This window comes from Vombatus ursinus, unplaced genomic scaffold (assembly GCF_900497805.2).
Source record: "Vombatus ursinus unplaced genomic scaffold, bare-nosed wombat genome assembly UNPS02009835.1, whole genome shotgun sequence".
NCBI classification, from domain to species: domain Eukaryota; kingdom Metazoa; phylum Chordata; class Mammalia; order Diprotodontia; family Vombatidae; genus Vombatus; species Vombatus ursinus.
In genome coordinates, this window is record NW_020949613.1 from 131,795 (window position 1) to 275,973 (window position 144,179).

General features: G+C 38.5%; 4 protein-coding genes across 7 annotated transcripts; 1 reads left to right on the forward strand and 3 right to left on the reverse strand.

Annotated features, from left to right (window-relative positions):
* Positions 1–5,021: 5,021 nt before the first annotated feature.
* LOC114036462 lies at positions 5,022–22,606 on the forward strand. Its single transcript, XM_027852943.1, has 5 exons — positions 5,022–5,383; positions 10,408–10,493; positions 13,654–13,755; positions 15,684–15,771; positions 21,983–22,606. The coding sequence occupies exons 1-5, from the start codon at positions 5,037–5,039 to the stop codon at positions 22,020–22,022; spliced, it is 663 nt and encodes a 220-aa protein (XP_027708744.1). The 5' UTR covers positions 5,022–5,036; the 3' UTR covers positions 22,023–22,606.
* A 7,843-nt stretch (positions 22,607–30,449) lies between these two features.
* On the reverse strand, positions 30,450–54,925 carry LOC114036381 (glutathione S-transferase-like). Of its 2 annotated transcripts, none has more exons than XM_027852886.1 (6): positions 54,580–54,925; positions 42,553–42,604; positions 38,880–39,012; positions 37,446–37,587; positions 31,336–31,467; positions 30,450–30,698 (listed from the first exon to the last, which is right to left on the reverse strand). In XM_027852886.1, the coding sequence occupies exons 3-6, from the start codon at positions 38,999–39,001 to the stop codon at positions 30,528–30,530; spliced, it is 567 nt and encodes a 188-aa protein (XP_027708687.1). In that variant the 5' UTR covers positions 39,002–39,012; positions 42,553–42,604; positions 54,580–54,925; the 3' UTR covers positions 30,450–30,527. The 2 variants fall into 2 exon arrangements, with proteins under 2 accessions (XP_027708687.1, XP_027708686.1); XM_027852885.1 differs by lacking the exon at positions 54,580–54,925 and adding an exon at positions 45,530–45,732.
* On the reverse strand, positions 54,226–103,085 carry LOC114036382 (glutathione S-transferase-like). 2 transcript variants are annotated; one of them, XM_027852887.1, is made up of 8 exons: positions 102,127–103,083; positions 72,959–73,172; positions 71,891–71,997; positions 67,916–67,967; positions 64,437–64,569; positions 61,925–62,066; positions 57,009–57,140; positions 54,226–56,288 (listed from the first exon to the last, which is right to left on the reverse strand). In XM_027852887.1, the coding sequence occupies exons 3-8, from the start codon at positions 71,975–71,977 to the stop codon at positions 56,118–56,120; spliced, it is 717 nt and encodes a 238-aa protein (XP_027708688.1). In that variant the 5' UTR covers positions 71,978–71,997; positions 72,959–73,172; positions 102,127–103,083; the 3' UTR covers positions 54,226–56,117. The 2 variants fall into 2 exon arrangements, with proteins under 2 accessions (XP_027708688.1, XP_027708689.1); XM_027852888.1 differs by lacking the exon at positions 72,959–73,172 and having other exon boundaries at positions 102,127–103,085.
* Positions 103,086–104,808: 1,723 nt separating this feature from the next.
* Positions 104,809–127,754, reverse strand: LOC114036383 (glutathione S-transferase-like). 2 transcript variants are annotated; one of them, XR_003568328.1, is made up of 7 exons: positions 127,592–127,752; positions 126,002–126,053; positions 117,648–117,780; positions 112,218–112,359; positions 106,765–106,896; positions 106,405–106,514; positions 105,390–105,475 (listed from the first exon to the last, which is right to left on the reverse strand). XR_003568328.1 is itself a non-coding variant. In XM_027852889.1 (6 exons), exons 1-6 carry the CDS (start codon positions 127,676–127,678, stop codon positions 105,329–105,331), a joined length of 693 nt encoding a protein of 230 aa, XP_027708690.1. In that variant the 5' UTR covers positions 127,679–127,754; the 3' UTR covers positions 104,809–105,328. The 2 variants fall into 2 exon arrangements, 1 of the variants encoding a protein (XP_027708690.1); XM_027852889.1 differs by lacking the exon at positions 106,405–106,514 and having other exon boundaries at positions 104,809–105,475; positions 127,592–127,754.
* Positions 127,755–144,179: the final 16,425 nt, after the last annotated feature.

Here is a 144,179-nt window from a genome sequence, read left to right on the forward strand (position 1 = left end):
TGTGAAAGCAGATTTCATGTCTTACACAGCAGAAATTATTGGCAGAATAGAAAAACTTGAATTAGTGGTAAAGCTCCCAAAAGAAACAAAAGGAAGAACATCTGATTGGAAATGCAAAAGGATGATCTGGAAGAAGAGAAACAAAAAAAAAATAACACTAAAAGAAAACGAGCAAAATATTGATCTCAAAGACAGTCTGTATAGAAACAATTTAAGGATTCTTGATCTCCCGGAAGAACAGGACAAGTCTAAAAATCTAAATACCAGAATGTAAGAAATAATGCAAAAAATTGCTCAGAACTTCTGACCACAAAAAATAAAGTACCAATTGAAAGAATCCACAGATCATCTCCAGAAGACATTCAACTTTTTTTTTTACTTAATGATGTAGAATGTACCATTATACATTACATAGATTTAAAGTCAGAGGACCTATGTTCATATCCTGACTCAGCTACTTGCTGTCTGTGTAACCTTGGGCAAATCACTTAACCTCTCTGAGCCTCAGTTTCCTTATCTGTAAAATGAGAATAGACTAGATGACATTTAAGGTCTCTTCTAGCTTTAAATCTATGATCCTACAATTTTATGATATCATGACATAAATTTTTTAGAACTATATGTTATAAACTATTGCCTATAGAACTTAGTTCAAACTCTTTAGCCTGGCCTTCAAGGCCCTCCATAACTGCTACAATTTTACCCTCCCAACTTTGTCTCTAACTATTCTTCTCCATGTAATCTACAGTCTAGGTAAATGGGAATATTCACTGAACAGACCCTGCGATATTTCCCAACTCTGTGCCTCTGTCCATACTGTTCTCCATTTCTCCATCTGGTAGTGTCCTTTCTTCCTAACTACCTTGTATTTAACTATCTTTACTTAATTTTTATTTATTCTGTATATACTTATGTAACAGGGCATATTTAAAGCTTCCTTGCCTGCTCCTGGCTGACCATTTATGTTAGCTAGTGGTCAAGAGCCATACACAATGAAAAAGCATGGATGGGTTGCAATCTGTACTGGTGAAAGGAATACTGATCTCAATGGATTGTTCAACACAAAGCATTTCCCATAAATTTTGTGCCTAAATATGTGCCTAACATAATGCTCTGCAGACAGTAGGTGCTTAATAATGTTTGTTGAACTGAATTAATTGATAAGATCCTTAAAGGCAGTAACTATGACTTCCAATTCTTCATGTTTCAAGAATATTCATCACAGAATCTTGCACATAGTAGGTACTAAATCAGTGTCTGAGTTCATGTATTGACTGACTGTCTACTCAGGATGTATATAAGAACCATCCCTTCTCAAGGCAGGGCATATGATTATGGCTGCAGGTTGTGGTATAGAAGTAAACATTTTTCTGGAATAGAATACACACACACACACACACACACACACACACACACACACACACATATATACACATATATATATTAATACCTGAAATTGTAACCCAATTTTCCCATTCATTGCTCAAGTTTGGTTTAAGCGACAATTTTGTCTTCACTTTTTTTCAGAGACCATACCTAAGTTTTATCGCAATGTTTTAATGATATTACAACCCTGAAGTCCTGCCCATGGTGTTAAAACAGAGGTCTCAGTGCCACCTGCTGTCTTTTCTAGGTAAAAGAAAGCAAGAAAGTCATCAACTGGCTTCATTTAATCTGCTGAACTGGAAATTCAATTGGCATTTTGGTTTTACTTCACTTGAATTAATCTTCAGCTTTGTAATTGCTGTGCCTTTTTTTGTTTATAAATATTTCTTGCCCCTTGGAAGTTCATCACTTAAATTTGGTTTAATTATGCCATTAGCAATTTGCCTTTGGGATGAGAACTATTTGTTTGTATCAGTTTTTCCCTTTCTTCTTCTGTGCTTCATCGAAATGCTGTATTTATTAAAGGCACCCATTGTATGGAATATTTTTGTTCAATGACTTGACTCTTTCTGCCAAGCTCTAACTGTCAATTACACTCTGGTTTGCTCTGTCCAACTCCCCACTGGACTAATCTCCATTTGGGTATCTGATTATCAACTCAAATTCAGCATATGCCCAACGATAGTTCATAAAAAGTGTTTGTTGAGGAAAGCATTGTGGGTAGGCAAAAAAAGAGTAATGATGTTTGCTTTCAGGAAGGTTACAGTCTAGTTGGAAGACAAGATATGAACATGTAAAAAACAACGCCAAAACAGCAAAATCACAGTTCATAGAATTACTGGCCATTTAGTCCAACCCATAAGTAAACAGGAATGCCTTTATAAAAGTTCAATACAGCAATGCAAAAGGTACCATTTAAATGTATATAATTGATTGCCAAAAAGTAGTACATTAAATGCTATGAGAGTTCAGAAGAGAGTTATCACTGTTGGATGGAATGATCTGAGAGGATTCCATGGGAAGAAAATACATTTCTTTTTCTTTTTTTTTCAATTAGGGCTTTTTGTTTTTACATAATATTCATTTTGTATTATATACTTCTTCATCTCCACCCTACCCATTGTAATAAGGCAGCGAGGTGGCCCAGATGATAGAGTACTGGACTTGGAGTTTTCAAATCTAGCCTCAGACTAGACACAGATCAGCTGTGTGAACCTGGGCAAGTGATTTAACCTCTGTCTGCCTTCATTTTCTCGCCTACAACAGGAGATAATAAAACAATCTACTTCCCAAACTTGTTTTAAGGATAAAACGAATAACATTCATAAGGTGGGTTGCAAACTTGAAAGTGCTATGTAAATGCTAGTATTACTAACAAATATATTTTTTAAAAGTTCAGAAAAACTATCCAATATATCAGCCACATCTGATGTGTTCTAGTATTATACACTGATATCCTCCTGCTTCTATAGTAAAAGGAGAGAGATACATTTTCTCCATTTTTCTTTGGCGCTTAAACTTGATCATTTTAATTATATAACATTCTGTTTTATTGTTTTTTCATTTTCTATTTTGGACTCATTGTATATATTATTTTTCTGATTCTACTTACTTCACTCTACATCACTTCATGTATCTGTCTTGCCATGCTTCTCTGAATTCTTCATATACGATTTGTTTAGCCATTCCCCAATTGGTGGACACCTACTTTGTTTCTACTTTGCTGACATAAAAAATGGAGTCATTTTGAATATTTTGCAGTAAATGGGACCTTTCTTTCTGTCTCCACTTGCCTGGAAAATATGACTGTGGGATCTCTAGGCTAAAGGGTATAAACACCTTTTTTTTTTTTTATAAAGCATAATTCCAAATTGCTTTCCAGAATAATTGGATTAATGCATCCTCTGATCCAATGAACTCAGAACTTGACCAATGTGTCTTAGTGTGCCTGGAACCCCTTTAACATAGTCATCTTTGCCAATTTGCTGGATATGAAGTGAAGGCTCAGAACAGTTTCAATTTGCATTTCACTTACTATTAGTGGTTTAGAGCAGTCTTTCATATGGTTGTTAATAGTTTGCAATTCTTTTGAGAATAATTGGGTCATATCTTTTAACCACATTTCCATTGGGAAATGTCCCTTGAGGTCTTACATGTTTGATTTCATTTCCTAGATACCAGTTCTTTGTCAGATGTATTTGTAGCAAAGCTTTTCCCTATTCAATAGTTTCCTTTTTATTCTCACCTTATTGATTTGTTAGGGCAAAAGCTTTTCAACTCCATGTAATCAAAATCATCTGATTTATCCTTAGCTTAAGTAAGAATTCTCCCTCTACCCATTGTCCATTGTTGTGAAAGATACCTGCATCTATTTTCCTCCAATTTAAAAAAGTGATGTGATATTTTATAATTAAGCTATTTTTTTTTAAATGTGTAGAACATGGAGAGGGAGAGATGAGGAAAGTAGGTTTCGGTCACAACTACCATTCTAACAAAAAGGAAATACTTCAGTAAAGATAAGTGGGATAAGCAATAGACAGTTAAGTCTTGCAACATGTGTTTTCTTTTCCCTCCTTTCCTTTCTCTTTCTTCTTTCCTTTTTTCTTTTTCTTTGTCCTTCCCTCCTTTCTCTTTTCCTTTCTTCCTCCTTCTCGCCTTTTTCTTTTCTTCCTTTTTCTGTTTTTCCCTCCTCCCTTTCTTCCTCTTCCTTTCTTCCTTCCTTCCCTCCTCTTTTCCTCTCCTTTCTTTGTCCTTCCCTCCTTTCTCTTTATCCTTCCCTCCTTTATTTTTCTTTGTCCTTCCCTCATTTCTCTCTTCTTTCCTTCCTTCCTTCCTTCCTTCCTTCCCTCCCTCCCAACCTTCCCAGTCAGAGACTGATTATAGAGGGCTTTTAAAATGCTAGATTAAGGGGTTTTTATCTTCTTAAGACAGCAAGGAGTCACTGAAGGTTTTTAATCAGGGAAATGACATAGTCAGGCCTGTGCACTAGGAAACTTATTTGGGACACTGCTGGGTAAATAAATGACTATGATTCAGTGGCAGAGGCAGAGTGGTTGTAATGGAAAGAACGTTGGATTTGGAATAAGAAGACTTAAATGTGTCATTTATTCCACTCACTATTAGACAAGTCACTATATCTCTCAGTCTCACTCTTCTGAACTACATAAGGCAGTGTGTGTGGGACTGTGGGGAGGTGACAGGGATGATGATGATAAACATTGTCAGGGCTGTGATAAAGAAGCACCACATGCTATTAAGAGTTTTGTTTTTTAAATTTTAGCTATAAGTCCTAGCTTCCTGAGCTGCCGCTAGTCTGAGGACCTGGGTTACCTGTGACCTCTCTGAGCCGCAGTTTCCTCATCTGCAAAATAAGCGTGTTGGATTAGCTGATTTCTAAAGGTCCTAAATCTATGATCCTATGGTAACAGAAGGGTAGCATAAAACTTAGACAACCAGCATCCAGGGTTCCCTCATGAGTATTTTGGTTGCATTACACAGAATTTCCACATAATCCTCCCGAACTCTTTCCCAGCCTCAATTTATGTCCAGCAGGTGGCACCCACCCCTTCTGCTGTCCCGGCAGCAAGCTCCGAGGCCCAGAGTCTGACTCTGGCCAGGGCCGGGGCTGACTGCGGGATGGATGGTCAGGTATGGTAGGATGTGCTGGAGCCTGGGAGAGGACTGTGGGCACGCGGCTGCCGGTAGAGATGGAACGCGCCCGGGACGTTCCACAGACCGAACCCTGGCCCAGGAGGCTCGGATTCCGCCCCCGTCCTCTCCCAGAGGCTCCGGCTTCGGCAGCCGGGCAGACTCTGCACCCTTCCCCTTTCCGAGGGCGCGGGCGTGACTGGACCGGGACCACGGAAGGAAGGAGAGGGAGGAGAGAGGGAGAGCGAGCATGCGCAGAGACCGGGGAGGAGCTGCAGGAGAAGGGAAGAAGGAAGGGAGAAGGGGAGTGCAGAGGGTACTGGAGGCGGGATCGGCTCCAGAGCGCAAGGTAAGCAAACTAAACCTGAGCTGGTGGCTTTTCTCTTCTCCAGCCCCCTTGCTGTCTGTCTCGGGGGCCCGTCCCATCTGCAGGCGTGGGTCTGGAGAGCTAAGCTCGGCTGGGGAAACTGGCCAGTCCTCCTCTAGAATTCCCTCCCCTGGGGATGCAGCCCTTGATTCCCTGCTGATGGACCTAAATGTAGGAGGGGGTGCACGAAGCGCAGAGCAGCGACCCCTCGCTTTTTGCCCAGGGAGCAAACGAACGGACAGAAAGATTTGTGCGGGATGGACCGCCAGGGTCCCTTCCAGCTCTTCCATTCCGCCGCTGCAGCCTGGGAGCAGCTTCACACCTGGTTCAGTTTCCAGGGAGGGGATCTCTGCCTTACTCTTTTCTTGCAGCTCTAGTAGCCCCTTGTTTTTTCTCCTTTACCCTCCCTTCCGGGAGCAGACACGAACCCCCTCAGTATTAACCAGATCTCTTCGGGCTGATTTCCCCCAGCCAAGTTGCAACACACCCTAAACTGTGCAGTATTATGGTGGAGAGGGTAAAGGGCATGAAAAAAAGAAGCCAACAAACTTCATTCGTAAGGGAATGCGTGTTGTCTGGGGAAATGAACCTGTTTGCAGAGGTAAGGGAATACTTTCTAGCTTCAGGGATAGTTTCCCTTCCATTTAATTTTTCCGTCTGGTATAAATGCAGAATAGCCTCACTTAAAAGCATCGCTGCTGCTCTCTGCATGCTGAGTTACAAAAGCGCCGCCACAACATCCCTTCCTTCGGTCACTTGGAACCACATCATCCACTTTCTTCTTTAAAAAAGCAGTTCAGGTGTATCCAGATGACCCCTCAGTGAAAAGGGGTGGGGCAGAAAATTGATGCTTCTCCTTGTGGGGTTTTCTGCGCCCAGGTAAATAAATAAATAAGTTCAGGGGTCTTGACTTCTCAGTACCTTAGAATACGGCATTTATGATAATAATGGCTAGCATTTACAAAGCGATTTAAAATTTGCAAAATGCTTTATATACAAGCTACTAAAGCTTAAAGCTGCATTAAGAATTTTGGGGACACCCTGTATTATTCCCATTTGAGCCTCACAACAAGTAGGTGCTGTTCCCATTTTACAGATGAGGAAACTGAGTCAGAGAGATTAAGTGACTTGCTTGGATCACATAACTTGTGTCTGATGTAGGATTTGGACTCATATTTCTGGCTCCAATTCCATCACTCTCCCTAAGCCATGTAGCTGTCATTCAGTTCATTTGGGGGCCAGAAAAACCAAATCCTACTGAGCGAGTGAGCTAGGCTTTGCATAGGTGTTTTTGTAGGATTTCTCCAAGTTTAGTTTTCAGATCCAATATTAAAACAGGAACTTCGAGGACGGATCTGGCCGTATGAATGTTAATTAAGGATGAGGATGTTGACGGTTCCTTATTTCAGTCCTTCTCAGGTTCATCCAATTAATGTTGGCATATCACACACCTCTCCTGGGTTCAGTTGCCTGAATGATAATGGCCTTAAATATGCTGAGCTTGACAGGTTTGCAGAGGAATGAGAATGTCAGTGTAATTGGTAAATTGCTTTCTTTTCCCTGGAGAAAGGTAGTAAGTGATGGCAGAAATCATGTCTTAATTATCTGTATCTACCCACCTTGTAGGACAGTGCTTTATATATAGTGGGTGCTTAATAAATGGCTGTTATGGAAAGAGCCTGTATACTGGGGGTCAAGAGACAATCCTAGATTCTAATCCTGGTTCTCTACTAATTCTATGTACTTGATGATCCCTAATCTCATTAATGATAATAATAATAATAATAGCTGACATTTACATAGTGCTTTAAGGTTTGCAAAGACTGTATCCCCACCACTTAACTGAAATAATTCTTTCCAGTATCATCAATGACTTCTTAATTTGTCAAACCCAATGGCCTAGTTCTCACTTCTAATTCTTGACCTTTCTGTAGCATTTCACTGCTTCTTTTTTCTGGATTCTCTCTTTTTCTCTTGGCCGTTGTAATGCTGCTTTATCCTTGTTCTTCTTTCTGAAAATCTCTTAGTCTCCTTCACTGCTTCTTCCTCCTCCCATAGCACAAATATAAATGTCACACAAGGCTCTCCCTTGCCCCATTTATCTCTCATCTTTGATGATCTAGTCCAGGGGTGGGGAACATTTGACCTTGAGTCCACATGTGGCACTCTAGGTCCTCAAGTTTGGCCCTTTGACTAAATCCAAACTTCACAGAACAGATCCTCTTAATAAAAGTATTTGTTCTGTAAAACTTGGACTTGGTCAAAAGATCGAGTCCAAAGGGCACAGATTCTCTAACCCTGATCTATTCCATCTATATGGCTTCAGTCATCATCATAATGTAGATAACTCCCAAATCTCTATCTCTAGGTCCAATCTCTGGAAGTCTAGTTTTGTATTTCCAGTGGCTTGTTGTATGTCTCCACCTAGATATTCCACCTGTATATTAAATATAACTAAATCAAAACTCCTTCCCAAAATCTGCCTATCATTTCAGCTTACCAATTTCTTTTGGTGGCACCAACTTTCTTCTAGTGTTCAGGCCCAAAACCCTACCATTGTCTTTGATGTTTTTCCTCTCCCTATCACACTTTACTAATGAGACTGGCCTTCCTATAGCAGGTAAAAGTTAAGTCTGAGGGAGAACTTGTAAGCACAGCAAGCCTCAACCGTATGTGAGAGGCCCATGAAACTTTTCTTTGGTAGAGTTTCTGATAGCTGGAGATGATGGGGTTTGAATTGTGAGCACAATTATCACTCCTTCAAGACCTTTTGTTTAGAGGGTAGTTATGTTGGAGTTAGAAGAGTCCTAAAAGGGAACAGAGATGACATTGGGAGGGGGTGGGAGAGATGCCCTAAGAGAGCTTCTGTAAAAGGTAAGCTGGATTGCTGTCTTAATGCAATCAGAGTATTTCAGAGTTGGAAGGCCTTTTAATGGAACCTGGAAGTGTGTTCATTGTAGTTTATGTCTGTGCCCAGTACTAATGGCCACTTAATTCCCATTTGGGATCTAATGGGTAATAGAGGCAGAAGGAAGGGAAGATATGAAAAGTCCGATAAGAGATCCAGCAGCTCTCTACGTGTTTTAAGACATCTGGAAAATTTTAGGAGTAATGATAGGGCAGCTAGATGGCGCAGTGAATAGACTGTTGGGCCTGGAGTCAAGAAGACTCAGTCTTTTTTAGTTCAAATCTGGCCTCAGATACTTACTAGCTGTGGGATCCTGGGCAAGTTTCTTAACCCTGTTTGTCTCAGTTTCCTTATCTGTAAAATGAGCTGGAGAAGTAAATGGAAAACTACTCCAGCATCTTTGCTAAGAAAACTCCAAATAGGGGCACAAAGAGTTGGACACGATTGAAAAATGACTGAGCAACAACAGCCATAACCTGAAGAGTTTTAATATTTTCAGTTAATATCGTTTGGTTTTATGTCACCTTCATTTCTCAAAACATTTTTCTCATTTCCCTACTCATAGAGCCAACCTTATAACAAAGAATAAAAAAAAATAAAAGAGTTCAGCAAAACTAATGTATTAACCAACCTTGATATAATGTATAGTGTTCCATATCTATAATCTTCCCTCTTCTGCAAAGATAGCAGGAGGCAAGGTAGCATGGAGGGATGCATTCTTATCTCTTTTGGGGAGGCTAGATTTGGTCATTATAATTATATATCATTCAGTTTCTTCTTCCTCACCTCCTCCTCTTCTTCCTTCCTTCCTCACTCCCTCTCTCTCTCCCTCTTTTCCTTCCTTCCTTCCTTTCCATTTAATTGTTGGAGTCACTCATGTGATTTTCTTGGTTTTGCTTATACTTCATTTTGTATCGCTCTAAAAGTTCAAACCCAATTTGTCCAAATCAGGGGAAACATATTTTCTAACTCAGTAACGTCCTCTATTTACCTGGTCCTGAGATTTGTGATACCCTCAACTCTGTAGAACAACCAGGAAAACCTAAGAGGCCTAGAAAGAAGCAGAGCATCAAAGATGACAGGTGATTAGTTGGTTTTTGGATCAGGATAAAGTAACATCTCTATTAGCCCATGATGTCCTTCAAAGCCAGCCATCCCTAGGGCCAAACCTACAAGGCACTGGGGACCGGAGAAGAAGAAACCAGTACTAATAGGGAAGTGGTAGATTAGCAGTAGTAGCAGAGATGAAAAAAACCACTGTGGGCAGTGAGAAGGGACAGCAGACAGCTGAAGCAGCTATAGGAGAGGAAATGGAAGAAACATCATTTAGAAGAACATAGCTATTTTGGGGAAACTCGAGGTAGGGACCAGCAATCTTCCACCTCCACAGGCCCTTATAAGTATCATTGTGTGATACTTATCATTGTGGGAATACAATGTATTACAATACATTGTGGGGATACAAGTATCATTGTGGGAAGGTCTGGCAAGCCCTACCAAGCAGGAAAGGCCTCCAATGCAGCCTTGGAGATAGACTGTGTGTCCATTCTCTGAGGACCATTCTAGTCAAGTCTGGAGAGGCTTCTCACCCTAAAGTTGGCCATTGGGTGATTTTTTGTTTTTGTTTTTTTCAACCACACTAACTGACGAAGACTTTCTGCCGAGACATAGAAGGGCTTACATGCCTATGAAATCATGAATCCTTGTGATATGCTCTGCTTATTAAGGCAGAGGAGTGTGGAATGTATTTTGTAGAGCTTTCTGTAAGAAAGATGTTTTAAGTTTTGACAATTGACTTCTCTGGAATCCTGATTCTCTTGAATACCTGATTCCTGGGTGTTGCCAGATAAGAGAAGTGTCATTTCATGTGTTGTGGGGAAGGGGGTGGTAAGGAAAAGAAGATTTCATCCTAAGTTTTTGCCAACACTTTTCTTTTTTTTTTTTTAATAAACAGGCTTGAAAAATTGTTGGCTTTATTTTATGTACCTTTTCATTTTGTTAATAATTTTCATGTGTCGGATTCATATTTCCCTGTTTAAAAAAATTCTTTTTTAAGTCTTATCTTACTTAGTCCTCTTCATTTTCTCTATTTCTTTAGACGTATAACCATGACTATTGACTGGATTGGTTTTGGATATGCTAGCATAATAGCATCTGGAGGCTTTTTGGGATATCATCGCAAAGGTAAATTCTAAATTTTATATCTAAAGATGACTTAGGAATCAAAGTTTGCATGAACGATATGAGGACCTGTGAATGAGAGAAAAAATTTAGAGAGTTCTCAGTTTTAATGTCATCTTTAATACTACACTCTCTTTAAGTTCCCTACTTATTAGTTAGAGATTGGATTTTTTCCCTACTAAGACTGGTGGGGGCAATTAGATGGTGCAGTGGATAGAGCACCAAGCCTGGAGTCAGAAAGACCTAAGTTCAGATTTGGTCTGAGACACTAGCTGAGTGACCCTGGGTAAGTCACTTAACCCCTATTTGCCTCGGTTCCTTATCTGTAAAATGAGGACACACTGGAGAAGGAAATGGAAAGCCACTTCAGTATCTTTGCCTAGAATAAACAGTTGGACACCACTGAACAACAACAAGACTGATAGGAAACTTTATGAGTTGATGTTGGCATAGCATATTGATAAGGGAAAGTACTTCAGTGCCAAGTTAGATATTGTCTTGTTGCTAGTGTCCAAAAGAAAGAAAAATCCAACTCATTGGAAAATTTGAGGTGGAAGACATCCAATTCAGAATTTTATTTTTAATATTTTTATATAATTATGTAAAGAATCATTGGAGAGTAGTAGAGTTGGAGTCTGACTTGGAAGTCAGAAGACCAGGGTTCAAGTCTAGCCTTTGACACTTAGATCTTGGGCAAATTACCTAACTTCTCGGAAGGTCTCAGGTAACTCAAAGACTTAATTCCTTCACTGATCAGATCCTTGACTTGTTTATCTTGATAGGCATATAATTGAGTGAGACAAATTATCTTGAAGAAGAGAAATTTATGAGCAAAATGTTTCTTACTTTTCTTATTGCTTCTCATCCTTTCGTAGAAGTGAAAAACCACAGCTTTTGTTTTGTTCTGTTTTGCTTTTCTGGGGAGTTTTTGTATTTCTAACCATTTTGGTATGCTAAAGAGTTTTGAGTAAAGACAAAGTAGCCAGAGTTAAATGCAAGAATTTGCTTTCTTTTAGAGATCTTTCAGAAGGCAAGGGCAGAAAAACCATCTATCTTCTATAGTGTAGGTACTTCTCCCTTGGAGGCTAAGGGATAAAAGATTAGAACAAATGACCCATTGCGGCCCCTTTGTACCCTGTAAATTTATGATCAAAGTTATTTTTTTTCTTCTATTTTTGGTGTATCTGTTAGAAAAATTAGGAAGCAATGTAACCTCTGTAAATGATTGTACAGACTTTGAAACTTCATAGATAATCATCTATTTTGAACTTCAGAGAAATCAAATTCTTTGCCTGGCCTAGTGGATAGAACGCTGTACTTAGAAGGAAGGAAAGAAGCATTTCTTAATGACCTATTGTGTGCCAAGCACTTTATAAATGTGATTTCATTTGATCCTCACAACAGCTCTGGCAAGCAGGTGCTATTATTATTCCCATTTTATAGTTGAGGAAACTGAGGTAAACAGGTTAAATGACAGTGTCTAAGGTCACACAGCTATTAAGTTTTTAAGGCTGGATTTGTACTGAGGTCCTCCTGACTCCAGGCCTACGTAGATGCTTTTGACTTAGCATCAGGAAGGGACTAGATCTGAATCTTGCTTCAGACACCTATTAGCTGTGTGACAGACTTAATTTCTCTGACCCTCAGTTTCCCTCATTCCCCATAAAATTAAGTTGATAATAGCATCTACCTCACCCAGTTATTATGAATCTCACATGAGAAAGTGTATGTGAATTGATTTGCAAAACTTAAAATGCCATATAAATGTGAAGTTATCATCACTACTGAATTGCTCATGAAAATACATATTTTCCCCGTCGACAAAGTTTCCAACTTATTTCAATTATAAAACAGTAAAGAGACCTGAGGGCAGCTAGGGGGCACAGTAGATAGAGTGCAAGGCCTGGAGTCAGGAAGACTCATCTTCCTGAGTTCAAATCTGGCCTCAGACACTTACTAGCTGCGTGACCCTGGACAAGTCACTTAACCTCTGTTTGCCTCAGTTTCCTCATCTGTCAAATGAGCTGGAGAAGGAAATGGCAAACCACTCTAGTATCTTTGCCAGGAAAACCCCAAATGGGGTCAGGAAGGGTCAGACACAACTGAAATGATACAACAAGAGACCTGAATATTTAACTTTTTTCCCCCTTTCAAGTCAGATTATGAAAACCATTTATTGCTGAACTTCTTTCTCTCTTTTGAATTCTTTGTTGCAAACGAGAGCTCCTTGGGGAAGCTTCAATCACAAATGAAGAGGATGTCAAAACAAAAGATGTCAGCAAATATTCATCTTTGAATGATCATAAGTTGACCTTGTCTGCTTCAAAGGTTCCCTTCAGCAGCTAGCACCTACCTTCCCCAAATTATGCTGTATTTACTTCATATGTATTGTGTTTTTACTTGTGTGTATATGCAAGGCCATAGAGTATAGGCTACTTGAGAGGAGGAACTACTTTGTTTTGTTTCGTTTTTTTCCCCTTTGTATCCCCAGTACCTAGCACTGTGCCTGAACCCTGAAAGGGTTGAATTGTTGTTCCTCCATTATTCTCAAAGAAGGTGAAGTCTCAATTTGCTTGTGAATGGGATTTAAGTGAGGCAGAGCTATGCAAAGTCATCAGCCTCACTTTCTCCTCCAGAGTCCAGTAGCAAGACAAAAGTTAAGATGACTGGCAATGGCCCAGAATGCAAGAGGGATGTGATAGAAAGATTGACAGCTATAGATGATAGAAAGATATGATAAATAGACTGATAGAAGGATGTGATAGACAGAAATGTTGAATAAATACTAACTGATTGATTCTTAGCATTACTTTTGAAAGAAAGTCTATTTTTCTTCAAATATTTTAAATCCTCTACAAAAAATCCTATTCTTGTGCCTCGGGGTGGTGGAAGAAGGTGACCCCAGTGGTTGTCCTGGAACACAAAGCTTTGGTAGGCTATACCATGCTGAATAAAAGGTTTGAGGATAGGACTGGAGACAGATTGTGTGTGTCTGTCATCCAAGGTCTACCAGAATGTGCTCTGGAGGAGTTGTGATCTGTTGCCAAGGAGAGACAACCCACACCAACACAGCTTCGTGGAATTGTGAAGTGATGTCCTCATGTTTCATATTTCTTTGATTTGCATTTCTCTTGCTGACCCTCTACCCTCCTTGTTGTTTTAGGAAGCATTGTGTCTTTGGTTGCTGGTCTTTTCTTTGGCTTGTTGGCAGGTTATGGAGCTTACCGTATCTCCCGTGACCCCCGAGATGTCAAAATGTCACTATGTGAGTATTATATTGGCCTAGACTGAGAAAAGAAGGTATTAAAAAAAAATCAAGATCTCTTAGTATGTCTTGCAAATCGCAGAAACAGTTCTGCGTGATCAGGTGTCAACATGGCACAGCTGGGTACCAATTAGTATGAATAATGAATCTCATGAAGCAGTCTCAGGTATTCAAATTTACATTATTCAAAACTGTAATTATCTAAAATATGGTCATTAGTTCCAGCCCAATGGAAATATGCAGTTCAAATTTGAATAATGTGACCTCTTCATGGGGATTTGTTGTTTGCACTAATTGAGACCTAACTGAACAGTGGAAAAAGCACAGGCTTTGGTGTCTGAGAACCTGGGTTCAAATCCCAGCTCTGACACTTCATAGCTGGGTAATGTTGGGCAAGTCGTCTACACTCCTTGGGCTTCAGTTTTCTCATATGAAAAACAAGGGAGTTGGACTAAATGATTTCTGAGATTTCCTTCTGACTCTAGATCTGAGACCCTAACAAGGGGCACTACCTCTTAGTAACTCCCAGCTCTCCAGGTTCAAGTTCAAGGTGATCACTGTGGGATAAGTAGAAAGCATTATAGATTTGGAATCATTGAGAAGGAGTGGGTTCCATTTTCTGTGTTCTGGACCAGTCACCTAATTTCTCCAAGGCTCAGTTTCCTTATTTGTAAAATGGGGATAATAATGTTTGTATCACTTAACTTCACTGGACTATTGTGAAAATGGCTCTGTTGAAAACCTTCAAAAGCTGCAGAAATACAGTCATTGTTCTCTTGGGTATTGGGAGGGTACCTGGGGAGAAGGCAGCTTTGAATGCTTTTCATTTGAATGTCAGCTTTCCAAGCATAACTTTTGGATCATGCTGTGCCTTAAATAATCTGAAAAATCATGGGTTGATCGTTTCTAAGTGTTTTCCTGGTATGCTAAGGAGAAGCATAACCACAGGCAAAACAATTATGGGCCTTGTCTGGCCCAGTTTAATCATAGACATTCAATCAGAGAAGAATTGGGAAACCAGCTGAATTAATATTATTCTAGTGTAGCAATTTGATTGCTATAAAAAGCTCCTGAATTTGTCCATGAACTGAAATACAAATCTATATTTTTGGGAGGAGATCGCAATAATAATATATTTGGGTCTGGGATGGGGAGAGGAGAGTTGGGGCTGGGTATTTTTTTTAAAGAGGGGTTGTGAATGGTGTCAGGAGTAAATTAGGGCAAAAAAAAAAAAGCCAAAATATCCTTGCAAGAAGGCAATTCTTCTAAAACGTATTTTTTACACGCATTTAAGCAGCTTGCATCCAAAGGTTTCTGTCATTTACAGGCATGTTATTTGGTAAGTTGTGTTGTTTTTTCTTAAAAGCTGTTTTTCAAGTATGCCGTTTTAATGCCATTTAATGCATGAAGCCTCCTGTAGATGTGAGTTGCTAAAAGACTGACCTGCAAAGTGTATAATACCTGGCTCTTGGGCATGCTGAATCCTATTAATTAGGCAGCTAAACTATTTATTTTTCATGCCTTAAGTTCTTCCAGGTGTTATGACATTATAAAAACCAGTTTTCTTTTCTTCCAGGCTTAAATTATTAATTAGAACTTCCTTTTCATGATATACCATTCTCCTTAAAACCCTATTCTTTTTTGGGGGGGGTAGGTCAGGGTCCCTTTCATGCTGTTAACAAATGTCCCATGAAAAAGTAGTATAGTATTTTGCTATACTACTCCTGGTTAGAGATTTGAAAATAAGTGTTCTTCTAAGTATTGTGTGTTTGAGGAGTAGAGCCATTCAAAGTTTGGACAAAAAAACTTGCTGTGTCTTATGAGAGGGAGAGAGTTCTGGACAAATGAGGTGATGTCCGTATTTTTTCCTGTATAACCATAGAATTACTCTGCTGTAACTTCAGCTCATGGATTGGTTTGTTTTACAGTCACTACCTTCCTTCTGGCCACTATCATGGGCGTAAGGTTCAAGAGATCGAAGAAACTAATGCCAGCAGGGATTGTGGCTGGCCTAAGGTAAGGAAATATCTCTGTCCTTAATTTCCTTTGCTGAGATTCAGAAGGGATAGATAGGTCTTTGGCAGCCAGAAGTTTCTAATTTTTGTAAATAAAGTAATGCTGAAGGTAACAAGGTACAGTAATGGGCTTTGGAATCAGAATGACCTGGGTTCCAGTCCCACCTTAGACACATGCTAGCTACATGATCCTGGGCAAATCACTTGATCTCTCAGTGCCCTGGGCAACTGTATATAAGTAACTATGTAACTATATAACTGCATAAGTAACTATATAACTACATAAGATTACAGGTTACACATGAGTTACCTGTCTGCATTAGTAGGGGGGGAGTTTCCATTCTGGGAAATGTATAGCTTACTAAATGTAATTTTCATAACAGCCTAGAAGCCTATAAATTAGCATTCACTAAGTCATTCTTCTTAGTTTATCGAACTGATTAAATAAGGATCAAGCGGCCACTAGGTGGCACAGTGGGTAGAATGGGCCTGAAGTCAGGAAGATTCAAGGCAATTCTCTTAACCCTGTTTGCTTCGGTTTCCTCATCTGTAAAAGGAGCTGGAGGAGGAAGTGGCAAACCACTCTCGTATTAAAAAAAAAAAAAAGGATCCATGAAGTCATATATGTAAAAGGCACTTTGCAGACCTAAAGCAATATATGCATGGCAGCTCTTGATATTTCTTGATGTGAACATGCATGAACATTTTTCAGAATCATGGATGCTATGGTGAGTGAAGTGAAAATGACCAGCAATTTTCACAACAGAGGGTCAAATTCTACCCTGTTATATTCAGTGGCCTAAGTATGACTTAAGCCTAATACTTACCTTAGTATCCTAGGCTATAGTTGGCTATTAATAATGAAGATCATAGACTGATTTTTGTAAGACGTATGAGAGAGGCAGCTTGGCCAATAAGACCTAGGTGCAAGTCTTACATCTGACATATGATGGCAGTGTGACCCTGGATAAATCACTTCACTCCTCAGTGTCCCAGTCCATTTCCTAAAGCTGTAAAATGAGTGGCCCATTTGTATTGGTGGGAGGTGTCTCTAAACCCAGGAATTAAATCACAGATCTTTAAAAAAAAAAAAAAGGCATGCAAAGATGGCTATGCATTCTTTCCCTTCACAGTCACAAATGGAAAGAATTTTGCATTGGGAATCACAGAAATTGGTTTAAGTCCCACCTGTGATGATTACTAGGGTGTGACCTCAGTCAACTCACTTAACTTTCTTGGGCCTTGGCTTCCTCATCTGTAAAATAAGAGGGGAGGGGTGGACTAGATGATCTCTAAGGACACTCCCAGCTTTAAATCTGTGTTCTTATGTATTGTGGTTGTTCAGTCTTTTCAGTCATGTCCAACTCCTTGTGATCCCCTTTGGGTTTGATGTTTCCCTTTCCAGCTCATTTTCCAGATGAGGAAACTGAAGCAGACAGGGTTAAGTGACATGTCCAGGGTCAGATATAACAGCCTAGAAGCCTATGCAAGCTTTACATTAACATTAATTTTTAATCTAATTAATTAGTAATTAATTAAATTAGCATTTATTTTTAGTTTATTGAACTAATTAAATAAGGATCAAGGGTCAGCTAGGTGGCAGTAAGTGTCTGAGGTCATACTTGAACCCAGGAAGGTAAATCTTCCTGACTCCAGGTCCAGCACTCAATCCACTTCACCACCCAGCTGCCCAGGATCCTATGTATGGCAATTACAGATAGACATCTCTTTGTTCAGTCCGTGAATTACCTCCAAATTTTGACTTAAGAAGTCCCATGTTTAGCAAGTTGGAGAGCTTGTTGATTGTCAGCCATTAGAAGAGGTGTTTGTAACCTTCTCTTGTATCAATGGATGCCTTTGAAAGGCCGGTGTGGTCTTATGGATCCCTTCTCAGACTAATGTTTTTAAATGCATTAAATAAATTACATAGGATTGCAAAGGAAACCAATTGTATCAATATATTAAAAACCAAAACTCACAGACTCCCTGGTTAAGATTCCTTGACTAAAATGAGGGAAAGCAACATGGCAGAAATAGCATGCCAAGTCTTTGATGGGTAGAGAGGATAATGTAGCAAGTTACCCAAGAGAGCTATGTGGTGATGGACGGGATGGCAGCCATTCTCCACAGTTAGAGTAAGGAAGAAGGAATGTGGTCAAAGGACACTTTTAGGGACAGGTCCTTTTTCCCAACTGCCACACCCTGATGAACATGTTACTCAAAATAATACCACCGGTTACTGACCACTATCCTACAGATTTGAGTTTTTTGGACATTTTAGAAATACTATTTGATAAGGATGTTCTGAAGTATGTAGTCTCCCCCTTTTAGGTATACCTGTGGTTCTAAGCTGTATAGATGAGAAACTGTCTTACTCTTTGAAATTTTCAAAGGAGATTCTATAGCATCTCCCAAAAAATAGATCCCATTGTCTCCTTTCTGTTAATTCAGAAAATTGGATAACAATATCCCCACCAATTATTTGAGTTTGAAAGGGAGCAAACTTAGGAGAACCTTTTTTTTAAATTCATTTTTATTCTATCTAATTTTCCCCAAAATTTTGGGTACCTAGTTGATCAGAAACTTTTGCTGATGGGTGAATTCTAGCTCCTAACTATTCTTGTTATGGAGACTTAGCATCTGTATTTCTTGGTGCCAACCTGTTACCACTTTTTGAAAAATCTTATTTTTATTGATATATTTCCCATTTTTACATCACCTTCATTTCTGAATATTTCCTTTCCCCTTCCCTACTCACAGAGCCATCCCTTAAGAAATTTTTTTAAGAATTTGCATCTTATAAAAGCCAACCAACACATTAAATGTCTTATGTACAGGCAGTATTCCACACCCGTAGCCTGCCTCTGCAAAGAAAGGAGGGCGGTACATTTGCCAATTCTTCTCCTTGCCCAGGCTTGTTTTTATAATTATAGGAATTTTGTTCTTTTAGGAACAAGGGCAGCTAAGTGACAAAGTGATTATAGCACTGGGCCCAGGATCAGGAAGACCCAAGTTCAAATCCAGACACACACTTACTACCTGTGTGACCATGGGCAAATCACTTAACTTCTGTCGCTCACCTCAGTTTCCCCAACTGTAAAATGGGGATAAATAATAGCAACTATTTCATAAGGTGGTTGTGAAGATCAAATGAGATAATATTTGTAAGGTGCTTAGCATAATTCCCTTCCCCCTTTTAGGAGCACCTTTTGTAAACAAATAGGGGAAACTCAATGTTATAATAACCAAATGATAAGTATATTTCCATGTAGAAGTTCAGGGATGAGTCTGTTTACGGTCTTTCTATAAAATTGCCACAAATTCATGTGTCCAGGATACCAAAAAATTAGATTTAATGTTTGGATGAAGAACCAGGCTTAGAGTTAGAAAGGCCTGATTTCTAGTCCCACTTCTAACACCTGGTTTTGTGACCTTGGACAAGTCACTTAACACCCTCCTCCCTCCCCCTCACTCTGTTAAGATTATAAAGTTGCAGAGTAGTTACTGATCTTTATTGATGAAGGAAATTTCCTCACTAGGAGGTCTCCATACCCAGGAAATCACAGGTTCTGTCTAAAATAAAATAAATTGATTGGACGAGCAAACAGCTGGGATTTGTCAGTCATAAATATTTATTAAGCCCTTACTGTGTGCCAGTCATTGTTTTAAGCACTAATGATACAAAGGAGAAGCAATGCCCTTGAGGGGCTCACATTCTAAAGAAGGAAACAATATATAAATAACTACGTACATTTGAGATCTATACAGGGTAAATTGGGGACAGTCTCAGAGGAAGGGCACCAGCATTAAGGGAAACTGGGGAAAGTTTCTTGCGGAAGGTGGGATTTTAGCTGAGGCTTGGAGAGAATTCTGTCCAGGTATGTGGGAGGTAGAAGAAAATACTCGGCAGATGGGGGATTTTTGAGGTGGTATTAAAAGCTTTCATTCATTCATTCATTAAGTAGCCACCATGCACAAAGCACAGTACCAGGTGCTAGGGAAGAGAGAGAGGTTACTGAGATTTGGCTTTATCCTCATGAGCCTTACCATCTAGTGGTGGTGGTGGGGGTGGGGAATAGGGCATTCACAGACATGTAGTACTTACTCTACAGTGACTATACTCTCATTCACTAGAATCATAAGATAACAGAGACAGAAGTTATGTGTAAATTCATAGGAAAAAGAGATCATTTTCTGTTGTTGGATCAAGCCATATTTCCTGCAAGAGATGGCATTTCCTTGACCTACTAGCTTTATTTTTTTTAAATAATTTATTTATTTATTTTTAGTTTTCAACATTCACTTCCTTAAGATTTTGAGTTTTCAATTTTCTCTTCGTCCCTATCCTCCCTCCGCAAGACAGTGTGCAATCTGACACGGGCTCTGCTTATACATTCACATTAAGCATATTTTCATATTAGTCATGATGTCAAGAAGAATTAGAACCAATGGGAGGAACCACGAGAAAGAAGAAACAAAACATAACAACAGAAGAAAAGGAGAGCAAACAGTATGCTTCCGTCTGCATTCAGACTCCATAGTTCTTTTTCTGAATGTAGATAGCATTTTCCATCGTGAGATCTTTGGAGATGTCTTAGATCTTTGCATTACTGAGAAGAGCTAAGTCTATCAAAGTTAGTCATCGCACAATGTGGCTGTTAACTGTGTACAGTGTTCTCCTCACTTCACTCAGCATCAGTCCATACAAGTCTTTCCAGGTTTTTCTGAAGTCTGCCTGCTCATCATTTCTTATAGCACAATAGTATTCCATTACATTCATATACCACAACTTGTTCAGCCATTCCCCAATTGATGGGCATCCCCTCAATTTCCAATTTTTTGCCACCACACAAAGAACTGCTATAAATATTTTTGTACATGTGAGTCCTTTTCCCATTTTTATGATCTCTTTGGGATACAGACCTAGAAGTGGCATTGCTGGGTCAAAGAGTATGCACAATTTTATAGCCCTTTGGGTATAGTTCCAAATTGCTGTCCAGAATGATTGGATCGGTTCACAACTCCACCAGTAATGCATTAGTGTTTCAATTTTCCCACATCTTCTCCAACATTTATAATTTTCCTGTTTTGTCATGTTAGCCAATCTGATAGGTGTGATGTGGTACTTCAGAGTTGTTTTGATTTGCATTTCTCTAATCAATAGTGATTTAGAGCATTTTCTCATGTAACTATAGATAGCCTTAATTTCTTCCTCTGAAAACTACCTGTTCATATCCTTTGACCATTTATCAATTGGGAAATCTTGAAACCATAATCTCTTTAAATTCCCATAAGATTTTCCATGCCAGTATGCTAATGAAGTCTGAGTTCTCCCATGCCTGGGAAACCTGATTTATCCAATGTAAGTCCATCAGTCAGTTAGTTTACAATCAGCAAATCGTTAAAGTCAAAATTTCCCTGCCCTCAAGGAGCTCATATTGTAATGATGGTGACGACATGCAAACAACTTTGTACCAACAAAATATCTACATTATAGGCCTAATTATCTCTAATTTATTCTGTTGATATCTTATTTGTATTCTATCTAGTACAGTATACTATAATAGTAGTATATTGTACAATCACATGTGTATGCATATATACACATATATATGTATATACACTTCCAACTTACTATATATCACAATATGCATATGCATACATATGTGTATATATGTACACATACATGCACGCATGTATAAATTTAGGCAGTTACATGGCAAAGTAGATAGTGTTGAGGCTGGAGTCAGGAAGACTTATCTTACTGAGTTCAAATCTGGCCTCAGACACTTACTAGCTGTGTAACCCTAAACAAGTCACTTAACCCTGTTTGCCTCAAGTTTCCTCATCTGTAAAATGAGCTGGAGAAGGAAATGGCAAACCATTCTAGTATCTTTACCAAGAAAATCACAAATAGGGTCACAAAGAGTCAGACATAACTGAAAAAAAATGAACATGTGTGTGTGTGTATATATCCTGTATCATATATAACCCACATATATAATATAGCACAAACCACATGGACATTATATATAACACATATATATAGCTAGCATTTATATAGTACTTTAAGATTTGCTAAACCCTTTATAAATATTATCTTCTGTATCAGGCCTGGCACCCTATCTAGTTGCCTCTGGACTGATTTTTTTGTCTTTACGTTTTGTATCAATTATTTGCACTTACATTGGATTTCTTTTCTTTTAAAACAGCCTCTTGATGATTTTGAGACTCATCTTGATGCTCATATGAGAATCCCCAGCTACCAAGAACTTAATTCCCATCCTTCTACCACAGCAAACTAAGTATGTTCTTTGTACTTGAAAGATAAGTTTCAACAAGAAATATCAAGCATCTGTAAGGAAAAAGATAACAACAAACAAACTGACACTTCTCATATTAGCATTAGTTTACAAGATTTTTTTTGAACCAAAAAAGTTTTCAGCTGTTTTCTAGTTGATAATCATTGTTCCTAAAGGGTACTTAATGAACCATGTCTCATTGATCTCATTTCCCCTCCTTTTATTTATCACTGTAGAAGGTGCAAAGTCATTGTACACCTTTATAAATTTTAAAAGTCTTTTATATTTGTTTACTGAAAATTCCAAACACTGAGTCACCAAACAAAAGTTTACATGACAGTAAAACTTGTCAGTTAATATGATGCCTTATGTGTGGTTTGACTAAAAAACTAACTCACTGTCCTAGTCTCTGTCTTATAAGCTGCATAGGAAATACTTGTGTCCTGAATTTTAAATTTTATTCCACCCTCTGCATACACTGGATATAGGAGCAGAGTGTAACTAATATTCAAATAAAAGTTCTTCTATTTTAAATCTGTTTCTAATGTCATTATTTTGTGAGATATGTAAGTTTTAATTTAATTTACGAGAGGAGTTTGGTTAAACGAGAAAAAAATAATCACTATGCCTTAAATACAATAAAGGGCAGCTAGGTGATGACGTAGATAGAGTGCTGGGCCTGAAGTCAGGAAGATTCATCTTCCAGAGTTCAAATCTGGCCTCAGATCCTTATTAGCTGTGTGACCCTGGGCAAGTCACTTAACCCTCTTTGCCTCAATTTCCTCATGTCAAATGAGCTGGAGAAGGAAATGGAAACCACTCCAGTATCTTTGCCAAGAAAACCCCAAATGGGGTTAGGAAGGGTCAGACACAACTAAAATGACTGAACAGCAACACCATATACACTATAACATTTTATCCTCCTGTGAGGGGGATATTATTCTTTCCATTTTATAGAGGAGAAAAATGAGGCTGAGAGAGCCTAAGAAACCAGCCTCGTGTCACAGAACTATAGTGTCAGAGACAGAAATGAAACCCCCAAACTTCAAATCCAATGTTCTCTCTATCAGGCCATGCCAAATATTTAAGCCAAAAGTTTCTCCATTTCTTCAGAAGCCATTTTTCTGGGAATCAGTAAAGATGGAGAAAAGTGACCTTTCTTTAGTTGCTTCTTTGTCACGGGATATAAAGGTCACCTTAAATGTCAAATGCTGCTTTGTAAGTGTATTTGACCAGTGACAGGAGAGCTTGGGCCTATGCCTGGCTTTGCTATTAACCAGCTGTGTGACCTTGGGGCAGTCATGCTTCCTCTCTCAGTCTTGATTTCCTAATCTGTAGAATGAAGGGGATGACTAGGTCATCTTAAAGATCCTTGCAACTCTGACATTCTTTGATGTTAAGCAAGTTTCCTGCAAAAGAAGAAAAGCTTTTTTGTTCATTTTAGTATAGATGTCATCTCTTTTGAGTTTTGAGAGAGGCCTTTGATTCTGTTGCACATTGTATAGACTTAGCAGTGGATAGAGCACTGGGCCTGGAGTCAGAAAGCCGTGAGTTCAAATCTGCCTTAGACACTGTGTGATCCTGGACAAGTCACTCAACCCTGATTGCCCCAGTTTCCTCATCTGTAAAATAAACTGGAGAAGGAAATGGCAAACCACTCTATTATCTTTGCCAAGAAAACTCCTAATGGGATCATAAAGAGTCAGACACAACTGAAATTACTGAACAACAAAACCCCCCCAAAATTGCAAAATTTTTATGTAAACTGTATTTCTTACCTTAGGAGCACAATGTATTGTAAGGTGGTAGGTAGGTATTCAGTCAGTGGTGAAATATAGTGTGTAATTGAAAGAGATCAGATCTTGGAATCAGGATTTAAATCCCTAGTTTTGATATTTGATCTTGAGTCTCTGAATCTCATTTTTCTCCTCAGTATAATCAGGGAATTGGACAAGATAATCACTAATGCCTCTTCCAAGTCAAGTCAAGTCAACAAGCATTTATTAAGTGCCTACTATGTGCCAGGAATTGTACTAGGCCTCCATCTCTAAATCCTATGGTTCTCCAAAACAGGACTTCTTAACCTTTTTTTTGTGCCCTGGACCCCTTTGGTGTCTTGTGAAACCAACAGATTCCATGTCAGAATGATTTTTTTTTAAAAAAATTCATAATTGAAGGAATGCTGGATTTCAGTTAAAAGTTAGGGGACATAAAAATTTAATTTTTTCCCATCCAAGTTCATGAACCCCCCCTGAATTCTACCTACAAACCCCTTGGGGATCCATGGATGCCAGCTTAAGAACCCATGATCTAGAACCTAAAAAGGTTTTTGGTTTGCATAAAAAATTGCTGCAAATGTGCATCTTTAGTGACTTTGTTTTTGGCAAAGGAACATTAAATGTTTGGCAAAATTAAATTTAAGCTGATAAAAGCTGGGGGAAATTCTACAAACAGCATATTTGCAAAGCAGTACTATGGTCGAGTGAAAAGAGTGCTGAATTAGGAATCAGAAGTCCTGGGTTCAAATCCCAGTTCTGCCACTTATTATCTGTAAGTCACTTAAACCTCTCCGGGGACTCAGTTTCCTCATCTGCAAAATGAGGGAGCTGTACTAAATGATCTCAAAGGTCTCCTCTTCATCAGTGATCATGAACTAAATGCATGAGTTTTACACAGCAAAGAGTTGGAGATATTTTGTATGACTGTTTTGAGACGACAAAAACAAATTGGGTTTATGGCATCCAAAGCCACCAAATGTGCTTCCCCAGTTTGTTACAGAGTTTTTAAGTAATACACGAAAGGTTCCAGCACTCCCATTCCTGCTAGGCTGTTTCCATATCAGATGACAAATAATACAAAGGAAAAGCTCATTGGATCTGCAGTCAGAAGGTTCAAATCCCATTTACAACTTTTAGGATGCTGCTCAAATCATTTAGCCCTTCTGGGCCTCAGTTTCCTCATTTGTAAAATAAAAGAGTTGGACTAGATGGCCTTGGAGATCCCTTCTAGCTCCCTGCTGCAATGGATAGAGGACTGGGTCAGATTTCAAATCCACCCTTGGACTCTTATTAGCAGTATGGCCCCGGGCAAGTCACTTCAACTATGTTTGCCTCAGTTTTCTCATCTGGAAAATGGGAATAATAATAGTACCTACTTCTCAGGATTGATAAAGACACCAAATGAGATAATATTTGTAAAGCACTTAACATAGTGCCTGGTCCATGTTGTTTAGTCATTTCAGTCGTGTTCGACTCTTTGTGACCTCATTTGCGTTTCTTGGCAAAGATACCAGAGTGGTTTGCTATTTGAAAAGCTGCAGGGGATCTTTTTGGCCATCTAGTTGAACCCCTTCATTTAATGATGAGGAAACTGAGGCCCAGAGGGACTTGAGGGATTTACCCAAAGTCCAGCTCATTTGAAAGATGAGGAAACTGAGCAAACAGGGTTAAGTGACTTGCCTTGGGTCATACAGCTAGTGTCTGAGGCCAGATTTGAACTCAGAAAGATGAATTTTCCTGACTTCAGATCCAGTACTTGATATCCGCCATGCCCCACCTACCTGCCCCATGGCACATTCTAGGCACTCTAGAGATGTTAGCTTTTTATTATTATCTTGTAAAGATACACATCTCTCAGTGGACAGGGCTAATAATCCATATCGAAGTTGTAAGATCTGAGATGTTTGCCTTTAGTGTCCTCAGTTCCCCTTTTCTGTTCTCTCGGTGTACCTCTTCCTCAAGTGAGAGGTAGCAGAGGTTACATGGGATGGTGGTGATGAGTAAAATTAGTTGAATTTTTTTTGGACACCTATTGGGTGCTCCTTAATTTACACTTTGGGGGCTATAGAAGAAGTAGCGATCGTGGTCCCTAGTTCCATAGAGTTGGAGACAAAAGCATAACACACACACACACACACAACCATGAGTATACCAGCCAGCATGGCACCTGACATAAGTGGCAGTGCTGGATTTTGGAGAATTTAATGGCTGGAGTGGTTAGGGAGAGCTTTATGGTAGCCTTGAGGAAGACCATAAAGCACAGGTTGGATGCGTTCAGGTATAGGCTGGACTGGGTGACTTACGAGGTCTCTTCCCCCTCTGAGATTCTGTGATTCCAGCATCCAGGCCCCTCACACTGCTAGGGAGGGGGGACAGCAGAAAGAGTGCTAGACCTGAAGCTGGAGGACCTGGCTTTGAGTCCTGGCTCTGTTGCTTATTACCTGTGTTACCATGAACCCCAAGTTAAAAACCCCTGCTCTAGAAACTGAAATCCGGCAGACAGTCAGCAAGCGTTTATTAAGCACCTACTGTATGCCAGACACTGTGCTACTAAGCTCTGGGAATACAAAGAAAAGCAGAAAAACCAGCCCTTATGCTGAATAGTCAGATGGAAGCAACACCATGCAAACTGTGTACAAACTAGATGTATACAAGATAAATTGGAGATTAAGAGGGATTGAGAAAGGTTCCTAGAGAAGGCAGGATTTTAGCTAGGAGAAGAAAGATAGGGAGGCGTGGAGGGAAGATGCAGAGAGAAAGAATACAGGTATGGGGGCCAGCCAGTGAAAATGCCTACAGTCCGGAGATAGAGTGTTCTGTGCAAGGGACAACAGCTTTTGGTTTACCTAAAAAAATTCTGGGCATTTGCATCTTCATGGTTTTATGTTTTTGATAAAAGAACATTAAACTCATTGGTGAAATTCAATTTAAGCCGACAAAAGTTGGGGGAATTATGTAAAACAGCATGAAAAGAAGGCTAGATTAGGAGTCAGAGGTCCTGGGTTCAAATCTCAGTTCTGCCATTTTGGTGTGACTTTGGGTAAGTCACTCAAGTGCCTCTGGGCCTCAGTTTCCTCATCATTAAATGAAGGGGTTCAACTAGATGGCCATAAAGATCCCCTGCAGCTCTAAATTTATGATCACTATCTTAACCCTATCTCTCAAAGGCTTTGGATATCTATTATCTAGGCCTGTTGTTGTTCAGTCATTTCAGTTGTGTTCAACTGTTCTTGACTCCATTTGGGGTTTTGTTGGCAAAGATACCAGAGTGATTTGCCATTTCCTTCTCCAACTCATTTTACAGATGAGGAAACTGAGGCAAACAGGGTTAAGTGACTTGCCCAAGGTCACACAGCTAGTAAGTGTCTGAGATGGGATTTGAACTAAGGTCTTTCTAACCCCCAGGCTCAAAGCTCTATCCACTGTGCCACTTAGTGGCCCATCTTCTATGCTTAATTTTCTTAATTTTTTTAAACTTCTATTCATAGAAATGAGTTTCAATCTGTGGGCTGCCTCCATCAGACTTTAGTCTGAAAGGCCTTTTCTGTTATGAAAGAAATTCCAGGCATCCTAATCAGATAGGGAGGCATGATTGTTAGGGAAACTTTCCCACTTCCACTGAAATCACATTATTCATCAGGTTAGCGATGGAGGTTAACCTCAGTTAGTCATTTTAGGGTACCTGCAAGGGGTAGGGGCAGCTGAAATAGGAACTGATCTTCACTGGGGAAGTTGAGAAATTTGCCCAACTCTAGGTACGGATGGCCAATTAATTCTCAGGAGCTCTAGAAGCTAGAAAGGATGTACACCATTTTCTGGCTTCCAATCTGGAACCTGGACTGAGCCCTACCCGAAGTCCACTTGACCAGCCCTCTCCTTGTAGGCCTTTCTCCAGACTTATCTCCTCCCTTCCAGCTGGGTTTGTTGTTCATTTGTATTTGACTCTTCATGACCTCTTTTGGTGTTTTCTTATTAGAGATACTAGAGTAGTTTGCCATTTCCAGCTCATTTTACAGATAAGGAAACTGAGGCAAAGTTAAGTGACTTGCCCAAGGTCACACACAGTGTCTGGGGTGGAATTTGAACTGAGGTCTTCCTGACTCTAGCCCCAGTGCTCTATCCATTGTGCCACCTAACTGCCCCATAGTACTTAACAAATGCTTGTTGGTTATAAGTTCGTTTAGGGCAAGGACTGTCTTTTGCCTCCTTTTGTATCCCTACAATTTAGCATAGTGCTTGGTACACAGTAGGCACTTAATAAATACTTGTTCCCTTCCTCCTCCCCTCCCTACCTCTATCTCCCCTAGGCTAGATGTGCAGCAGCAGCTTGTTAACCAAATCCTCCTGCTGATCAGCCCTAAAGCTTTGACCTATAATGTTTACTTTGACAACCTCCCTCACCCTACCCAGTCCCAAGGCAGTAATATTTCTTCCTTTAAAATGCTTTAATTATGGTTGATATTTTTCTTTTTTCTGTTTACATCACCATCACTTCCCACTTTCTTTGTCCACTCCCACTAGAATCCCCTGTCAGAACAAATAAGTGTACTCAAGCGAAGCTTAATCAAACTGGTTATATGTTAAACTTTAGAAGCAGGGTGGAACATCCCATAGAGCCCTGGGCCCAGAGTCAGGAATACCTATGTTTAAATTCCCTCTCTGGCACTGACTGGCTGTGTGACCCTGGACAAGTCACCTAAGCTCTTTAGCAATTGCACTGGGCTTTTTTTTTTCCTACTGTCATAGATTGAGATCTGCACTGATGGAGCAAATCACCACACTGAAGAAATCACAGAACCTTTGTATTTTCAAGGATTTAAAACTTAAAGAGAAAAATGAAATTTTTTTTAAACTGACCTCTACTGAATTGGCTAGCTCAAACCTGCCCCTGAGGTTTGAGTGAAGAGACCAAATACTTAAGAGTCTATGATTCCATTATCTTTCTCTTTTTGTAGGTCAGCGGGATAAGGTTTCATTAACTTGTAGTTTGCCAAATTCAAGTCGTTGGATTTTTATTTTTTTGGAAGCACAAAAGGGTTTTTTTGGGTTCCACTCTTTGCCTATACATGTGGCCAGAAAAACTGAGGGATAGTATTTCATAGCAATAAAAATTATTTTGAGATCCTCTAATACGTAAGGCACTGTGTATGTAGCAGGAGAAATCCAGGTTGAACATGAATTTTTTCCATAATAAGTCTTTTTAAAACTCAAAATCATTTTAAATTTTATTTCCTTTTCATTTTTTCAATTTTCATTCAGAATAATTATTTTACTTTCAAAAATGAATTTCAATCATTTCTTTCGTGTGTGTGTGTGTGAGAGAGAGAGAGAAAGAGAGAGACAGACAGACAGACAGACAGACAGACAGACAATCCTGGTTAAATGACTTGCCCAGGGTCACAGAGCTAATAAGTCTCAAGGGCCTGAGGATGGATTTGAACTCACTTTCTCCTGTATCCAGTTCTATCCACTGTGCCGACTAGCTGCCCCGTTTCTTTTTTCATTTCAACCTATGATCTCATAAGCCTTTGGGCTTCCATCATGATAGCCTGATGTCTTTTTCTCTGGGTATGAGAAAAATCTGCTTGCCTTTCTTTGTTTTGGACATTTATTTGTTGGTTTGTGTGTATCTTCTGGGACTGCATTTGAGAGGAGACAATTGAAGGGGGGAGTATCCCAGGAGAGGAGATAGAGAGATTTAAAACTGAGGCATTTATTTGCAGAGTGCTGTCTCTGACTGGTGGCTCAGGGCTTAAGGGGGGCAGGCAAGAAAGAGAATTATAGATTCCTTTTGTTTTATCTTCCAGGAGCAGAGAAAAAATGTTGTTGTTCATCCTCTGTTTTTGAAGAGGACCAATGATATCACAGGTGATGTCTTGACTTGCTCGTGAATTGGCTTTAAGTACAGCTGAGTTACCAAAGAGTTTAATCTCCCTTTCTTTTCCAGTCACCCAAGTCCAGTGGCAAATGTGATAGATGATCAATTAGGCCCCTATTTTATTTCAATCAGTATTGATCAGTATGATATGATTCTATAGGCGTAGTGATTATAAGTTCTATAGAGCAGGCCTCAAACTTGAATCCGATGTTCACCATGTTTACTAATTATGAAGCTCACTTGCACAATGATTACAGATATCTCCATCCTGTTTCACTCAAATTCCATAGTGGCATGATATGGAAAGTCCCCCAATTTGTTTTTGTACCTCCACCCTCTCTTGCCCAACATGAGCAGGTAACCATCTTATGACCCCCTAGTCAGCACAGATGACCCTTGCCTGGCCCTCTTGTGACCACCCATTCTGATGCATCATTTCTGGCTCTCCTGGAGAGTCAAAGTCAAGATCTACCAACCAATAAGATTATGAAATTTACCATTCCTCTTTTGCATGTTTGCAAACCCAATAAAAGTAAGACCCTGGGGAAAGGAGGCATCTCAGATTGTGAGGAAAATCTCAGGTCCACTTCATTGGAGGGAGCCATGGACCCTTTGGTAAAGTGCTATTGGCTTGGAGCTCTGCCTGAGTGTTTTTCTAATCAAACTAAGTTTTATAATAAGCAATATAAAGATTAGGTTTTACAATTAATAACAAACTCTATAAGGAGGCATCATATTTATTAGTTACTGAAACTAGAAATGCTGCAGGAGCACATCCTAGTATTTTTTGTGAGCATGACTAGAATTCAGCTAATATGGTGCTCGAATATTTAAGAAGCAAGCCTTTTTCAAACTTGAATATCTTCTTTGCAGCTTCAAGACTTGCTTCATCCATGGGTGGCCTTCTTGGACTACCAGGCTGAAGGAATTTCTGAATCCTGGGGAGTTTGCTGACTCTAGCTTTGAACTCCTAAAATGAAAAATAAATGACACCAACTATAAATGTAGCAGTTTTGGAACAGGGCCACAGGGATGCCTTGCCAAGACCCTTTGGAAGCTATTTCATCCTGTGCTAAAGCTGTAACAAGCATCTTCATCCTGTGGGCAGTAACATTTGAAAGTCCTCAGGAACTTCTTGCTCTGCAATTTTGTAGGGCCTCTACTTTTCAGATATGAATATATTAAATATATGAGGAAATAGCCTTCTCTTTTAAAATGTATAAATTTTTACTTCCTTAATTGCTGGAAAGGATTTGAGCTCTGGGCTCACCAATGGTCTTCATCCCTACCATCTGAAAAGACATCCAGCTAAGGTCAGAGTCTCATCATCTGAAAAGTGGACTACAGATGTTTGGTCTGGGCCACAGTAACTCATGAAGACTATCTAAGGATTTCTGTTCTTGGAGGAATGGTACACAGAGGAAATTCCAGATCTTTTAAACAAGCATGTATTGATCACTTACTATGTGCTCAGCACTGTGCTGGAGATACAAAGAAAAAGCAGAAACTATCCCTGCCTGCAGGGAGTTTACATTCTAATGGGGAAGAGGACATGTACATCAATAGATATTTGCAATATTTATAGTGAAGGTTTTTGATGGAATTACCTGCAGTTTAGGGAATGCCGAGAGAGCATCAGACTTGCATTCTTCAACCATTAAGATGAGTTCAAGTAGATGGATATCTGCCCAGCTCAGCTGGTTGCCAACAAGGTAATTTTTCCCATGGTCTTTTAATGCCTATAGGATAAATGACAAGGAGAGAAGGGAGAGAATTTGTGGGAATATAGAGCACATTTCTTGAAGACAGCATATTTATTAGGAGACAGGGCATTTTCTCTGGCCATGCCCCATGCCTGCAACACTGTCCCTCCTCCACTCTGACAACTGACTTCCCTTACCTCCTTCAAGTCCCAACTCAAATTCAATCTTCTACAAAAAGCCTTCCCCAACCCCTCTTAATTCCAGTGTTTTCTCTTTTAATTATTTCCTATTTATCCTGTGCACTGCTAGGTGGAACATTGGATAGAAAGCCATGCCTGGAATCAGGAAAACATGAGTTCAAATGTGGCCTCAGACACTTACTAGCTGTGTGATCCTGGGCAAGTCATTTCACCCAGTTTGCCTCAGTTGCCTCATCTGTCAAATGAGCTGGAGAAGGAAATGGCAAACCACTCCAGTATCTTTGTCAAGAAAACCCCTAGTGAGACACGATTGAACGATAAAATGTATCCTGTACATAGGTTACTTTGTATATATTTGTTTGCATGTTGTCTCCTTCTTTAGATTGGAAACCCCTTGAGGGTAGGGACTATCTTTTGCCTCTTCTTGTATCCCCAGTGCTTAGCACAGTGCCTGGCATATGGTAGGCATTTAACAAATGTTTCTTGACTAACAAGGTCGTAATAATTTCTCTATTTGTTTGTGTCCTCTTCTAAATTGTTCTCTTTGTTTTTGCTCTTTCCATTATACTATTAATTCATTCAACAAACATTTATTAAGCACCTACCATATATACACTAGGCACTGTGCTAAGTGCTGGGGACACAAAGAGAGGTAAAATACAGTCCCTGCTCTCAAGGTGCTCCCAGTCTAATGGGGTAAGCAATGCATAGACAACGATGCATAAATGATATATACATGATGAATTAGACATACTCTCAGGAGGATGGAGGACCAGGAAATTCTTCTTGCAGAAGGCAGGACTTTACCTGAGACTTGGTGGGAAGCCAGAGAAATCAAGAGGCAACATGAGGAGGGAGAAGGTTCTAGGCAAGGGAGACAGCCAGGAAAAATGCTTACAGGGCCATGGAATAATTGTTCCAGGATCTCTAAGGAGGCCAGTGTAAGGAGGGTGAGCTTTAAGAAGGGCTGGAAAGGTAGGAAGGGACTAGGTCATAAAGGGATGTCTTTATATGTGATACTGGAGGCAATAGAGGGCCACTGGAGTTTGCTGAAATGGGTTGGGTGTGGGGAGATGACGTGGTCAGACCAGAGCTTAAGGAAGTTCAATTTGACAGCTAAGGGGAAGATGCCCTGTGCTGGGGAGTGACTTAAGGCAGAAAGACCAACCAGCAAGTTACTGCAATGGTCCAGGCATAGAGTACATTACAAGCCCTGTTAATTATTTCCTATTTATGCTACATACGGCTTGCCTTGGACATATTTGTTTGCATTTTGTCTCTCCCATTAGATTGTAAGCTCCTTGAGGGCAGGGGCTGCCTTTCTCCTCTTTTGTATCCCCAGCACTCAGCACAGTGCCTGGCACATAGTAGTTGCTTAATAAATGTTTACTGAATTGAAGTTTACATATATTGAAAAGTTCTAGTTGAGTATTGTTAAGTTTATAATTAAAAAGTGCAACCTGATATATACTTACAAGTGAAATAATTCCATCCCCCCATTATGGGGGGGGGGAGACAGAGACAGAGAGAAAGAGAGACAGAGACAGAGACAGAGAGACAGAGGCAGAGAGACAGAGAGAGTTATGGAACCTAGGGTTTCAAAGACAATTTTAAAAAACAAGAATACTGAGCCAGGAGTTAGGGAACCTGGATTCTTTTTGTGACTGGACTAGTCATTAGCTCTGTGATTTTGAATAATTCTCAAGGCCTCAGTTTCCTCATCTGTAAACAAAGTTGGTTGAACTACCTTTTTTCCCATGTCAGTTGATTCACAGTGCTGTAAGTGCTTACCACCTGCTTCAAGTGATTCTTCCCCAAAGGGCTTTGGATCCTTTCCTGAGAAGACCTTAACTTAGGACTGTGATATCCCTGTGGGGGAAGGTCTAGCTCCCTGGACTACAGTATCTTTTTCAGGCTTGATGAGGAACTTCAGTTCATCTACTCTAAAGCCTCTCTGACTATCTAAGCACCAAGTCTAAGCTACTCAAAGCTGTTAGGGGGCAAAGTGGATAGTAGACTGGATCTGAAGCAAAGACCAGAATTCAAATTCAATCTCTGACACTAGTGATTGTGACCTCTGGCAAGTCATTTAATCTCTGTTTGCCTCAGTTTCTTCAGATGAAAAATGGGGATAATAATAGTATCTACCTCCCAAGGTTATTGCACCAAATGAGAAAATGTTTGTAAAGCATTTAGCACTGTGTTTGGCACTTAGGTGATGCTTAATAAATGCTTATTTCCTTCCTTTCTTCCTGTATTCCTCAGTGCACATTACTCCGTGTGAGGGAGAGAAATACTAGGTTACAAAACAAAATTTTTTAATAAACACAAGCTTTTTTCTACCTCCCTCCCTTAGTGCCTTCCATCCTTCTTTCCTCCCTTCTTCCCTCCTTTTTTTCTTCTTTCCTCCCTCTCTTCCTTCTCTTCTTCTTTCCTTCCATTTTTCCTTCCTCCTTTCTTCAGAGGGAGGCTTAGGAATTGGTAGCCAAGTAATCTCTTAATTTCTGATCACATCAGGAATTAGTGAATGAGTAATTATTTCTTACAAATTACAGAAAATAGATAGGGTGTTATTTCTCTACTCATACCTGTCAGTGATCACCTCATATTTAGCCTAAATCCTTTATAATACTCTTCAATACTTTTACAATGGCCTTATTTTTATGGTCAAATTCTATTACTACAATTAAAAATCGCTTTGGAGTTTTTCTTGGTATCACTGCACACTAAATCTCTAAAATCTTGACCTCCATTTTGTTTAAATTCTATTTAAAATGTATTCAGCAAAGCACTAGTGCCAATGCAAACAAAAACATATAGTAGTGGGTAGCAATGAAAACTAAAAGGCACATACACACACAGAAGCAATAACAAATTATACAGCAGGCATTAGCAATAAATTCAGGGCCACATGCAATTCAACAACTGTGAAATCAATAACACAGAACTCTAAGCAGCACATACTAGCAACAGTCAATAGCTTTGTAGGCAACAACCCACAGGCAGTCATGTTGCATGATACATTTGGAATACTACAGCAGTCACTGAATTAGCAATAAAAGTGAATCACAAAAGAGAGCAAAACCCAGCAAATCCTGGACTGGGGGAAAGCACTTCCACTGAAGAAAAGAGAGGGGAAAAGAGTTTGAAAAAAAGGGAAGGAAAAATAATTATTTTTTGATGAAATGGAAAATATTTCAGCTATAAGGAAACACTTTTAAGCTTACAGAAAACTCACAAAACTTCAAAAATAAAATTTACAAATCCCACGGACAAGCTAAGGTCTCTTCTAGCTATGGCAATCAGTAAAACACATGACATATCCTAGACCCAGGCTACAATATAACCTGATTCCCTTTTTTCCCATTGTCCTTTACCCATATTAGGAGACCAATGGGATCGTCTGTTGACCACATCTTCAGGTTGTGTTGACAATCTATCCTCAAGACTTGTAAATTATGCTGTTTCTAAAATCCTTTTTTAACACAACACCTTTTTTTTTTTAATTAAGGATTAAACTCCCAAATATTTCTAAAGATATTCTCCTACGATGGATTCAGTGAATTAGCTTTCACCATCAGTCAAAACTGCCTGACCCATGGATAGATATCTTTTCTTCCAAAACAGAGGAAATTTGGGTAGTGGTACAACAAACTTCTGTTTTGGTCATTGTTTAACAGACAAATAAACATTCATTAAATGTCTCCTCCATGCAAGGCAGTGTGTATGGTGATGGCTAAAACCAACCTAGTCTCTGCCATCCAGGAACTTGTAACCTAGCAGGCAGAGGATACTAAAATGTACAGACAAATAAGCTAAATATGACACATGGAGACACAAATGAATATTTGTGCAAAACATTCATTTCATGGACACTCAGGATCATAGGATTTAGTTGGGGAAGGAGCCTGGAGATCACCTGGTTCAACTCCTTTATTTGACTAATGAGGAAATGGAGGCCTATTGGGGTTCAAGTGACTTGTCCAAGGTATACAACTAGAAAATAGCAGTATTTTTTTCTATTACATCATGCTGCCTCTTCTAATTCAATGAAACTATGACCTACAACCTCACAGTCTAATAATTTAATAAAGAAATATTATAGATGAAATGCAGAAGGGGAAAATGGCATAGAGAAAAAAGCCGTCAACCTGAAGTATGAAAGATTTTGATTTTCCTTCTAGCACTGCCACTTACTGGGTGACTTTGGGCAGGTCACTGCACTCCCTGAGCCTCCATTTGCTCATCCATAAAATGGGGGTGAAACGTTCACTGTTCACCTAAGGTTGTTAGGAGAATGAGATAAAATAATACTTCTAAAGTATTTAACAATCATAAAACACTTAATAAATGTAAGATGCTATTATCACAGCATTTAAAGCTTTTTTATAGCCTGACTCAAACCTCCCTTTCCAGCCTTAACTTTTCATCACTCCCATTCACACAGTTTAAAGTACAGCTAAACTGGCCTTCTTCCTATTCCTCACACAAGACATCTTCCTGACCCCATGCATTTGCACAGTCTGGCCCCCAAGCCTGGTGTGTATTCTCTCTTTACTTTGACCTTCATATTATTCCTAGTTTCTTTCAAAGCTTAGCTTAAAGGTCTTCCCAAATTATCTTGTATATATTTTTGTGTGTATGTATATCTATATTTATATAGCTATATCTACTCAATATATACACACATATGTACATATGCATTTATAGTACACATAATTGTGTGTGTATATATATACACACATATATTTATCTATCTATCTGTCTGCAGACAGGTGACACAATGGATAGAGCACTGGGCTTGGAATCAGAAAGACATCCTCATGAGTTCAAATAAGGTTTCAGATATTTATTAGTCATGTAATCCTGAGTAAGTCATTTAACTCCATTTCCTCATGTACAAAATGAGTTGGAGAAGGAAATGGCAAACCACTGTAATATCTTTGCCATGAAAACCTCAAAATAGATTCATGAATGGTTGGACATAGCTGAAATGACTCAATGACAACTCTCTGTGCCTGTGCATACACACCCTTTCAGGTATAAATGTTGTATCTCCCTATAGAATGTAAGCTCCTTGAGGGCAGGCTCTATTTCATTTAGCCTTTGTGTCCTCAGTGCTGAGCATAGTCTCTGGTGTATAGCTGGCTCTTTAATAAATGGCTGTGGCTAGGTTGAGGTTCTTGGTCTCCCTATGTATTTAATGGGTGCGTATTAAATGATTTAGTCAGAACTAAGTCTGCCTATCCACCGTACCACCTAGCTGCCCCAACAAACATCTCTCTTGCAACACCCTGCATGTTGTATTTTAAGTGGCTACCTATCTTATCTAGCTCCAGCTCTTTATGAATTCATAGGATCATAGATTATAGAGGTGAAGTGACCTTAGGAGTCATTAAGTCCAACTCCCTTCTTTTACAGATGAAGAAACTGAGGCCCATATAGGACTAGTGACTTGCCCAGGGTCACACAGCTGGTAAGTGTCAGAGGCAAGATTTGAACTAAGGTCTTCTTGACTCCAAGTCCAGCACTCTATCCACTGTATATTGCTGCCTTACTTTGTAAAGCTTAGGAAACTGTGCAGGGTTACCAAGTCAGGTGCCCACATTTCTACAAGTAATTAATAAGTGTCAGAGGCAGGATTTGAACTCAGATCCTCTGTCTACAGAGCCAATGGTCTTTCTTCTGTAGCACGGAACCTCCAATGTTTCTGCATTGTCATGTATTCACTGCATTGGAGATTGCAGTGGAGAAAGTGTTTGTAATTTCAGTGAATATGCAGGTCGATCACACACTGCCTCCATTGGTCCATACCTTCTCATACACTGGGAAGAATCTTTGCGTGGCTTTCTCCGAGATAAAGCTAAAATTCTTCTCCTTGTCTTCAGGCAAAGACAATGGGGAAAGCATAATTATGTCATACAGATCTCTCATTCCTTCCACATACATGTCAATACTGGAAAAGGAAAGAAGCACCAATAAAAATATGATTACTAGTTCATCCTATTACTGAGAGACTCCGATCAAATAATGTATGTAAAATGCTTTGTAAGCTTTAAAGCTCTTTTTACATATAAAATAAAATATAATATGTGAAAATGCTCTTTTAAAAGTATAAAGTTGCTGTTGTTCAGTCGGGTCTGAATCCTTGTGACCCCATTTGGGGTTTCGTTGGCAGAGATACTAGAACGGTTTGCCATTTCCTTTTCCAGATCATTTTATATTTGAGGAAACAGAGGCAAACAGGGTTAAGTGACTTGCCCAGGGTCACATAGATAGAAAATGTCTGAGGCCCGATTTGAACTCAGGAAGATGATTCTTACTGACTCCAGGGCCAGCACTCTATCCACTGTACCACCTAGCTGTCCAAACCAGCACATAGTAGGCAATTCATAAATACTTGTTGATGGATTAATTCATCCAATATGGGTTGCATGGCCTCTCCATGATGAGTTAATAAACATAGAAGCTAATTTTTTTAAAAACATATTCACTTTCACTGAGTTAGTGAATTTACATATTGTTTTTGTACTCATGCTTTTACAAATCAATAAAAAAAGGTTTTAAAATTATAGTTATTCTATTTTGAGATCCAAAGCCAGTATTTCTTCTTTTTTGAATAAGTCATCTATGCATCTGTGAGTGGGCGAGTCCATTACAACATATTAATAGGAAAGTATTCCCAGCATGCTCATCAAGTTAAGATTGAGTTCCATAACCATTCCATTGTAAGCTCTTTGGGACTGTCTTTTTGCTCTTTTTTGTATCTTCAGCATTAGCACATAGTAGGCACTTAATAGATATTGACTGATTGATAAGCAGCCTACAAAAGCCAGTATCATTCCTTTATAGTAACACTCTATTAAGCAGTTAGTGATTTAATTTCCTCCTTTCAATGCTCCCCATTTTGATAATACCATTTACTAGAGATATCTACATCAGGATTTGGACTTAGATCATTTGGGAAAGGGAGTTACAATTTTACGTATTTACTTTCGTAACATGCTGATAAGAACATTCTTGCTTTGTCCATTACATAAAAGGAGACACTTTCTTAACATAATTCCGTTGAGAAGCAGGGGAAATAACAGATAAAGAGCTGGCCCTGAAGTCAGGAAGACCTATGGTCAAGTTTTGCCTTTGACCTCTACTTGGTGGTATGACCCTGGGCAAATCATTTGTCTGAATCCACTGTTAAGTAGAAATTTCTATGTTTTCTTATAAACATGTAAAAAATGATTACTGTACAGGACTTGCTCCTTCAGATCCTTCCCATACAAGTTGTATTTTCCAGCTATGTATCTTAGGATGGCTCTGGTTTGTACCATCATCATTCCATCAATTTCAACCATTGGCAATTGTTCATACATTAGTTTCCCACCTAAAAAAAAAGAAAGAGAAGTCAACTCAGTGGCTTACCCCCTCCCCTCATTAGAGTATGGTCATGGGATCACAGTTTTCCAACCAGAAAGGACCTCAGTGGTTGTCTAGTCTAATTCTTCCATTCTACAGTAGGGGAAATTGAGGCCCAAGAAGGGTGAGGAACTTCCTCAAGGTCACATGGCTAAGTACCAGAAGCAAGATTTGAATCCATGAGCTCTGATTTTAAAACCAATGCTCTTTCTGCTGCATCAGACCACACTGTGATCCATGGGCAGTTATTTTCATTCTAGAGACACTGCCTCCCACCCAGCAAATGGGATTGTGATTGCTGCCAAACAAGGTTGTTCAAGATGTTAGGAGTGACTGACTTACTCCCTGCCACGTACTGAGAGACACTGACCTCTCTGCTGTTCATCAAACAAAACACTCCAATCTCTGGACTCCAGGCATTTTAATTGTGTGTGCCTCATGCCTAGAATATTCTGCCTCCTCATCTCTGCCTCCTGTCTCCCTGGCTTCCTTCAAGTCCCAGTCAAAATCCCACCTTCTCCAAGAAGCGTTTCCTGATCTCTCGCTTACTGCTAGTGCCATCCCCTGTACGTTATCTGCAGGCTACCCTGGATATATCTTGTTTGTTCATAATTGTTTGTTTGCTGTCTCTGCTCCATTGGACTGTGAGCTCCTGGGGAGCAGAGGCTGTGGGCATTTTTTTTCCCATTGCATCTATTCTTTTTTTTTTCTTGTTTTGTTTTGTTTTTGTTTTTGCTAGGCAATGGGGTTAAGTGACTTGCCAAGGGTCACACAGTCAGTGAGTATTATGTGTCTGAGGCCAGATTTGAACTCAGGTCCTCTTGACTCCAGGGCTGGTGCTCTATCCACTGCACCACCTAGCTGCCCCTATTTTTATTTTTTCTTAATTTTATTTATTTTATTCTGAACTTAAGAAATAAAACAAACATTTCAATAACATAGCATATTAGGAAAAAAATGATGATTATAAAAAAAAGATGTTTTTCCTTTCTTTCTATCCCCTGTGCTTAGTGCAGTACCTGACACATAGAAGGTCCTTAATAAATGCTTCTTGACTGACTGAAAGCTACGGCTGGAATGCCATTAATTAACAGTAGTTTTGAGAACCTACTATGTGCACTTCAGTATGCTAGGCACTTTGGGTGGTATACATGAATACAGGAAGGATCTCTTAGGATTTATCTGTGACCTTGTGGGACTAGGGAACTCTCTACATGGGAATTTCCTCCATCTACCCAAATGACAACTCTATCTATAACTCGGTCTATACACTGTCTGCCTGGGTAATCTATGATTCTTGACTTAAAGGATTTTGCCTTTAAATCTTCTCTAACAAATTGATATCTGCTCCCTCCTGTCTCTAGCCTCAAGTAAAAACTCTTCTTTTTGCATCCAAAGCCCTTCAGGGTCTGTTCTAGCCTGCCCTTCTAGACTCCTTACACATGACTCTTCACACACCCTGCCTCCCAGACAAACTAGCTTACTTGCTTTTCTGCCCACACAACATTACAACTCCTGCCTCCTTGCTTTTGTATGGGCTAACTTCCATCCCTGGAATTCCCTCCCTCCTTACCCTTCCTGAACCAGTTAGCTGCTAGCACCCTCCTTCCCCTGAAGGTTACTTTTCCCTTGCAATTCTTTTGTATTTGAATAACCTCTATATTTACTTGTATAGGCATGTAGGTGGCTTGGTGAATAGTGCTGGATTTAGAGTTCCAGCCTTGTCTCAGACATCTGCTAGCTATATAACCCTGGGCAAGTCACTAAAGCTCTCAGTCTCAGTCTGCTCATCCTTAAAACGGGGATGATGACAGCACCTACCTCCCAAAGTCACTATGAGGGTTGATGGAGATAATACTTGTAAAATACTTTGGAAGTGTATGAATGGTATGATGATGATGATAATGGTGTTTATGCGTGATGTTTCCCCTAAAGAATATAAGCTCATTGAGGTAAGGAACTATTTCATTTTTTCATCTTTTTATCCCTAGTAACTTGGATAACACCTGGTATATAGTAAGTGCTTAATAAATGCTTGTAGATCAATTGATTAATCTACCATTCCCCTTTCTTTAGCTATCACTGCTATACCCTAGGCCAGGGTCTCATCACCTCTCACTGAGATTCTTTTTTTTCTCTTTTTAAAAATTAATTTATTTTAAACTTAAATAGAAAAAACTTACACAATAAGAAAAAGAAACATATTGTAAACTTAAATACAAAATAAGAAAAGAAAAAAGCATTGCCATGTGCAGAGTAGAGGGAGGATTCAAAATATACAGCAATACATCCTTTTAAAGAAAGACTGTATAATAAATACTAGTCATTGTGTTCAGAACTGTCCACCTTTTCTTTGCTTCCTTGTAAGTTTTCTTTTGTTCTCTGCTGTGCACTATTTACTTTGTTCTTTTTTTCCCCCTCCCTCCTCCTCCCCCAAGAAGGTATAAATAAGGGCAGATATATTTATATGTGTATATATATACACATATACATACAGACATACATGTATACACACATACATGCATGCATATATACATACATACAAATGCACACAAACATACATGCCTATACATATACATACAAAGATATATACATGCACATACACATACAAGTGTATACTTAAATTCAAATACATATACTTAGATTTCTATAATCATACTTATATATATAGGAATATACATTCACATGCATCTATGTAAGACCATGCTATACTTATTTGTTCTCTGTTTCCCTGAGGGTGCATACCCTCTTCCTTCATATATCCGAGTCTTTCCATATTTTTCTAGGTCCACCAACTAGCCATTTCCTACACTACAGCAATATTCCATCCTTTTACTGTCTAATTATTTTACATGGTCTAAAACAATAATGTTTGATATGACTGACATATAGTACACTTTCCCTATTTTTCTCTAATGATTAAATCTACTTTAGCTTTAACTTTGTCTGCCACCTAGAATCTTTCAGTGTTTCTCACTGGTCTCTACACCTCCAGTCTCTATCTATTCCAATCAGACCTTCATAATTCATCTTCCTGAAACACAGCAATTATCTAGATACTTCTTTGCCCACACACAAAAAACCCTCCAGTAACTCCCACCTGACTGCTCTTTCCTCACATTCAAGCTCCTCCATTGCCTGACTCCAACCTAACCTTTTCAGTCTTAAATTCTATCACTTTTCCCATCCACCGCTATTCCTCTATAGAAGCCAAGGGCCCTTTGTTTCAGGAGGAAAAAAGCTTTACTTTCTTCCCTGATGCGGTTGTTTTGAAATTCAAACCCTACCTCTGAGGTACAGAGAAGCACACTTGTGTAGTGCCCTGTGTAATTACCCATTCATGCTATGATTTATAACATACTTTTTCACAACTATAGAGTGAGAGAATTGGAGAGCTTCATGGGGATCTTACAGACTTTCTGTATGTCTTTTCAGGCAAGGCAAGGCAAGGGTAGTTAATCTGATCTTCATGGACTAGCAGAGCACAGCAGCAAGGCTTTGAACTCACCCTTAATTAAATTCTGAAGTTCTTCAGCTGTTTCCAAAAGCACTTCTTCAAACTACAAAGGAGAAGGACACATGAGGATATGACAGTGATGGAATCATAGAATGTTAGCATTGGCAGAGACCCTAGAGATCACCTAAGACAACTAGGCTGTATGAGGGGTAGAGTACAGGAGTAGGAGTCACAAAGACCTGAGTGCAAATCTTACCTTAGATATTTACTAGTTAGGAGACCCTGGGAAAGTCACTTAATTTCTCTGGGCCTCAGTTTCCTCATCTGCAAAAATGAGGACCTTGGACTAAATGATTTCTATGGTTTCTTCTAGCTCTACATAAATGATTCTAATGCTCTGGTCCAATATTTCTCAAGTTTTTTTTTGGTCTCAGAACCTCCACTACATTCTGAAATCTAATATTATTGAGGACCTACCCAAAGAGCTTCTGTTTCTGTGAGTTCTATCAACATTTGCCATAGTAGAAAATAAAACTGGTGAATTTTAAATATATTTATCAATTCATTGGAAACAAACCCATTACATAATACAAATAACATGTTTTCATGAAAAATTACTGTTTTCCAAAACAAAAAAATTAGTGAGAAGAGTGGCATTGTTTTACCTATTTTTGCAAATCTCTTTATTATCTAATCTTAGCTGGATTCTTATATCTGCTTCTGCATTCAGTCTGTTTTAATATGTTGTTCTGAAAGAAATATATGTGTATGCATACATATATACATACATATATAGATAAAGATATGGATAGATAGATAAAATCCAGCTTCACATAAATGTGGAAAAGGGAAGAGTATTTTAGTAGGTTAATAACATGTTAGTATTATTATGAAAAGAGTTTTGATCTCAAATACTCCCTGAAAGGATCTTGGGCAACTTCAGACTACACTTTGAGAACCACTATTCTAGTCTACCCTCCTCCCCTTTTTCTTTTTAATTAAAAGATGAAGCTTAGAGAAATGATTACTAGATTATCAATGCCTAGAGGGTAACAATTTGTATTTTTTCATTTTTGGATCTATCCAGTGCCTGACAGAGTACACTGTATAAGTCCATACAAAGGATCTGTGATTCTGGCAATCATATTATGACTTCATACTTAAGTGCTGTTGTCTGAGGCAGGTTAAGACTTGCCCAGGGTCATACGGAACAAGTGCCAGGGGCAAAATTTGACTTCAGGTGTTCCTAATTCTAAACCCAGCATTCTGTCAATACAATCACTGCAGGCTACCTTTCCATGCCTTTTGAGGATAGAGAGGGGGGAGGTGTCTGGATATAGGAAAGAGGTGTCAAACCAGCTGCCTGCAAAACTCCTGAGTGCATGCCCAACAAGATTAAAATGTAATTGGGGTATTTATAAATAAAATTAGATCATACAATTTAGTGGTCCCCACTAAATATGACACTGCTGATAGAGGGAACTCTTGCTGAGGAAACCATATCTACCTGGGTAAATCAGTCACTGCTCTGCAACATATAGTCTTAGGGTCAAAACTTACCTCTGTAGCTTACTGCTTGAGTGACCTGGGGCAAGTCACTTAACTTTTCTGTGCCTCAGTTTCCTTATCAACAAAAAGGAGGTGTGGAGGGGGGAAGACACAAACTAGATGGCCTCAAGACCTCTTCTAGCTCTCTATTTATAATCCCATGATCCTAAGACTTACCCAAGGTCACACAGCTAATTAGTGACAGAACCATGACTATAATCTGAACCTCCTGACTCCCAGACCAGTGTTTTTCACTATGCCACACTGCCTAATTAATATTGTGACTATTATTAATGATTGTAATTACTGTTCATAGGCTCATAGATTGAGACTCAAGCTCCTTAAATGGTAACTAAGTGGTGTGGTGGATAGAGTACATGGGGTCCTAGGATTAGCAGAACTGAAGGCCCTCAGACCCTAGGACACAGACAGAGTTAGAAGGAACACTGGGGGTTGTCTTGTCCAATCCCCTCATGTGGAAGACAGGAAACTGAACCCCAGAGAGGGGAAGTGATTTACTAATATCACTTAGAAGTGGGGGAAATCATTCATCACCACCTGAAAGATTATCACAAATTTTTCTAGCATATCAATCTAAATTATTAATGTTTAGAAATTTAGAAACTTTGTCAAGACTTTATGAAGGACTTGTATATAATGAATCTGAATCTACCTCACTCTCTACCTAAGAAAAAGGAAGCCAACAAAAATGAAGATTGCTAAAAATCTCTTTAGAAACTAACCCAACCTCTGTTCCTTGGTATTTTTCTTTTTTTCTTTGGCTAGGCAATGGGGTTAAATGACTTGTCCACGGTCACACAATTAATGTGTTATGTGTCTGAGGTCAAATTTGAACTCAGGTCTTCCTGACTCCAGGGCTGGTGCTCTATCCACTGTGCCACCTAGCTGACCTGGTATTTTTCAAGTTTCCAAAATGGTGGGCTTTTAAATGAATAACAACACTAAGCAATAATGGCCAGGCAGTTAATGAAATAAATGGGAACCAGTATCATTCTTTGTGTTACGATATAGAAAGGAGTCATTGGAGTCAACGATCACAGAAAACCAAACCTACAAGGGGAACTCAGAAATCATGTAATGTCAGCCCCTTATTCTAGAAGCAATAAAGTTGGGACTCAGAGATGCAAGCTAACTTGCCTGAGGACATCCAGCTAGGAGGTAGTGGTACCGCCACTTGGACCCTGGTCGGCTGAATGTCCACTGAACTTGCCCCTAGGCCTTGATAACACTTTCAGAAGGTGAACTCAATCAACACTTAATTATCAAGATAAATTTGCCCTTCAAATTGCTCCTGTGACTTAGTTCACTATCAAAAAAAAAAAAAAAAAGAAGATGGTGTCACCATGATTAGACCCCTCTTTTCGAGACAGTCATTAAGTAAGGTCCATGTGACTTCTCCTCTAGTAAATATTGACTGAGTCTGAAGAACAAGAACAAACGTAAGAAACGAAGCATCTACCTCCACACCAGCAGCGGCCAGGAGCCAGCGCACAGATTCCATTCTGCCTCTGCCATCGAAGTAATACAGTTTGGGCTTCGCAGCCATGATTCTCAATTCCTGGTTTTCTGACGAACAAGAGAGAACAAACTGGCCCGGACCTACAAACCGTCCTTTTTCTAGTCTTGGCTCCAGTGGGGAGACATGAGAAAAGTCCAAACGCTAAGGTCCAATGATTCAGAGGGTAGATGCGGGCGGGGAGAAGAGGGAGGAGAATCAGGTGAAGGGCAGGCTTTAGACCTGGCATTTTTCCCCAAAGACAGGCTGCTGGCAGCTAAGCCCGGATCGATTAACTGAGTGAAATGCATTTGGGACTTTGGTGAGTAGGAAATGATCAGCTTAACCTGGTTCACATAGAATAATTTCAATGTAAAAATGGAGTTTCTTTCATTATGTAAAGAATGTCTACTAGGATAATTTTTATTATTATACAAAGTTGGTCATGTAGATCTGGGTATCATGGATCCCAAATAGCTCCCTTTTCTTTCCAGGTGTTGTTGGGGGTGATCCTACTTTTGCAGATGTAGAATTCACTATAAAACCCAGGAACCATAAATCAAATAGAAAAGTTTTCATTTAGGATGAATACCAAAATAAATCATATAGATTCCGGTGCTGATTTATGTAGTGAGCTCCTTGGAGAGGAAATTCCCTCTACCAATGGCACATCTGCCATTGTCCTGGGGTTTTTAGTCTGAGAGTTGCCTGGGACACAAAAAGTGGGGTTACACAGTCAATAGGAGTGACAGGCAGGATTAGAAGCCTGGTCTTGCTGAGGCTGAAGGGGCTTGTCTATCTACATATAACATCCCTTTTCCTCTCCACTGTAGAAATCCATTCCAATAAAATATACTTCGTTGCCTTGCCATAAAAGCTCACTTCATATTGATGAGGGAAATAACCCAACACATAAAGAAATACAATTTCCTATGGTTACTCATGCTGCCCATAAGAATGGGAATATCACCTATAGGACTCAGGAGGTCCCAAGGTTATGGCTCAGCTGTAATAGCTTTAATGGTTCACTTCCCAGACAAGTGTGTATGCCCCACTGATGTTTTATTCTGTTTCTAAAGTTGCTGGAGTCTTCATCTGGGGCTAGGGTTGGGGCTTCTTCTTCAGGGGAAAGGTTAGCACTCTTTTGTGAGACTGGCCAGCCAACATGCCTAGAGTTAAGGGTGTTTTTAGCTCTTTTAGCTTAACAATGTTCAACATCCTCCTTCAAAGGAATTCTCCAAGCCTCCCTGATATTTTGGGTAGGGAGGGCAAATTCCTTTTAGTTACTATCAAGAATTTTGCAGATAAATGTCGTGTTCCCATAGTAGAATTTAGTGTAAAACTGTTTTCATTTTTCCCTTATGTTCCCAACATGGAACATAGTACCTCACACACAAGAGAAATAACAAATATTTGTTGGAATGAAAAAAAAAAAGAATTTTGCAGATAGTATCAGGGGCACTTCAAATTATATCAAAACTTTAATAACCTTCAAAGAGTCACTTAAGAACATTGTGTGATGCCAAGACAGAGCTAGACACCTCATCTCTGCATTCCTGTCATTGCAGCCAAGAATGTGACCTTCCTATTTGTTGTTGTTGAATCATTTGAGCTGTCTCTGATGACCCCTATGATGTTTTGTCGGCAAAGATACTGTAGTGTTTTACCATTTTCTTCTCCAGCTTATTTCACAGAAGAGGAACTAAGGCAAACAGGGTTAAGTGACTTGCTCAGGGTCACACAGCTAGTGTCTGTGGCCAGATTTGAACTCAGGTTCTCCTGACTCCAGGCCCTGCACTTTATCCACTTCACCACCTACCTGTCCCCCTGCCCTCCTTTACTTAACTTAATTATCTATTAGTCAATAGATTTATGTAAGCAGAGTAGAGTCCCAGAGCATTGTCTTTGCCAAAGTCCTTCCTATGCATCCTGAACATTAGCCTTAACTCTCAAATTCCCTTATCTAATCTCAATCTAGTGTCACTAGTTTCTGTTTTTCACATAGAACTTTGAAAACTTGTACAGAAAAAGTAAATAAAGAAACCCAACGTCACTTCAAAGGAGAAAGGCATCATGGAAGAAATGAGAAGCTATGAAAAGGGAGGTTGGAGGACATGGAGGCTACATCTTGTCAATGCATTAGCCCCAAATAAAGGATACCTCCCAAATTTGAGGAAAAGTTTAGGAAATGCCAGTGGCTGAAGTTGGAGCTAATAATAATCGTAGCTAGGATTTATATGGTGCTTTAAGGTTTGCAAAGTGCTTTACAACTCTTATTTATTTATTTATTTACAACTATTATTCCCATTCAATGTATGAAAAAACTGAGGCACACGATGTTAAGTGATTTGCCCAGGGTCATATAGCTAGTAAGTGTCTGAGGTCAGATTTTTACTCAAGTCTTCCTGCCTTCTCCAGTGCTTAGCACACTTTCTGGATCATAGTGTTGCTCAGTCATTTCAGTCATGTCCAACTCTTCCTGACCCCATTTAGGATTTTCTCTTCAAAGATACTGGAGTGATTTACCATGTCCTTCTCCAGCTCATTTTACAGATGAGGAAACTGAGGCAAATAGGGTAAAGTGACTTGCCCGGGGTCACATAGCTAGTAAGTGTCTCAGGACAGATTTGAATTCAGAAAGATGAGTCTTACTGTCTCCAGGCTTTGTATTCTATTCACCGTGCCACCTATCTGCCCTCACTGGCTCATAGTAACCACTCGATAGATGTTGATTGATTGACTCAAATCCAGTGTATCATGCTGGGGAAGCTGTTGAAACTCTCCTGAGAAATTCTCTGAAACTAAACTCACAGAGCAGTTTAAAACCACAAACTGAAGTCGCTCTTCATTGGTGGAGGGCGTTTACTCACGGGAAGTTTCCTATACCAGTTAAATCACACGTATAACCCTAACATCTGTTCCCTTTTACCACCCTACCCAGTCCTCCTCACATTTCCATGACTCAGCACAATACCTGCCATATAGTAAGACTTCAATACATGCTTGTTGAATTATATTGAAACTTATGAATGCCATTTTCTTATCACTGGAAATAAAAGTGATAACTATGGGGACAAGGTGATATTTTTCAGTCAATAAGCATTTATTAAGTGCTTCCTCTTGGTTTATGCTACCTGGAAGCCCTGGCAAGTTAATGACTAACCCTTCCATTAGTCATGAATAATACCTAGTTTTGAGCCTCAGGAGGTATGGATGGCATACTAGAATTTTTCGTGGTTTTTTTTTATTATACTAGAGGTTTTTATGAGCTATAACAAGGGCAGATCTCTGATATCACAAATAGATAACATTTGTGGCTTCAGCACAATTTTCAGCAGTAGAGTTGAACATTTGGGGGAACTCCTGATTTCTGATTAGTAAGCAAAAATGACAGGTGTCAAATAAAAGAGGTCAGAAACTCAAAGCCAAGGGCAGCTGAAGCAGCCAGTTTAAGCAAATCTTGAGATAGAAACCAATATAGATAGAACATGCTTGCATAAGGGACCTTGGAGAAGCACAGAACTCAAATAACTCTTTCATTTGTGCAAAACAGCTTTTTTCAACTGATATTCTTCAAATGGAATTGCCCATGCACTGACATCCAAATTTTCTGAAGAAAGAAGACTGAATTTATGGTACATATATATTAAGCACTATAGACTGACCAATCAAACAATAGCTCTAAGGAAATAAAAGAAGATGAATTACGGAATTGTATTATACACTGAATGTGTTGTACGTTGAATTTCAACATTCCACCCAGTATAGGAATCCCCTTGTAGCCTCACTGACAAAAGGTCATTCAACCTTTGTTTGAAAACTTCCAGTGACAGTTAAGTTACTGTATTAGAAAACAGTCTAATCCAGTTTGGGACAGATAAAATTGCTAGAATGTTCTTTCTTACATTGACTCAAAATCACCCCTAAATAACTTTCAAATATGGTACTGGGCTTGCCCATAGATCTACACAGAAATTTTGTTCTTCTCCCACGTGATGGATCTTCAAAAATGTGGAGATAGCTCTCATGTTCACGTGGGGTTTCTCTTCTCCAAACAGACAGAGTATAGTGACTTGATTCACCAAGTTGCCCAAGGTGAACAATGCATGACCATCACAATTGGTAGTAGGGGCTTTGCCTCATTGATATGGTAGCATGGTTCAGGGGAAAGAATGCTGAATTTGGAGCCAGAGGACCTGGTTCAAACCTTGCCTTTGCCGTCTGTGTGGCGTGGGGCAAGTCATTTAACCTTGTGGGTTCTCGATTTCCTCATCTGAAAAATGAGGCTATGGGAATAGATAACCCCATTAATTAATGTCTATTGGACTCAAGAACTTCCAATAAGGACAATAGGTCCAATAGAGGACTAGATGGTTCACTTGCAGAAAGTAATGTTTTTTTTTTCAGTCATATAGACCTGAATGTAAAATAACTTCATGACCCTATTTGGGGTTTTCTTGGCAAAGATACTGGAGTGGTTTGCCATTTCCTTCTTCATCTCATTTGACAGATGAGGAACTGAGTTAAACAGAGTTAAATGACTTTTCCAGGGTCACACAGCTAGTAAGTATGTGATGCAGGATTTGCACTCAGATCTTCCTGACTCTAGGCCCAGCACTCTATCTATTGTGCCACTGTGCTGCCTGCCTTTCTTTGTAGTGCTTAGTATGATATGTGGCACATGGCACTTAATAAATGCTTACTGAGTGACTGAATAGCCTTCTAATTGGTCTCCTGGCCTCCAGTCTCTCCTCCTTCCAATCCACATGCAGCTATCACAATGACTTTCCTAAAGTATAAGTCTAACCAGTAAGTATCAGAAGCAGGATTTGAATCCAGGCCTTCCTATCTTCAAGGCCCAGCCCTCTAACCATTAAGCTACATTGCCTCTTGCTTGATTTATGCAATTCTATTATAATCCATTATAGTACTATCTGTTTTACAAATTAAACCAGCATGATTAATTTTTGAGATCCAGAAAAAATTAATTTAATCTAGCTATGGAAATCTACAAACTATTTCTAATTCTTACTATTGGGGTAATTTTAATAATATTATTACTGGGTTCAAGGGTGTGCTGGTAAATATTTAACAACATCTGGTAGGGGGGAGCTGTACCCATGGCACACTTTTTCTATTTAATCTTCATTATTAACATTTAACATTATAAATATTTTCTCCATTCCTTTCTTAATTGCATACAATCAACAAAACAATAAATCAAGCCCTGATTTGTAGCATTTGCCAATTTCCAAGGTGCAAACACTCACATTGAAAGTTTAACAATTTGCTTTTGAGAAGGTTCAGAACTGGCTCCAGCACATCCCAAACTTAGGCTGGTGGGTTAGTTTGACAGTTAGGTGGTACAATGGATAGTGTGATAGGCCTGGAGTGGGAAAGACCTGGGTTCAAATCCAGCCCCAGATATTTACTAGCTGTGTGAGCCTGGGCAAATCATTTAACATCTATTTACCTCACTTCCTTCAGCTGTAAATTGGAGATAATAATAGCATTTACCTCCCAGGGCTGTTATGAGGCTCAAATAAGATCATAATTGTAAAGTGCTTAGCAGAGTGCCAGGGAGATAGCAGGTGCTATGTAAATGTTAGCTAACATTATTAATCCCAGGTTTTCTTATTTAGCTCAAATTATCCTTCCACATGGCCATACCTCCTCAGAAATCTCCCAGGTAAGCCATAGAAGGAGAAGAGGCATATTTTGCAGAAGAGGTAAAATAGAAAGAATGCTAGATTAAAGTCAAGACACTTGGCTTTTATTCTCATTTCTTCCACAAATTATTTGTGTGACTCGATATAAGTAACAGCTTCCTTCTGATCCTCACTTTTCTCATCTGTCAAATGGGGGGAAGGGTTGTAATCTTAGATTCCTCCCAGCTCTATCAGTCAGTTCTCAGTACCTGGTATACAGTGACATAATTTTAGAACTGGAAGGGACCTTAGAGAGCATTGAGTCCAAATACTTTCTTTTTACAGATGAGGAAACTGAGGCTCAGTGAGGGGAAGTAACTGGCCCAGGGTCACACAGGTCTCCTGACTCCAAGTCCAGTGTCCTAACCCCTTGGCCTTGAATAAATATTGATTGACTGATTGGCAACAGGTCTCTATTGCAATATAAAATGCTCTTTGCATGAACTTTGCTTTGGAGCTGAAGATACTCCATCAAAAAGATTTGTAAAACAGTATTAGAATCCAAATTTCAATTTCATTGCTGACATTCCAGCTCTCTTCGTCAGTGCCCAGTACCTGGCACATAGTAACAGAAGCGCTACACTGACTAGCCTAAAATAGTTTTCTCCCCCACTTTTAAGATGAGAACTTCTCAGAGAGAATTTGTTCCAGTTTATAGTAACCAGATGTAAACAATAAATTCACATTTTTGTGAACCTCACTCACTGTGGAGGCTCCTTGCTTTCGGATTCCACATCTCATCCTGATCTTTTTTCCCCACACAATCAGTTTAAAAGGCAAGACCTGAACCCAGGGTCAATCTAGCTTCGAGGCTGAGCTTTTTGTTTTCTTTCTTAGGAGTTTGGTCTCACTCCAGGTCACTACCACCAAGTACAATACAGTCCCAAATAACGGTGTGCTGGAGCCAGCTCTAACCCCATATGAGCTTTAAACCTCGGGAATCAGCAGATGCTAATAATCTGGGCTTGATTTATTGTTGTGGTGATCGTCTAGATGTAAGAAAGTATTAATAATGCAGATTAAACTTAAAAGTGTATATTTCCTGAGGTTGTTGAGGGAATTATGTAAAACAGCATGAAGGAAGGCTAGATTAGAAGTCAGAGGTCCTGGGTTCAAGTCTCAGTTCTGCCAGTTACTATTGGTGTGACTTTGGGTAAGTCATTCAAGTCTCTCTGGGCCTCAGTTTCCTCCTCAGTAAATGAAGGGGTTTAACTAGATGGCCATAAAGATCCCCTGCAGCTCTAAATTTATGATCATTATCTTAACCCTGTCTCTCAAGATTGGAAGCCTTTAGATAACTATTATCTAGGCTTGTTGTTGTTCAGTCATTTCATATTTGTTTAATAATTCTTGACCCCACTTGGGGTTTCCTTGGCAAAGATACCAGAGTGATTTGCCATTTCCTTCTCCAGCTCATTTTACAGATGAAGAAACTGAGGCAAACAGGGTTAAGTGACTTGCCCAGGGTCACACACTGAAGTCTTCCTGACTCTAGCCCCAGCGCTCTATCCACTGTGCTACCTACCTTCCCCATAGTGGGCAGCTTAATAAATAGTAAGCACTTAATAAATGCTTGTTGGTTATAAGCTCACTGAGGGCAAGGACTGTCTTTTGCCTCCCTTTGTATCCCCACAGTTTAGCACAATGCCTGGCACACAGCAGGCACTTAATAAATGTTCATTCCCTTCCTCTTCACTTCCTTACCCCCATCACACCTAGGCTCGATGAGCAACAGCAACTCATGAGCCAAATTCCCAGCCCTAAAGCTTTGACCTACAGTGTTGCTGAACCCACTCACTCTTTTACACACTCCCTCACCCTGCTCAATCCCAAGGCAGTAAAATTTCTTCCTTTAAAAATGCTTTAATTATGATTGTTATTTTTCTTTTTTCTTTTTACATCACCATCATTTCCCATTTTCTTTGTCCACTCCCACTAGAATCCCCTGTCAGAACAAATAAGTGTACTCAAGTGAAGCTTAATCAAACTGGTTATATGTTAAACTTCAGAGGCAGGGTGGAACATCCCATAGAGCCCTGGGCCCAGAGTCAGGAATACCTATGTTTAAATTCCATCTCTAACACTGACGAACTGTGTGATCCTGGGCAAGTCACCTAAGCTCTTTAGCAATTGCACTGGGCTTTTTTTTTTTCCCTACTGTCATAGATTGAGATCTGCACTGATGGAATGAACCACCACACTGAAGAAATCATAGAACCTTTGTATTTTCAAGGATTTAAAACTTAAAGAGAAAAATGAAAAAAAATTTTTGAACTGGCCTCTACTCAATTGGCTAGCTCAAACCTGTCCCTAAGGTTTGAGTGAAGAGACCAAATACTTATGAATCTATGATTCAATTATTTTTCTCTTTTTGTAGGTCAGTGGGATAAGGTTTCATTAACTTGTAGTTTGCTAAATTCTAGTTGTTGGATTTTTATTTTTTTGGAAGCACAAAAGGGTTTTTTTTGAGTTCCACTCTTTGCCTATACATGTGGCCAGAAAAACTGAGGGATAGTATTACATAGCAATAAAAATTATTTTGAGATCCTCTAATATGTAAGGCATTGTGTATGTGGCAGAGGAAATCCAGGTTAAATATGCATTTTTCCCCATAATAAATGTTCATTCCCTTTTTTAAATTTGAATTTATTTTTCATTTTTTCATTTTTATTTTTTCAATTTTCATTCACAATAATTTTTTATTTTCAAAAAATAAATTTCCCACATTGAATTTTTTTTTAATTTTTACCAGGCAATCAGGGTTAAATGATTCTCCCAGGGTCGCACACCTAATAAGTATCAAGTGTTGGAGATCGGATTTGAACTCAAGGCCTCCTACTTCCAGGGGAAGTGCTCTATCTACTATGCCACCTAACTGCCCCATTTTTTTTTTCATTTCAACCTACGATCTCATAAAACCATAGATTTTAGAGCTCAAAGGAACCATAGAAGTCAGCTAGTATAACTCTTTTATTTTAGGAATGCTGAGTAGGCAGGTGACTTGACAAATCAATAATTCTATATTTCCTTTGTCCATTTGGGCTCCCATCATGGCAGCCTGACACCTTTTTCTTTGGGTATGGGAAAAATGTTTGACTTTCTTTATTTTAAACATTTATTTGCTGGTTTGTGTCTATCTTTTGGGATTGCATTTGAGAGGAGACAATTGAGCGGGGGTGGGGGGGGTTGCGGCATACCCCAGGAGAGGGGACATTTAAAACTCAGGTAGTCACAGAGTACTGTCTCTGGCTGGGGGCTCAGAGCTCAAGGGGAGAGGGGAGGTAGAGAATTATAGATTCCTTTTACCTTCCTGGGGCAGAGAGAGAATGTTGTGTTTTTTCATCCACTACTTTTGAAAAGGACCAATAATGTCTTGAGTTGCTCTGAGGAAGATCTGAGGTCCACTTCATTGGAAGGAGCCACGGACCCTTTAGTAAAGTGCTGTTGGCTAGGAGCTCTGCCTCAGTGGTTTTTCCTTGCAGATTGGACAATCTTCAACCCCACACAAGATAAAAGTCAGGATGACTGGTAATGGCCCAGGATGCAGTGGATCACCTTGGCGTCTTCCATGACTGACCAAGCTCTAAGGGCTGTTGCCTTCATGACCTTTGGAAGAAACTGCTCTCATCTGCCTATTCCGCCTGGGGAAGTCTTCACATGCTTGGGGCAGACACCCTCTAACTCACCCAGGCCTGTCCGAATTTACACTGGGAACCTACCCTCCACCCTCCCTCCCCTTTCATTAAATCAGTAGCAGAGTGGGCGGGGATAATGAAATAAGACTAAACAGCTCTGCTTACCACTCTACCCTACCACTTTGACTTTGCCTCCAAGTGTCAATGAGTTTCTTCTTAGCTTACCTAGCAGTGAGTTCTGACAAAATGGTACACAATAGAATATCTGTTTGGAGAAATAAAAGCTCTGATTTTTCTCCTAAAAAATGCACCTTTAAGTTTACAAGACAAGGGTTATTTTAAAAGGGGAAATTTTCAAAGTTAACCTTCAGTTTTTTTCCTTGATTGTATTAAAATTAATCTTTTTTTAAGTAAAATAAAACCATGATTAAATGTCATGGGGAGAAAGGAATAGGGTATTTTGTTTAATTGAAGTTTCTCATTAGCTGGGAACTAAACAAACCTTTTTTTCCTGTTGTTGTTTTTTTTTAAATGAAAATCTTTCTAAAATATTGGCAGACTGCTTTCCTGCCTAAATCCTGTACAGTGAAGATAACTGAATGTCACTTCTTTTGTTGAAGAGCCTGAAGACTGTCAGGGCAGATGTGAAAGGTTTGCATCTAAAAGGAACCTTATGCATCATCTACTAAGGTTGGGTTTTGTTTTGTTTTTTTTTAAAGAAATCTTTAGTATCGTCTTGTTTTCATATGATTTTCAGTTTTATTCCAAAAGTTTCCACTTTTCAGAAAAATTTGTATTAATTGAAGCAGAGATAGTGTAACAGTTGAAAAAGTGTTGAATTTGGAAACAGGAGACCTGAGTTTGAATAATGACTGTATCTCCTATTGCCTGTGTGACCTCTGGTAAGTCACTTAACTTCTCTTGTTCTCAATTGCCACACTGGTAAAATGAAGAGGATAGACTCATTACCCTTTAAGTTCTATTTTCCTCTAAATTTGGCCCTAAATATGTAAGAAAAAGAAAAAGGAAATCTATAAATCTATGACCCTGAGTAAGGTCAAATTCTAATCAAACTAAGTTTTATAATAAGCAATGTAAAGATTAGGTTTTCCAATATATAGCAAGATTTATATGGAGGCATATCATATTTACTAGTTATTGAACCTAGAAATGCTGTAGGAGCACATCCTAGTACTTTTGTGGGCATGACTAAAATTTAGCTATTATAGTACTTGAGTATTTAAAAAACAAGCCTTTATCGAAATTTAATGTCTTCTTTGCAGTTTCATAAAGTGCATCATTCAATGGCGCCTTTCTTGGACTACCAGGCTGAAGGAATTTCTGAATCCTGGGGAGTTTGCTGATTCTAGTTTTGAACTCCTAAAATGAAAAAAAAATTACATCACCTGTAAATGAAGCAATTGGCCTTGCACATTGGAGCAGGGTCCCAGGGATGCTCTTGCCAAGACTTTTTGGAAGCTGTTTCATCTTGGGGGAAAGCTGTGGCAAGCATTTTCACCCTATGGGCAGTGACATTTAAAAGTCCTCAGGAAATTCCAGCTCTGCAAATGTGTAAGGCCCTTTTTTTCCCCAGATATCATATATCACATCACACAATGTAATATAAAGCAATATAACATAGTATAATGTAATATGATATAATACAATGTGATATTATATAATATCATATGATAAATATGTGAAGGAACAGCCTTCTCTTTTAAAAATGTATAAAGGTTTACTTCCTTAATTGCTGGAAAGGATTTGAGCTCTGGGCTCACCAATGGTCTTCATGCCTACCATCTGAAAAGACATCCAGCCATCATCTGAAGGGTGGACAACAGATGTCTGATTTGGGCCACAGTGATTCATGAAGACTAAGGATTTCTGTTCCTGGAGGAAAGGTACACAGAGGAAATTCCAGATCTTTTAAACAAGCAGGTACTGATCACTTACTATGTGCTCAGCACTGTGCTGGAGATACAAAGAAAAAGAAAAAGCTATCCCTGCCTGCAGGGACCTTACATTCTAATGGGGAAGAGGACATGTACATCAATAGATATTTGCAACATTTATAGTGAATGCTTTTGATGGAATTACCTGCAGTTTAGGGAATGCCGAGAGAGCATCAGACTTGCATTCTTCAACCATTAAGATGAGTTCAAGTAGATGGATATCTGCCCAGCTCAGCTGGTTGCCAACAAGGTAATTTTTCCCATGGTCTTTTAATGTCTATAGGATGAATGACAAGGAGAGAAGGGAGAGAATTTGTGGGAATATACAGCACATTTCTTGAAGACAGCATATTTATTAGGAGACAGGGTATTTTCTCTGGCTGTGCCCCATGCCTGCAACACTGTCCCTCCTCTACTCTGACAACTGACTTCCCTGACCTCCTTCAAGTCCCAACTCAAATTCTGTCTTCTGCAGAAAGCCTTCCCCAGCCTCTCTTAATTCCAGTGCTTTCTCTTTTAATTATTTTCTATTTATCCTGTGCGCTGCTAGGTGGAGCAATGGATAGAGAGCCATGCCTGGAATCAGGAAAACATGAGTTCAAATGTGGCCTCAGACACTTACTAGCTGTGTGATCCTGGGCAGGTCATTTCACCCAGTTTGCCTCAGTTGCCTCATCTGTCAAATGAGCTGGAGAAGGAAATGGCAAACCACTCCAGTGTCTTTGTCAAGAAAACCCAAGTGGAACACAACTGCACAACAAAATGTATCCTGTACATAGGTTACTTTGTATATATTTGTTTGCATGTTGTCTCCTTCCTTAGATTGGAAACTCCTTGAGGGCAGGGACTATCTTTTGCCTCTTCTTGTATCCCCAGTGCTTAGCACAGTGCCTGGCATATGGTAGGCATTTAACAAATGTTTCTTGACTAACAAGGTCGTAATAATTTCTCTATTTGTTTGTGTCCTCTTCTAAATTGTTCTCTTTGTTTTTGCTCTTTTCATTATACTATTAATTCATTCAATAAACATTTATTAAGCACCTACCATATATACACCAGGCACTGTGCTAAGTGCTGAGGACACAAAGAGAGGTAAAATACAGTCCCTGCTCTCAAGGTGCTCCCAGTCTAATGGGGAAAGCAATGCATAGACAACTATGCAGAAATGATATATACAGGATAAATTGGAGATACTTTCAGGAGGAAGGAGGACCAGGAAAGGCTTATTGCATAAGACAGGACTTTACCTGAGACTTGGTGGGAAACCAGAGAAGTCAGGAGGCAACATGAGGAAGGAGAAGGTTCTAGGCAAGGGAGACAGCCAGGAAAAATGCCTACAGGGCCATGGAATAATGGTTCCAGGATCTCTAAGGAGGCCAGTGTGAGGGGGGTGAGCTTTAAGAAGACTGGAAATATAGGAAAGGGCTAGGTCATGAAGGAATGTCTTTATATGTGATACTGGCGGCAATAGAGGGCCACTGAAGTTTACTGAAATGGGTTGAGTGGGGGGAGATGACATGGTCAGACCAGAGCTTAAGGAAGTCCAATTTGACAGCTAAGGGAAAGATGCCCTGTGCTGGGGAGTGACTTAAAGCAGAAAGACCAAGCAGCAAGCCACTGCAATGGTCCAGGCATAGGGTACATGACAAGCCCTGCTAATTATTTCCTATTTATGCTGCACATAGCTTGCCTTGGAGATATTTGTTTGCATTTTGTCTCTCCCATTAGAGTGTCAGCTCCTCGAGGGCAGGGGCTGCCTTTCTCCTCTTTTGTATCCCCAGCACTCAGCACAGTGCCTGGCACGTAGCAGTTGCTTAATAAATGTTTATTGACTTGAAGTTTACATATATTGAAAAGTTCTAGTTCGTTGAGTATTCTTAAGTTTATAATAAAAAAAGTGCAACCTGATATATTCTTACAAGTGAAATAATTCCATCCCCCCATTATGGGGAGAGAGGGAGAGAGAGAGAGAGACAGAGACAGAGACAGAGACAGAGACAGAGAGACAGAGAGAAAGAATTATGTGAATTATGTAACCTAAGATGTTATTAGACAATTTTTAAAAACAAGAGTACTGGGCCAGGAGTTAGGGAATCTGGATTCTTTTTGTGACTGTAATAGTCACTAGCTCTGTAATCTTGAAAAATTCTCAAGGCCTCAGTTTCCTCATCTGCAAATGGAGTTGGTTGAACTACCCCTTTTTTCTTAAATTACCTGCTTCACAGTGCTGTAGTGCTTAGCATGTATGTCTAATCATGCTTCAAGTGATTCTTCCCCAATGGGGAAGGAATCTTGGATCCTTTCCTGAGAAGACCTTAACTTAAGCCTGTGATATCCCTATAGTGGGGGAAGATCTAGCCCCCTTGACTACAGTATCTTTTTCAAGCTTGATGAGGAACTTCAGTTCATCCACTCCAAAACCTCTCAGACTATCTAAGCATCAAAGTCTAAGCTACCCAAAGCTGTTAGGGGGCAAAGTGGATAGAAGACTGAATCTGAAGCAAAGAAGACCAGAATTCAAATTTAATCTCTGACATTAGCTATTGTCACCTTTGGCAAGTCATTTAACCACTGTCTGCCTCAGTTTCTTCACCTGAAAATGGGGATAATAATAATACCTACCTCCCAAGGTTATTGTATCAAATGAGAAAATGTTTGTAAAGCATTTAGCACAGTGCCTGGCACATAGATGATGCTTAATAAATGCTTATTTCCTTCTTCATTTATTTCTCAGTGTGCATAACTCCATGTGTGAGAGAGAAACATGGAGTTACAAAAATTTTTTTAAAAACAAAAGTATTTTTTTCTTCTTTCCATCCTTTTTTCTTTCTTTCCTTCCTTTCTTCCTCCCTCCCTTCTTTCCTTTCTTCTTTCCTATGTCCATCTCTTCCTCCTTCCCTCCCTCCCTCCCTTCCTTCCTTCTTTCCTTCTTTCCTTCTTCAGATGGAGGCTCAGGAATTGGTAGCCAAGTAATCTCTTAATTTCTGATCACATCAGGAATTATTGAATGAGTAATTATTACTTACAAATTACAGAAAACAGCGTGGTATCTCTCTACTCACATCTGTTAGTGATCACCTCATATTTACCCAAATCCTTTATGATATTATTCGATACTTTTACAATGGCCTTATTTTTATGGTCAAATTCTATTACTATAATTTAAAATCTTCTTGGAGTTTTTCTTAGTATAACTGCACACTAAATGCCTAAAGTCCTGGCTTCGATTTTGTTCAAACTCTATTTAAAAGTCTATTCCGCAAAACATTAGTGCCAATGCAAACAAAAAACATACTAGTGTGTTGCAATGAAAGCTAAAAAGCACATACACACACAAAAGCAATAACTAATTATACAGCAGGCATTAGCAATAAATTCAGGGCCATGTGCACCTCAACAACTGTGTAATCAATAACACAGAACTCCAAGCAGTACTTACTAACAACAGTCAATACCTTTATGGGCAACAACCCACAGGCAGTAATGTTGCATGATACCTTTGGAATCCTACAGGAATCACTGAGTTAGCCATAAAAGTGAATCTCAAAAGAGAGCAAAACCCAATAAATCCTGGATTGGGGGAAAGCACTTCAGTCCACTGAAGGAAAGAGGGGGGAAATAGAATTAAAAAAAAAAGTAAGAAAAATAATTACTTTTTGATGAAATGAAAAATATTTCAGCCAAAAGGAAACATTTTTAAGCTTAAGGAAACTCATAAAATTTCAAAAATAAAATTTACAAATCCCAAGGACAAGCTAAGGTCTCTTCTAGCTATGGCAATCAGTAAAACACATGACATATCCTAAACCCAGGTTACAGTATAACCTGATTCCCTTTTTTCCCATTGTCCTTTGCCCATATTAGGAGACCAATGGGATCATCTGTTGACCACATCTTCAGGTGTGTTGAAAATCTGTCCTCAAGACTTGTAAATTATGGAGACAGTGCTGTTTCTAAAATCCTTTGTTAATGCAATTCCTTTTTTTAAACCAAGGAATAAACCCCCAAATATTTCTAAAGATATTCTCCTACAATGGATTCTATGAATTAGCTTTCACCATCCATCAAAACTGCCTGACCCATGGATAGATGTCTTTTCCTCTGTGACAGAGAAATAGGCAATTTGGGTAGCAGCACAACAAACTTCTGTTTTGGTCATTGTTTAACAGACCAATAGACACTCATTATAAATGTCTCCTCCGTGTAAGGCAGTGTGTATGGTGATGGCTAAAACCAACATAGTCTCTGCCATCCACGAACTCGAAACCTAGCAGGAGGAGGATACTAAAATGTTGTATTCTCCCTATAGAATGTAAACTCCTTGAGGGCAGGCTCTATTTCATTTAGTCTTTGTGTCCTCAGTGCTGAGCACAGTCTCAGGTATATAGCTGGCTCTTTAATAAATGCCTGTGGCTAGGCTGAGGCTCTTGGTCTCCCTATGTATTTAATGGGTGCATATTAAATGATTTAGTCAGAACTAAGTCTGTCCCAGAAGGGTTGGATTGCACCAACTTTATAGATAGGTGCAAAAAATGTCATTGAACCCTTCTGTTTTTATCCTCATAGAGCATTGCCACCAGCCCCTGCCCCATTTACCAGTCTAAAAAGGTACATAGGAACTTAAGGACAGTACCAGGACTAGTCATATAATTTTTAATTGTAAGAAAGGAATATTAACAAACATCTCTCTTGAAAAACCCTGCATGTTGTGTCTTAAGTGGCTACCCATCTTATCTAGCTCCAGTTCTTTATGAATTCATAGGATCATAGGTTATAGAGCTGAAGTGACCTTAGGAGTCATTAAGTCCAACTCCCTTATTTTTCAGATGAAGAAACTGAGGCCCAGATAGGACAAGTGACTTGCCCAAGGTCACACAGCTGGTAAGTGTCAGAGGCAGGATCGGAACTCAGATCTTCTGTCTACAATGCCAGTGGTCTTTCTTCTGTACCACGGAGCCTCCAATGTTTCTGCGTTGTCACATATTTGCTCAGATTGTAGTGGAGAAAGTGTCTGTAATTTCAGTGAATATGCAGGTAGATCACACACTCATTGGGCCATACCTTCTCATACACTGGGAAGAATCTTTGAGTGATTCTCTCATTGATGAAGCTAAGATTCTTCTCCTTGTCTTCAGGCAAAGACAATGGGGAAAACATAATTATGTCGTACAGATCTCTCATTCCTTCCACATACATGTCAATACTGGAAAAGGAAAGAAGCACCAATAAAAATATGATTACTAGCTCATCCTATTACTAAGAGACTCCAATCAGATAATGTATGTAAAATGCTTTGCAAGATTCAAAGCTCTTTTTACCTATGTCATTATTATTAAATGTAGGAACAAATAAAATACTATATGTGAAAATGCTTTTTTAAAAGTACAAAGTTGTTCATCATTTCAGTCAGTTTTGACTCTCAATCATCCCAATTGTGGTTTTCTTGACAGAGATACTGGCATGGTTTGCCATTTCCTTCTTCAGCTTATTTTACATTTGAGGAAACTGAGGCAAACAGGGTTAAGTAATTTGCCCAGAGTCACACAGTTAGTGTCTAAGGCCCAATTTGAACTCAGGAAGATGATTCTTCCTGACTCCAGACCCAGCACTCTATCCACTGCACCACCCACCTGTCCCTCCCCCCACTCCAAAAGTATAAAGTACTGTTGTGCAAATGTAAGGTATTATAACATAGCAAGAAGGATTTCATAAGCAAGTTATCAATTTATCTTTGTTGTATAAACACTGAGATGCACCATGAAGTAGTAGATACAGAGCACTTTTCTGTGTGTCGTGGATATGGACCCTTCTCAGAATAATGTCTTTAAATGCATAACATGAAATACATAGGATTGCGAAGTAAACCAATTATACTGAAATACAGTTATTAGCAAAATATTTAGATAAGTTCACAGGTCGCAGGGTAAGAATTCTGCCTACTCATATGTATATTAAGGCCCAGATGCTGAAAACGGTTCATCTGCCTACTGCCATGCAGGAGCTTCCTTAGAATAGAAAAAAAAAACTTGATTCGGGGCTTTAAAAACATCAAGCCCCATTTAAAAGACACTTTCAACTTAGTTTGGACAAACATACAAAACCACCGAGTAAAGCAGAATTTACTGTGAATTGTTGTGGTTTTGTGTTTTCAGTCCAGGCCTGTAATTTCATCAGTGAGGGCAATTCCCTCAGCCTTGAAGATTGACGAGTCCGCTCTCATTTATAGTTCATTTATAATGTTAGGGGGGCACTGAGAAATTAAATAACCTTCCTGGGGCCACATGGCTAGGGTCCATTTAAGCCTGCACTTAAATTCTGAAGTCAGATTGTTTTACTCTTTGTATTTGTACTGTCAGGGCTAGCATGGTACCTGACACATTTATTGTTGTTCGGTCATTTAAGTCATGTCCAACTCTTCATGACCCCATTTGGGGTTTTCTTTGCAGAGATACTGGAGTGGTTTGCCTTTTCCATCTCCAGCTTATTTTACAGATGAGGAAAATGAGGTAAAAAGAGTTAAGTGATTTTCCCTGGGTCACACAGCTAGTAAATATGGGAGATCCAATTTGAACTCAGATAGATGATTCTTCCTGACTCCAGGGCCAGCCCTCTATCCACTGTACCACCTCGCTGCCCACACCAGCACATAGTAGGCACTTCATAAATACTTGTTGATGGATTGATTCATCCAGTATGGGTTGCATGGCCTCTCCATGACGAGTTAATAAACATAGAAGCTAATTTTTAAAAAACATCTTCACTTTCATTAATAGTGAATTTGTGTATTGTTTTTGAACTCATGCTTTTACAAATCATTAAAATGATTTTAAAATTATAGTTATTCTATTTTGAGATCTAAAGTCAGTATTTCTTCTTTTTTGAACAAGTCATCTATGTATCTGTGAGTGGGATAGTACATTACAAATCAGCCTTAATATATATTAGTAGGAAAGTATTTCCAGCATGCCCTTTAAGTTAAGACTGAGTTCCATAAACATTCTATTAGATTGTAAGCTTTTTGGTACTGTCTTTTGCCTCTTTTTGTATCTTCCGCATTAGCAACATTTCTGGCACATAATAGGCACTTAATAGGTGTTGACTAATTGATAAGCAGCCTACAGAAGCCAGTATCGTTACTTTATAGCAACACTCTACTAAGCAGTTAGAGATTTAATTTCCTCCTTTGACTGCCCCCCACTTTGATAATACCATCTACTAAAGATATATTTACATCAGGGTATCTTAGATTTAGGGCACCTGGGAAAGGGAGTTAACATTTTTACTTACTTATTTTCATAACATGCTGATAAGAACATTCTTCCTCTGTCCATTACATAAAAGGAGATACTTTCTTAACATAATTTCATTGAGAAGCAGGGGAAATAACAGATAAAGAGCTGGCCTTGAAGTCAGGAAGACCTATCTATGGTCGAGTTTAGCCTTTGACCTCTACTTGGTGGTGTGACCCTGAGCCAATCATTTGTCAGAATCCACTGTCAAGTAGAAATTTCCTAAATAAAAAAGGGTGGCATCTATGTTATATTGTAAACATGCAAAAAAACGATTACTGTACAGGACTTGCTCCTTCAGGTCCTTCCCATACAAGTTGTATTTTCCAGCTATATATCTTAGGATGGCTCTGGTTTGTACCATCTTCATTCCATCAATTTCAACCATTGGTAATTGTTGATACATTAGTTTTCCATCTATAAAAAAGAAAGAGAAGTCAACTCAGTGGCTTCCCTCCCCCCCCCCATTAGAGTATGGTCATGGGATCATAGTTTTCCAACCAGAAAGGACCTTAGCTCAGTGTCCAATTTAACTCTTCCATTCTACAGTAGGGGAAATTGAGGCCCAAGAAGGGTGAGGGACTTCCTCAAGGTCACACAGCTAAGTATCAGAAGCAGGATTTTAATCCGTGAGCTCTGATTTTAGAACCAATGCTCTTTCCGCTACATCAGAACACACTGTGTTGGGGGGGGGGGTGGCGGAGGTCGGGTAGGGGGTGGGGGGTTGGGGTGTTTGGTTTAATTTCCATTCTAAAGACACTGCCTCCCACCCTGCAAATGGGATTGTGCTTTCTGCCAAATAAGGTTGTTCAAGATGTTAGGAGTGACTGACTTACTCCTTACCATGTACTGAGAGACACTGACCTCTTTGCTGTTCCTCAAACAAGACACTCCAATCTCTGGACTCCAGGCATTTTAACTGTGTGTGCCCCATGCCTAGAAGGCTCTGCCTCCTCATCTCTGCCTCCTGTCTCCCTGGCTTCCTTCAAGTCCCAGTCAAAATCCCACCTTCTCCAAGAAGCATTTCCTAATCTCTTGCTTACTGCGAGTGCCTTCCCCGTGTGGGTTATCTGCAGATTACCCTGGATATATTTTGTTTGTTCATAATTGTTTGTTGTCTCTGCTCCATTAGACTGTGAGCTCCTCTGGAGCAGGGGGTGTTGGATTTTTTTTCCCATTGCATCTACTCTTATTTTTATTTTTCAATTTAATTTATTTTGTTCTGAACTTAAGAAATAAAACAAACATTTCAATAACATAGTAGTATAGAAAAAAAAGATGATTGTTAAAAAAATATTTTTTTTCCTTTCTTTCTATCCCCTGTGCTTAGTGCAGTGCCTGACACATAGCAGGTCCTTAATAAATGCTTCTTGACTGACTGAAAGCTACTGCTGGAATGGCATTGACAACAGTAGTTTTGTGAACCTACTATGTGCACTTCAGTATGCTAGGCACTCTGGGTGGTATACATGAATGTAGGAAGGATCTCTTAGGATTTATCTGTGACCTTGTGGGACTAGGGAACTCCCTATATGGGAATTTCCTCCATCTACCCAAATGACAGCTCTATCTATGACTCGGTCTTTACACTGTCTGCTTGGGTAATCTATGATTCTTGACTTAAAGGATTTTGCCTTTAAATCTTCTCTCACAAATTGATATCTGCTCCCTCCTGCCTCTAGCCTCAAGTACAAACTCTTCTTTTTGCATCCAAAACCCTTCATGGTCTATTCTAGCCTGCCCTTGTAGACTCCTTATACATGACTCTTCACACACCCTGCCTCCTAGACAAACTAGCTTACTTGCTTTTCTGCCCACACAACATTACACCTCCTGCCTCCTTGCCTTTGTATGGGCTGACTTCCATCCCTAGAATTCCCTCTCTCTTCACCTTTCCTGATCTTCTAAGCTGCTAGCACCCACCTTCCCCTGAAAGTTACTTTTCCCTTGCAATTCTTTTGTATTTGAATAACCTCTATATTTACTTGTATAGGCAGGTAGGTGGCTTGGTGAATGAATAGTGCTGGATTTAGAGTTCCAACCTTGTCTCAGGCATCTGCTAGCTATATAACCCTGGGCAAGTCACTAAAGCTCTCAGCCTCAGTCTGCTCATCCATAAAACGGGGATGATGACAGCACCTACCTCCCAAAGTTGCTGTGAGGGTTGATGGAGATAATACTTGTAAAATACTTTGGAAGCATATGAATGGTATGATGATGATGATAATGGTGTTTATGCATGATGTTTCCCCTAAAGAATATAAGCTCATTGAGGTAAGGGACTATTTCATTTTTTCATCTTTTTATCTCCAGTAACTTGGATAACACCTGGTACATAGTAAGTGCTTAATAAATGCTTGTAGATCAATTGATTGATCCACACCCACCCTTTCTTTAGCTCCCACAACCATTCTCTAGGCCAGGGTCTCATCACCTCTCACTTAGATTCTTTTTTTTCTCTTTTTAAAAATTAATTTATTTTAAACTTAAATACACAATAAGAAAAGAAACATTATGAACTTGTACACAAAATTAGAAAAGAAAAACATTGTCATGTGCACAGCAGAATGTAAGGGAGGGATCAAAATATACAGCAATATATTTCCCTTTCAAGAAAGCCTGTATAATAAATACTACTCATTGTGTTCAGAGATGTCCATCTTTCCTTTACTTCCTTGTAAAGTTTTCTTTTGTTCTCTGCTGTGCACTATTTACTTCATTCTTTTCCCTCCCTTCCTTCCCCACTCTTCCAAGAAGATACAAATAAGGGCTGATATATTTATAGATACATATACATTTATATACAGACATATATGTACACATATATACATATATGCATATGTATACACATATATACACAAAGATATATACACGCACATACACATATGTGTACACTTAAATTCAAATATATATACTTAGATTTCTATAATCATACTTATATATAGGAATATACATTCACATGCATCTATACTTATTTGTTCTCTGTTTCCCTGAGGGTGCATACCCTCTTCCTTCATATGTCTGAGTCTTTCCATATTTTTCTAAGTCCACCAACTAGCCATTTCCTACACCACAGCAATATTCCATCCTTTTACTGTCTAGTTATTTTACATGGTCTAAAACAATAATGTTTGATATGACTGACATATAGTACACTTTCCCTATTTTTCTCTAATGATTAAATCTACTTTAGCTTTAACTTTGTCTGCCACCTAGAATCTTTCAGTGTTTCTCACTGGTCTCTACACCTCCAGTCTCTGTCTATGCCAATCAGACCTTCATAATTCATCTTCCTGAAACACAGCAATTATCTAGATACTTCTTTGCCCACACACAAAAAAACCCTCCAGTAACTCCCACCTGCCTGCTCTTTCCTCACATTCAAGATCCTCCATGGCCCTGACTCCAATCTAACCTTTCCAGTCTTAAATCCCATCAATCTTTACTTCCACCACTATTCCTTCATAGAAGCCAAGGGCACTTTGTTTCAGGAGTAAAAAAGCTTTACTTTCTTCCCTGATGTGGTTGTTTTGAAATTCAAACCCTACCTCTTAGGTACAGAGGAATACACATGTGTACTGTCCTAGGTAATTCCCTTCCATGCTATGATTTGTAACATACTTTTTCACAACTATAGAATCAGAGAATTGGAGGGCTTCAAGGGGATCTTAGAGACTTTCTGCATGTGTTTTCAGGCAAGGCAAGGGTAGTTAATCTGATCTTCAAGGACTAGCAGAGCACAACAGCAAGGCTTTGAACTCACCCTTAATTAAATTCTGAAGTTCTTCAGCTGTTTCCAAAAACACTTCTTCAAACTAGAAAGGAGAAGGACACATCAGGATATGAGAGTGATGGAATCATAGAACGTTAGCATTGGCAGAGACCCTAGAGATCACCTAAGACAACTAGGCTGTATGAGGGGTAGAGTACAGGAGTAGGAGTCACAAAGACCTGAGTTTAAATCCTGTGTTAGGTATTTACTAGCTGGGAGACCCTGGGCAAGTCACTTAACTTCTCTGAGCCTCAGTTTCCTCATCTGCAAAAATGAGGACCTTGGACTAAATGATCTCTAAGGTTCCTTCCAGCTCTACATAAATGACTCTGATGCTTTTGTCCAAAATTTCTCAAAAGTTTTGGTTTCAGAACCCCCATTACCTTCTTAAATGTAATAGTATTGAGGACCTACCCAGAGAGCTTCTGTTTCTGTGGGTTCTGTCTATTAATATTGGCCATATTAGAAAATAAAACATGAATTTTAAATATATTTATCAATCATTAAAAACAAACCCATTACATATTAACATAAATAATATATTTTCATGAAAAAATGACTATTTTCCAAAACAAAAAATTAGTGAGAAGAATGGCATTGTTTTACATGTTTTTGCAAATCTCTTTAATGGCCAGTCTTAGCTGGATTCTTATATCTGCTTCTGCATTCAGTCTGTTGTAATATGTTGTTTTGGATGAAATATATGTGTATATATACATATACACATATAGATATAGATAGATAAAATCCAGCTCCACAGAGATATGTAATTGGAAAAGGGAAGAATATTTTAGTAGGTTAATAACATCTTAGTACTATTATGAAAAGACTCTTGATCTCAAATACTCTCTGAAAGGATCTTGGGCAACTTCAGACTACACTTTGAGAACCACTGTTCTAATCTACCCTCCTCCCCCCCTTTTTTTTTAAATTAAAAGATGAGTCTTAGAGAAATGATTACTAGATTATCAATGCCTAGAGGGTAACAATTTGGATTTTTTCATTTTTGTATCTATCCAGTGCCTGACAGAGTACACTGTATCAGTCCATACAAAGGATCTGTGATTCTGGCAATCATATTATGACTACATACATAAATGTTGTTGTTTGAGGCACATAGAGGTTAAGACTTGTCCAGGAACATATGGCAGGAACAAGTGCCAGGGGCAAGATTTGACTTCAGGTGTTCCTAATTCTAAGCCCACCATTCTGTCACTACAATCACTACAAGTTACCCGTTTTTTTGTTTGTTTGTTTGTTTGTTTTTTGTGAGGCAAGTGGAGTCAAGTGACTTGCCCAGCGTCACACAACCAGGAAATATTATGTGTCTGAGGTCAGATTTGAACTCAGGTCCTCTTGATTTCAGGGCTGGTGCTCTATCCACTGAGCTACCTAGCTGCCCCAGACTACTTTTCTATACCTTTTAGGGTTAGAGAGGGGAGAGGTTTCATAGATAGAGGACTGAGGTGTCAAACCAGCTGCCTGCAAAACTCCTGAGTGCATGCCCAACCAGATTAAAATGTAATTGGGAAGTGTTTATAAATAAAATTAGATGCATACCATTTAGTCATCCCCATTCTATTTGAGTTTGACACAGCTGATAGAGGGAACACTTTTTTTTTGCATAAGTAATGACTTTATTGTAACTTGATGTGCTGAAACGCAAAAATGTTTTCAGCAACAAGATACAAAAAGTATCTGAACATAAACTTCAGCTGATTAAAAAAAGAGGCTGGCCAGTTTGATGAAAGTGTTTATACATATGTTATATATTTTCTAAATCATAACCACCCCAATACTGGTCTTTCATTATAACAATGTGTTTATTTCCAAAACAGGACACATGGGATATAGAATTAAGCGGACTGCCATGCACAATGATGAAGTCAAACATCTAAAGAATTCCCACAAATTCTTCTTCAAATATAAAGTCCATTTACTGCAAACAGAAAATAAAGGGTGAGTCTAATTCAATTCAGCAAACATTTATTAAGCACCTACTATGTGCAGAGCACTGGTTAAACTAGTTTAATCTTGATAATTTATAAGGAAGCTCTGTGTGTGTGCATGTGTGTGTGTGTGTGTGTATCTTTCAAATACATTAAAACCAGTGACCAATATTATTGAGTCAATTTCAAATAAATGAAATTAATACTCAAAATCTAGACTGAAATGTTGATTTTTAAAATATGAAACCCCTTTACAAGGAAATAATGAATTCTTAAAATTTCATTCTTAAAATACTTATTTTAGACCATGAGAATGCAAATATAAATATCTGACATGTTTGAATTAGGAAAAAAAAAAACCTCTTTCCATTCAAGAATACTGTATAGAACTGCTTGCATTGGATTTTTAAAAATGAAATCATCTGAATAAAGGACTTGTTAGATTTTAGGAATGTTGGTCTCAATTATACATTAGCAAAGACAATTTGCTGTCCTATTCAATTGTAAGCTTATTACAATGTCAAAGAGGGAAATAAATTAATCCAATATTTTCATAATTCATTTTCAATCAAGTTTACATATGCATCAGTAATACTTGAGAAAACTTAAGATATTTTAATGTTTTGTAACTTAATTGTATAATAGAAGTCCTAAAAAGGCACTGTATTTTCTTATTTCAATATGCAGTAAATTGACCACATAAAAAAGTATTTTACAGCTTCCTGGATTCCTGAACTGCCTCCTAAAAAAAAAAGTTGAAATGAAACATCTGAAACTAACCTGTCATTTTAAGATTTAACTGAGTCCTATTTTCAGAAAAAAATCTATCTCTGTAAAAATACCACACACACATACATACAAGCATGTACATACACACAAGATGACTCCCAGACCAATGTTTCTCACTATGCCACACTGCCTAATTAATATTGTGACTATTATTAATGATTGTAATTACTGCTCATAGGCATAGATTGAGACTCTTAATCTCTTTAAATGGCAACTAAGTGGTGTGGTGGACAGAGTACACAGAGTAGTCTTATTTTCAATCCTGTGATAGAATGGGGTCCTAGGATTAGCAGAACTGAAGGCCCTCAGACCCTAGGACACAGACAGAGTTAGAAGGAACACTGGGGGTTGTCTTGTCCAATACCCTCATATGGAAGACAGGAAACTGAAATCCAGAGAGGGGAAGTGATTTACTAACATCAGTTAGGAGTGGGGGAAATCATTCATCACCACCTGAAAGATTATCACAAATTTTTTAGCATATCAATCTAAATTATCAATGTTTAAAAATTTAGAAACTTCATCAAGACTTTATGAAGGCCTTGTATATAATGAATCTGAATCTTCCCCACTCTCTACCCAAGGAAAAAAAAAACCAACAAAAATGAAGATCGCTATAAATCTCTTTAGAAACTAACCCAACCTCTGTTCCTTGGTATTTTTCAATTTTCCAAAATGATGAGCTTTTAAATGAATAACAACACTAAGCAATAATGGCCAGGCAGTTAATGAAATAAATGGGAACCAGTATCATTCTTTGTGTTATGGCATGGAAAAAAATATTTTTTTAAGGAGTCATTGGAGTCAACAATCACAGAATATCAAACCTAGAAGAGGATCTCAGAAATCCTGTAATGCCAGCCCCCTATTCTACAAGTGATGAAGCCGAGACTCAGAGATGCAAGCTAACTTGCCTGAGGACATCCAGCTAGGAGGTAGTGGTGCCGCCACTTGGACCCTGGTCGGCTGAGTGTCCACTGAACTTGCCCCTAGGCCTTGAATCTACTTTCAGAAGGAGAACTCAATCAACACGTAATTATCAAAATAAATTTGCCCTTCAAATTGCTCCTGTGACTTAGTTCACTATCAAAAAAAAAAAAAAGATAGTCACCATGATTAGACCCCTCTTTTCGAGACAGTCATTAAGTAAGATCCATGTGACTTCTCCTCTAGTAAATATTGACTGAGTCTGAAGAACAAGAACAAACGTAAGAAACGAAGCATCTACCTCCACACCAGCAGCGGCCAGGAGCCAGCGCACGGATTCCATTCTGCCTCTGCCATTGAAGTAATACAGTTTGGGCTTCGCAGCCATGATTCTCAATTCCTGGTTTTCTGAAGAACAAGAGAGAACAAACAGCCTGACCAGGACCTCGATAGACAAGCTGTCCTTTTTGTAGTCTTTGCTGTACCTGGGATACATGAGAAAAGCCCAAACTCTCAGGGCCAATGATTCAGAGGGTAGATGGGGGAGGGAGGAGAATCATGTGAAGAGCAGGCTTCAAATCTCCCATTTTCCCTCAAAGACAAGCTGAAGGCAGCTAGACCGGAACCTATTTAACTGAGTGAAATGCATTTGGGACTTTGGTGAGTAGGAAATGATCAACTTAACCTGGTCTACATAATATAATTGAAATGCAAAGATGAAGTTTCTTTGTTGTGTAAAGAATGTTTACTAGGATAATTTTTATCATTATATCAAAGTGGATCATCCAAGTCTGGGTGTCATGGATACTATACAACTCCCTTTTTGACTCCAAGTGTTGTTTGGGGCTGATCCTAGTTATGCAAAATTCACTATTAAAGCCCAGAAATCACAAATCAAATAAAAAAGTTTTCATTTAGGACGGATAGCAAAATAAACGATAAGAGACCTGTGCTTTGATTTATGTAGTGAGCTCCCTGGAGAGGAAATTCCCTCTACCAATAGCACATCTGCCATTATCCTGGGATTTTTAGTCGGAAAGTTGCCTGGGACACAGAGAGGTTAAGCAACTTTCCCGGGGTCACACAGTCAATAGGAGTCAGAGGCAGGATTAGAAGCCAGGTCTTGCTGAGGCTCAAGTGGCTTGTCTATCTTCTACACTGTAGATATCTATTCCAATAAAATATACATTGTTACCTTGCCATAAGGTCTCATTTCAAATTGTCCCTTTTGGACAAGGGAAATAACCCAAGACAAATACATTTTCCCATGGATTCCCATGCTTCCCATGAGAACGGGAATGTTACCTATAGGACTCAGGAGGTCCCGGAGGTTATGGCTCAGCTGAAATATCTTTAATGGTTCACTTACCAGACAAGTGTGTATGCCCCACTGATGTCCTGTCCTGTTTCTAAAGTTGCTGGAATCTTCATCTGGGGCTAGGGTTGGGGCTTCTTCTTCAGGGGAAAGGTTAGCACTCTTTTGTGAGACTGGCCAGCCAACACGCCTGGAGTTAAGGGTGTTCTTAGCTCTTTTAGCTTAACAATGTTCAACATCCTCCTTCAAAGGAATTCTCCAAGCCTCCCTGATATGTTGGATAGGGAGGGCAAATTCCTTTTAGTTACTATCAAGAATTTTGCAGATAAATGTCATGTTCCCACAGTAGAATTTGTTGTAAAACAGATTGTTTTCATTTTTCTCTTATATATCCAACATCGTGCACAGTACTTTGCATTCAATAGAAATGATAAATATTAGTTGAAATTTAAAAAAAGAAGAAATTTGGAGACAGTGTCAAGGGCACTTTAAATTATATCAAAACTTTAATAACCTTCAAAGAGTCACTTAGGAATATTATGTGGTGCAAGGACGGACTTGCAACCTCAATCCCGCATTCCTGTCATTGCAACCAAGAATATGACCTTCTTGCTTGTTAAGTCGTTTCAGCTGTGTCTGATTCTCCATGACCCAGTTGGGGGTTTTCTTTGTAAAAATACTAAAGTGGTTTGTTATTTCCTTCTCCAGCTCATTTTACCAATGAGGAAACTGAGGCAAATAGGGTAAAGTGACCTGCCCAGGGTCATCCAGCCAGTAAGTGTCTGAGGCCAGATTTGAACTTAGGAAGATAAATCTTACTGTCTTCAGGCTTGGCACTCTGTCCACTGTGCCACCTAGCTGCCCTCACTGGCTCATAATAGCCACTCAATAAGTGTTTATTGATTGATTGACTCAAAATCCAGTGGAGAAGTTGGAGAACTGGAGAAGCTGTTGAACCTCTCCGTGGACCAGGAATGCTCTGAAACTAAAGTCACAGAGCAGTTTAAAACCACAGTCTAAAGTCACTGTGCATTGGTGGAGGGAGTTTATTCACTGGAAGTTTCCTATACCAGTAAAATCACAGGGAAAAATCTAACCCCCTCACCCCGTCTTCTTTTACCACACCCTCCCCTGTGTCCCCCACATTTCCATGACTCAGAACAATGCCTGCCATGTAATAAGACTTCAATACATGTTTTATGAATTCCATTTTCTTATCATTGGCAGCACAAGTGAAAGTGTTAATTATGGTGACAAGTTGATAGCTCTCAGTCAATAAGCATTTACTATGTGCTTCCTCTTGGTTTATGCTACGGGGTAGCTCTGGCAAGTTAATAACTAACCCTTCCATTAGTCATTAAAAATATCTAGTTTTGAGCCTTGAGAGTTATGGGTGACATACTAGAATTTTTCATGTTTGTTTTTTTTTATTGTACTAGAGGTTTTTATGAGCTATAGCAAGGGCAGATCTCTGACATCACAAACAGATAACATTTGTGGCTTCAGCACAATTTTCAGCAGTAGAGGGGGAACTACTGATTTCTGATTAGTAAGCAAAAATGACAGGTGTCAGAAAAAAGAGGTCAGAAAATCAAAGCCAAGGGCAGCTGAAGCAGCCAGTTAAAACAAATCTTGAGATAGAAACCAACATGGATATAATATGCCTACATAAGGGACTTTGGAGAACCACAGAACTGAAATAACTCTTTCATATATGCAAAAGAGCTTTTTCCAACCGACATTCTTCAAATGGAATTGCCCATTCACTGACATCTAAATTTTCTGAAGAAAGAAGGCTGAGTTTATGGTGCATATACATTAAATACTATAGACTGACCAATCAAACAATAGCTCTAAGGAAATAAAAGAAGATGAATTATGGAATTGTATTATACACTGAATGTGTTGTATATTGAATTTCAACATTCCACCCAGTATAGGAATCCTCTTGTAGCCTCACTGACAAAAGGTCATTCAACCTTTGTTTGAAAACTTCCAGTGATGGGTAAGTTACTGTCTGAGAAAACAGTCTAATCCAGTGTTGAACAGATAAAATTTCTAGAATGTTCTTTCTTACATTGAGTCAAAATTGCCCCTAAATAACTTTCAAATATAACACTGGTTTTGTCCCATAGAGCTACACAGGAATTTTGTTCTTCTCCCATGTGATGGATCTTCAAAAATGTGGAGATAGCTCTCATGTTCACACGGGGTTTCTCTTCTCCAAACAAACAGTATAGTGACTTGATTCACCAAGTTGCCCAAGGTGAATAATGCATGACCATCACAATTGGTATTAGGGGCTTTGCCACATTGATATGGTAGCATGGTTCAGGGGAAAGAGTGCTGAATTTGGAGCCAGAGGACCTGGTTCAAACCTTGCCTTTGCCACCTGTGTGGTATGGAGCAAGTCATTTAACCTTGTGGGTTCTCAATTCCTTCAACTGAAAAATGAGGCTATGGAAATAGATAACCCCATTAATTAATGTCTATTGGACTCAAGAAGGACAATAGGTCGTGGAGGACTGAATGGCTCACTTGCAGCAAGTAATGTTTTTTCAGTCATATCCACCTGAATATAAAATAGCTTCATGACCCTATTTGGGGTTTGCTTGGCAATACTAGAGTGATTTGCCATTTCTTTCTCCAGTTCATTTGACAGATGAGGAACTGAGGCAAACAGGGTTAAGTGACTTTCCCAGAGTCACACAGCTAGAAAGTGTCAGAGGTCTGATTTAAACTCAGGTCATCCTGACTCTAGAACTTTTATCTACTGTGCCACCTGGCTGCCCACCTTTCTTTGTAGTGTTTAGTATAATATGTGGTAGATAACACTTAATAAATGCTTATTGACTGACTGACTGAATAGCCTTCTAACTGGTCTCCTGGCCTCCATTCTCTCCTCCTTCCAATCCACACCCAACTATCACAATGAATTTCCTAAAGTATAAGTTTAACCAATAAGTTTCGGAGGCAGAATTTGAATCCACACCTTTCTATCTTCAAGGCCCAATCCTTCAACCATTAAGCTACCTTTCCTCTTGCTTGATTTATACTAGTCTATTAAAATCCTTTATAGTACTATCTGTTTTACAAATTAAACTAGCATGCTTAATTTTTTAGATCCAGAAAAAAATAATTTAATCTAGCCATGGAAATCTACAAGCTATTTCTAATTCTTAATATAAGGATAATTTTAATAATATTATTACTGGGTTCAAGGGTGTGCTGGTAAATATTTAACAACATCTGATGGGAGGGGAGATGTACCCACGACACACTTTTTATATTTAATCTTCATTATTAACATTTAACATTATGAATATTTTCTCCATTCCTTTCTTAATTGCATACAATCAACAAAACAACAAATCAAGCCCTGATTTGTAACATTTGCCAATTTCCCAAGGTGCAAACATTCACATTGAAAATTTAACAATTGGCTCTCAGGAAGGCTCAGAGCTGGCTCCAACACATCTCTGACTTAGGTTAGTGAGTTTGTTTGGTAGTTAGGTGGCACAGTAGATAGTGTGATAGACCTGGAGTAGGAATAGACCTGGGTTCAAATCCAGCCCCAGATACTTACTAGCTGTGTGAGCCTGGGCAAATCATTTAACATCTATTTACCTCACTTCCTTCAGCTGTAAATTGGAGATAATAATAGCATTTACCTCCCAGGGCTGTTATGAGGCTCAAATAAGATCATAATTGTAAAGTGCTTAGCAGAGTGCCAGGGAGATAGCAGGTGCTATGTAAATGTTAGCTAACATTATTAATCCCAGGTTTTCTTATTTAGCTCAAATTATCCTTCCACATGGCCATACCTCCTCAGAAATCTCCCAGGTAAGCCATAGAAGGAGAAGAAGCATATTTTGCAGAAGAGGTGAAATAGAAAGAATGCTAGATTAAAGTCAAGACACTTGGCTTTTATTCTCATTTCTTCCACAAATTATTTGTGTGACTCGATATAAGTCACAGCTTCTTTCTGATGCTCAGTTTTCTCATCTGTCAAATGGGGGGAAGGGTTGGAATCTAAGATTCCTCCCAGCTCTATCAGTCAGGTCTCAGTGCCTGTTATAGAGTGACATAATTTTAGGACTGGAAGGGACCTTAGAGACAATTGAGTCCAAATACTTTCATTTTACAGATGAGGAAACTGAGGCTCAGTGAGGGGAAGCAACTGGCCTAGGGTCACACAAGTACTAAATATCTGAGGCAAGTCTTCCTGACTCTAAGTCCAGTGTCCTAACCCCTTGGCTATGAATAAATGCTTATTGATTGATGGGCAACAAGTCTCTATTGCAATATGAAATGTTCTTCACATGAACTTTGGTTTGGAGTTGAAGATATTCCATCTAAAAAGACTTGGATGTAAAAATTTTTTTTTATGTTTACTATGTTTACTATGCTTTTTATGTTTACTATGTTTACATATGTTTACTATGAATGCATATGTATAGCCTATATCAGATTGTATGTCATCTTGTGGAGGGGGGAAGGGAGGGTGGAGGAGAACATTTAGAACTCAAAATCTTATGGATGTGAACATTGAAAACTAAAAATAAATTAATCATTTTTTTTAAAAAAAGACTTGAAAAACAGTATTTGAACCCAAATTTCCATTTCATTACTGACATTCTTAGCTCTATCAGTCAGTGCACAGTACCTGGCACATAGTAAACATAATTTTCGAACTGGAAGGGGCTATACCAAGGGTGGGGAACTTGTAGCCTTCTAGGTTCTTAAGTGGAGCCTTTGGACTGAATCCAAATTTTACAAAACTTATCATTTTATTTTTATTAATACATTTTTGCTTGTTTTTCATATTTTATTTTATTTTTAAAATAAATATATTTAAAATATCAAAGAATAAAATAATTTTCAATGAAATAATCCTCCCAGATTGACCAGCACTATTAGAACCATAAGGGTTCTAATAAGGGTAAGGCAGAAGGACTAAATTGATGGCTGCTACACTCATTATTTAGTTCTAACTTCCCCTACCTGACTGGTGCCACTGCTGAAAGGGGCTGGTTGGTGAGAGTTTATGGAGGTTGACTACACCGGTCAGTTATCAGCTTTTGACCACAGTGCACTGTGTTTTTGTTTGAAGTGGAATTTGTGAATTCCAGTATTTTTTAAATATGTCTGCTTAACAGCCCATCATCTCAAAGAAGACCAAAAGAATCCTGAAGGAAGAAAACAGATTTTTTAAATGAGGATTGGGAATTACGATATTATCTTGTTTCTACTAAAGATAAGATGATTTGCTTGCTTTGTGATACTGCAATATCAACATTAATGAAATTCAATGTTCATCAGCATGATAACACTCATAAGGACCACAAATATTTTAAATTAGAGGGAGAGGTGTGAAAGGTTGTATTGCAGAAATTAAAAGATGAAAAGCAAAAACAAATATAAGTCTTTCAAGCAGCAATAAGACCTGGAAATAATGCCACTGAAGCAACTTATAAAGTAGCTTATATACTCAGGGAAGAAGGGAAGTCATTCAGTGATGTAGAAATTGTGAAAGAATGCATTGTCGAAGTTGTAGGATGCTTAGACCTCCGATAACATTTCAAAGTACAAACAACTGCCTCTTTCAAGGAGAACCATGACTGATTGGCTGCATGAATTAGCCTTCAACTTAACAGAATAACTTCATGCTATACTTTGAAAGGAAAATATATATTATTCAATTGCTCTGGATGAATCAACCGATAGTACTGACTGGGCACAGGTTTTATACTTCATTTGGGTAATAACAGAAGATTTTCTTTGCCATGAACAGTTACTCTCTTTGGGCACTCTTTTGAACAGAACACAGAGAATAGATATCTTCAACAGCTTTCAAAATAAATGTTGTGAAGTTAGACTGAATTTGGTAAATTTAGTGAGTGTATGTATTGATGGTACACCTTCCATGACAGGAAACCATGAAGGGTTTATTGCACAGATGAAAAGAAGCATTAACAGATCCAGATACCCTCATTTCTTTTTATTGTATCTTGCATCAACAAACTCTCTGTGCCAAAGCTACTATTTTAAGGGACACTTTGCAACAAGTTATAAATATTGTTAGCTATATTCATGCAAATACAACACGACATCATCAGTTCTGTAACATGCTAAAAGTTGACCGATGAGGTATTCAGTGTGGATTTGCCATATCATTCGAAAGTGCATTGGCTATCACAGGGACAGGTGTTAGCCAAAATTTTATCTCTGCTAGGACAGATAGTTAAATTTTATGAACAGAATCAGCAATGTGAATTACTGAAAGAAGATTTCTGTAGGAATGCTGCATTTCTGTGTGATATCATGTCAAATCAAAATGACTCTAATATCAACTGAATCAACTGAAACTGTGGACCTCCATGCTGCAACCAAATATTCAAATGTTTTCCAACCAATAGCAGACACAACAAAGCCATTAAACTTTAAACTTCTCCTCCCCAAACTCTCCCCACTTGTCACCTAGCTTTAAAGCTTCACTATTTTCTTAAAGTTATTACGTTAAAGTTAACTTTAAAATTAACAAATAGTTTTCATTTTTTGAAATTATTACGTACATACTCGTTAGATTTTTACAAAATAATGTACATTTTAAGTATATCTAATTGAAGTTTCTTGAATATGATTACAGCTAAATATTAATGTACCCTTCCAACATGAAAAGATTCCCTACCCCTGGGCTATACTGACTAGCCTCAAATACTTTTCTCCCCGCCTTTTTAGATGAGAACTTCTCAGAGAGAATTTGTTCCATTTTCTAGTAACCAGATGTAAACACCGTATTTTTGTGAACCTCACCCACTGTGGAGGCTCCTTGCTTTTGGATTCCATGTCTCATTCTGATCTTTTTTTCCCACACAATCCCACCTGAACCCAGGTCAATCTAGCTTCAAGGCCAAGCTTTTTTCATTCTTTCTTGGGAGATTGATCTCACTCCAGGTCACTACCACCAAGTAAAATATAGTACCAGACAAGGGTGTGCTAGAACCAGCTCTAATACCATGTTAGATCCCTGCAAAAGTCAATGAAGGTCCAGGAGGACATAATGAAACATAACATCCTCCCTCACAACAGAAAGGTGGGGAACTACTAGGAAAGAATACTGTATATACTGTCAGACAAGTTTTCTTTATTATCAAACAATAAATTAGGTTGTTGCTGCAAAAGTAAAAATAAACAAATATGTGTAATCCTTTAAAATGAGGAGGTCCAACTAAACCATCTCGAAGGTCCCTTCCAGCTCTATGAGAACAGTTATCCCTTCCATATCATGACTTTCCCCCATTGAGGTTTTGATATACTGTGGGTCAGCATAATATGGGAATTTTGGGAGAAGTTTTGCAGAAGCCACAGAGAACACACAAAGACCAGTAGACTACACAGAAAAAGTTTAGAAACTCATTTTGTGTGTGTGTGAAGCAATAGGGGTTAAGTGACTTGCCCAGGGTCACACAGCTGTTGTCAAGTGTCTAAGGTCATTTTTTTTTATGTTTTTCCCTCTTCTTTTTTTAAAATTAATTTATTTTATCAACAATCACTTTCATAAGCTTTTGAGTTTTAAATTTTTCTCCCCCTCCCTCCCCAAGATGGCAAGCAATCTGATATAGGCTATACATATACATTCCTATTAAGCATTTTCACATTAGTGATGTTGTAAGGAAGAATTAGAACCAATAGGAGGAACCACAAGAAAGAGAAAACAAAACAGAAGAAAAAAACAGCAAATAGTATGCTTCGATCTGCATTCAAACTCCATGGTTCTTTCTTTGGATATGGAGAGCATTTTCCATCATGAGACCTTGGGAGATGTTTTAGATCCTTGCATTGCTGAAAAGAGCTAAGTCTATCAATGTTAGTCATCTCACAACGTGGCTGTTACTGTGTACAATGTTCTCTTGGTTCTGCTCACTTCACTCAGCATTAGTCCATACAAGTCTTTCCAGGTTTTTTTTCTGAAAGGTGCCTACTTATTATTTCTTATAGCACAATAGTATCCCATTACATTCATATGCCACAACTTGTTCATCCATTCCCCAGTTGATGGGCATTCTCTCAATTTCCAATTCTTTGCCACCACAAAAAGAGCTGCTATAAATATTTTTGTACGTGTGGGTCCTTTTCCCATTTGCATGATCTCTTTGGGATACAGTCCTAGCAGTGCTATTGCTGGGTCAAAGGGTATGCATATTTTTATAGCCCTTTGGGTATAGTTCCAAATTGCTCTCCAAAAAGGTTGGATCATTTCACAACTCCACCAACAATGCATTAGTGTTCCAATTTTCCTACATCTTCTCCAATATTTCTCATTTTCCTGTTTTGTCATGTTGGCCAATCTGATAGGTGTGATGTGCTACCTCAGAGTCATTTTGATTTGCGTTTCTCTAATCAATAGTGATTTAGAGCATTTTTTCAGATGACTATAGATGGCTTTAATTTCTTCATCCGAGAACTGACTAAGGCCATATTTGAACTCTGGTCCTCCTGACTACAGGGCCACCAAGCCACCCAGCTGCTCTTCAAGATGGATATTTTGGCCAGCGAATCTGGCCAGGGGATCATTCTGCCTTTTAATGGGTCATTTGGCTCCACCCCTTTTGTCTGAGTGCACAGAACTATGTGCTTTGCTATATAGTCTCATTCCTAGGGATCTTTGTTTCTTCCACTTAGAAACGTAAATTAGGACAATTGTACTATACCATTTAAGTGACTATAGGCAAAGCATTCTTCTGATTAAAAAGGGAGATACAGAAATAAATAAAATGCAAAATAAATAGAATTTAAGCACTTTAAGGAGCTTTACACTGAAAAAAGAGTTAAAACATATCCATGAATAAGCAAAACACAAAGAGGTCATATAACAAATGCATAAGAAATAGAAATACAGTGCTATGAGAGTTGAGAAAGAGTGATCAATCACTCAACAAACATTAATTACACACTTAGTATGGGCCAGACCCTGAACAAGGCACCAGGGATACTAAGACATGGCCAAACTCTGCTTGCCTTGCCTTCAATTGAGAAGAAATGACACACACACATATAGGATGTCCCCAAAGTCTTACTACAATTTTTGTTTAAAACTTTTTCCTTAAGACTTTTGGGGTACACTGTATAAGCATATGGAAATACAAAGTACTTTGGGGGGAGTCGCTAGCTACTAAGGGGATCAAGAAAGACCCAATTTAGGACTTTGGAGAAAATGAGGCATCCTAAGAACCAGAGATCTCACTCACAGCATTAGCTTCACTTGCCTGTCAAGAGACAATTGCTGTTGATAATATCTATGAGAAATATCAACCTTAAGGATGTATTTAAATATTTCACTCCATCTTCAGGTCTTGGTCCAGATGTTTCCTCCACCAGGTTACATTAGTCTAAGTCAGCTGACTTAGGATGACTCTGCACTTTTGAATGCTAGAATGTTCCAGGTACTAGGGACAGTCTGTGCAAAGGTTATTTACAGAGGAAATAGAATGTCATGTCAGAGGCACAGGGAGGAGGCTAGTTTGCTGAACCTTAGAAGGGGACTACTCAGGGAAGTTCCCTACTCCAGTGAAATTTCAAGTCCAATTTTAAAAAAAAGTACAGATACTAGAATCTAAGGTCAAGGATTAATTATCCTGGAGGGTTATTTACAGTCCTTCAGATGTCCTATGAGGGATGGAGCAGAGGAAACTTAGCAGTCCTTTGGTGGAAAGTACCCAACTCTAATCAAGCAAATCATTACTCAACAGTAAAATGCAAACATTGCAACTGATTCTGGTTTGCAAAAACATTCTAGCATTCAAAAGTGCTAAATCGTCCTAAGTTAGCAGGCTTAGACTTGTGTAACCTGGTGGAGGAAACATCTGGTCCCAGATCTGAAGATGGAGTGAAATATTTAAATACATCCTTAAGGTTGATGTTTCTGATAGATATTTTTTATATTTTTAATTTTTGCTTTATTTTTTTTTAATTTTTTTATTTTTTTGGTGAGGCAATCAGAGTTAAGTGACTTGCCCAGGGTCACACAGCTAGTAAGTGTCAAGTGTTTGGTCTGAATCTGGATTTGAACTCAAGTCCTCCTGACTTCAGGGCCAGTGCTCTAGCCACTTCACTACCTAGCTGCCCCTCTGTTTCTGACAGATATTATCAACAGCATTTGTCTCTTGACAGGCAAGTAAAGCTAATGCTATGGGTAAGGACCTCTGTAATCTAACCAATGTTTACCTTCTCTACCTTCCACACTGCTAAGTTTGGAGTTAGAAGCCGTAGGTTTGAATCTAGACTTTGCTGCTTACTGTCTTATGCAACTTTTCCAAATCACTAGACTTCTCATTTAATAAAATAAGGGAGTCAAGCTAGGATATTAACTATATACTGAATTTATACTAAATTACAATACATAATATATGTTGTTGTTCAGTCCTTTCAGTTGTGTCTGACTCTTTGTGACATCATTTGGGGTTTTCTTGGCAAAGATACTGGAGTGGTTTGCCATTTTCTTCTCCATATAATATATAAAATTGTAATATATGCTATTATATAGGTTATATTATAATATATTCTATATAATATATAATGTATACAAAAGTACAATATTGTAATTATACATGCTATAATATGTACTATTACAATATATACTAAATAAACTATATATTTACTAAATATGCATTCAGACTGTTTACTATATATAAGTGCTTATATATGCATATATATATATATATATATATATATATATACAATACAAGGTAATTAAAGGAGTAATAGGGGATCAGAACAGGCCTCATGAATGAGAAAAGATAACGTTAATAAAGAGAAAGGCTGTAGTGGCAACAAAGAGATAAACAACCAAAATGCAACCAAATCAGTCCTGAGCTCCCTTCTTCCCAAGTTTTCTGGAGGCAAGGACAAAAGTCTTGCAATGACCATGTTGATTGCCCAGGCCACGAATTGCCTCTTAGATTGATGAGTTACATATGAGTCATGCTTCTTAACTAATAGAAGACGGCGAGAGGAGGAGAAGGCTAGAATTCAGGTTACATAATTTGAGAAGGAAGGAATGAATGAACCAAAAAAATCTCAATATTCTTACGGCAGGACATGGTAAAAAGGTTTAACATTGTCAGGCAATCCTCAGGCCTTAATTGTGGTATAAGACCGTTTCATTCTCAAGAGGCTCTAGGCTAATGTATTTAGTTAGTTCATGAAGGGACTTAATGGTTGAACCCTAGAGTCAGCTGTAGGCAGGACCTAATCGTCTTCCTCAAAATGTACATTTGAGATATAGCCGTTGTGTGTAGAACCTTTAAAAAGCCTCTATCCAGGAGCAGAAATGGCTCTCTCCCTGACGTATGTTACCACCTAAGTAATGGACCTCAGGCAGACCTAAGTTGGTTTTTTTTTCCCCTTAGGAGTTTTCCTTCAGAAGTTTTATGGTCTTAATAGCTATTGTTGTTTGTCCTTTGTTTTTGAAAAGGACCAATGATGTCTGGAGGGTGATGTCTTGACTTTCAAATGAATTGGATTTAAGTGAGGCAGAGCTGCACAAAGTCATCCCCATCACTCTCTCCTCCAGAGTCACTGGAGTCCAGGGGCAAGACATAGGTCAAGACAACTGGTACTGGCCCTGGATGCAGTGGAAAACCACAGCCTTTATAAGTAAGGTCTCTCCCAGGTCTCAGTTTGTCTGAGGCAATATCCATTCAATAATTAAAGTGTAGGTAAGGATTGAGGCAAAAGATGGCCTAGTTTGCCTTCATAAAAGTGGCTAGATTGGAGGCCAAATGTAAGGAATCAAGCTTGCCAAGAAGGAGGTATCTACATTCTGAATAAGAACAGAATCATCCTGAAAGAGTATCTTTAAGGTCTTAAGTATCTGTAAAAACAGAGAAGAGGATTCTATAGAATCTTGTGACTGCCTCATGAAAGTATATTGCAGCCTCTGACTTGTGAAAAGAAACAGGTATTGGGTAAAGATGGAAAAGAAAGCAGAACCTAGATCAACAACCATAAAATAATATACATTTGGAAGGTACAACATAATATGGTGGCTGGGTTTGGGACAACCGGGAAGACAGGCAAAACTACAGAATTTACATCCCTTAGGTCTTAGACAAATAAATAGGGGCCCCTTCCAGGTTTCATGACAGGTAATATAGGAATATTACAAGGCCTACTAGTTGGAATAGTAATACCTTATTTCATAAGGGCAGAAATAATCAGCCTGATACCTTCCTCTGCTTCTAGGCACAGTGGATACTGAGGACTTAGGGCAAAAGCATCATAACTGGTAGTGCTTTAAAATGCATCCTATCTGATTAACATGCTTGGGACCACAGACAGGGTGGGACTTATTTAAAAGTTGACTCCTGTATATTAGAGGTTGCTGAGGTGCAGAGGAGTGTTTCAGAGCTGCCAAAATGGTGCATTCATTCTCTATCTGGAGTATGAAGAAAAACCCCAACTGGAGTACAACATAAAATGAGGTCATCTCAAAAAGGAGGTGTCTTCCAAACAAATTCATAGGAGGGGGAGGGAGGGCTGAGCAAAAAGGCATGCATGCTGGTCAGAAATAGCTCCTAAAGTAACAGAAAAAGATTCAGTACCCAGAGGGGACCCAGCTTATTAGTAATGCCACTGATCGTATATCAAGGAAATCTTGGACATAGACAGTAGAGTGGCTAGCACCTGTGTCCACCAGAAAGGAAATTATAAAGTCATCATGCAGGATGGTTTCAGAAAAGCCTGGGAAGACTTAGATGAACTGAAACAAAGTGAAGCAAGCAGAACCATGGCATCATTATACACAGTAACAGCAATATTATAAGATGAACAACTGTGAATAACTTAGCAATTCTCAGCAATACATCTAAGACAATTTCACAATGATGAAAAATACTATCTGCCTCCAAAGAAAGAACTGATGTTGGAATATGGACTGAAGCACACTATTTTTTACTTTCTTTTTCTTCCTTCCTTCCTTCCTTCCTTCTTTTCTTTCTCTCTCATTCCTTCATTTTCCTACACAAAATAAAAAATATGGAAGTATTATACATGATTGCACACACATAACCTATATCAGATTGCTTACCATCTCACAGAGAAAGGGAGGGAAGAGAGGAACAGATAGAACTTAAAACTGAAAACTATTTTTAAAAACAATGAATGTTAAAAATTCTTTTTACATGTAATTGGGAAAAAATATTTTTTAAAAAGAAAGTATGTAGTCATTTACTGAGTGTTCAATATATGGGCCAGCTTGATCAACCATCAAAAGCCATCAACCGTCGAAATGACAAAACTATCTTTCAGGCTGTCCTAGCAAGGAAAGTTTTGGGGAATGGGTAGAAGCGCCTCCTTTTGGGGGGAATAATGAGGGTGACTGGTTTTATTGAAAAAAATTTATAGCAATAGAAGTATGTGGTGAATTTGGGGGAAACAAGTTAATGAGCAGCATGTTTCTGGCTCTGATTTGTGTTAGTTTATTTTTCCGATTTATTTATTCTTTGGCCCTCAGATCAGATGAAGTCTCTGGAGTTGAAGAACCACTAATTTTTCCTCAGAGGCATCCTTTTTCTTATTCTACTAAGTTAAGTAAATAAGTTTATTAAGTATTTACTTTGTACTAGGGACTATATTAAGTCTGAGTGGGGATACAAAGAAAGAAAAAAATGGTCCTTATTCTCAAGAAGCTCATATTCTAATTGGGAAGATAAAATGCAAGCAATTATGTACAAACAAAATATGTTTAGGACAAATTGGAGATGATCTCAGAGGTAAGGAACTGAGATTGAAGAAGTCTGTAAAGGGTTTCAATTTCAAAAAAAGATTTTGATTTTTTTCCCAATTACATGTAAAGACAAGTTTGAACTCATTTTTAAAAAAATTTTGTGTTTCAAAATTTTATCCCTCCCTCCCTTACTTTCCCCTTTCCTGAGATGGTAAACAATTTGATATAGGTTACACATATTTAATCATGCAAAATATTTTTCCATATCAGTCATGTTGTGGGGGAAAAAAAAACACAAACTAAAAGAAAAAAACTAAGAAAAAAATTAAGTGAAAAATAGTGTTCTGCAATCTGCATTTAAACTGCATCAGTAATTTCTCTGGTTGTGGATTACATTTTCCATCCTGAGTCCTTTGGAATTGTCTTGGATCATTGTATTGCTGAGAATTGCTGAGTCATTTATAGTTATGCATCATACAATATTGCTGTTACTGTGTACAATGTCCTTCTGGTTCTGCTCTGGGAAAGAATTCTTGCAGAAGATAGGGCGTTAGTTGGGACCTGAAAGAAGCCAGGGAAGCCAGGAGATGGATATTGGGAAGCTTGAGGCAGGGTCAGTGAAAACTCATGGAAAGCTCATGTGTGATGAGCAGCAGGGAGGTCAGTGTCCCTGGACTGTAAGAGTACCTGGAGGGGAATATTTGAATGTGAGCATATTTGAAAGTTAGGAAAGGGACAGATTTTGAGGGATTTAAAAGCCAAACAGAGGATTTTATATTTGATCCTGAAGGTGATAAGGAGGCACTGGAGTTTATTGAATAAGGGAATGATATAGTCAGACCCTTGATTTAGGAAGATTGCCAACTTGACAGCTGAGCAGACTCCAGTGTGGAGAAACTTGAGACAAGAAAAACAGCCAACAGGCTTGTTCTGGGGAAGATAATGAGGACCTGCATCAGGGCACTGGCATATGAGAGGTGTAACAGCTAGGTGGTGCAGTGGATAGACTGCTGGCCCTGAAGTCAGGAGGACCTGACTTCAAATCCAGCCTCAGACACTTACTAGCTGTTTGACCCTGGACAAGTCACTTAACCCTGTTTGCCTCAGTTTCCTCACCTATAAAATGAGCATGAAAAGGAAATGGCAAACCATTCCAGCATCATTCCCAAGACAACCCCAAACAGGATCATGAAGAGTAGGGCATGACTAATTTACTAAACAGCAATAATGAAGGTAGAATCAACAGGATTTGGCAACTAATTGGATAAGGGGGGGGGGGACACAGTGAGAAGAAAGTGAAGAGTGACAAGGAAGACTGGTCTGCCACGGCTGCGAATTGTTGGAGACTTAGTCTGCTACCAAATACAGACATTATGCAGCTGCTTCTGAATTTTGAGAGGAGACATTGGACAAATAGAGCTGTCACCAGTTCCTCGGCATTGTCAACTGGTTCATTTGTGATAAAGTACCTTTCAAAAATTGTCCTTGGACATTTTCAGTAGTCTGTTGGCTGTTCATTCTCATTCTGCTTGCAGTTATTAATCTTTCCCCAACCTGTTTACTTAGGACAGACAGTTGATTGCCTTGAGCAATTCCTGTTGAGCCTGATCAAGGTTCTGACCTTGTTCAGCGTCAATAATGGGACACCATGCCTCTTCTGATAGTCCTTTGCCTATCTCCATTGCGCAACATGACATCTAAGACTTGTTTCATAGTTGCCAACATGGGATTATAGCAATTAATGGCACATGTTAATTGTTCCTCATTTTTTGGGTGTTTCCTATAGTAAACTCTATAGCCAACTTCACCTGGGCCCAAGGGTTAGACGCTGAGATGAGGTTCCTGTCTACTCCAAGGAGTTGGTGAAGAGGACCATCATCATCAAGTCATTCCCTTTTATTAATTCATTTTCAAAGAGAACATTTATATGATCGCTAGTGTGACCTGGAACTAGGGGAAAGGTCCAGGAAGAGAGTGGAGTAAAGAAAAATGGTAGGCACTGAGGGAGCAACAGGAATTTTCCTCACCTCCTAGGGTTCTTTGTAAAGTTCCAAAAGATTCTTTTCTGTTTCCTTCTCCCCAGCTGGCAGAGGAGAAACAGAAGGAAAACCAGACTGGCTGAAAGCACATTTTTGTTTTCACTCTTGTTGGGTGGGATCATTAAGACCTCAAATTTGACTGTTGAAATATCAAGGCAGCTTCTACATGTTGATCAAAATAGACCTCTGACTCATCCTTTTCCATCATTGAGTTGCAGAATTCAAGGATATTTCTAAAACGTTCTATTTTATCAAAATCAAAGAATCCTTCTTTTGGAAACTGCTCAGCAAGATCATTCCTGGTATAAAAATTCCATCTGCATAAGAATCTGTAAGTTTTATACCAATAGTGAGTATGCATGGAAAATGTGGGAGTTCTTTTTTTCAGACTCAGAAGCATGTCTGTCTTTAGATGATTTGTTTCCCATTCTGGAGACTTTTTTTTTTAAGTAATACGGACACTAGCTTCAGAAACAAAAACCTGCAGGAATTTGATTGGAGCCTTCACCCCAGTGGGAACCTGGCTTTAGAAATTGAATTCAAGAAGTTAAACAAGCCATCAATGAACTCCCTAAGAAAAAATCTCCAGGGTCAGATGAATTTACAAATGAATTCTATCAAACATTTAAAGAACAATTAATTCCAATACTATGTAAACTATTTGAGAAAACAGGCAAACAAGGAGTCCTACCAAATTATGTTTATGATACAAATATGGTGCTGATAATTAAACCAGGAAGAGCCAAAACAGAGAGAAAATTATAGACCAATTTCCCTAATAAATATAGATGTAAACATTTAAAATAAAATATCAGCAAAGAAATTACAGCAACTTATCACTATAATACAGGTTATTACACTATGACCAGGTAGGATTTACACCAGAAATGCAGGGCTGGTTCAATATTAGGACAACTATCAGCATAATTGACTATATCAACAACAAAACTCACAAAAATCATAGGATCATCTTAATAGATGCAGAAAAAGCTTTTGACAAAATATAACATCCATTCCTATTAAAAAACACTAGAGAGCATAGGAATAAATGGAGTTTTCCTTAACATGATAAGTAGCATTTATCTAAAACCATTAGCAAGCTTTGTATATAATGGGGAAAAGCTGTTAGCATTACCAAGAAGATCGGAGGTGAAATAAGGGTGTCCCTTATCACCACTGTTATTCAATATTGTACTTGAAATGTTAGCTTTAATAAGAGAAGAAAAGGAAGAAGGAATTAGAAAAGGCAGTGAAGAAACAAAGCTATCACTCTTTGCAGATGATATGATGGTATACATAAAGAATCCTAGAGAATCAAGTAAAAAACTTCGTGAAGTAATTAACAATTTTGGCAAAGTTGCAGGACATAAAATAAACACACATACAGCACTGGCATGTCTATGTATTACTAACAAAGCCCAACAGCAAGAGATAGAAAGAGAAGTTCCATTTAAAGTTACTGTGCCCATTATAAATATTTGAGAGTCTACCTGCCAAGTCAAACCCAGGAGCTATATGAACACAATTACAAAATACGTTTTACACAAATAAAGTCAGATGTAAATAACTGGAAAAACAAGAGTTGCTCATGGGTAGGCTAAGCTAATATAATAAAAATTATAATTCTACCTAAGTTAATTTACTTATACAGTGCTGTACCAATCAAACTATCAAAAAAATATTTCATAGAGCTAGAAAAATAATAACAAAATTCATCTAGAAGAACAAAAGGTCCAGAATATCAAGGGAATTAATGAAAAGAAATGCAAGGGAAGGTGACTTACCCTACCAGATCTTAAATTGTATTATAAAGCAGCAATCATCAAAACTACTTGGTACTGACTAAGAAAGAGAGTGGTAGATGAGTGGAATAGGTTAAGTACACAAGACACAGTAGTCAATGGCTGTAGTAATCTACTGTTTGATAAACCCAAAGACTTCAGCTTCTGGGATAAGAACTCACTATTTAACAAAAACTTCTGGGAAAACTGGAAAATGGTATAGCAGAAACTAGGCATAGACCAACATCTTACACCCTATACCAAGATAAAGTAAAAATGAGTTTATGATTTAGATTTAAAGGCTGATACTATAAGCAAACTAGGAGAGCAAGGAATAGTTTACCTGTCAGATTTATGGAGAACAGAAGAATTTATAACTTAACAAGAGATAGAGAACATTATGAAATGCAAAATGGATAATTTTGATTGCATTAAATTGAAAAGTTTTTGTACAAACAAAGCCAATGCAAGCAAGATTAGAAGAGAAACAAAAACCTTGGAAATAATTTTTACAATCAATGTCTGATAAAGGCCTCATTTCTAAAATATATAGAAAACTGAGTCAAATTTTTAAGAATACAAGTCATTCCCCAATTGATAAATGGTTAAAGGATAAGAACAGGCAGTTTTCAGAGGAAGAAATTAAAGCTATCTATTGTCACATGAAAAAATGCTCTAAATCACTGTTAATTAGAGAAATGCACATGGAAACAATGAGGTACTACATCACACCTATCAAACTGGCTAACATGACAAAACAGAAAAATGATAAATGTTGGAGAAGATGTGAGAAAATTCAAACACTAATTCATTGTTGGTGGAGTTGTGAACTGATCCAACCATTATGGAGAACAATTTGGAATTATGCCAAAAGGGCTATAAAATTGTGCATACCCTTTGACCCAGCAATACTACTTCTAGGTCTGTATCTCAAAGAGATCATAAAAATGGGAAAATGACCCACCTGTACAAAAATACTTATATCAGCAATTTTTGTGGAGGCCGAGAATTGGAAATTGAGGGGATGCACATCCGCTAGGGAATGGCTGAACAAGATGTGGTATATGAATGTAATGGAATACTATTGTGCTATAAGAAATGATGAGCAAGCAGATTTCAGAAAAACCTGGAAAGACTTATATGAACTGATGCTGAGTGAAATGAGCAGAACCAGCAGAACATTGTCCACAGTAACGGCTACATTGTGCGATTACTCACTTTGATAGACTTGTCTCTTCTCAGCAATGCAAGGATCTAAGACAACTCCAAGAGACTCATGATGGAAAATGCTATCCACATCCAGAGAAAGAACTCTGGAGTCTGAATGCAAGCGTACTATTTGTTGTTTTTTGTTGTTGTTGTTTTGTTTTGTTTCTTCTTTCTTCTGGTTCCTCACATTGGTTCAAATTCTTCTTTACAACATGACTAATGTGAAAATATGCTTAATATGAATGTAAATTTAGAGCCTATATCAAATTGCATGGCGTCTTGGGGAGGGAAGTGGGGAGGAAGGGGGAGAAAACTTAAAACTCAAAATCTTATGGAAGTGAATGTTGAAAACTAAAACTAAATTAATTTGTTAAAAAATAAATATAAAACATGTCCATATTCACTAAACAAGCCACTGACAGTATGCAAAAAATACCAAACTTAACAACTCATATGCTACTTGGGAGACCCTATACCAAGAGCAAGGAGGTTCATGGGATTTACAGAGGAGCAGAGCATGGTTAAATCTCCATTGATTAGTGCCACTGGTTCCAGTCTTGGTCTGCTGCCCAAATGCTAAAGAGAAGGGTAAGGAAAATATCTGTGTCTCCAGATCATGGGGTTGGATCACAACCCATTTTCTAATGGCTTAGTGCAGCTGACATTGGTTTAGTTATAGAATAGGGACATGACTGAGAGCAGAGCACAGCCTTAACCAGATTAAAATGTGATTGGGAAATGTTTATCAAAATAAATAAAAATGCAATACAACATAGATAATGTTAATTTGTGGTTTTCTAAGTGTATATGTTACTGTCAGGGATTTGTTTCACATCACTGACTTAGAGGATTATACAAAGAACTCTCGTGGTTTAGGGCTTATCATATGCAACGCACAAGGTAGCTACAGATATAGACATGGAAAGTGACATGCACAAATACTTACTGTGCTTAACAAACTTGACCTTTTTCTTTTAAAATTGTCAGATTTTGTGACCCTATATCAGCATCTGCGAAGAATGTTTATCTCTACTCTGAAAAAAAAAATCTTTTTTTTTTAACAAACCCATTACCTCTTATTTATTCTGCAGTTATTTGAAGGAGAAAAATACAGAGGCACTAAATGAATTTCAAAAAAATACTATTATTACAAGAGTCCATCCTTCTGTGCATCAAGGAGATGTCATCTCATCCAACTGTGCATACTCTCTTCAACATGAATTGCAACTCCTACTATAACTCAGATAGATAGTGTTTGAGAATTGATTTGATGTAGCTGAAAAAAATCCTTGCCATGCAGCCAATCTAGAGATTAGCTCCTCTGAGTGTAGCTAGGCTTATCCTTGGACTATTGGCATGCAGTTCATTCCTGGGTCAATATTTGCAGCCTTTTTCACTTGGTAGGACCTGCCAAAACTTGAGGTCCTCTATCACCGTCTTGGAGGAACCAAGATCCAATTTCACATCCCACAGAAGTAGCAGAGGAAGACTTTTGTGGAGGTGACCTTGGGTTCTTGAAAAATCCATTTCAGTATTAAAAAAGAACTGAAGAAACAGAACACATATTGAAAAACTGTGAAGTATAGAACCATAGGCCTGAACATAATTTTTGTTAATTGTAACACGTTGTTTAGAACATAATAGACTTTATTTAAGCCCTTCATTTTAATCCTATGTAAAACTTTGTGTCAGGTGTGTTTATTTTCTTTTTTTTGGGGGGGGGTGTTTCTTTTAAACCACATATCGTCAAGTTCTGCTTTTTAATCCATGCTGCTATCCTCTTCCATTTTGTGGGTTAGTTCAATCCTTTCACATTGTTAGTTATTGTTAATTGTGTGTGTACTTTTCTCTCTCTTTACTTTCACCTTCCTCTTTGCAAATAAGAAAGTGGTAGAAAAAAGAGAGTTTCCTTCTTGTGATCTTATAAGTGCAATAGCCCATTTTCTCTCTGTTGCAGTTCTCCTCTTTACATCATCCCTGAACCAAGTTTGGTTTTGTTGTTTTTTTTGTTTTTTTTTTTTACTATTTCTTCCTTTTTTTCTAATCCTGTCCCCTTTCAGTATTTGAGTTTGTTTTGATTATAACCTCTTCCCCTGGTAACTCACTCCACCCCAGGACTTCTCATGATGGAAGTACCCTACTCCCAATCCTGGGATCTCTGTCTCTGTGTCTCTATCTCTCTGACTCTCTCTCTCTCTGAATGACAGATTACTCTCAGAACCTCCAAATTAAAGAAGAGGTCCAGGCCATCCATTTTTTCCCTCCTTTCCAGGATGCTGGAGGCTACTGACTCATCTCCACAGGACTTTTTCTACCACTCTCCCCACTTCAGTTCCCATTTATAAGTTGATTTCATCTATTATAATATAACCTTTTGTCTGAGGCCAGATTCGAACTCAGGAAGAGGATTCTAGCACTCTATTCACCACACCACCTAGCTACCCCCAGTTTTGTGAGTTCAAATCCAGCCTCAGGCACTTCGAGGAAACTGAGGCAAGCAGAGTTAAGTAACTTGCCCAGGGTCACACAGCTAAGAAGTATTTGAGAATGGATTTAACTCATGAAGATGAGTCTTCTGGATTCTAAGCCCAGTGCTCTAGCAATGAATAAATGCTTGTTGACTTGACTTGACTACGAAGGTCCTTAAAGGAAAGTATAATAAAATTAGGGCTTGTGGTCTTGAGACCATGATGACAATGTCCTGTTAATGGTGGTTGCAGCTTATAGAATCTATTCATGGAGAAATACTAGCAATAACATATATGTATATAATATATACATATATTGCAGTTCAACTTTTTGTTTTAATAACACTAGAATATGCACAGCACATGCAGTGCTGGCATCTAAACTAATCCAGTAAGCAATAACTAAACCTACAGTGACTTGAAGGTCAGTCTTTACATCTAGCAAGTTTAAATCCATTCTTAACATATGATCTTTGAATCCTTATTTATGAACTGACAATATTGCTGGCTGATAAAACTTACTAAGACATTACCATTGAATGCACAAGTCACTGATTATGCCAATAAAACAAAGATAACCACCTGTTTGAGGATTGCAATGCATCAGACATTCACGGGTGGGGTTGGGGAGAGTTAACACAGCTAAGCAAAACTTATGCAACAAATATCTGAGAATCTGGACACCGCATCAGTGTTTAGAAGAGTTTCATTAATATCTTAAGACAAGCGTATCAAAACCTTGGCATGTTTTCATTTCAAGTTGCCAAATTTATTTTACTAACATCAGAAAGTTATGGCTACACTTCCAAAATTGGGTCTGCTTAACATGACTTCAGAGTTTAATATGACCTAACATTAAAAGCTCACGCTATCCCAAAATATGTAATTTCACATACACAGTGACATTCAACACTCAAGTGCCAGTGCTTTTGTCCTGTCTTTTGGTCAAGTTTCTCCAAACTTTCAAAGAATCACTTTTAGGCTTACAAAAATATTTGTTAATAAATACTATGTGAAACTAGCAGCAAAAAGTACCTAGAAATCTGTAATGGACAAATAGTTTTCTTCCCAACTATCATTCCCACAGTCCACAAATAAATTTTGTAATCTAGTCCCTTTTTGCATTCAACAATTTCCAATGGCCAAATAAGACTGGCAGTTTAAGGATATGCATTCAAGATATATGTATGTACATATACATATATATATATATAATTCTCTGAATGTACAATAAAAGAAGCATTTTGTAAAAAGTTATGGGCAAAATGTTTTTGATTGTTCATTAATTTTTCACTCACATCCAACTCTTTGTGACCCCATCTGGGGTTTTCCTGCAAAGATACTAGAATGGTTTATCATTTCCTCCTCTAGCTCATTTTTCAGATGAGAGCTGAGGCAAACAGGGTTAAGTGACTTGCCCAGGGTCACACAGCTAGGAAGTGTTTGAGGACACATTTCAACTCAGGAAGATGAGTCTTACTGACTCCAGGCTCAACACTCTATCCCCTGCACCATCTAGCTGTTTCATGGCCTTTGGAACATATTGTTTTTTTGTTCTAGACTCATTCTGTCAAGGGTAGTCTTCATAGGCTTAGAGTGGACATACCCCTAACTAGAAAGGGGAGGGAGAAGGGGCAAAGGTAAGGAGAGAAGGAAGGGGAAAGGGTTCATGTAAATAAGTTTTATTACCCTAATAAGATAATTTGTTGATTTAATGTAACTGATTCCATTTGGTTTTAAGCCTCAATTTTGTGATTGATGTTTTTTTTTAGTAGATTGGTTTTTTATAAGTTTTTTTTTAATGCTAAGTTAAGTTCCAATGTGGTATGATGTAATAAACAACACTTGTGTATTTTTAAAGGGCAACTAGATGGTGCAATGGATAGAGTGCCTGGCCTGGAGTCAGGAAGACTCATCTTCCTGAATTCAAATATGACCTCAGATATTTACTAGCTCTGTGGTGCTGGGTAAGTTTCTTAACCCTGTTTGCCTCAGTTTCTTCATCTGTAAAATGAACTAGAGAAAGAAATAGTAAACCACTTTAGTATCTTTGCCAAGAAAACCTCAAATGGGGTCACAAAGCTATAACATATTTAGTCAGGAATGACTGAACAACAAGTATATTCTTAAAAACAGATGATAAACATCAAGACCATGCAATAAGTCAGTCTACCAATGAGAAAATATTATACACAATTTTATCAGCAATTTTGAAGTAAACAACCAAATTATGTGATAAACAACTTTAGCTAACTAAATGTAGAAAAACCCACCTGAGATGCCAGTCATTAGCTATTCCTAAGTAGGGCTGACTCCTGCCTAGGCTCTTGAGACTGAAGCAAATCCAGTGGCTCCAGGGCATTTCTGATTGTTTGACATTGATTTGGAGACTAGGCAGAAGATCACCAGGGAGTGATACACTTGGCCTTTGGCTGGGCAGAAAGAGAACCCAGGGACAGCTAGGTGGTATAGTAGATACAGCACCAGCCCTAGAATCAGGAGGACCTGAGTTCAAATCAGGCCTCAGACACTTGACACTTACTAGATGAGTGACCCTGAGCAAGTCACTTAACCCTGATTTCCTCCAAAAAAAAAAAAACTATCAAATATGGTGGTGGTGGTGGTGGTGGTGGTGGTCGTCTGTTTTTAGAAAAAATTGGAAGCTTTGAGGTTTGCAAACTTTGAGAAGTGTAAATGTAATTAGTATTCTGTTGCATGAGCATAGGAGAAGGAAGGAAAGAAGGAAAGGAAAGGAAGCCTGGAGTCAGGCCCATGAGTACAGGGTTGGAGTGAGGAGAGTGTAAAAAAGATGGTAAGTAAGTGGTTAAGGCTCTCAGTCCTCCTCTTCAACCTGCCTTCAGGCAGGGAATAGGAATCTCACCAGCAGGTGTCCATCATGTAAGGAGAAAATGTTACTAAACCATGATGTTTTTACAGCTGAAGGACTACAGTGCTATCAGCACCCCAAGGTCAAGGTCTCTACCCCCAGGAGATTGAGTTAAAAACAAGAGATAATTCAACCTTAAACAAATATTGCAACTGTTAAATAGAAGAAATTGCAGGGCTAGAATCAAAATGACTTGATTAGGTAGATGGGGTGGGAGGTGGGGTAGATTGGAGTCAGGAGAGAGAAAAGTCCAAAGTTTCAAGTCTGGTTGGCCTAGAACATTAGAACTTGAAAAGAACTAACAGATCTAGTAGCCCCCTCATTTTCCTAGGTCACTTTTAGTCAAGTATACAGGCATTAATTAAGCACCTACTAATATGCTAGGCAGGGCAGCCAGGTGGACAGGCACAGTGGATAGGGAATTGGTCCAGAAATCAAGAAGACTCATCTTTCTAAGTTCAAATCCAGCCTCAGACACTTACTAGCTGGATGACCCTGAGCAAGACACTTCACCCTGTTTACCTCAGTTTCCTCATCTGTCAAATGAGCTGGAGAAGGAAATGGCAAACTACTCTAGTATCTTTGCCAAGAAAATTCCAAATGGGGTCATGAAGAATTAGACATGAGTGAAACAACTGAACAACAATATGCCACAGTGCTAAGCACTGGGGATACAAAAAGGTAAAAAGAGTCCCTGTTTTCAACGTGTTCACAACCTAATGGGGGAGACAGCATGCAAATAACTATGTACAAACAAGATGGATAGATAGATAGATAGATAGATGCACATATATATGCATATATGTAGTGTATACACACACCTCTGAGGATAAATCAGGGATAATTAAGCGGGAAGGTAGCATTAAGGGGGACTCTGTAAATGTTCTTGTAGAGGAGGGGATTTTAGCTAGAAGCTGAAGGAAGCCAGGAAAGCCAGGCAGCAGACATGACAGAAAGAGAATTCTAGGGATGGGGAACAATCAATGGAAATGCAAGAAGTCAGGAAAATGAGCATCTTATTTGACAAACAGTAAGGAGGCCAGTGTCCCTGCATAACAAAATATGTAGGGGTGCATAGGACTTAAGAAAACTGGAAAGGTAGGAGGTCAGGTTATAAAGGGCTTTAAAGGCTATAAAGTCACTTTCAAAGTGACCCTGCACTGAAGTCCTCATTGCACATATGGGTCTTTTGTTCAAATAATCTCCTAAACTGGGAAGGCCATAATCCTTTTACCCTAATCCTTGGCATGTTGCTATGGCCTTGGTACAGCTGGCCCAATCAAATTCGGGAAGGAAATCTGTGTGTAGGATTGGTATGGTTATGCTCTGGGTACATCAGGGTGTGTCTATTCTGATGAATCCATTCCTTCCAAATGGGGTTTGCTCACCTGGAGCATGTCACCTCATAACTCTAGCAGCATAATTATAAGACAAAGTAGAATCTCAACTTATTTTTTAATGTCTTTGAGAAACAAACTGAGATTATGATTTTGTGATAAACAGATTGGAGACAGGCCAGGGTCCAGTCAAATTTGGGCTTACAATTACTTTTTGCATAGAGTTTAATGGGATCACAGAGTTGGAAAGGATTGCAAAGAAAGTTTAGTTCAACCCTCTCATTATATAAAGAAACTGAGGCCAAGAGAAGTTAAAAGACTTTCCCAAGGTCCCACAGGGAGTAAGTGGCAGAACTGGGATTTGAACCCAGGTCCCCTGCTTCCCCTTCTAGCGCTCTTCCCACGGCACATGCTGGTAGTTGACAAACAATGCACAGCAGGATCTCTTCTTCCCTCTATTTTTCAGTCAATTATGTGACTGCAACACTGTGGTCTGCCTACCTGTCACCTTCTGCTACCTTTATAAAAGATGCTCTCAATATAAATTATTCCCATAAAAAATTGTATAATGCTACAAAACTAGGCGATGTGGTGTAGGGATAGAGAGGTAACCTCAGCTTGAGTAAGACCTGGGTTCAAGGTCCGCTTTTGACACAAGTCCAGCTGAGCTGGGCAAATCATTTAACCTGGCAGTTAAATTGCCACCAGGCAATCACTAAAGCTATGAATTGCAAAATAGGTGCAAATCTGTGTTAGTAGAGGGCTTCAGGAGTTCCCCATATACCAATGAAACCACAGGTACAGAATAAAAAAATATTGGTCTAGGACTCAAGAGTCACTGATGTTTTCTTGGTCACTTTTTTGGGGGGGGAGGGAGGAGAAGGGGAGAATAACAGGACTGAAATATTTTCTAAGATTTCAGCATCCTTCCTTTTTTAATTATTACAACTACCACCTTTGTTTCCCTAGCACTTTGTAAGGTGCCTTACAGGTAAAAGTCACTAAATACGTTAGGTAAAAGTCACTAAACATGTTAGGTAAAAGCTCAGAGGTATTTCCCATCTCTCTGTATAGGTGGACAGTGACAACAAGTGAGTTCATAACTGAATGCAGTCCAGCCTCCTCTGAAGCTACTCATTCCAAGAAGCAAAGTTCCTGCAGCTGTTCTTTCTCAACAGCTGTTAAAGACAATGACTAAATTGAACCTGAGTCACAAGACTCCAAAGTGAACACTCTGATGACTTGCCTGGAGCTGAATCTTTAAAAAAAAAAAAAATCCATCCACTGTGTTCTAAGTACCAGTCCATTTCAGCTCAAATTCATTGGATGTCATGAAGATGGCCTCTTCTACAAAACATTCTTTACATAAATAAAGAGAGAATTAAGTAATTGGAAAGATAGTTATTGTTTGTGGTTGAATCAAACCAATAAAGTGAAAATGACAATGCTGCCTAAATTAATTTATAGATTAGAAGTTATACCAATCAATCTACCAAAGGAAAGACTTTATAGAAATAGATAAAATGAAATTAATTTGGAGGAACAAAAGGTAAAAAAATTGAAGCAAATGAAGGAGACACAACATTAGCAAATCTCAAACCATATCACAAAGCTGTAGCTATCCAACTACTTGGCAAGAGCCATAAATAGTAGTTTTTTAACCTAAAGCAAGGGGTGTTAAATATACCCAGAACAAGTGCTTGAAACATACCCTCAATTTACCTGAGACCATGATAGTGATCTTGGAATACTGGAAAGCTTGTGATTGGAAAACTGCTGGGGAAAAGGAGAAGGAAACGGGGATTATGTCAGGTGAGGGGAAGAGCTCACTGGATTGGCAGAGCTAGGGAGTAGAGGGGAATGAAGTGTGGAGAATGAAGCATGGGTCATCTCATATTTCCCTATTTTAACTAATTATTCTTGCTAACTAGGTGCTAAACTCAGTTGTTTCTATAACATTGAAGGATCATAAATGTTTTAATTTTGAAATTTCCAAGCCTTGAAACAAAGTCGTGCCACCCTGGCTCTGCTATTGGTTATGGATAAAAAATATAAAAGTTGATCCACCCATTCTAAGAAATGGACTCAAATGTCTATATCCTATATTTGTGGGTTGCTTCTACCAGGCATTTAGCTTTTTTTTTCTTTTTTAATAATATTTTATTTTTCCAATTACATGTAAAAACAATTTTCAACATTCATTTTTTGAAAGATTTTAAGTTCCAAATTTTTCTCCCTTCCTCCATCCCCTTCCCCAAAATGGCATGCCATCTGATGTAGGCTATACATGTGCAATCAGATAAAACATATTTCCATATTAGTCATGTTGTAAAGGAAGAAACAGAACAAAAGGAAAAAACCATTAAAAACAAAACAAAAAAAGTGAAAATAGTATGCTTCAATCAGCATTCAGACTCCATCAGTTCTTTCTTTAGAAGTGGATAGCATTTTCCATCATGATTCTTTTGGAATTGTCTTGGATCATTGTATTGCTGAGAAGAGCTAAGTCATTCCCACTTAATCATTCTACAATGTTGCTAATAGTATGTACAATGTTCTCCAGGTTTTGTTCATTTCACTTAGCATCAGTCCATGTATGATTTTCCAGGTTTTTCTGAAATCTGCCTGCTCTTCATTTCTTATAGCACAATAGTATTCCATCACATTCATGTACCACAATTTGTTCAGTCATTCCCCAGTTGATGGGTATCCTCTCAATTTCCAATCCTTTGCCACCACAAAAAGAGCTGCTATAAATATTTTTGTGTGTGTAGGTTCTTTTCCCTTTTTTTTATGATTTCTTTGGGACACAGATCTAGTAGTGGTACTGCTAGATCAAAGAGTATAGGCATTTACCTTTTAGGCTTTTGTCCCTAATTGTTTAAAGGCCTTTTTTGCTATTAAAGAAATTTCAGGTAACATTAAGCACATAGGGAGGCATTATATGATGGTCAGGGAAATTTTCTCCCTGCCCCTGAAACGTATGATTTATAAGGCTACCTATGACTAAACCCATTTTAGTCATCTTAGGGTATATGAAAAGGGTAGGGGCAGATGAAATGGGCATTGATCTCTCCCCAGCTAGATATGGCAAATCTCCCCTGGAGAAGTCTGTAAATCTGCCCAGCTGTAGCGGCTGAGGGCCAACTAATTTCCAGGAGCTGGAGGAGGCAAAAGAAGATACACACCAGTGTCTCACCTTTTTTCTGGCTTCAAATCTGGGACCTGGACAAAGCTCTGCCTGAAATCCATGTAATCAGCCCTATCCTTCCAGATGCTTTTCCAGACTCATTTCCTCTCTTCTAGCTGGGTGGTCTTAGTCAGTCACTTCCCTTTTCAGGGCTTGTTCCCTCGTCCCTAAAATGAGGGGATTGGGTAGGTGATCCCTAAGAATCTTCTGACCCCATTATTTCATTAACCCTGCACAAAATTCATAAGCTAAATGTTGATTCAGCACCCTAAGATCTCTGAAGTCCCAAGATGCCTGAACACCATGATGGTGGTGAATAACCTTGCAACATTCCAATATTTGTGCATAGTTTAGACATAAAAAGCAGCTATGTATTATAATGCAGATAACCTTTTGGTTAATATGGCATGGTTCATGTTCTTCATAATCTTACCAAGCCTACAAGCTGGCAATGTTTTCTCTGTTTAATTTATCCACAGTCATACCTAATGAGCAGTAAACTATTCTCAAGTTAAAAGAACAGAACTTAGTGTTGTAATCAAGTAAAACCCACACAAAAAATAACCTGATGTTACTTCTTACCTGTATGGATCTTGTTTGTTCATGCTTGCTTGGGCATTATCTCCCCAGTAGACTGAGATTTTTGTTTCTTTTTGAGACTGAGTCTTCCTTTCTCAACCAAATGAGATACTATCGGCAAAGTGCTTACCACTGTGCTTGGAACACAGTCAGTGTTTAATGAATGCTTGCCTTCCCCTGTCCCCAACTCCCATCTCACTTTGGCTGGAAGTGCAGCAGTTACTCATGGACCAAATCCTCCCACTCATCAGCCTGTAAGCTTTGACCTGCAATGTTACTGAACCCACCACTCCTTTACACTTTCCACTCTTATGCAATACCCAAGTAATTATTATTTTTCCCTTCTTAAAAATATTTATTGTTGATTTTTTTCCCTTTTTGTACATCCTCATTACTTTCCACTTTCTCTGCCGATTACCAATAGAATCCTCTTCATAACGAGTTTAGTCAAGTGAAACAAATCCACACATCAGTTGTTATATGTTCAACTTTAGAGGTGGGGTGGGAACAGTGGACAGAGCGTTGGGCCCAGAGTCAGGAATACCTGGGTTTAAATCCCACTTCTGGCACTTGCTAGCTATGTGACACTGGGCAAGTCACCTAAGCTTTTTAAATAGCCTTTAGCAATTCTGCAGGGCATTTTTTGGAAAACTAAGTAACAGATTAAGATTGAGAACTGCAGTGATGGTGGGAATCACCACACCAAAGAAATCACAGATTCTTTGCATGTTCATGGATTTGAAACTTAAACAGAAAAATGAAAATAAATTTTTTGGAACTAGTTCTACTTTATTGGTTCACTCAAATCCTCCCCTGAGGTTTGAGTGAATAGACTAAATACTTAAGAATCCATGATTCCATTTCCTTCCTCAAGTCAGTGGGATAACTTTCATTAATTTCTAGCTTGCCAAATTCTGGTCTTCAGTCTTATTTTCTTACTGAGCACAAAAGGATTTTTATGTTCCATTCATGTTTATATATGTGGCAAAAAAAAAAGAACTGAGGGACAATGCAACAAGGCAAAAAAAGAAAGAAAGAAACAGAGGGACAGAAAAAAACTCATAGGAAAAGGAAAAACGAAAGAAATGAATGAAAAAAAATTAATTCCTACAAGGTGTAAGGCACTGTGTATATAATATAAAAAAATCCATGCTTAATGTGACTTTTCCCCCTTTAAAAAGCTTCCCCCCACCACCACTTCAGAGTAGTCTCATAAGATCATAAATCTAAAACTGGAAAGGACCTTGGAAGTCATTTAGTACAACATTTTATAGATGCTGAAACTGAGGCTCAGAGAAATCAAGTGACTTGACAAGCTGGTAATTTGTTATTTCCTTTCTCCTTTTGAGCTCCATCATGGAAGTCTAAATCCTTCTTCTTTGAGTATAGGGAAAGCCTGTTTGTCTTGCTTCATTTTAAACATTTACTTTGTTTATAAAAAACAAGGTTAACCACAGGTCTTTGCTTTTTTGTGCGTATCTACTGGGGTTACAATTGGAAGAAGGCAATTGAGAAGGAGTGTCCCGGGAGAGGAGGAAGAGAGAGAAATGAAAAACTCAGGTGTTTGCCAGAATACTGTCTCTGGACTGGGGCTCAGCGCATAGAGCTAGAGAGTTACTGATTCCTTTTTCTTTTTTAAACAACTGCCAGATCTGAGAGAGAATATTTATATTGGGAATCATCATTATGTAATCAGTGAAATGAGGTGGGAAGATTAAATAAGATTAACTCAACAACTGTTCACCACCCTACCCCAGCAATGTTACACTTACTTTGTAGTTACAAGATTGAACTTCAAAAAGTAACACTGAAAGGACATAAGAGACACACAAAAACTAGATAACCCAAATGAAAACTTAAGACTTCCCTTGACCCTACCTCTAAATGTTGGTAAGTTTCTTCTTAGCTGGCTTTACAATACATTCTTAAGAAAATGGTGCACAGATAAATTATCTGCTTGTAAAAATGAAACCACTGGTTCTCTCCTGAAACTGTCTCTTGAGTTTACAAGTCAATGGCTATTTCAAAATGGGAAATTTTCAAAGTTAATGTTCAGTTGTTTTCCTTGATTGTATTAAAAATAATCTTTATTTTTACACGAGTAAAACCATGATAAAGCAATGTGACATGTAGAGAGAATGGGAATTTTCTTTAATTGAAATTTCTAGTTAACTGAGAGTTAAATAACCATTTTTTAAAATTAAAACTCCCTCTAAGATATTATCAGACTACTTTCCTGCTTAAATCCTGTGGAGTGAATATAACTGAATATTTCTGCTTTTTTTGAGGATCCTTAAGAGCAAAAGGATAAGTGTAAAAGGTTCAAATCTATACTGAACCTAATGTATCATGTAGAAATTTTTTTAAAATAAAAACTTTCTCCCAAAAGTAGAATGCAGAAAATGTTGGATTAGTTAGAGGGAAGGTAGCATAATGGTGGAAGTAGTGTTGAATTTGGAATGGGGTGTTTCTTTTTTCTTTTTTTAAACTTTTTTATTTTTAGGCAATTGGGGTTAAGTGACTTGCCCAGGGTCACACAGCTAGTAAGTGTCAAGTGTTTGGTCTGAGGCCAGATTTGAACTCAGGTCCTCCTGACTTCAGGGCTGGTGCTCTATCCATCGCAACACCCAGCTGCCCCAAATGGGGCATTTCTTGAGCACCTACTATATGCCAGGCACTATACTAAGTACTCTACAAATATTATTTCATTTGATCCTTACAACAATCCTGGGAGGTAAATGCTATTATTATCCAAATTTTATAATCAACCTGAGCTTGAATCCCTGTTCTACCACTGACCATTTGTGTGACCTTGGAGTATGTCACATAACAACTCTGGACTTTAATTATTGTTTGAGTAAAAAGCACCGGGGTCGGGGTGGAGGAGACACAACTACACTCAAAAATTTCTAAGGTTTCTCCTGGCTCTAAATTTAACTGTTTATTGGAATAAAAAAGAGAACATAATCTATGATTCTACAATCCTGAGTAAGGTGAGGTTCTGATTAAATGAAGTTTTATAATAAGCAATATAAAGATTAGGTTTTCTGATTTACAATAAGACCTATAGGGAGTAATCATATTTTCTAGTTATTGAACCTAGGAATGTCACAGGAACATATCCTAGTATTTCTGTGGGCATGACTACAGATGGAAACTAAAATATTAATTTTGCTCTTTAGAACTCTTTACTTGAGTTGGATATTCACATGTGTTGAAGAAACACATTTTTATCAATGTTGTATGCCTTCCTCCAAACTTCAAAACTTGCATCATCCACTGGTGGCTTTCTTGGACTACCAGGCTGAAGGAATTTCTGAATCCTGGGGAGCCTGATGACTCTAGCTTTGAACTGCCAAAATGAAAGAAAAAAAAAGATATCACCTGTAAATGAAGCAATTAGCCTTGCACATTGGAGGAGGGCCCCAGGGTTGCTCTGGCCAAGACCCTTTGGAAACTATTTCATTCTGGAGGAAAGCTGTGGCAAGTATTTTTACTCTATGGGCAGTGACATTTGAAAGTCCTGAGGAACTCCCTGCTATGCAAATGTATAAGGCCCACTTATCAGTTATATAATGAATGAACAGACTTCTCTTTTCAAAATATATATCCCACATAGGTTTTTTCACTTAATATTTGTATAGACTTGTTAAAAGACAAATTGGAAGTGGCAACTTAAAGTAGTGGATGGAGCACTAATTAGCCTCCACACTCAAGAAGACATGGGTTCATTTCCCACCTCTAACACACACTGGTTCTGTGACTCAGAGCAAGTCACTTAACCTCTTTTTACTCCCAGACAGTCTTCTATGACTTTAAGCTATAGAGTTAGTGTCAATTTTCATTGACAGGTTGAGTTTGCCCAACAGGATTTTCCTGCACCAATGAATGTTGGCCTCAGGCCACCCCTGCAGACAATAAAACAGCTACACAGGAAATCAAAAAGGAAAGCTTTAGCAAAATGTGATAGATTGTAAGCCCTGGGAGAGCAAAGATCATGACATTCATCTTTTATTTCCCTACCTCTATTGCCAGAGACTAGCACACTATTTTGTGCATAATAGGTACTAACTATTGATTTATTAGTGAATAAATTGATGAATTTATCCAACTTAGAGCCTTGTTCTAGCACGGCTTCCATTAAAATCCTCCTCTGCTCAAAGTGGTGTGGAGGAGACCAATAATTCTCAAAAGCTATACTAGTCTAATGAAAGTTTTAGGTGGTCCCACCAAGCTGGAAAGACTTTGAGCTTTGGGCCTGGCCCTGGGCTGTTTGCTCACCATCTGAAAACATATTCAGCTAAATTCCTAAGAATCATCAGCAGAAGGGTGCTCGACAGTTGATGACTATCTTGATGACAGCAGCCCAGGATGACCATCTATGAAGGAAGCTTTGGGAGATAAATAGAGTTAGAGTCAGTAGAGAAAGCACCCACTCAAGAGAAATCTCAGATCTTTTAAGTAATTAGCAAGCATGTATTAATCATTCATTGTGTTCTAGGCACTACACTAAACTCTGGAGATTAAAAGAAAAAACAAACACCATCCCTGCCCTAAAGGAGATTACATCTAAGGGGCAAAACCACATGGAAAGCAATGGGTATGTACAAGAGAAGTGGTTACCACTTTTGATGGAATTACCTGAAGCTTAGGGAATGCAGACAGAATGTCAGACTTGAGTTCTTCAACCATTAGGATGACTTCAAGCAGCTGGACATCTGCCCAGCTCAACTGGTTGCCAACAAGGTAATTTTTCCCATGGTCTTTTAATGCCTGTAGGACCAGTGACAAGGAGAGTAAGGAAAAAAGGTATCAGGAGGTAGGGTACATTACTTGTATTCTGATGGAATTAGCAAAAATACACAGAAGAAAACATAAGGTAGAAGAAGATAGAGAGCAATTTTATTTCTACCTTGTTAGGTATTCAGAAAACAAGCATTTATTAAACACCTTCTGTGTATTGGAGTCTGTGCTAAGTAGCGAGTATATAAAGTAAGGGGGAAAAAAAGGTCCCTCTGTCATGGATCTTAGTCTAATAGAGAAGACAACATGTAAACAACCACATACAAACAAGTTATAGACAGGATAATTTCGGTGCTGTCTCAGAAGGAAGACACGAAAATTAAAGATAACTAGAAAAAGATGTTTGCAAAAGACACACTAGCTGAGATTTGGAGGAAGCCAGGAGGCAGAGATGAGGGTGGAGAGAGTTTCAAGCATGGGAGGCAGCCAGTGAAAATTCCCAGGAGTCAGGAGATGGTGAGACTCCTGTTCAGAACAGCAAGGAGGCCAGGGTCTCTGAATCTCAGAGTAAACGGGGGTGAAAGTGGGAGAGAAGAGAGGAGAGGTAGGAAGGGGTAAAGTTATGAAAGGGAGTTAAAAGCCAAATGGAGGATTTTATATTTGATCCTAGAAGTAATAAGGAGCTATAGGAGTTTTTGAATAGGAGAGGGACATGGTTACACTAATACTTAAGGAAGATTATTTTTACAGCTATATGAAAGATGAACTGGAATGGAGGCAGGTAGAGCAACCAAGCAGCTATTGCAGTCCAGGTATGAGGTACCTTATGAAAGTTTACAGTTTCTTATATAATCTTTGTACATCCAAATTTTTAGGTTTGTTGTTGATTAACTTTAAAAATAAAAAAGTATAGCCTGGTATACTCTCTCTTGTAGCAAAATAATTACTTTCCAACCAGTAGAAACTTATCCCTCACTATGGATTACTCCAAATGAGAGAGGGAGAAATACACTGTATACAAAAGAAAATTTTTAAAAAAAAATTGTTTGGGCCAATAGTTAGGAAACCTAGATTCTTTTCTTGACTGTAGTACTTACTAGCTTTCCTGAATAGACTCTTAGGCCTAGGGCACCCCTGTTGTGGGGAAAGATCTAAACCTCTTGACTGTAATATATTTTTCATGTTTGATCAGACATTTCAGTTTGTCCAGTCACAAACCTCTGCTCATTATATTTTCAGACTATCTAAATGGGGTTGTTGGGTGGATCAAATGAAATAATATTTGAAAAGTCCTTAATACAGTGCCTGGCACATAGTAAGTGTCATATAAACATTAGCTATTATTATTAGTAGAATGTAAAATCCTCAGTGAGGTTCTCATGGCATCACCTCACACCAAATGTCTAAAGTTTTGACTTCCATTTGGCTCAAATTCTACTTTAAAATGTATTCACCAAAGCAATAGTTCAAATTCAGACAAAAAACATATGTAGTCTTGTGGGGGTGATGAAAACTAAGAAGCACAGATACACACAAGCAATAAAATACAATAAGGCAGGCAATAGCAATGAATTCACAGCCACATTCAATTCAACAGCTGTGTACAGTAACACAGAACTCTAAGCAGAATTATTTAAGACATTCAATACCCTTGTGGGTAATAATCCAGAGGCAGTAAGGTTGCACAGTATGTTTGGAATCTCACAGGAGACACCAAGTTGGTCATAAAATGGAATCTCAGTGAAGGAAAAAAATCCAACAACTCCTATAATGAAGGGGAGATATTTCAACCAAAAGGAAATATCCTTAAGCTTAAGGAAAGTCACAAAACTTGGAAAATAAAATTTACAAATCCCAAGGACAAGGTAAGGTCTCTTCTAGCTATGGCAATTAATGAAACACATGATGTCTTCTAGACAGAATCTGTTTCCTTTTTTTCTCATTATTCTTTGCCCATTTTAGGAGCCCAGAGGGATCATCTGTTGACCACATTCTCAGGTTGTATTGACAATCTACCTTCAAGAGTTTTAGGTTATTGAGACAGTGTTGTTTCTAAAATTCTCTTAACACAACACCTTTTTTTTTCCCATCAAGGTCCAAAACCCCAAGGAGTTGTTGGTTTTTTTTTATAAATAATTTATTTATTTAGTTTTCAACATTTATTTTCATAAGATTTTGAGTTTTAAATTTTCTTCCCCTCCATCTCTTCTCCCCTCCCCAAGACAGCATGCAATCTGATATAGGATCTACTTAAATATTCATATTAAACATTTTTTCACATTAGTCATGTTGCAAAGAAGAATTAGAACTAATGGGAGGAACCACGAGAGAGAAGAAACAAAACGAAAGAAGAGCAGATAGTATGCTTCCATCTGCATTCAGACTCCAAAGTTCTTTCTCTGGATGTAGATAGCATTTTCCAATCGTGAATCTTTTAGAGTTATCTTGGATCTTTGCATTGCTGAGAAGAGCTAGTTCTATTAAAATCAGTCATCACACAATGTGGCTGTTAACCGTGTACAGTGTTCTCTGGTTCTGCTCATTTCACTCAGCATCAGTTCATATAAGTCTTTCCAGGTTTTTTTTCTGAAAGGTGCCTACTTATTATTTCTTATAGCACAATAGTATTCCATTACATTCATATACCACAACTTGTTTAGCCATTCCCTAATTGATGGGTATCCCCTCAGTTTCCAATTCTTTGCCACCACAAAAAGAGCTGTTATAAATATTTTTGTACATGTGGGTCTTTTCCCATTTTTATTCTCTCTCTGGGATACTGACCTGGAAGTGGTATTACTGGGTCAAAGGGTATGCACAGTTTTATAGTCCTTTGGGCATAGTTACAAATTGCTCTCCAGAATGGTTGAATCAGTTTACAACTCCTCCAACAATGCATTAGTAATTTTCCCACATCTTCTCCAACATTTATCATTTTCCTCTTTTGTCATCCCAAGTATTTTAAAATTGATTTTCCCCTATAATGGAATCTGTGAATTATCTGTCTTCACAAACTGAAACTGACAGACTCATGGATAAATTTATTCTCCATCATGACAGAGATCTGTGCAATTTGTGTAACAACACAACAATTTGTGTAACACTTCTGGTACAATAGATTTTTCTGTTTCAGACATTATTCAACAAATAAACACACATTCATTAAATACTTCCTATTTGCATGGCACCTAGGTGGCGCAGTGGATAGAGTGCCAGGCCTAGAGTGAGGAAGACTCATCTTCTAGAATTCAAATCCTACCTCAGCTGTTTACTAGCTATGTGATCCTGGGCAGGTCACTTAACCTTGTTTGTCTCAGTTTCCTCATCTGTAAAATGAGCTAAAGAAGGAAGACAAAACCACTCCAGTATCTCTGGATCTCAAAGATCCAGAGATCCCCAATGGGGTCACAAGAGTCAAACACAACTGAAAACTACTGAACAACAACAACAATGCATAGCATTGGGTAACATTATAGGGATGAAAAGGCAAAAAATAATCTAATCTCCGTCATCAAGGAGCTTGTAACATACCAGGAGGAGGATGCTACAATATACATAGACAAATGTAATGCACAGTATACACGCTAAAAGTACAATGAATAGTTCTGCAAATAATTCACTTCAATGCCACTCAGAATTCTATACAGGATTTAGCTGTGCAAATTGTTTCTTACAGCACAATAGTATTGTTCTGTGTAGTTGGAGACCACCTAGCCCCACCCCCTTCTTTTTCAGGTGAAGAAAAGGAGCCCACTGAGGTTAAGTTGATTTGCCCAAGGTATACAAGCAGAAAATGGCAGAGCTAGTATTGGAACATAGATTTCACATTTCAAATCTAGTGTTATATTTTGTTGCCTCCTACATTCCAGTAAAAGTATGATCTATAAATTCACGGTCTAATAATTTACTGTACATGTTTTATGGATGAAATTCTCAACTTGGAATCAGAAGGACCTTGATTCTCCTTCTAGCTTTGCCACTTGCTGTGTGACCTTGGGCAACTCACTGCACTTCTCTGAGACTCCATTTCATCATCCATAAAAGGTAGGTGATACTCGCATTGCTCACCAACAGGGTTGTTGTGAGGATCAGGTAAAATACTGCCTATAAACTATTTGATAATCATAAAGCACTTGATAAATGTAAGATGCTGTTATTATAGAATTTAAAGCTTTTCCCAACCTGACTCCAACCTTCCTTTCTAGCCTTCATTTTACATTACTCCCATTCACACAGTCTAAAGTTCAGACAACTTAGCCTTCTTCCTATTCCTCATATAAGGCATCTCATGTCCTGACTACATATGTTTGCACAGTTTGGCCCACAAGCCTAGAATGTACTCACTCTTTACCTCAACCTTCAATAGATTCCTGAGTTTCCTTAAAACTCATCTCAAAAACCACCTCCCACATGATGACCTTCCTGACAGCCCCCTCCAATTAGTATTATCTTCCCCCCAAATTACATTGTACTTACTTGTGTGTATATACATATACCCATACACACACACACACACACACACACACACACACACACACACACGCTTTTAGGTATAAGAATGTAAGCCCCTTGAGGGCAGGGTCTATTTCATTTTGCCTTTGTGTCCTCAGTGCTGAGCACAATCTTGGTATGCAGTTGGCTCTTTAATAAATGCTTGTGGAGAGGTTCTTGCTATTAGGTCTTCTGATGTAATTTATGTGTGTGTATTAAATTATTTAATAAGTCTTCATCCCAAAAGATTTAGATTGTACCAACTTTGCACATAGTTTCAGAAAAATCCATTTTTATGGAGAAAATTCATGGAGCTTTGTCACCAGCCGTTCCTTCATTTACCAGTCGAAAAGGATACATAAGAACTCAAAGAGATCAGTGGCAGGACTAGCCATGTAATTTTTCAACATAAAAATCAATATTATGTGCCCTTTGTTGCATCCCCTGGTGTTGAGTTCTACGTGGCTGCCTATCTTATTTTTCCCTAGTTCTTTATGAATTCTAGGATCATAGATTATGAGCTAGAGGTGACCTTAGGGATCATTAAGTCAAGCTTCCTTATTTTACAGATGAAGAAACTGAGGCCCAGATAGGACAAGTGACTTGCCCAGGGTCACACAGCTGGTAAGGAAACTGAGATCCAGGGTTAGAAAGTGATGTGCCCACATTTCCACAAGTAGTAAGTGGCAGAGGCAGGGTCTGAACTCAGATCGTGTGTCTACAGAGCCAGTGGTCTTTCTTCCATACCATGGGGCCTCCAATGCTCCTGCATTGTCACGTATTTGCTCAGAATGAATAGAAGGGGCTTGTAATGTCAGATTATGTAGAGGCAGATTACACACTGCCGCATTGTTCCGTACCTTCTCATACACTGGGAAGAATCTTTGAGTGGCCCTCTCCAGGATGTAGTTGAGAATCTTTTGTTTTTCTTCAGGCAAAGAAAATGGGAAGAACATAATCATGTCATTCAGGTCCCTCATCCCTTCCACATACATGTCAATACTGGAAAAGAAAAGTGGCACAAATAAAAATATGAGAACTAGGGGAAATGACTGAAAAAGCATTTAATAATAACTGACATAGAGAGAAAAGACTTTAAAATTTGAAAAGCACTTTACCCACATGATTTCATTTGAGCCTCTCAACACTGTAAACTAGGTCCTACAGGTATTATTATCCCCATTTTAGAGCTGAGAAAACCGAGGTTCAGAGAATGACTTGCCCAGAGTCACACAGCTAGAATGTCTCAGGGACAAAGTTTTAGCCTGGTCTTCCTGTCATTATTGTTGTTCAGTCATTTCAATCACATCTGACTCTTTGTGACGCATTTGGGGTTTTGTTGGGAGAGATACTGCAGTGGGTTTACCACTTCCTTCTCGAACTTATTCTATAGATGAGGAACTGAGGCAAACAGGGCTAAGTGACTTGTCACAGCTATAAGTGTCTGAGGTCAGATTTGAACTCAGGAAGATGAGTCTTCCTGCCTCCAGGGTCAGCACTCTATCCACTGTGCCACCTAGCCACCCTGATTCTGGGTCAAACTTACATCCTAGATAGTTGCCATCTGTGTGACCTTGGGCAAGTCACTTAAACCTTGTGTGCCTCAGTTCCCTCACCTGTAAAAGGAAGTGTTTGGACTAGAAGACTTCTAAGGTCTCTTCCTGCTCTAAATCTCTGATCCTGTCATCTATTATTTCACACTTCATTTTATTCCTCCCTAAAAGGCAGGTAGCTCAGGGTACCACTGCCTAAAGTCAAAGTTGTTGGGATTTTATTCCCCAGCAATGTTAAGAAATATAGACCTCAAAAGATGTAAATTTCAGCACTTAATAAATGTAGAGAACATAATTAATGCCCAAGGAATATACAGTATTGGAATGAGCTAGGAAATGGTCAACTGGACAAAAAAAAGGTTAAAATTGACTCTATTAATTGCATGGCAATAATGAAGTGACTTCTAAAGTAGGGACAGTTCCAATGGGGAAGAGTTTTAAGATGGCCCCTGCAGAGCTACCAACTTTGTCACTTAGAACAATACTTCCAATTCACTCTAGCCAACAAACACTTATTAAGTCCCTTTTGTGTATATATATATAATAAACATTTACTAATCACCCACTATATTCCAGGTACAATGGGTTCAAAGAATTTGTATCTTATTGTGAAAAATAAGATGTGAACATATAGGTAAATGCAACGTTTATATAAATAAATACAAAATAATTGGGGGGGTGAGATATGAGGGAACTCAAAAAAGGTCTCTTGTACGAAGTGGCCCCTGAGCTGAGCTTTTAAGGGATCTCAGAATTCTAAGATGCAGAGGTAAAGAGAGAGTGCATTCCAGACATGGGGACCAGGGTGCTTTTGCAAAGGCAGAGACTGGAGCCTTAATACCGTGTTTGAAGTAGTAAGAAGGTAAATTAGGGCAGAAGGTAGAGTGTGTAAAGGTGAATAATATATGAGAAACCTAGAAAAACATAGCCTGGAGCTTAACTCCAGTTTTGAATGGCTATGAATAGAAAACAGAAAATTTTATATTTTATCTACAGTTAGGGAACCCTGGGCAACTTCTGAGCAGGTCCAATTACCTTTGTCTTGTACTATTTGTAGAACTTGGTTATCTTTTGGAGAATTTACCCATTCTTCCTTCTAATTTAACTTCTCTGTTGATTTATCTGCTTATGCTTTAGGGTTTTAAATTTCATCTCCTTGAAATCATCAGTAGTTTTAGCCTTTTCTCCCTTTGAGCCCTATTACTCACTTCTTGAAACTCTCCCTTTGTTGGTAGGTATATTCCCAGGGCTGTGCTACAAATCTGCCTCAATCTCTTCTCATGTTGAAGGATGTGCTTTTCCCAGGCTAGGGCTTGGGTCCCTAGCCCACATAACTTCTGGGTTGGACTTAGCTGTTTTAGTTGTGTTTCACTCCCCTTTTCTTTAGATCTGGCACAAGCAAACACCTTGGCCCCTTAACCTAGTTCCTTCCATGGTTCTTTCTTCCTCTAACTGAACTGCATCAGCTTCTACCATTTTTGAGGGGTTGGGATATAGTAGAGTAGATATTCTGCACATTGTCTATACTTGTAAGGTTCCTTAGGGACTGCCCCAGGCAAAAGAAAACCTGATTCCCTTCCCCAACCCACTTCCTCCTCACATAGCTAGGGAGAATCAATGCCTACTGTTTGTAGCAATGGCAGCTGGAGGTGGGATGTGTACTCAGAGTGTCTGCACCAGGAGAAGAGTCCTTGTGCACATCCAAGGCAAAAACCCATGGATTGCTTTGTATGCCCTATGGAGCATGATGGCTTATAGCTCATAGAGGGGTGCTTAGAGAATGTTTTAAGGATTAGTGTTGGCCCAGCCTTATGAATATAAGGCTGTTACCTTGATGAGCATCTCATGTTCTTTTCCTGGAGATTCAACTGTATTACTGGCACATAGTTACTCTTTTGAGAGGGGGTTTGAGAGTTAATGGGGCCCAGAGAAAATGCCTTATTTGGGATCTTGTTGGTCACCATACAGAAGTTTTTTATTCTTTTCAATATATAGTCATCCCTATGCTCTAAAAATATGGGATTGTAGATTTAGAACTAGAAGGGACCTCAAAAGTCATTTAGTTCACTCCTTACTTAATCTTGTCCATGAACATACTTTAAAAAGTATAAAGGGTTGTTATGACCTGCCAATTGAAAGATGTCATATGTGAGCTATTAATTCATCATTATAGTATATGCTTTAAAATTCATCAAGGAGAAGAAGCCATTTTGGGACTCTGGTTAAACCTGTGGACCCTTTCTCAGAATAATGTTTTGAATGCATAAAATAAGACACACAGAATTACAAAGGAAACCAATTATGTTGAAGTACAGTTATCAAATAAAAAAAAAGTTCATGGATTCCAGGTTAAGAACCCCTCATTATGGAGCCAGTCTTGGAATTAGGTGACTCATGGTCAGGTCCCCGTGTTCAAGTCCTATCTCTGACACATACTGGCTACATGACTAGACAAGTCACTGAAAGCACCTTTATATGACTCTAAGTCATAATTGTTGCTGACTTGTATTGTTAGAAAGGGTTTCCGTACTGAAATTCTCTCAGCCAATGAAATCATAGGTCAGGCCAAAAATGTAACATTTGTGCTAACAAGGATTTGCACAAAGACCTGTTGGAGAAGCTTTGAGTACTTTCCCTACCTTGAAGAATAGGCCTACCTACAGAAAAGCAATTAATTTAAAATTGTTGCCTCTCTCCTGAAACAGATCTGTTCATCACAAAAGCAGTCATCACTGGCAATTCAAAATGAGTAGGATAATTGACTCCTTTGAACCTCAGTTTCCTCATCTGTAAAATAAGGGGGTTGGACTAGATGATTTCTGATGTCGCTTTCAGTTCTACATCTATGATCCTACTATGTTGAACGCTTTCTGCTTTTCCTGTAATCCAGATTTTTAACCTTTTTTTTTTTACTGTCATGAACCTCATTATCAATCTAGTTAGGCCTAATGTACCCTTTCTCAGAATAATATTTTTAAATGCATAAAACAAAATACATAAGATTACAAAGGAAACCAATTAAATTGAAATATAGTTATCAAAATATTTAAATAAACAAGGTCACAAAACCCAGGATAAGAACATAGCCTAATCAATCATATATATGTTAAGGGTCAGATATGGAAAATGGCCCATCTATAGATTGGCAAGTAAGACATTCTTTAGAATGGAAAAAAAGCTTGATTCAGGGCTTTAAAAACATCGACCTCTGTTTTAAAGGATAGTTTCACTTGGTTTAGAAAAACATATACAACTAATCAATCAATCAACATTTATTAAACACCTGCTACGTGCCAGGGACAATGTTAAATGCTGGAAATACAAAAAGAGGCAAAAGACAGCCCCTGCCTTAGAGGAGCTCACAATTTCATAAGCTGAATTCAGCATGAGTTGTTTTGGATTTGTGTTTTTGTCTATGCCTATGATTTTATCAGAATGGGCTACTCCCTCAACCATGCAAATTGGCAAGTCACCTGTCACTTATCATTTTAGGGGGGCACTCAGAGGTTAAATAACTTTTCCAGGATCAAACATGTAGTGTCCACGCCTGGGCTTGAACCCAGTTCTTTTTGACTCCAGACATAAAAAATTCCTTGAGAATAAAAATTGTGTCAATATTTCCATTCTTTGTTTTTGTATCCCCATAGCCTAGAACAGCACCTAACATAGAGTAGATGCTTAATAAATGCTTGTGGATGATTCATCCAATGTGGGTTGCTTTCCACTATACAACATGGCCTCTCTATGTTGAGTTAATAAACATAAACATTAATTTTTAAAACACCATCACTTTCACTGAGTTAATAAGTAATAAAGATATTTATTGTTTTTGAACTCAAGCTCTTTCAAATCAGTAAAAAATATTTTTAAATTGTTATTATTGGGGTTTTTTGTGATCCAAAGCCATTATTACTTTTTTTCTGAGCAATTTATCTAGGTATCTGTGGGTGGGCCAGCCCATTGCATATAAGCCTTAAAATATTAGTGGGAATGTTCCATAAGCAATCCTTCAGAATATAAGCTCTTAGGGGCAGCGAGGTGGCACACTGGATAGAGCACCAGCTGTGAAGTTAGGAAGACCTAATTCAAATCTGGGCTCAGATCAAACACTTGACACTTACTAGCTGTGTGACCCTGGGCAAGTCACTTAACCCCAATTGCCTTAAAAAAAAAAAGCTGCTAATAGAATATAAGCTTTTTGAGGGCAGAGACTATTTTTTGCCTTTTTGTATCCTTGAGCATTACATATGCTTGGCACATAGTAGATGCTTAATAAATATTTGTTGATTAATTGATTGATAAGTAGCCTACAAAAGGCAATATCATTATCTTATAGTCAGCTATCTGCTTTGAAGTTAGAGATTCTTTTTTCTCCTTTGACCTCCCACTACGTTGTTGGTCTTACCCGGTAGAAATACCCACTACAAGGCCAACCCCAGTCCACAAGCTCTGAGATGGGAAAGGAAGTTAGAAAGCTTTACGTATTGATAACATGCTGATGAAAGCTTTATTGCTTTTTTACAGTAAAGAAGATAACTGTTGAACACAAATTCATTGTAATGAATAAACAGCAAGCATTGGAGTCAGGATTTCCTGGATTCAAGCCTTGCCTTTGAACTCTACTGGCCATATGTCCCAGGACAAATTAGTTGCCAGTCTCAATTATTAAGAAGAAATTTCCTAAAATGAAAAAGGTGGCTTCTATGTTCTATCATAAGCATGCAATGATTACTGTACATTGCTCTCTCCTTCAGGTCCTTCCCATACAATTCATATTTTGTAGCTATGTGTTTCAGAATGGCTCTGGTTTGTACTATGTACATTCCATCCATTTCAACCATTGGCACTTGTTGATACATTAGTTTTCCACCTAAAAACAGAAAGAAAAGTCAAGTCAGTAGTGTACTCCCCTTCATTGGAATATGGTCATGGAATCATAGTGCTGGAACCAGAAGGGACCCTAGAGGTCCTCTAGTTCAGTTCTCTCATTTTACAATGATCTTCATACTTCCAGTCTCTGTCTTTTCCAATCTGTCCTTCCTAATTAATCTTTTGGAAAAATGACAATTATCAAGTTACTTCTTTGCACAAAAAACTGCTATAACTCCCACTTTGTAATGTAGCTTTTGCATATAACACATTAATAATCTTATATTTAAATGTGATAAATGATAAGTAAACTCTACATTGGAAATTCTTCAGTTTTTTTTAGCAGTTAGCAGGCAAACCTCAGGATGTTTATTTAACAAGATGGCCAAAACTTTTCACTATAGCCTATTTTTGCATAAGTGCCTATCCTGAAGGCAAGAGCTATCTTTGTGATTTTACAGAGATAAAATAGTACCACAAAATAGTGTATTTCTGTTTTGGATAGTAATGATTAAATCTTTAATCAGGTTTTCAATTACATTCTCTCCCTTTTATAAATGATTAAGCAGACATTGATAGCTTTGCGGACATAGGTTGTGTTTATTTTGTATTTATACTGACTTAATATTTAAACCTGTGGACAATTTCTAGGAAGAGAAGTAAATAACTGAAAAATAATTTGGGGACTCATATGAAACCAAACTTCCCCATAACTTTTGATGCTTATTTTGTAAGTAAATGAAAGATTTAATCTGGTTATTTTCTCTTTAAGTTTTATAAGTAAAATATGTAGAAATGATTTTCATTAAGTTAAAATTTATTTACTGTTTAAAACTTACTCCTTTTGGTACCATAAGAGGGCAATGCTGTGCTTGTATAGTAACAAATCAGATTTATTTCTCTATAGGCTTTTGCTGTAATTAGATTACTAACATTTGTCAAAGTATGAGCTTTATTGGTGTTTAAAAAATCTATTTTTTTATATTTTATTTTTTTATTTTTTAATGGTAATTTTTGTTTATTTTTTTGTTTTTAACATTTACTTCCACAAGATTTTGAGTTCCAAATTTTCACCCCATCTCGCCCCTCCCCCCCACCCCAAGATGGCATGCATTCTGAATACCCCTTCCCCTAGTCTGCCTTCCCTTCTATCTCTTCTCCCCTTCTCTTATCCCCTTCCCCTTCAATTTTCCTATAGGGAAGGATGGATTTCTGTACCCCATTTCCTGTATTTCTTATTTCCCAGTTGCATGTGAAAACATTTTTTTTTAAACATGAGTTTTTAAAACTTTGGGTTCCAAATTTTCTCCCTTCCTCCCTCCCCACCCACCCTCATTGATAAGGCAAGCAACTAAATATAGGTTATACATGTGCAGTTATGCAAAACACTTCCATAGTAGACATGCTGTGAAAAACTAACTCTATTTACCTTAATCCTATCCCACCCCCCCATTTATTCTATTCTTTCTTTTGACTCTGACCCTCCTCAGAAGTACTTGCTTCTGATTACCCCCTTTCCCAATCTGCCCTCTTCTCTATCATCCCCCTACTCTCTTGCCCCCTGCCCCCTCATTTTCCTGTAGGGTAAGACAGATTTCCATACCCAATTGAGTGTGTATGTTATTCCCTCCTTAAGTCAAATTCTATGAGAATAAGATTCACTCATTCCCTCTCACCTTCCCCCGTTTCCCCTCCACTGTAAGAGCCTTTTCTTCTGGTTTTTTTTTTTGTGAGATAATTTACCCCGTTCTACCTCTCCCTTTCTCCTTCTTCTAGTATAATCCTCTCTCACCCCTTAATTTTATTCTCCATATATGACCCCTTCATCTTCAACTCACCTGTGCCCTCTATCTATCTATCTATCTATATCTATATATATGTACATATAATTTTTTCCCCTCTAACTACCCTAATACTGACAAAGGTCTCATGAGTTACAAATATCATCTTTCCATGCAGGAATGTAAACAGTTCAACCATAATAAGTCTCTTATGATTTTCTCTTTCCTTTTTACCTCTTCATGTTCCACTTGAGTCTTGTATTTGAAAATCAAATTTTCTATTCAGCTCTGGTCTTTTCATCAAGAATGCCTGAAAGTCCTCTATTTCACTGAATGACCATTTTTTCCCCTGAAGGATTATATTCAGTTTTGCTGGGTAGGTGATTCTTGGTTGTAATCCTATCTCTTCTGCCCTCCGGAATATTATATTCCATGCCCTGTAGTCCCTTAATGTAGAAGCTGCTAAATCTTGTGTTATCCTGATTGTGTTTCCACAATACTTGAATTGTTTCTTTCTGGCTGCTTGTAATATTTTCTCCTTGACCTGGGAACTCTGGAATTTGGCTACAATATTCCTAGGAGTTTTCCTTTGGGGATCTCTTTCAGGTGGTGATCAGTGGATTCTTTCAATTTCTATTTTGCCCTCTGGTTCTAAAATATCAGGGCAGTTTTCCTGGATAATTTCTTGAAAGATGATGTCTAGGCTCCTTTTTTGATCATGGCTTTCAGATAGTCCAATAATTTTTAAATTCTCCCTCCTGGATCTATTTTCCAGGTCAGTTGTTTTTCCAATGAGATATTTCACATTGTTTTCTAATTTTTCATTCTTTTGAATTTGTTTTACAGTGTCTTGATTGCTCATAAAGTCACTAGCTTCCAATTGCTCTATTCTAATTTTTAAGGAAGTATTTTCTTCAGTAATTTTTTGGACTTCCTTTTCCATTTGGCCAGTTTTGTTTTTTTAGGGCATTCTTCTCCTCATTGGCTTTTTGGACCTCTTTTGCCATTTGGGTTAGGCTATTTTTTAAGGTGTTATTTTCTTCAGTATTTTTTGGGGTCTCCTTTATCAAATTGTTGACTTGTTTTTCATAATTTTCTTACAAAACTCTCAGTTTTTCCTCTACTTCTCTTACTTGCTTCTCAAAATCCCTTTTGAGCTCTTCCAAGGCCTGGGACTGATTCATATTCTTCTTGGAGGCTTTGGATGTAGGAGCTTTGGCTTCGTTGTCTTTTTCTGGTTGCATATTTTGATCTTCTTTGTCACCAAAGTAAGATAATATAGTCTGACTCTTTTTGCGCTGCTTACTCATGATCCCGGCCAATTACTTGAGTTTTAAACTCTTTGTTAAGGTAAAAGTCTGCTTCCAATGTGGAGAACGTACTGTCCCAAGCTTTGGGGGTTTGTACAGCTGTTTTCAGAGATACTTCTAGGGACTTGAAAATTTTCAGTTCTTCCAAGGTGCTATGATAAGGGGCGAAGTGTTTTCTCTCCACCGCCACAAGAAGCTTCACCACACCAGCATTCCTCCTCGCCCCAGGACCGCCCCTCAGAACTGTGGTAAAGCACCGGTAAAGCAAGAGATTCCTGCCTCAGCACTGGCAAAGAGATCCCCGCAATCCCTCTCTGATCAGCCATTTGATTCCCCCTCAGTCTGTGGGCCAGAAGCTCAGGGAACAACCAAGTCCCCAGGGGGTGGCTGAGACCTAGCTCCCTCTCTCACCACAGTCATCGACTTTTCCCACTGACCTTCCAAGTTGTCTTTGGCGTTCATGGGTTGAGAAGTCTGGAAACCGCCACAGCTGCCGGTGATTCAGTCCTCTGAGACCTGCTCCAGGTTCGCTGCGGCCTACGCGCTCACGCCGCACTACACTCCTCTCCCAGCCCCATGTGATATACCTTTCCAATCAACCATCCAGGCTGTCTTGGGCTGGAAATTTGTTTCACTCTGTCTTTTTGTGGGTTCTGCTGCTTTAGAATTTGTTTAAAGCCATTTTTTATAGGTGTTTGGAGGGGTTTGGGGGTAGAGCTCCAGCAAGTCACTGCTTTCCCTCCCCCATCTTGGCTCCACCTCAATATAGTATACCTTTTATGGAATCTCTAAAAAATCTATTAAAGAATTACCATAAAATTAAAAATAAAAATTCAAACTCTTCCATGAACTCCATAACCTTTCCAGTCTTGTATCCCATCACTTTTCACTTCCCATCCCTCTTCTGGCCAGACCAATTGTCTTTGTTCACTGGCCCAGAGGAGATGCCTTAGAGACTTTACCCTTTCAACTTCAAAACTCATGATCTGGGGTTGCAAATTAGTCAGTGCCTCAAAAGTCTCCTATAGCAGACTGGCCCAATCCATGCTTGCCTTCTTTTCCCAGCTGTTTATTTGGCAGTAGCTGCTTTGCCCCTGGTTCATACTCTTTGTAGCCTCTATCTCCTTTCCAAGGCTGGAACCACAATCAAATCAATAAGTCCATTGCTACTGGAAAGTTTATAATTACTTATAATCTATTCCTCTAAGGCTCCAATAACCACCCCAGTAACTTTCCAAATCAAAACACCCCTTCCTGACCACCATTCTTCTATCTCTGTTGTCTTCCCCATTAAAATATAAGGTATTGTCTTCATATGTTGTTGGGTTTTTTGTATCCCCAGATCTTAGAATAGTACTTGGAACACAGTAAATGCTTAATAATTGATTTTTAATTTATCTGTTCCCTTCATTTATCCCATGCAATGGTAAAACTAGACTACTTACCATTCTCCAAGGACACCATGTGCATATCAGTGTAGACCATTTCATACCACTTATGTGCCAGTGTTTTCATGTGAGAATGGGGGATGGGAGAGGAGGCAGTTTGCTTTTGTCCTTACAGTTACAGAAACTACCAATAAAACTACTAAAAACTGCTCTTTTAAAAGTCACCAAATGACCTCTTTTTGCAAAAATCCTTTCCCTAAGGCTCCAGTGTTTGGCTCTCTTCCTTTCAGTTTTCTACACCATCTCTCAGTGCTTTTTTATCCTTTCCCACAGCTTCAGCTATCCCTTCTGTATGTGGAACTCCTAAATCTAAGTGAAAGAATGAATGAAAAAGCCTTTTTTAAGCACCTAACTATATGCCAGTCACTATGCTAAGTGCTAGGGATAAAAACCTAAGCAAGACCTTCTCAGTCCTGTAGAAGCTTACAGTTCTAAAGGGGAAAGACAATGCATAACGGAGAGATAGAAATCAGGAAAGATATGCTTATGGCAGTGGGATTTGGAAGTGTCCCATTGGCCAAACACACCTATCAGAGCCCAGGATGTTAGGGTCAGTGTGAGTTCTGGCGTGATGGGGATGAAGAGTAGGCCAGTGTGCAGGCAGCATAGTTTGAAAATGTCTGGAAAAGGTGTGCTGTCTGTTGCCAAGCAAAATAAAGCTCACTTATCAGACCCAGGGTCCCAAACTTAGTCAGAGTTCTAATGGGAACATCTCTAGTTCTGACCTCTTTAACAAGTTCTTATTCCCTTTTCCAGCTGCCTATTGGACATCTCTACTTGGAAATAACATCAGCATCTCAAATTCCATGTATCTAAGACTAAACTCATTATCTTCTACCTCCTCAACACCTCAACACCCCCCCTCATTGTCTGACCTTGCTTCTGACTTCTTTATTTTTGCCAATGACACTACCATTTTCAGGGACTCCTGCTCACCACTTCAAGGCCATCCTTAACTTCTCCCTCACCCTATCTCACATGTCCAATCAGTTATCAAGTTCAGTCAATTCTGTGCCAGCCTTACCATCCCCACTGCCTAATTACCCCATTACCACAATGCTCCACATTTAGGTCTTCATTAACTTTCCTGAATCTCAGTTTCCTCAATTGTAAAATGAGAGGGCTAGACAGATGACCTCAGGAACCTTCTTTCTCTATTTCTATGAGCCTTTTCCTCTTTTGCAATTATCTCTCAACAGGTACCTCCTGACCATTCCATCCAACATACTACTAGATTAAACTTTCTGACACACAGGTCTGATCACGTTATCTATCATTGCTCAAAAAAGACTCTGGCTCCTATTTTCTCCTTAATAAAGTCCAAAGAACATCTTCTTCCACCCCCAATCCAGATCCAATGGACTTTTTCATCCTCATTTCATATTCATTATTTAGTCATTTTTTTTTAGTCATGTCCAACTCTTTGTACCCACTTTTAGAATTTTATTGGTAAAGATACAGGAGAGGTTTGCCATTTCCTTCTTCAGTTCATTTTACAGATGAGGAAACTGAGGCAAACAAGGTTGACCCTGTGATTTACCCAGGGTCACACAGCTAGTAAATGTCTGAGGCCAGATTTGCATTTAGGAAGAGGAATCTACCTGACTTTAGGCCTGGTACTCTACCCACTGTACCACATAGTGAAGTCAAACTCAAATAAAAAGGGATCCCTGTGAGCTACATATTGACTTAGAAAATCACAAATTAACATTATCTGTGTTCTATTTTTATTTATTTTCTTAAATGTTTCCCAATTACATTCTAATCTGGTTTCTGCTTCACTTAAGGGCAGCTTGCCAGGAATTAGACACCTCTCCATTATGCTCATCATGATTAGCTAATAATTATTGCTATTTTAAAAATAATAATTAGCTATTAATGATTACTTGCCAAACCCCATATATTGACTTCTGTGCCTTACTCCTGGAATGCCTTTTCCTATTATTTCCTTCTATTGGTATTCTACCCATCCTGGAAGATTCAACTCAAACACCACTTCCTCCATGCAATCTTCTCTGATCCTTTGATATCACAGTACTTTCTACTCCTCTTATGTATCAGCCACGTTCTAATGTTTATGTATATACAATTTGGAGGTAAAAATTAGGATTATAGGATTATAGGATCCTAGGTTGAGAGCTATAAAGGACCTTAGACATTTTTGCCTCAACTAGATTGTAAAATTTTTGAGAGCAGGAACCCTGTTTTGTTTATCCTTGTATTTTCCTGAGCTACTTACCTCAAAGCTCCTCAAATACTAGTCATTTAATAAATGCTTATTTAATGAATGAAACCTAATTCATATCATAGTTTTAGCAAATTAACACATACATTGCCACTTCAAGGGGTGCTTATGTTTTATAAGAGTATGCCTGAATAGATTAAAATTTAACGCCAAAGAATTTCAGGTATGAGAGCGGCTCTACAACATAGACTAGAATAGACAGTAGTATAGTACAGTCTGGAGGGTACTAGATTTAAATCAGGTGACCTGGGTTTGGATCTAGGTTCTGCCACTTACTAGCTGTGTTGCCCTGGAGAATTCATTTATCCTCTCTGAGCCTTAGTTTTCTCATCTGTAAAATGGGAATAATACTACTTGTAAAGAACTTTGTATAAATTTAAAATTTTTACTTGGTTTATTATAAGGCCTAGGGCTGGCATACTATCCATTCACCTTCTTGAGCTAGGTCAAGTCTGCCAGCCCCTCATTCTCCTTACTCAATGTCACAACAATTCCTATTTCCTAATTCCTAGACTCCAATAGTTAATAATTGCCAGCATTTTTATATTTTAGAGTTTTCAAAAAAAAACTTTGCACTGCATATATTATCTCATTTGATCCTCACAACAACCTTCAACCATTTCAGTGATGAGGAAATTGAGACTGAAAGTTTGGTGACTTGCTCAGGATCACAGAACACAAAAGCCACACAGCAAGTGTTTGAGGAAAGATTTGAATTTTGTTCTTCCTGACTCCAGCTTCAGTGCACCAACTAGCTGCTTTAAGTAAAGACAGTTTATAGAGAACAAGGATTCTGCTTCAGAGGAAAAAGTTTTACTTTCCATGGGAGAGGGAGTTGGGGGACACATTTCTGGAAAAAAGAAGGAAATAAGCATTTATTAAGTGCCTAATATGTGCCAGGTACCATACTAAGTGTTTTTTAAAAATATTATCTCATTTGATCCTCACAACTCTAGGAGGCAGGTACTATATTATCTTCATCCCCATTTAACAGTCAAGGAAACAGCAAGGACACACAGCAATTATCAAGTTATTTCTACCAAAAACCCTCCCATAACTCCCATTTGCCTACTCTTTCCTCACATTCAGGGAATCACATGACCCAACTCCAACTCTTTACTTCCACCACTATTCCTCTATAGAAGCCAAGGGCCCTTTGTTTCAGGAGGAAAGAAGCTTTACTTTCTTCCCTGATGTGGTTGTTTTGAAATTCAAACCCTGCCTCTGAGGTACAGAGAAGCACACATGTGTGTACTGTCCTAGGTAATTCCCTTCCATGCTATGATTTATAACATACTTTTTCACAACTACAGAATCACAGGATGTAGGGTTACAAGGGGATCTAAGAGACTTTCTGTGTATCTTTTCAGGCAGGGCAATGGAAGTTAATCTGATCTGCATGGACTAGCACAGCACAGCAGCAGCTCTTTGAACTCACCCTTAATTAAATTCTCAAAATCTTCAGCTGTTTTGAAAAGCACTTCTTCATACTAGAAAGGAGAAGTCCACGTGAGAGTCTCAGAGCAATGGAATCATGAAATGTTAGCACTGGGGGGGGACCTTAGAGATCACCTAAGACAACTAGGTGGTATCATGGGTAGAGCATAGGACTAGAAGTCACAAAGACCTGAGTTCATATCCTGCCTTTGATACCTATTTTCTAGCTGGGTGACCTTGGGCAAGTCATTTAACTTCTCTGGGCTTCAATTTCCTCATCTGCAAAAATGAGGACCTTGGACTAAATGACCTCCAAGGTTCCTTCCAGCTCTACCTTTGATTCTGTGATGCTCTCATCCAACACTTCTCTAACTTTTATTCTCAGAATCCTCCTTTGCATTTTTGATGTGGGACTCATCCAAAGAGCTTCTGTTTGTGTGGGTTCTATCTATTGATATTTCCAACATAGACATTAAAACAGCTAAATTTTAATATATCGTAATTGTAAATCTATTTTTAAAATTTTAATTAATTTAGAATAACAATAATAGACCCATTGCATATTAACCTAATATGTGTGTCCATACAAGGGGCTCTTAAAACCTCTGCAGAGTTTTTATGCCTAACCTAGGTACAAAAGAAAGAACTTTTCAATATTTAAAAAGAAGTTTGTTCAAGTTTATAGTAACCACATTACACATCTGTCCACAAAGTAATTGTATTTTCCATCCTGTGACAGAGTAGGGTCCTGTGATTAGCAGAACTGAAGTCCTTCACATCCTATGAAGTAGGCAGAACTGAAAGGGACGTTGGATTTTAGCTCCTCTAATCTGCTGATTTGGCAGGAGAGGAAAGCGAACCCCCAAGAGGTGAAGTGATTTGCCAATATAAGAGAAGAGTGAGAAAAATCATTCATTACCACCTGAAAGATTATTACAAATTTTTTCTAGCATATCAATCTAAATTATTAATGTATAAAAGTTTAGAAACTTCAAAAAGACTTTAGGAAGACCTGGTATAGAAGAAATCTGAACCTTCTCCAATCCTGACTGAATTTTTTTGTAAAAGTTCACAAAAACATAGATTGTTTAAATCTCTTTAGAAACTAACACAACCTCTGTTCCTAGGTATTTTTCAATTGCGGCATAGGCAAAGATCACAGAATCACAGAATGTTAAAGCTAGAGGGAATCTCAGAAATAATCTAATCCAATTCCTCTATTTTACAAATGATGAAACTGAGTCTCAGAGATGCAAGGAGGTTTGCCTAAAGGTGTATAGCTACCTGGGGATATCACCAGGACTTGGACCTACATCTGCTGAATCCAAGTCCAGTGAGCTTTCCACTAGGCTTTGTTTACACTTTCAGAAGGAGAATTCAAATGACACTCAATTAGCTAGATAAACATCACTTTGAACTTGCTCCTGAGACTCAGTTCACTATTAAAAAAAAAAAAAAAAAAGATGGTGATCACAATGATTAGACCCTTTTTTTACAGGGAGTCATTCAGTAAGCTCCATGTGACTTCTCCTCTACTAAATATTCACTGAGTCTGAAGAAAAAGAATAAATCTAAAAAAAGAAACATCTACCTCCACACCAACAGCTGCCAGGAGCCAGTGCACGGATTCCATTCTGCCTCTTTCATCAAAGTAATACAGTTTGGGCTTCGCAGCCATGATTCTCAATTCCTGGTTTTCTGAAAAACAAGAGAGAACAAACAGTCTGATTAGGAACTAGAGAGACAAGCCGTCCTTTTTATAATCTTGACTCTACTGGGGATACATGAGGAAAGTCCAAACACTAACAGCCAATGATTTAAAGGGTAGATTGGGGAGGGAAGAAGGGGGAGGAGAATCAAGTGAAGGGCAAGATTCAGGCCTCCTATTTTCCCCCAGTGACAGGCTGAAGGCAGCTAGGCATGGATCTATTTAACTGATTGAAATGCATTTGGGACTTTGGTGAGTAGGAACTGATCAGCTTAACATGGCCCACATAGGATATCTGAAATGTAAAAATGGAGTTTCTTTCTTTGTGTAAGGAATGTCTACTAAGGTGTAAGGAAAGTCTACTATCATTATATCAAAGTTGGTCATCTAAATCTGGGTATCATGGATCCCAAATAACTCCCTTTTTTCTTCAGGTATTGTTTGGGGGTGATCCTAGTTAAATAAATGTGGAATTCACTATCAAAACCCAAAATTTAATAGTGGAATTCACTACCAAAAACCAGGAACCATAAATCAAATAGAAAAGTTTTCACTTAGAACCAATACCAAAATAAATGATATAGACCTATGCTTTGATTTATGTAGTAAGCTCCCTGGAGAGGAACTTCCCTCTACCAACAGCACATCTGCCATTGTCTTGGGGTTTTTAGTCTGAAAGTTGCCTGGGAAGCAGAGAGGTTAAGCAACTTGCCCAGAGTCACATAGCCAATAGGAATCAGAGGCAGGTTTAGAACCCAGGTCTTCGTGAGACTGAAGTGGCTTGTCTAATTACATATAAGACATCTTTTCCTCTCCACTGAAGAAATCCTTTCCAATGAAATATATGTTGTTTCCTTGCCATAAATGCTGACTTCAAATTGACAAGGGAAATGACCCAAGACATAAAGAAATGCAATTTCCCATGGTTACTCATGCTGCCCACAAGAATGGGAATATTACCTATAGGACTCAAGAGGTCCCAGGGTTATGGCTCAGCCGGAATAGCTTTAATGGTCCACTTCCCACACAAGTGTGTATGCCCCACTGATGTTCTATCCTGTTTCTAAAGTTGTTAGAGTTTTCATCTGGGGCTGGGGTTGGGGATCCTTTTTCAGAGGAAGTATTAGTGCTCTTTTGTGTTAGTGTCCAGCCAACACGCTTGGAGTTAATGGTGTCTCTAGCTCTTTTAGCTTAACAATGTTCAACATCCTCCTTCAAAGGAATTCTCCAAGCCTCCCTGATATTTTGACTTGGGAGAATAAATTCCTTTTAGTTGCTATCAAGAATTTTGCAGATAAATGTCAATTGTTCTCATAGTAGAATTTAGTATAAAATAGATTGTTTTCATTTTTCCCTTATTTCTCCAACATTGAGCATAGTTCCTTGCACACAAGAGAAACAATAAATATTTGTTTAAATGAAAAAAAAAGATTTTTGCAGGTAGTGTCAAGGGGTACTTTAAATTATATCAAAACTTTAATAACCTTAAGGAACATTGTGTGATGCCAGGACATCCCTGCATTTCTGTCATTGCAGCCAAGACAGTGACTGTCTGGGTTGTTTTTGTCGTTTCAGTTAGGTCTGATTCTTCGAGACCCCATTTGGGGTTTTCTTGGCAGAAATACTGTACTGTTGGCAGAGATACTGTTTAACATTTACTTCTCTAGCTCATTGTGTACAAATGAGGAACTAGGCAAACAGGATTAAGTGACTTGCTCAGGTTCACAAAGCTAATAAGTGCCTGAGGGCACATTAGAACTCAGGATCTCCTGACTCCAGGCCCAGCACTCTATCCACTTCACCATTTACCTAACCCCCTGCCTCCTTTACATAACTTAATTATCTATTAGTCAATGTATTTGAGTAAGCAGAGGAGTGGAGTCCCAGATCATTGTCTTTCCCAAAGTCCCTCATATGCATTCTAAACATTAGCCCTTAACTCTGAAATTCCCTTAATCTTTTATCTCAGTCTAGTGCCACTGGTTTCTGTTTTTCATATAAAATTTTGAGAACTTGTACAGAAAAAGGTAATAAAGCACCCCTATGTAATTTCTTTAAAAAAAATTTATTTAGTTTTTGATATTCACTTTTATAAGATTTTTGAGTTTTAAATTTTCTTTCCCTCCTTCCCCTCTTCTCTCCACAAGGTGCCATGCAATCTGATACAGGCTGTACATGTACAATCATATTAAACATATTTCCTCAGTAGTCATGTTGTAAAGAAGAATTAGAACAAAAGGAAAAAAGCACAAGAAAGAAGAAACAAAAAGAGAGAGAGAAAATTGTGTGCTTCGATCTGCATTCAGACTCAATATTTCTTCCTCTGCATGTGGATAGCATTTTCCATCATGAGTCTTTTGGAATTGTCTTAGATCTTTGCATTGCTGAGAAGAGCTAAGTCTATCAATGTTGGTCATCACACAATGTTACTATTGTTGTGTACAATGTTCTCTTGGTTGTGCTTACTTCGCTCAACATCAGTTCATGCAAGTCTTTCCAGGTTTTTCTGAGAAAACCTGCTCTTCGTTTCTTACGGAACAATAGTATTCCATTACATTTATATACCACAACTTGTTTAGTCATTTCTCAATTGATGAGCATTCGCTCAATTTCCAATTCTTGGCCAACACAAAAAGAGAGGCTATAAATATTTTTGTACATGTGCGTCCTTTTCCCATTTCTATGATCTCTTTGAGATACAGATCTAATAGTAGTATTGCTGGATCAAAGAGCATGCAGTTTTAGAGTTCTTTGGGCATAGTTCCAAATTATTCTCTGGAATGGTGGGATCAATTCACAACTCCACGAGCAATGCATTAGTGTTCCAATTTTCCCATATCTTCTCCAACATTTATCATTTTCCTGTTTTGTCATGCTCACCAATCTGATAGGTGTGATGTGGTACCTCAGAGTTGTTTTAATTTGCATTTCTCTAATCAATAGTGATTTAGAGCATTTTTTCATGTGACTATAGACAGCTTTAATTTCTTCATCTGCAAACTGCCTGTTTATATCCTTTGACCATTTATCAATTGGGGAATGACTTGTATTCTTATAAATTTGATTCAGTTCTCTATATATTTTGGAAATGAGACCTTTGTCAGAGACACTGGCTGTAAAAATTGTTTCCCACCTTTCTGTCTCCCTTCTAATATGTGTTGCATTGGCTTTGTTTGTGCAAAAAAAAATGTTTAATGTAATCAAAATTATTCACTATGCATTTCATAATGTTTTCTATCTCTTCTTTGGTCTTAAAAATCTTCCATTCTCCATAGATCTGACAGGTAAGCTATTCCTTGCTCTCCTAATTTGTTTATAATATCACCTTAATGTCTAAATAGTTTACCCATTTTGACTTTATTTTGGTATATGGTGTTAGATGTTGATCTATGCCTAGTTTCTGCTATACCATTTTCCAGTTTTCTCAGCAGTTTTTGTAAAATAGTGGGTTCTTATCCAGAAAACTGGAGGCTTTGGGTTTATCTAAAAGTAGATTACTATAGTCATTGACTACTGTGTCTTGTGTACCTAACCTATACCACTGATCCACCACTCTATTTCTTAGACAGTATCAAGAAGTTTTGATGATTGCTGTTTTATAATACAATTTAAGATCTGATAGGGCTGAGTCACCTTCCCTTGCATTTCTTTTCATTAATTCCCTTGATATTCTGGACCTTTTGTTCTTCCAGATGAATTTTGTTATTATTTGTTTTAGTTCTATAAAATAATTTTTTGGTAGTTTGATTGCTATAGCACTAAAAAAGTAAATTAATTTAAGTAGAATTGTCATTTTTATTATATTAGCCTAGCCTACCCACGAGCAACTCATGTTTTTCCAATTATTTAGATCTGACTTTATTTGTGTGAAAATTATTTTGTAGTTGTGTTCATATATCTCCTTGATTTGTCTTGGCAGGTAGACTCCTGAATATTTTATATTGTCTACAGTTATTTTAAATGGAATTTCTCTTTCTATCTCTTGCTATTGGGCTTTGTTAGTGATATATAGATTTATGTGGGTTTATTTTATGTTCTGCAACTTCACTAAAGTTGTTTATTATTTCAAGTGATTTTTTACTTGATTTTCTCTGATTCTCTATGTATACCATCATATCACGTGCAAAGAATGATAACTTTGTTTCTTCACTGCCTATTCTATTTCTTTCAATTTCTTTTTCTTCTTAGTGCTAAAGCTAACATTTCAAGTACAATATTGAATAACAGTGGTGATAATGGACATCCTTTTTTCACCCCTGATCTTATTGGGAATGCTTCTAGCTCATCCCCTTACATAAAAAGCCTGCTGATGGTTTTAGATAGATGCTACTTATCATGTTAAGGAAAACTCCATTTATTCCTATGCTCTCTAGTGTTTTTTAATAGGAATGGGTGTTGTATTTTGTCAAAAGATTTTCTGCATCTATTGAGATAATCATATGATTTCTGTTAGTTTTGTTATTGATATGGTCAATTATGCTGGTAGCTTTCCTAATATTGAACCAGCCCTACATTCTTGGTATAAATCCTATCTGGTCATAGTGTATTATGCTTGTGATAAGTTGCTGTAATCTCTTTGTTAATATTTTAGTTAAAATTTTTGCATCTATATTCATTAAGGAAATTGGTCCATAATTTTCTTTCTCTGTTTTGGCTCTTTCTCATTTAGGTATCAGCACCATATTTATATCATAAAAGGAATTTAAATTTGTAAAAATACAAGTCATTCCCCAATTGATAAATGGTCAAAGGATATGAACAAGCAGTTCTCAGATGAAGAAATTAAAGCCATCTATAGTCATATGAAAAAATGCTCTAAATCACTATTGATTAGAGAAATGCACATCAAAACAACTCTGAAGTACCACATCACATCTATCAGATTGGCCAACATGACAAAATAAGAAAATGATAAATGTTGGAGAAGATGTGGGAAAATTGGAACACTAACGCATTGTTGGTGGAGTTGTGAAATGATCCAACCATTTTGAAGAGCAATTTTGAACTATGCCCAAAGGGCTATAAAAATGTGCATACCCTTTGACCCAGCAATACCATTTCTAGGTTTGTATCCCAAAGAGATCATGCAAATGGGAAAAGGACCCACATGTACAAAAATATTTATAGCAGCTCTTTTTGTGGTGGCAAAGAATTGGAAATTGAGAGGATGCCCATCAATTGGGGAATGGCTGAACAAGTTGTGGTATAGGAATGCAATGGAATACTATTGTGCTATAAGAAATGATGAACAGGCTGATTTCAGAAAAACCTGGAAAGACTTGTATGGCCTGATGCTGAGTGTAATGAGCAGAACCAAGAGAACGTTGTACACAGTAACAGCCATGTTGTGAGATGACTAATATTGATAAACTTAACCCTTCCCAGCAATACAAGGATCTAAAGACATCTCCAAAGGCCTTGTGATAGAAAATGCTATCCACATCCAAAGAAAGAACTATGGAGTTGGAATGTAGATCAAAGAATACTATTTGCTATTTTTTTTTCCTCTGTTGAGTTTTGTTTCCTCTTTCTGGTGGTTCCTCCTATTGGTTCTAATTCTTCCTTACAACATCACTAATGTGAAAATATGTTTAAAAGGAATGTATATGTATAGCCTATATCAGATTGTGTGACATCTTTGGGAGGGTGGTGGGGAGGAAAGGGGAGAAAAATTTTAAACTCAAAAGTATATGGAAGTGATTGTTGATAAATCAAAATAAATTAATTAAAATTTTAAAAAGGGAAAAAAACAAAGAAAAAAATAAAAAGAATTCAGTTGGAGTCCGTCTTACCCTATTTTTCCAAATAGTTTATATAGTATTGGAATTAATTGTTCTTTAAATGTTTGGTAGAATTCACTTGTAAATCCATCTGGCCCTGGAGATTTTTTCTTAAGGAGTATATTGATGGCTTGTTCAATTTCTTTTTCTGAAATGGGGTATTTAAGCATTTTATTTCCTCTTCTGTTAATCTGGGCAATTTGTATTTTTGTAAATATTCCTCCATTTCAATAAGATTGTCAGATTTTTTAGCATACAGTGGGGCAAAATAGGTCCTAATTATTGTTTTATTTTCCTCTTCATTGGTGGCAAATTCACCCTTTTATTTTTGATACTGGAAATTTGGTTTTCTTTTTTTTATCAAATTAATCAAAGATCTATCTATTTTATTGGTTTTTCCCCCATAAAACCAGCTCTTAGTTTTATTAACTTCAATTGTATTAATCTCTCCTTTGATTTTCAGAATTTCTAATTTGGTATTTAATTGGGGATTTTTAATTTGTTCTTTTTCTAGCTTTTTTAGTTGCATGCCCAATTCATTGATCTTCTCTTTCTCTATTTTATTCATGTAAGCATTTAGAGATATAAACTTTCCACTAAGAATTGCTTTGGCTGTGTCCCATAAGTTCTGGTATATTGTCTCATTATTGTCATTCTTTTGGATGAAGTTATTTTTTTTATGATCTGTTGTGTGACTCATTCATTGTTTAGATTAGATTATTTAGTTTCCAATTAATTTTTAGTTTATCTTTCCATGGTCCTTTATTACATGTAATTTTTATTGCATCATGATCTGAAAAGGATGCATTTAATATTTCTGTCTTTCTGCATTAGATGGTGAGATTGTTATTCCCTAGTACATGGTTAGTTTTTGTGTAGGTGCCATATACTGCTGAGAAAAAGGTATATTCCTTACCATCACTTTTCAGTTTTCTCCAGAGGTCTACCATATCTAACTTTTCTAAGATTTCATTCACCTCCTAAACTTTTTTCTTGTTTATTTTGTGACTAGATTTATCTAATTCTAAGAGGGGGAAGTTGAGGTCCCCTACTAGTTTAGTTTTGCTGTTTATTTCTTTTTTTTTTGTTAGTGTTGATGAAAATAAATTCTTTAATTAAAATAAAAAAGCAGGACAAAGTCAGGAAAACATATTAATAGCTTACCTTTCAACACCTATGACCTAAATGAAACCAATTTATAATATACAGGAATGGAAAACTAAAAGTTCAGCTGAGGCAGGCTTTATGAGGCAGGCTTCATGATGCAGCCTTGGTCTCTGCCTTGTGTTACTGGTACCCATGCTAAGGTAATAAGACACAGCTTTCAAATCAGCATGAAGAAACTGATGAGTGCAATATGTCTACTTGCTACTAGAACACTGAAAGATCAGGAATCTGCTACCACTGCAGTTGCTGCTTTTATTGAAGATAGGATGAGGATTTTACAGGCTGGGCATAGGGGCTCCCACATCAAATTTAAAGTTTTTCTTTGCTAGGCATGGGGACAGAGTTAAATGTTTATATAAGGTTGTAGGAAGGAAGGACAGCTCTCTGTCTGGAATGTCTGGGAAGTCTTTTCTTTTTTAAATTTTTATTAGTTTATTTTGATTTATCAACAATCACTTCCATAAGCTTTTGAGTTTTAAATTTTTGTCCCCCTCCCTCCCCAAGACAGTACATAATCTGATATAGGCTATACACATACATTCCTATTAAACACATTTTCACATTAGTGATGTTGTAAGGAAGAATTAGAACCAATAGGAGGAACCACAAGAAAGAGGAAACAAAACACAACAGAAGAAAAAAAATTGCAAATAGTATGCTTTGATCTGCATTCCAACTCCATAGGTCTTTCTTTGGATGTGGATAGCATTTTCCATCATAAGACCTTTGGAGATGTCTTAGATTCTTGCATTGCTGAGAAGGGCTAAGTCTATTGATGTTAGTCATCACACAACCTGGCTGTTACTGTGTACAACGTTTTCCTGGTTCTGCTCACTTCACTTAGCATCAGTCCATACAAGTCTTTCCAGGTTTTTCTGAAGTCTGCCTGCTTACCATTTCTTATAGCACAATAGTATTCCATTACATTCATATACAGGAGATAGAGAACATTACGAAGTGCAAAATGGATAATTCTGATCACATTAAATTAAAAAGCGTTTGCACAAACAAAGCCAATGCAACCAAGATTAGGAGGGAAGTACAAAACTGGGAAAGAACTTTTACATCGTGTCTCTGATAAGGACCTCATTTCTAAAATATATAGATAATTAAGTCAAATTTATAAGAATACAAGTAATTCCCCAATTGATAAATGGTCAAAGGATATGAACAGGCAGCTTTCAGATGAAGAAATTAAAATCATCTATAGTCACATGAAAAAATGCTCTAAATCACTATTGATTAGAGAAATGCACATCAAAACAACTCTGAGGTACCACATCACATCTATCAGATTGGCCAACATGACAAAACAGGAAAATGGTAAGTGTTGGAGAAGATGTGGGAAAATTAGAACACTAATGCATTGTTGGTGGAGTTGTGAAATGATCCAACCATTTTGGAGAGATCATAGAAATGGGAAAATGACCCACATGTACAAAAATATTTATAGCAGCTCTTTTTTGTGGTGGCAAATAACTGGAAATTGAGAGGATGCCTATCAATTGGGGAATGGCTGAACAAGTTATGGTATATGAATATAATGGAATACTATTGTGCTATAAGAAATGATGAGCAAGTGGACTTCAGAAAAACCTGGAAAGACTTGTATGGACTGATGCCATTTACCTCTTCCTGTAACTCACTTAACTTCTCCTCTAAGAATTTGGATGCTATACCACTTGGTGCATATATATTTAGGATTGATATTACTTCATTGTCTATAGTACCTTTTCAGCAGGATATAGTTTCTTTCTTATCTTTTTAAATTAGATCTATTTTTTGCTTTTGCTTTGTCCAAGAACAAGATTGCTACCCCTGTTTTGTTTTTTTACTTTAGCTGAAGCATAATAAATTCTGCTCCAGCCTTTTACCTTCACTCTGTGTGTATCTCTCTGTGTCACAAATGTTTCTTGTAAACGACATATTGTAGGATTATGGTTTTTAATCCACTCTGCTATCTACTTCCATTTTATGGGAGAGTTCATCCCATTCACATTCGCAGTTGTGATTTCTAACTCTGTCTTTCTCTCCATCCTATTGTCCCCGTGTTTATGATTTTCTCTCTCCTTTCTCCCGTTCACTCCTCACTAGTATTTTGCTTCTGACCACCACCTCCCTTTATCTGCCCCCTTCTATCAGCACCCCCTTTTCTCTCCCCTTTCCCCTACTACTTCTTCCTTCCTTTTTATCCACCCCCTTCCTTTTTTTCTCCCTTACCCCTTCTACTTCCTATAGAGTAAGATAGATTTCTATACCCAAGTGAGTATGCATGAGTCAAGTCTGATGAGAGTAAGATTCAAACAATGCTTGCCTCCCTCCCTTCTTTCCCTCTAGTATAATAAGTCTTTGAGCTGTTTCATGTGATGTTGTTGCTTAGTCATGTCTGACTCTGTGACCCTATTTGGGGTTTTCTTTGCAAAGATACTAGAATGGTTTGCCATTTCCTTCTCCAGTTCATTTTACCAATGAGGAAACTGAGGCAAATAAGGTGAAGTGACTTTGAATTCACATCATCCTGATTCCAGGCCCAGCACTCTATCTATTGTGCCACCTTGCTGCCCACCTTTCTTTGTAGTGCTTAGCATGATATCTGGCACATGGCATTTAATAAATGCTTACTGACTGACTGACTGAATAGCCTTCTAAATGGTCTCCTGGCCTCCAGTATTTCCTCCTTTCAATCCACACCCAGCTATCACAATGGATTTTCTAACCAGTAAGTATCAGGGGCAGGATTTGAATCCAGGTCTTCCTATCTTCAAGGCCCAGACCCCCAAACATTAAGCTACATTGCCTCTTGCTTGATTTATAGTAATTTATTATAATCCTTTATAGTACTATCTGTTTTACAAATTAAACCATCATGCTTAATTTTTGAATCCAGAAAAAAATAGTTTAATCTAGTCATGGAAATCTACAACCTATTTCTAATTCTTAATAATGGGATAATTTTAATAATATTATAACTAGGTTCAAGGGTGTGCTGGTAAATATTTAACAACATCTGGGAGAGGGAATGTACCCATAACACATTTTTTATATTTAATCTGCATCATTTTTTTTTATTTTTAGGCAATTGGGGTTAAGTGACTTGTCCAGGGTCACACAGCTAGTAAGTGTTTGGTCTGAGGCCGGATTTGAACTCGGGTCCTCCTGACTTCAGGGCTGGTGCTCTGTCCAGTAGGTCACCTAGCTGCCCCTTAATCTGCATTATTAACATTTAACATTATTAATATTTTCTACATTCCTTTCTTAATTACATACAATCAATGAAACAATAAATCAAGCCATGATCTATAGCGTTTGCCAATTTCCAAGGTGCAAACATTCCCACTGAAAATTTAACAATTGGCTCTCAGGAAGGCTCAGAGCTGGCTCCAGCACATCCCTGACTTAGATTAATGGGTTTGTTTGGCAGTTAGGTGGCACAGTGGATAGTGTGATAAGCCTAGAGTGGGAAAGATCCGAGTTCAAATCCAACCTCAGATGCTTACTAGCTCTGTGAGCCTGGACAAGTCATTTAACCTCTATCTGCCTCACTTCCCTCATCTGTAAATTGGAGATAATAATAGCATTTACCTCCCAGGGCTATTGTGAGGATCAAATGAGATAATAATTGTAAAGTGCTTGGCAGAGTGCCTGGGAAATTGTAGGTGCTATATAAATGTTATTTATTATTATTAAACCCAGGTTTTCTTATTTAACTCAAATTATCCTTCCAGATGGTCAAAATGTGAAGCTATACCTCCTTAAAAATCTCCCAGGTAAGCCATAGAAGGAGAAGAGGCATATTTTGCAGAAGAGATGAAATAGAAAGAATGCTAGATTAAAATCAAGACACTTGGCTTTGGGGGCAGCTAGGGGGCACAGTGGATAGAGCACGGGCCCTGGAGTCAGGACGACCTGAGGTTAAATCTGGCCTCAGACACATGATACTCACTAGCTGTGTGACCCTGGCAAGTCACTTAACCCCAATTGCCTCACCAAAAAAAAAAAAAAAAAAAAAAAAAAAGGCACTTGGCTTTTATTCTCATGTTTTCCACTAAATATCTGTGTGACTCAATAGAAGCCATAGCTTCTTTCTGAGCCTCAGTTTTCTCACCTGTCAAATGTGGGTAGGGGTTGGAATCTAAGATTCCTTCTAGCTCTATCAGTTAGTTCTTAGTACCTGGTATATAGTAACATCATTTTAGAACTGGAATAAACTTTAGAGGCCATTGTTTTTTTCATTTTACTGATGAGGAAATTGAGGCTCAGAGAGGGGAAGTAACTTCCCCAGGGTCACACAGGTACTAAATATCTGAAGCAAGTCTCCTGATTTCAAGTCCAGTGTTGTAAACCCTTGGCCTTGAATAAATATTTATTGATTGATTGCCAACAAATCTCTACTGCAATATAAAATGCTCTTCCTATGCTGAAGATACTCCATCTATATAGACATGCAAAACAGTATTTGAATCCAAATTTTAATTTCATCACCGACATTCTAGCTCTATCAGTCAGTGCCCAGTACCTAGCACATAGTAACAGAAGGGCTACACTGACTAGCCTAAAATATTTTTCTCCCCCACTTTTAAGACGAGAACTTCTCAGAGAGAATTTGTTCCATTTCATAGTAACTACATTTTTGTGAACCTTACCCACTGTGGAGGCTCCTTGCTTTTGGATTCCACATCTCATCCTGATCTTTTTTCCCCACACAATGGGTTTATATAAGACAAAACCTGCACCCAGGTCAACCTGCCTCAAACCAAGCTTTTTTTATTCTTTCTTGGGAGACAGGTCACTACCACCAGGCAAAATATAGTACTGGGCAAGGGTGTAGTGGACCCAGCTCTGACCCCATGTGAGCTTTAAACCTTGGGAATCAGCAGATGCTAATAATCTGGGCTTGATTTACTGTTGTGGTGATTGTCTAGACTTAAGAAAGTATTAATAACGGAGATTAAACTTAAAAGTGTATGTTTCCTGAGGTTAAACATCTACCAACCCATCAATGGTACCAGCTAGTGATAGTGCAGCATTAGGCCTTTGATCAATCCCTATCTCTGATTCCTTCTCATGGCATCTCTTGAACACCATGCCACTGGAGCACAAATTCTGGAAGATTCTACAGAACTAGAACAGAGTGGAGTACTAGTAGAGGGATGGACCTTGTATCTATTTTCCATTTCCATTTCCATTAGCCTAACTAAGTTGAAGGTGTTCATTAGCAAGGTGGCTACAGAGTGATGAATTTTTTAGCCATGTCAACTCTCAAGGACCATCAATCAATCAAGAAGCATTTACTCAGCACTAAATATGAGCCAGACATTGTACCAAGTGCTGGAGAGCCAAAGACAAAGTAAAAACAGTCTCTGCCCTCAAAAAACTTACACCCTAATGGAGAAACAACTTACATCATAAATAAGTAAATGGATGACAGACAACCTTTGAGGGGAGGGCCCCAGCAGCTGGTAAGGCCAGGACAGGGGTCCTGGAAAAGACAGTGCTTGAGCTGGGACTTAAAGAAAGCCAGGGATTCCCAGAGTCAGAAGCTAGAAGGAAAACCATCCAAAGCTTGGTGAGCAGCCAGTACACAGGCATAGAGATGGAGTGTCATGTATAAGAATAGAAAGTAGGCCGAATCTGGTAGATTCATACAGAGCATGGAGGGGAACAGAATGCAAGAATACTGGAAAAGTAAGAAGGATCCAGGTTGTGAAAAGCTTTAAATGTCAAACAAAGAAGGACATTACTGCTTAGAGAAATGCAAGTCAAGACAACTCTGAGGTACCACCACCTCACACCCATCCGACTGGCTAATGTGACAGAAAAGAAAAATGACAAATGCTGTAGGGGATATGGAAACATAGGGGCACTGATGCATTGCTAGTGGAGTTCAGAATTTGTCCAGCCATTCTGAAGAACAATTTAGAACCATGCCAAAAGGGGCATACTCTTTGTACATACTCTTTGACCCAGCAACACCACTACTAGGTCTGTATCCCTAAGAGATCAAAGAAAAAGAAAAAGGACCCACTTGCACAAAAATATCCATAGCAGCTCTTTCTATGGTGGCAAAGAACTGGAAATTTAGGGGATGCCCCTCAATTGTGGAATGGCTGTACGAGTTGTGGTACGTGACTGCGATGGTGTTTGTGCTATAAGAAATGATGAGCAGAATGGCTTCAGAAAAATCAGGAAGACATAAGCAAATTGATAAAAAGTGAGTGAACCAGCAGAACACTGCACACAGAAGCAGCAATACTGTAATGATGGTCAACTATGAAAGACTTAACTATTCTGATCAACACAATGATCCAAGTCAATTCCAAAAGACTCATAACTAAAAATGCTATTTACCTCCAGAGACAGAACTGATGAACTGAGTGCAGATTGAAGGATACTGTTTTTCATTTTCATTATCTTTTGCCTTCCCCCTCCCCCCCAACATGGCTATTACAGAAATGTTTTGAGTGACTTCCCAGGTATAATGGATATCATATTGCTTGTTGCTGAATAGGTGGGGAAGGGAGAGAATCTGGAACTCAAAATATAAAAAAAAAAGGAATGCTATAAATAAATAAGTAAATGGATAAATAAAAAAATTCTTCCATCCTCCCCATCCCTTCTGTTTGTCATCCTTTCCCCTAGTTTTTGGAGTTTACTTATTCATTCCTTTTTCATTCTTCCTTTTTTTCATAATTTAATTCTCCCTCTTTTTTCTTTCTCCATTAGATGACTAAAATCTTCCCTCTTCTCTCCTTTAACTTATTTTGTTAGTTTTTAAATACTGTCTTTTTCTAAAAAGGATTTCTTTCTTTTGTTATCTTCATTAATTCTCTTTTCTGTCTATTCTAAACTTTTATTCTGTCATTCACCGTCTTTTTACATCTTTATTTCTTCTTCAGTCTGTGATCCTCATAGAATTAAAACTTTTTCTCTTTTGCTTCTTTGGAGAGATTTGCTAAGGTAGATTCAAGTTTTTCAATTCTGGCAATTATTTCTCCTGTATAGGCCATACATTCTGATTTGAAGATTTTTATTTCTCTTGTACCATTCGAGAACGTCCTGCTGCAATTCCATACTCTCTTGGGAATCCAAAGTTTTTGCTGCCTCATCACATGTTGCTTCATTTTTCTTTGTCTTGTTACATTTACTCAGAGATTTCTAAGTTTGTTTAGATGCCATCTTCCCTTCTGTTATTAATAGCTAACTTGTTGCTATATCTTCACACACTCAACTTTTTAAACGGAATTTTCTTCTAGGACCTCTGGTACCGTCAGTCTTTTTTCTTTTATCCCCCTATCATGCAGTTTCTGATTCTTTTTCTTTTGAGGGCAGATCCCCTGAAAGTTTGAACTCTCTAGAAGGTGCCTCTGCCTCTTCCCACACCACACTGGGGAATTCGTTTTTCACCAGCCTCAGTCCCTACACCACGTGACGTCAGGGAGTACAGAACCGGTCCCAGCCGGATCCTAGCCTCCTTTCCTCCCGGCGGGGTGCCGCTCTCCACACTGGCACCCTGCCCCACTTCTCTCTGTTCTTTGGTTTAATGGCTGAGACGTCACTTCCACCTCCTGTCTCCAATAATGCTATGCTGCCACAGGATGTCTAATTTGGAAGCGGGTCTCAGTGCTACTTGGGAAAAACTAATTTCAGCAGCCTGGCCCGACGCTCCTCTCAGGGCTGAGGAGATGCAGGTAAATCCCCAGGTCTCGGAGCTCCCAAAGACGCCACGCGCTCTCGCCTCCGGCCGCCAACGCGTCTGCGCGTGCGTGCGCGCTCCCGCGCGCGGCGGGAGAAAAGCGCAATTGCGCGTGTCCTTCCAGTCTGCGCCCCCGGCGTCCTCCCCGCCCCCTTTCCTCCCCCAGGGTGGAGGAACCCCATCAACATTCAGCCTCCGCCACTTCGTGGAGGCAGGGAGTGGGGCGAGCCTAAATACGTATTGTTAAAGCACTAACCTGACCATATCCCTGCTCTGCCGAAATATTCCTAGAGACCTGAGGGAAAGACATATTGTAAGCTCTTTGAGGAAAGGGACTGTCATTTCCTTTCTACGTAATCGCAGCGTTTAGCTCAGGGCCTGGCACATAATTGGCACTTAATAACTATTTACTGACTGACTCAACTCCTCAGTGTAAATGTGAGTTGGAATAAGGGTCCTTAGAACTTATAAAAGGCTACATTTGTGTTTCTAATATTTAGCATAGACTGGCACATAGTAGGTGCTTAATGTTGTTTGTTCTTCATTTTCAAGGACCACTGACATCATGGGTGAAATCTTGACTTGTGGGTGAATTGGATTTTAAGTGAGGCAGAGTTGCACAAAGTCATTAGCCTTGCTGTCTCTTCCAGAGTCGGGAAATCCAGCGGAAGAACAAGTTAAGAGGGCTGGTGATGGCCCAGGATACAGTGGATGACTTGTATGTCTGGCCGAGTTCCAAGCCTTCCATGGTACCTGCTTCAGCCGCCTTCATGACCGTTGGAACACATTGTTCTCATCTGCCCATTCCCCTGGGGAAAGTCTTCAAATGTTTGGTTAGGGGAAACATCCTCCTAACTCACTGACAGTTTTGAGGCCTGTAGGTTACCCTCAACCTGGATTAGTGAAATGACTGTACCAGGGTCTGGCTGCTGGGCATGCTACAACTTCTTGGAGACACAGGTGAGTGTTAGATGAATCAGGTGGACCCCAAAGGTAGATAAGCAGCCCTGAAAAGGGTTCCACCAAGCCCTCACACTAGAGGTGCTAGCCCTCCCTGAACGACCCATACACCCCATGTGCTTAATAAAGATGTATTGACTGACCCAACTCATCAATGTGGGTATGATTTGGGATGAGGCTCCTCAAAACTTATATACAGGCTGCTTTTGTGTTTCTGTCATTTAATATAGATTGGCATATAGTAAGTGCTTAATAAATGCAAACTGAACTGAAAGCCTTTTCAGTTTGGTAGGACCTGCTAGACCTTGAATTCTACTGACAGGGCTTTTGACAGCCCAGGATCGCCTCCATGCCACCAGGAGGCATCACAAGAGAACCGCAGTAAAGCAATGCATTGTATTAATGTGATCTATAATTATTTAATATGGTTTGGCAGAGAATGTAATATGTTAAAACTAAAAAGAACTTTAGTCCAAACACCTGCATTTTATAGATGAGAAAAACAGGTATAGAGAAGTGAGGCAGTTTTCCCCAAATACCTCAAAGTAGAACTTGAATTAGCACCCAGGTCTTCTGACTTCTAGTCCGGTGTTCTTTCCACCACAGTACACCGGGGCAATCTAAGCAGGAAAATTAAAAGGGAGCAAAGCTGTGTGCAAAACAGGGAGTTTCTGGTGTTTACCTGAGACTTTCCAAGTGAATCTTTTGAATTCTGAGTATTCTCTCCTTGCATTCTTGGCCTGTTCCAGTCTGTACTAAGGAGACAATACAATTGTTTTGTGTTAATACTGTCTGCTGAAAATTCTGCTCAAGCCCATCCTCTGGGGACACAAATACTTCAGTGTTTGGACAGCAAGAGGACTCTCCTCCC

Bases quoted from the DNA above. Each gene is read 5' to 3' on its own strand.
- LOC114036462 (XM_027852943.1), top strand. From the start codon at position 5,037: ATGGTAGGATGTGCTGGAGCCTGGGAGAGGACTGTGGGCACGCGGCTG. The intron at 10,494-13,653 runs GTAAATTCTAAA...TTGTTGTTTTAG, and splicing joins TTTGGGATATCATCGCAAAG to GAAGCATTGTGTCTTTGGTT. The intron at 15,772-21,982 runs GTAAGGAAATAT...CTTTTAAAACAG, and splicing joins GGGATTGTGGCTGGCCTAAG to CCTCTTGATGATTTTGAGAC.
- LOC114036381 (XM_027852885.1), bottom strand. From the start codon at position 45,616: ATGGCTGCGAAGCCCAAACTGTATTACTTCGATGGCAGAGGCAGAATG. The intron at 37,588-38,879 runs GTACAGTAATCA...TTCCTTTTCCAG, and splicing joins GATCTGAAGGAGCAAGTCCT to TATTGACATGTATGTGGAAG. The intron at 30,699-31,335 runs GTAATTCCATCA...TTTTCATTTTAG, and splicing joins CGGCATTCCCTAAACTGCAG to GAGTTCAAAGCTAGAGTCAG.
- LOC114036382 (XM_027852888.1), bottom strand. From the start codon at position 71,977: ATGGCTGCGAAGCCCAAACTGTATTACTTCAATGGCAGAGGCAGAATG. The intron at 67,968-71,890 runs GTAGATGCTTCG...TCTCCTTTCTAG, and splicing joins TGGCCGCTGCTGGTGTGGAG to TTTGAAGAAGTGTTTTTGGA. The intron at 57,141-61,924 runs GTATGGCCCAAT...TTCATCCTATAG, and splicing joins TCTTCCCAGTGTATGAGAAG to ACATTAAAAGACCATGGGAA.
- LOC114036383 (XM_027852889.1), bottom strand. From the start codon at position 127,678: ATGGCTGCGAAGCCCAAACTGTATTACTTTGATGAAAGAGGCAGAATG. The intron at 117,781-126,001 runs GTGAGTTCAAAG...TTCTGTTTTTAG, and splicing joins TTTTGAGAATTTAATTAAGG to GTGGAAAACTAATGTATCAA. The intron at 105,476-106,764 runs GTAATTCCATCA...TCATTTTGGCAG, and splicing joins CTGCATTCCCTAAGCTTCAG to TTCAAAGCTAGAGTCATCAG.